At 41.4% G+C, this 144,179-nt stretch overlaps 1 long non-coding RNA gene across 5 annotated transcripts; it reads left to right on the top strand.

Annotated features, from left to right (window-relative positions):
- Positions 1-23,901: 23,901 nt before the first annotated feature.
- Positions 23,902-92,795, top strand: LOC124078507 (uncharacterized). 5 transcript variants are annotated; one of them, XR_009224790.1, is made up of 6 exons: positions 23,902-24,766; positions 25,514-25,588; positions 81,332-81,406; positions 82,748-83,103; positions 90,514-90,632; positions 91,074-92,795. It is a non-coding gene; the product is annotated as an uncharacterized LOC124078507 (long non-coding RNA). The 5 variants fall into 5 exon arrangements; XR_009224789.1 differs by having other exon boundaries at positions 23,902-24,782; XR_006846935.2 differs by lacking the exon at positions 81,332-81,406.
- The last annotated feature ends 51,384 nt before the right edge of the window (positions 92,796-144,179 follow it).

Below are 144,179 nucleotides of genomic sequence, written 5' to 3'. Positions count from 1 at the left end.
ATTAAGTCCTCGGGGTAGGGGCAGGGGCACATGTCATTCCCAACTGTCCTCTTCTTGAATCATGCCAGAGTAAGCCGGGGATTTTCATTCCTGCATCTCTCCTATGTCTGCTCCTTCCTCCCGCTCAGCCCCGACTCCTAATCTTAGAGAACATGAGTGAAAGAGATTAGAGTCCAGAAGAGGACATGCTCTTTTAGAAATGCTAATATAAGTTGGCAATTTTATAGGAAAATAGTATCGTACTCATTTTTTTTTTTTTTTTTTTGCTTTGCCATAATTAGAATGTTCATGAAGCTGTTTGTGGTCGAGACACTTATATTCGTAGAAAACCATGCAGCCATAATTTGTGGACTCTTGCTCCTATTTTTCAAGGTTTTAATTTATGCTTTCATTAATTTCACATCTACATAAGACTCAGTGACAAAATATTAGTGCTCAGGCAGCCCCACACTATTGTGCTTTGGTGTGTGGGTTTGTGCGACTGTACCTCTTCTTATGTGGAAGTGAGAATACCAACCTCCAGCAACAGCGATAATAATACAATGATAACTTGTATTTGTCCTAGGCATTATTGTTGAAAATAGGACTGGACTGCCTGGTAGAACTTTCTACAATGATGGAAATATGTTCTCTTTCTGTGCAATATGGCAGTGGGGACTTGAAAGTCTGATATCATCCTTCTGTCATTCAAAAGTCAAGAAGTGGGCCTAGGTGGGAATCTAAAAACTGCACTGGGATCCCTAATAATAGTGGAGGGCAGGAGGAATATACAGTCCCTCTCCCCTCTGAGAGGACCCATTCTTCCCTTTGAGGGTGTCCCCCTTTCCCCTTTCCTATCCTCCTAATAAATTCATGCTTGTTACTTCTGAGCAACACGTCTGAACCTGATTGCAAGAATCAGGGTTTGAAGGGGGATATGCAGCCACTAGGCCCATGTGGTGGTGAACACTTGCAAAGAGGTTAAGGTGAGTTTTTTTTGGCAGGGGGGGAACAACAGCCAGCATCTCAATAAGAGGTCCTTCTTTCTGCCCAGGAATCCAAGCCACCTTAAAATTTACAATCTCAGATAATTGGTAAGTAAGAAAACACATTAGTCAGAAATACATTTACAGAATGTGAAGCCCCTGAGAGATCTAGTCACATGGGTTCCAGAGGAACTAGATCAAAGGGAAATGGCTCTGGTGGTTTGTTTAAGGAGGTACATCAAAGGCAGAGATAAGGTTTCAAGAGTGGAGTCTTATTTCCAGATGTCTTGCAGTCAGCATGTTGATTGACATCTTGGCAGGACACACCCATCTCAGGTGCTGTGTGGGCCACGGCAGAGCAGGAAAGAGATTCACATTGTCCTTGGGCAATTGACCAGAGGAAATGTCCACCAGCCATTCCCAGACACCAGATATCTCTATCCATGCGGCTTCCATGCATGGTGACCCATTTGTGACCCACGGATGGCTCCTGACAGTGAATCAAGAATTGCAATTTTAATTTTGTTTACTTTTAATTAATTTAATTTTGTTTTCTGTACTGGGGATGGAACCTAGGGTCTCATAGATGCTAGACAAGTGCTTACAACTAAGCCACATCCCAAGATCTTTTTATTTTATTTTGATACGGCCAGCCTCAGGCTAGCCTTGAGCTTGTGATCCTCCTGCCTCAACCTCTTCAGTAGCTGGAATTACAGACCTGCACCACTAGTCCTGGCTTAATTTAAATTTGAATAGCCAATTAATGTTATTGGCTGCTATATTGGACAGTGCAGGCTAAGAAGGTACTTGCTTATTTGATCTTGGCTAGCCATCTGAGATGAAGGGAGAAATGTGGCATTTTATTGACAATGCGACTTCATTAAGGAGAGGTAGCAAGATCACAGGGCAGTAGTGATTCTGTGTAAAGGCACACCTGGGTGTGAGGCAGGTGTTCACCCACATCATGTGCTAATATATACATTGCAGAGGGCTCTCTTCATATTTCTTCAAAATAATTCTGCCATGGACCACCACAGACATTGAAATTTTCCATAATTTGAATAGATAATGGTTAGATTTTTTTTCCCTATTAGAGGGTACTGTTTCTATGTTACATTCCCAAATAGCCTGTAGTTCTATAGCACAAAGTCTAAATGTGTAAATTAACATTTTTTTTTTTTTTTAGAAAAAACTTGCATTCTTTCTTTTGGAAGGAAAAGCAAACTTTTGACTAACGCAAAATTTAAATAGAAGGTAGAAACTTTGACATGTGGATGCTAACACACAACATGGGGGAGAGGGGGAAGAATAGATATTCACTGGCTTAGACAGAGAGGAATGAAGGGAAGGGGGCAGGATAGGAAAAGGAAAGACAGTGGAATACATTTCCTATGTTCATATATGAATGCCCCACCAGTGAAACTCCACATCATGTACAACCCAAAGAATGGGATCCTAATTAGAATAAGTTATACTTCATGTATGTATAATATGTCCAAATATAATCTAGAGGCATGTATATCTAAAAAGAACAAATAAAAAATTTAAAAAAAATAAAAATAAAATCAGGGATTCAGAAGTAATAACTGAAACAATATAGGATTGATGTATGAGTAACTGGAAGGGCAAATGGAACAGAAGAGAGAGTCTGGGACAACCTAGGCATGTATGGGAAGTAGTCTGTGACAGCAATAGCATGTCAGGCCCATGGGGAAAGTATGATACACATGTGCTGAATACACATATGTGCATGTTTACATATGCTATGGACATAAATGGACATGTCTGTCCTGACCCAATTTGTTTCAAAAGCAGCCTTAACTCAGGTACTGGGCATGCAGTCAGCAGCTTTGGCCTCTCCTGGGTGGGGCTGCTGGGAAGCCACACCTCCCCATCTGGACTACAGTGGTCCAGCCTCCATGGCTGGGCTCCCACGGGGCTCCCCAGTCACCTTCCAGTTGGACCACATTCCTATCAATGTGGCTTCCCAGAGAGGCCCAGAAAGTCCATTTTCTCTGGGTCACAACTCTTCCTCACGACCAACCTCTTTCTTTTCTTGTCCACAATGCCAGGTCCTTCTCCCTTTAAGTCCAACCCTCATGGGTCAGACGTATCACATCAGATAGGTTTTCCAATCACTCTAGGGAAAATGGCATGACTCTTTCTAGAAAGCAACATTTTGCAAAAAAAAAAAAAAAAAAAAAACTCTAGAAAGGCATCTAAGGGAAGAAATGTTTCTTCTAGAAGCATCAAGTCCAAATCCTTGACTCAAGTGTGTGTGTGTGTGGGGGGGTGTCCAGAAAATCCACCCAATCCAAGAAAATTATTCACCTTTTAATAAAAATTCTCCCCAAGAATTTCTGAACTTGAGAATGAGGAATGTAGCATTTTTAACACTGTTCTGGGGACACCCAGGCTTACACTCAGAGCCAGGCCCTATTCTGGGTGATTCCTCCCTCACTGCCTTATTCTAGTGTATCCAGGTCATCACAATGTCCTGGGGTACATTACTACTTCTCCTGCACACCCTGAAGCCCTTTCTCAGAGTTTCAGAAAGACAAGCTATGGAGGAATGAGCCGAGTATATTCTAGAACCAATTCCTTAAATTGCTCCTAAAGCATGTCCCATCCCTTATCCTGATAGCTGAGAGAGTAAGAAGTAAGTGGCAGTCAAGGAGCTAAGTCACCACCTATTGCTTGGTCCATATAATTGGGTTAATAATTAAAGCATAACTAACGAGGACCTCGCCCACAAGGAGTCATTATGTGTTTCTTTTCTAGACCTTTGTCACAAAATAGGAAAACGGCGTCGTATGATGTGTTTGTTCTCAGAACTGCTTGGCAACCTCGGCTTTAATGGCCACCCAGTTTAGCCGAACACACAATTAATTATGATGTCTCATACCTAGAATATTAGGTATGCAAAAAAGTCACGGAGATGGTTCCTCCCTGTTGTGAAAGTGAGTCAGTTGGATCTTCCACTGTGGAGTTCACCCCAGGAGAGTATTTCACAATTTTTTCCTCTCCTTCCTTGAACCAGGTTTGTTACGATGCATATAATTCTGTAGTAAAAAATATATATATATGAATTTTCCACAGAGGAAAATACCTCTCCCTAACCATATGGCCATTGTATAATGGTGTAATTACTGAACAAGCCCAGGTTTAGCATGCTCATTAGTGACAGGTATTTGGCGTCTCTTAACAGTGTGGAAAATTTATGGGTGACGAACGTAGAATCCAACATTGGGTTTGGGAATAAAGAAACTTGAATTCTACTGTCAATTGGTTATGGGCCTTTTTTAACATGCTATCTCATTCAACCTCAGATTCTTCATCTGTTAAGTAGGTAGGACTGTGATAATTTGAGGTGGTATGCCTTGGGCTGCTCTCCAGACCTACAAACCATCCAGGACAAAGAGGCACAGCCATCACAGATAGGAGGACATAGAAATACAGTCAGTCTTCTGACCGCTGCTCTGCGTTCATGAATTCAAACAACCATGAGTCAAAGCTATTTAGAAAAAAAATTGCAACTACACCAAACATATCACAGATTTATGTTTTTCTTGCCAGTATTCCCTAAACAATATAACAACTATTTTTGTAGCATTTACACTGTATGAGGCATTATATGTCATCTGGAGATGATTTACAGTGTATGAGAGGATGGACGTAAGTCATATGCAAATACTACACCATTTTATAGAAGGGATCTGAACACCTATGTGTTTGGGCATCCACGGAGAGTCCTGGAACCACGAGTTGATTGCTGGGAAGAAAGGCATGAAAATAGTAATGGAGCCTTTAGGCTGGTAAATAAATAGACATGCTAACCCAACATGTGGATACCAAGAGATAATGCACTTCTTTATTGATAGGCAAATGCCCCCAGTTTAAAAGCCCCTATGCCCCTTATCCCTTTCCTAAGCCGGTGGCCAGCTCTGGCAGCCGATTCCCTCCCCCAGGATCCTTCTCCTCAGTATCAGATGAAGTTCAACATCTGGTCCAGCAGGGGGCCTCCTGACACAACATCCTAGGTCCTTGTGTCAGGGTCCTTTTGGAGTCATCAGGACCTTGACCTTGCCCAGGGCTAAATGTTTATCCTTGATTAATGCTACATACTCCACAAAGAGCATTGTGACATTATGAATTCACAGTTGTTTACACTTAAAGCAAACAAAAGGAAGGTAATTTAAAAAAAATGTTTCCCATTTCAGATTTCTAGCTGGGAGTATTCATGGATACATGCCATTGTCCTTGTACTTCACCAACAGAGGATCCCAGTACCCCCCCCCCCCCCCCCCCCAGTGATCTTGGATCACTCAGGCAAGAATTATACTGAAGATAAATGTGGTGGCTTTGGAGATAATGAGATTTGATTATGCAAATATGATTAGAGTCCAAAAAGCACATAAATGTAAATAAAATTGGTCTCCAGTACCCAAGTCACTCTCTAGGCGGTGGCCACTGAAGCCGTTGTGATTATAGTGGGTTGGTCTGTGGGAACTGTCCCTGGGTTATTCACATAAAGGACGGAAGTGACTCTGCATCTCTCTTCAAGGATGCCATCAAATTCCCTGCTCGTTCACTGCAAATTACGGAAGGCTAGCTGTATGTTTTTGTATCTCTTCCAGAAGCAATTTTTAATATCTTTGAATGCCTATGGCTTATTTATTCATTCATCCAACTAACAGCTATTGAAACTGTACCCTGTGCCAGGCATCTGGGTTAATTGCTGGGAAGAAAGGCATGAAAACATCTTCACTAAGGAGCCTCCAGGGTGGTGGAGACATAGACGTGCACACACAAAATGTAATACTATAAAGGAGTTGTTTTAATGGACACTTCCCCGCCATCTCCCCTGGCCTCTAGATAGCGTTCGTCAAACACAACATTTCCATTCTGTCTGAGACATCCACTTAGCATAACTCTTTCTTCTGGTTTTCCTCCCATTTCTCCTGCTATTCCTCTCTGCCTACATAGTGAGCTTCTTTTTCTTTACTGAAACAATTCGAAGTTGGAATTCCACAGGACCTAGCCTAAGCCCCTTCCTCTTCTCCCATTCCAAACCCTTCCTAAGCTGCTCTTCTCATTACTGTTGTTTTAGTCACCACCTCTGTGCCAGTCTCTTGAGAGGAACCCTCTTATTTATTCAACTCTCTGTTGATGTCTCCGTATAACTCATAACCTGCTTCAAACTCAACATGTCCAAAATACAATTCCCAGTCTCAAAACTTTGCCCATCCTAACCTGTTTCTCTTCCCATGTTTAATCCAGGATGTTTTTGCCAACCCGGTAGGTCAAGCCAGAAACCTATCAATCACGTGGCGTTCCTCTCTCTTGGATCTCCTGTCTGACACCATCGTCAAGTTACATTAGTTCTGTCTTCTCAGGATCTCTGGAGTGTTTCCCCATCCCCAGAGCACCACCCCATCCATCCCAGTCCTCATCTTCTCTTACCTGGATGAGGTAACATTTTGGTCTCTCTAGCTCCATTAGAAGGTCTTCCTCCATATAGTTAGATGAGAGGATGTTTGAATTGTGTAGATGAAGGTCCATAGTGGATGCCATTGAAGTCTGCTGAGCCTCTGAGCTAACATTCTTCCTCTAGACCTGCAGTGTCTCCTGGAAGCCTTGTTTGTGTCATGAGATAAGATCTCCAGCTTCCTGTGCCTTGCTTATTGCTCATTCAAATATAGAGAAGTCCCCTGATTCAACCTGGCTCCATTGAACTCCTTCTCCTTGAAGTTTGAATTGGTGCTAATAGACACTGTTGTGGCTCTCTGCATTGCTAGAACTTTTAAATCTAATGAACAGATCCATCACCTCTCGTGCTTACTATTATGTGAGTGTGTGGTAAGAACATATAAGATCTACTCTCTAGTATATTTCAAGTATACAATATAACATTATTAACTATCGTCACCATGCTGTACATTAGATCCCCAGAATTTATTCATTCTGCACAACAGAGCATTCGAACCCTCACCCCCCTTTTTTTTGTACCAGGGATTGAACTCAGGGGCACTCGACCACTGAGCCACATCCCCAGCCCTATTTTATATTTTTTTTAGAGGCAGGGTCTCACTGAGTTGCTTAGCTCCTCACTGTTGCTGAGTCTGGTTTTGAACTTGCAATCTCCTGTCTCAGCCTCCAGAGCCGCTGGGATTATAGGTGTGCACCACCACACCCACCATTTGTACCTTTTGACTATCATCTCCCCATTCTCCATTCCCCAACTCCCCAGCTCCTGGCAGCCACCATTCTATTTCTAATTTATATTGTTTTATATTCTATATGTGAGTGAAATCGTGCAGCACGTGTCTTTCGGTGCCTGACTTACTTCACCTAGTATGAGGTCCTCCAGGTAGAACCATAATCTACAACCTGAGGGCTGCAGAGCGTTTATTGTCCACCCTGTTTTTCGAGAAGCAGATAAAATAATAAAGTTGACTCACAGAGCAGTATAAGCCACAGGTGACTGGAGAATAACTCCTGGCTTTCCAAAGTGTTTCTAGATCCTGACTCCAGCCTCTTCCTGGGAACCCTGAAGATTCATCAGATTTCTGTGAATCCTTATTACAAATACCCCCATTTCTCTTAAGCCACCTTGAGCCAATTTTCTTTTCCTTGCAACTTCATCATTTTAATCCACACCCTGACATCATCATGTTTAAAAACAAAACAAAAACAAATCCTGAGTCTCTCTTGGCGTTAAGACATAGCCCCCAGCTCCCCAGCCTGACCTGATCAACTTCCTGGGCATCCTTTGGCTTCTCACCATTTTGCTGTCTGAATTCTAGTCATTCTGATAAACTTCCCTTTTCTGAACCTGCTCTCCTGTCTTCTTCCTTGTCCCTGACATTCTGCTGCCTAGACTGCTTTTTTTTTTTTTTAATTTCCTGTTCTGCCTACTTGCCCTGTGCCAGTTCTTGGGGAAGCCCCTGCTTTGGTCTTCCAGGTCTCTGCACTCCACATCTCTTCCCTTCACTCACCTTCCTACCACACCTCAGTTGCCTGGGCTTGGAGCTGGGCTGGTTCACTCCCAGATGTACACTCAGCCCATATTTGTTGTGTCTGGCATGCAGTCTGCCCTCCGTAATGTCTGAGGATGAACGGATGTCTGGGGGAGCCCCAGAGAAGGAACAATTAAGTCTGCAAAGAGAATGTTTTCATCTCTTTTTCTTGCTGTGAGCAGAATACACAACCAGAACAGTTAGAGGAGGAAAAGTTTAATTAGATTCACAGTATCAGAGGTCTAGTCCATGGTGGGCTGATTCCATTGCTCTAGACCCAAGGTAAGGTGGAATGTCAGGGGGAAGGGTGTGGCAAAGGAAGGTGCTTGCCTCCTGACAGCCAGGAAGCAGAGAGGGGAGTGGAAAGAGGCTGCAGGAAAGATGCACCCTTCCAGGGCATAATCACAGTGGCCCATCTCCTCCAGCCATGGCCTACCTGCCTATAGTTACCACCCAGTCAGTCCATTCACATTAGGATGGACTGATTAGGTTCCTGCTCTCATGATCTAATTATTTCACCTCTGAACTTTTTTTTTTTTGCAAGAATGTAGGAGTTTTGGAGGACATCGCATATCCAAAGTGTAACTGGGGAAGGTTTCACAGAGGGCATGGTGTCTGAGATGATCATTGAAGAAGGGACAGGGAGAGCCACCTCACACACTTCCAAGAATCCAAAGACATGGACAAAGCACCTAGACTTCCGAGTCAGATGTTCCTGTGAACAGTGGGACTTGGGTAAGGTTTTTACCCAGAAGGGCTAGTGTGAGGATCAGAACCAGCAAGTGCAAAGTTCGTGATTGGGTGCCATATATGAGATTCGGATCATACTGTATCCGCCAAGTTTCAGCAGAATGGGCCGCTGGGACCATGAATCTGGCAATAGGGGCTTCTATATGGGCTTTAGGGAGTCAGAGATGGAGCCCATGTGGTGGTATTATTTTATTTTATTTTTTTTGGTGTGGTGATATTTTTACTATAAAGACTATAACGCATGCTAGTCATAAAATGTTATTGGGTAAGTACCTGTCATGAAATGAAAACAATTATTATTTTCTTTAGATCCAAGCATCCCACAATGTCATGGGACTTTGCATGTATCATTTCAACTCTGAGCCTCTTTGCCATGATCTATGCCTTTATTTACCCTCTCTACCCCATTAAATTGTTCTAAGAATTGCATTTTCCCATCTGTTACGAAAACCCTAATGTGGCCATGAATAATGTTCATGTTAATTATTATGATCACCATCACTCGGGGCCCACAGTGAAGTGCTCTTTCCTTCAAGAACTGGGTAATCATTCTTTCCCTTAGTGAGTTAAACAGTGAAATATGCCCAGTCACCAGCAATATACAGAATGGTTCTCAGGCCAGCATCATTTGAATGTAACTTGGTGGATTATATTAACATATTTAGAGAAAACAATGTCAATCATATGATGGAAGGACAGAAAAAGTATCCAGAAAAGCAAATGGGCTCATCTTGGCCTGTGCAGGGAGGTGTGGGGAGGGTAGCTGAGCCAACGGAAGTATTGCATTTCTATTTTCAAAGATAAGGCTGCTCCTAGGGTGCAGTGACGTGCTGAAGATGCCAATCATTTTCTCCCTGCTCCCTTGGGTCTTCTTAAAGGCCTTTCCCAATCCACAGTCACAGATGAGGTAGGTCTTTTGTAGCCTCTGGATGTGATCTTGACTGGTGGAATTAGGAGCAAACATCCAACAGGATATGGTCTTCTTAGTTTCCCTGAGTATTTGGATCAGGGATGGGAAGGCTGAGTCAATTGGTGGTGGTGGTGGTGGGGATCCAGGCTGGAAGGTTGCAACATTGCTGGGGCAGAAGCCGCCATCTTGGGGTAGCCATGATGAAACCTTGTACAAATAAGCAAAGAAATGTCTGCAAGAAGGGAGGAATAAATAGAAAATTCATGGAAAGGCAGAGGAGAAAGGGAGAGGAGGAAGAAAAGAGAAAGAGGAAGGAGGGAGAGGAAAGAGAAGGGGGAGAGAGAGAAAGAAAGAAAGAGGCACAGAGATCATCGACTAAACCATTGGTTCTGTCTTGGTCTGCTTCTAAATAGCCTTCCTTTTCCACTTGAACTTCAGTGAGTAAGGGTGTATCACACATAACCAAACCATCCCTAACTAAGATGGTGCTTTATCTGACAGACTTGACCATTTCAATTTGTCATGCAGGGTTGTCCTACTGTGCGTGAGGTGGACGGATCAGGCTGTTCCAACCTGGCATTGCTGGACCAGTTGGGATTTGAGCTCAGGTCTGCATCTAAGATTCATGGCCTACCAGCATGACAGTGAAGGCTGATGCCTTATTGTGTAATGATTTGGTTTCCCATTTGACATAGTAGCTGGCCATTGCTATGGTAACAAATGACCATCCGTTTAATGGCATAAGACAATGGAGATTTCTTATCTTGTAATTGGGTGCATTGGAAGTTCGGCATTTGATCTCACTAGGATAAAATCAAGGTGGCAGCGGATCAGATTCCTTCTGGTGGCTCTAGAGAAGAATCCATTTCCTCGTCCTCTGCCAGGTTCTGAAGGCTTTCCTACTTTCCTTGTCTGGTGGCCCTTTCCTTCATCTTCAAAGTGACCCTGCTTCCTTCGCCACATCTCTTTCTTGGACTCTTCTGATTCCCTCTGTATTTTTTAAGGCCCTATGTGATTCCATCGGGCCCATTTGGATAAACCAAGACAATTTCCTTCTCTCAAGAGCTGCTGGTGAGCAACCTTAATTCCACCTGCATCCTGGATTTCTCTTTTCTGTAAAATGTGACAATTCATAGATCCCAATTATCAGGGTACAGGCATCTTTGGGGAGACATTATTCGATCTACCACATGTGATTTGACAAAGGAGGAAAGAACAAAATAGTGACACAGCATTCTTTAAAACCACTCTTCTCTTTTAGTAAACTTTGGTGCTTGGTTTAAACTTGTGAATTTTTCTTCTCTGACTGGTATGTGGAAATCTGCTGAATCCCATTGTAGTGAAAGGGGTATGGATTTTCCTCCCTGCAGGCCTGGATTTGATCCTACCAGGTCTATGACTTGAGATGCATATTTCGTTCCTTTGTATTTCAGTTTCCTTCCCTATAAAATGCAGATAATAACAGCATTATTTGGATGATTAAATGAAAGCAAATATGCTTTTAGAAAAACTAGACAAATGCCTGTTTTCTTCCCCTCCTCTGCCTTTCTTTCCTGATCCTGAGAGCTTCTCAGTGAGGGAGGACTCAGTATGTTTTGACTGCAGAAATGACTTGGTGCCAGGAATCTGAAACTAGCATTATTCCCTGTTGACAAGCCCCAATCTTATGCTTCTTCTGCCCCAGATTTTTGGGTTCTTTTTATCTCTGGGGGTAGGAAAACCCTAGGGCTTCTTTTTGTCTTTCTTTGCTTGCAGCATATAATGATGAGGATCAAGAAGCCAAGAACACATTGCTTTGGGGGCTGCTTCGCAGGGGTTGCCAGAGCAGTGTTTGGGGGGGCTCTTTTTTGAGTGATGGGAGGAATCAGAGAAATCTCAATGGATTCTGGGCTGGCCACGACCTAGGGAAAACTTTGACCCTGCCCTTTTGAGCAACTTATTATTTCTTTAAAGGATTCATTGCCTACAAATGTGGGTGAGTTCTCTGCATGGTTATAACCCAAGTCACGAGTTTCTGAGAAAAACTTTATTTTTTCTTTTATGTTTGAAGGCTCGAGTCAGCCTTTGCCTTCATCATACTAGTGATCCAGGAGGGAATTAAATGAAGGAGTTGCTATGCTGGTTTGTAACAGGAAAACTTGGTCTGGCTGGATTTAGGGGATGATAATGTAGAAAAGCAACTCCTTTGGATATCAAAGTCTCTTTGCAGAACATTCTAGAAGGTTATTCCTGTTTCAGCTGAAAAAGCAGTCGGCTAATTGGAGAGCGTGACTCCCCAACTTTCCTTTAAATTTTAGACAGAGGAGTTCATGCCTGTTGGCAGCTTCATACATTAGCACTTTGTTTTGACTCTTAGGTCCCAGAGGTCTCCGAGTCAGACAGACCAGCATAGAGATCTCAGCTCCCTAAATGGACAAGTGATGATTCAACCTTTCTGAGTTCAGTTCTCTCAACTGCAGAGGGGCAGCATTAACTATTTTATAGAATTGTTGTACTGATTACAAGCCCCTAGCCTAGCACGAGGCTCTTTTTAAGCACTTGGGAGCTAATCTCCATCCCTTCCTCCTGGGATTCTCTGCATACAAGGGTTATCTTTATTAAAATTATTCCCCCTTTAAAAAAGTCTAGTATTCCGGTATAGAAGGGTCTTTCACAAAGAATGAATCTGCCTTGACCTCAATCATCTTTGCCTGGGTGCAGAACTCATTTGCTTTTAGAGATTCAGAAATGGAGGAAGTGAGAGGGCCCACCCGGAGTTAAGTTGTAGGATAACACAGTGGATCACGTAGAGATTTGTGCAAAGTTACCTGAAGGGGAAGGCACCTTTCCCAGGTGGGCGGGCCTCTACCACCACTGCATTAAATACCTCACTGGCATGAAAGAAAGTGCCCATCAAAGGCAGGACTGGTCATTACTACTCTGAATGCAAAAAGAAATGGGAGTATCAAATGCAAACATTAACAGGGCCCACCCTAGAACATTCTAGGAAAGAAAGAGCCTTAACCAACGACCAGAAGGGTTCTGGTCTTCAGGGGGCATAAAGTGAGCTTATATATTTCACATGTCTCTAGGCTCCTTGGCAAGACCATCCTCCTTCTAGAATGGAGGCCTCACGCTATCTGTTGGATGCCTTTCACAGGGGATGGTGAAATTCCCCTCAATCTCCTCCCAGACTCATGATAAACTTTCAGGTTGTGATTTGGCTCCTGATAGGGTCTGTCCACAGGGAGATAACTAGCTAATCTTCTGGAATTTGGATTTCTAGGTCTCAATCTGAGTCATTTCTCACTGTGAATAAAGGTCTGGACTTTCTGGCTATATGCACCAGCATTCCATGTTTGGTTCAAGTGTCTTTCCTGTGAGATGGACCCTCTTCAGATTTTGTAATGTCCAAGCATCAGACCTAAAATCTTTCCTAGGATGAAAACTTCCCCAAAGGAAGAAATACCAGCTTGGGAGACACTCTTGGAAGACAGTCAGCTGGCGTTTCCTCTTGCTGATGATCACCCGCCATTTGAGAAGAACAGTATTTCAAGTTTTGACCCTAACCATACACGCCCCCTTTCACCGACCTCTGAACAGCCCATAGCAGCAGAGCTACTTGGTGAAAAGATCCTGGGTTTTAAAACCAGATGGACCTGGGCTTGTTTTTTTTCTCTGCTGCTTTCTATCTCTGTTATATTGAGCCTGTGACCTGGGATTTCTAACCACTGCTTTGTTCCTCTGTAAAGTGGGGCACTTCAAGGGCTGTCCCAAGGATGGATGTGATGCAGATCCACAAATGTGGCCCCGATTACCACAGGCATGGAGGGCATGCACCAGTGCAGAAGGGTGATCAAGTCAGGGCCTTTCTATCTACTGCATATGGCAAGTCTTGTGTTATGTAGGATGCTCGCTTAGTGAGTTCTCAAAGATGGCAGTATCTTGGTCTTTTCCAGGGAGGGCTTGTCCGTATGGAGTGTTTAGAGTGTTTATGGACTTTTGCATCTGAGACTTCAGGGACCTGGATGAATCTTCATTTCCTCACTAATTAATACCTTGGTCTAGTCTGACTGTTCTAGGGATTATTGAAGTTGAGTGTGTGTGGGGGTCTCCCTTCTCCAGGCAAGACTGTGCTTTGCATCATAATACAAAAATGTTTTAGCAGATCAGAGGATGGAAGCCATCCGCGTCTTTCTCTCTGGTTAAATTCTGGCTGCATAACCAGATGGCTTGAATTGCTTTCCCTCTTCTGTCCATCCCCTTCCCATGGTCTGAGAAGTCTTGAGCTCCCATGGTGGGAACTTGGTGGTGGGAGCAGATGCAGAGCCTTTGAAAGTCTAAAGAGGTGACTTTGTGCAAGGCAAATTAGTTTATTTAATTGGTGCATTATAATTATCCATAAGAGTGGGATTCATTATGCCATATTCTACATGCACATAACATAATTCAAATTTATTTTTAAAGGTACAAACATGCCTTTAAAGTTATGCTGACTTTTTCATCTCGGAGCAAGAAATTGTGGCTTCATGGTGCCATTCAATCAGAATAGGCAACCAGCTTGTTGAATAAGCTAGATTGAGGCAGAAAACAGTTTCATTCTGTCTCACATATGCTAATTTTACCTGCTCACTGTCCCTGAAAAACATTTTGGGTCAAAACAATAAAGTTGTTTGGATGCTTCCAGGTCATAGAAAATCTAATCCCATCTAATATTTAACCCTGGAATCTCCTTCTATTACCTTGGCATATTTCAGGTTTGAAAGTCAGTAGTGGGGGAAGAGATTGTGATTGCTTCTTCTCTCATTCCCACCTCACATCTCTTGACTTTCTGGCAGGCATCTGAGGACCCTCCTGTGTTGTGGCTATAGTAAAGCAGGACAGAAGAGGTATCCTATATCCAGTTGAAACCTGAATTTGTGGTGGGCCTATTAGTTTTTTTCCATGGCTATAACGAATACCTTGAAGCTGGGAACTTTATAAAGAAAAGAGGTTTATTGAGCTCATAGTTTGGTTCTAGAAGTTCAAAGGCATGGCACTGGCATCAGCTCTGTTCTGGTGAGGACCTCATGATGGATGGCAACACAGCTACAGGGGCATGTGCAAAAGGGAAGTCACAGGGCAAGACAGGAAGCTAGGGCAAGGGGAGTGGCCGGTCTTGCCTGTTTATAACACCCTCTTGTCAGAACTAACCCAGGGTCCCATGAGAGCTACCTTAATCTTTTCCAAGGGTAGTGACCCCTGTGTCTTCAGGGCCCACCTCTTGAAGATTCCACAGCCTGTCATCATTGCAAACTGAGGACCAAGCTCTGAACACATGAACTCTTGGGGGATACACTACACCCACATCCAAGCCATAGCAGCATGTGCTCACAAGTGTAATTTTCTCCATGTGGTACTTTTGTGAATTCCCCAGGGAGTCCTTGGACTGCAGCTCCCTAGGGCCAATGCAGCCACTGCAGTCTTGACTCCTTTCTCTGGACACTCCTGTCCCCAGGTGTAAATCCTTCAACCCCTGCTGAGGACACTCCAGCTCTGGCAGGAAGCACTCATAAACAGGCTGCTTTCCTTCCTCTGCCTCTTTAAAAAAAATTAACTTGTATAAAACCAACACACATGACATCAGACTACTTCTAAAAGAAATGAAGCAGAATGATCACCAGTCAAATTCCTGCCACCGACAACTCCGATGCACAGATGCCCATCGACAGATAAACGAAGAAACAAACGGTGGTTCTGTCACCCAATAGAGTCACTCAGCAATGAAAAAGGAGCGAACCATCAGCACGCCCGACACCACGGAATGCATCTAAAAATAATTACGCTGAGTGAAAGATGGCAGAAAAAAATAATTGCACGCTGTATGATTCCACCCATCTAAAATACACAAAATTAAAAACAAGTTTATAGTGAAAGAAAGATGATCAGCGATTGCCTTTTAATAGGGAGAAAAGAGGGGTGGTAGGGATGGGTTCTCAAGGAGCAGGAGGAAATGGGGGTGTTAGAGTCTGTAAACAAGTCAAAATAACACCTGGCATTTTGCCAGGGGAATGTTAGAATTTGTAAACAAGTCTGGATGGTGCCTGGCAAAATGCCAGAGGAAGTGGTTTGAGAAGTAACAAAAGCGAGCCATTAAGTGTGGAGATTCCTGATTGGTTGACTGCTGTATCTAGTTTATGCTAATTAGATAAGCTGTGTGGAATGTATAAATACTGCTCCTGTCCTGCAATAAACGGCTCCTACTCCTGCTGTATCAATCTACACAAATTGTTCGTCACCCCCCGGTTATTTTGCTGCAGCCAGCCGTACTCCGGCAGATGGTGGCCCGTTACGGGGAGCCCCGGGACACTTGGGGGTAAGTGATGAAAAAAGCTGCCCGTCCATAGATAGGACGGGAGCAATCTGCTCGTCCCTAGGCAGATAGGGCGAGAGGAAAAATGGCCATTTCGAGAAAATGGAAAAGATTGATACAGTATGTTTGTGTCTTGTTTTGTCTCAGTGTATTGTATTGTCTTTGTGACGAAAATATGGAAGGGGTGAGAAGTAAATTACTAAGGGAAGAAGGCACCCCAGTGGAACCAAGAATAGTTAGGGCATGTGTTGATAAAAGCCCAGGAACTCTAGTCAGAAAGAAAAAGAAAGTTCAAAAGAAGAAGGATTATCAGAAAAAAAGTTGCAGCAAAAGGCTATTACTGAATACTTTTCGTTACCGGAGGGTGCGTGAAGCGGAGAGGCGGCTGCTGAGTGTGCAAGCCAGTCACAGCGCAGCAAGGATTTTCCAAGAGGCGGCAGTGACTGGCCCTTCCCCACCTCCTGGCCGGGGAGCTGGCTCTTCCACTGCCACGAGCCCAAATCTAGACCTGACCTGGAGGCACAGTCTCGCAGGCTCTTGCTCCCTGTGCCCAGTAGCAGTTTAAGTCCGGGACACTCCCCAGGGCCATCTGGGGCTGTCCAGGCACTACAGCCAGCAGAAGACGCTACTGGTGTCCCTGATGTTTGGTCATTTTCAATGCCAATAACTAAACTACAATGGTTCTCCCACACCTGGAAGCTAATGAGTAATGAGCACTATTAAGGCCTATTTCAAATGTAAAAAAACCTTGAGATAATGTACTAAATTGTTCAGAAGGCTGTTTTCTTAGTTGAATGCTACAGGATTTTCTTTAGCCATCCGGAGTTCCTGCCTTCGTCCCAGTGCCGGTAAAGACCAAGGTGGAAGAATTCCCAGTGTTGCTGAGAACCGGACTGAGATTTCAGCTGAGAACCGGACGAGACTTCGGATCAAGCTAGCTGCCTGCAGAACTTACCTGGACTGTGATTTAAGCTAGCTGCCTGCAGAACTTACCTGGACTGTGATTTAAGCTAGCTGCCTGCAGAACTTACCTGGACTGTGAGTTAATCTATTGAGACATTGCTTTACCTGGACTGAGACAACAAACTGTAATGTACAACAAATTGTTACTCGGTATCTTTGCTAACAGTGTCATTGCTGGTATAATTTTTCCAAGGGCTTCTTGCATGGAGCCATCAAGTGGCTTGGTATTGTGGCATTTTGTATCCTCCCTTTCTGCTTGTATCAGGTTATTTATGGTGTTTCTATAAAAACCACTATGGTTGTTATTTAAATTAAACAAAAGGGGGAAATGTTAGAGTCTGTAAACAAGTCAAAATAACACCTGGCATTTTGCCAGGGGAATGTTAGAATTCGTAAACAAGTCTGGATGGTGCCTGGCAAAATGCCAGAGGGAGTGGTTTGAGAAGTAACAAAAGCGAGCCATTAAGTGTGGAGATTCCTGATTGGTTGACTGCTGTATCTAGTTTATGCTAATTAGATAAGCTGTGTGGAATGTATAAATACTGCTCCTGTCCTGCAATAAACGGCTCCTACTCCTGCTGTATCAAGTACACAAGTTATTCGTCACCCCCCCGGCTAGTTTGCTGCAGCCAGACAGACTGCGGCATGGGGGGATGATGGATATGTACACTATTTTGATTGTTGGAGGTGGTTGGATTGCTATCAAATTGTACCTTTCAATAGGTGCCACTTACTGTATGTTAGTGGCACCTCACTAAGCCTGTTTGAAATTCCTACCATAGACATATTCAGACAGGATCTTTCACTAGAAGGTTTGTGGCTGGGCTCTTCCTCAGGCTTCCATCTGGATCACTGTTCTTGGGCTCCTTGCTTTGGAAGTGTCATTTGCTCCCAAGGCAGGCTCAGCCTCAGTCTCTAGCCTGCAGATTCTTTAACTATGAGCCAGACTCCTGGGCAGCCTTCAGGGAGCCCACCCCCTCCACCTCCTATAATCCTCAGAAGCCCTCATCTTTGGTCTGCATTAAGGTGACAGCTACAAGGCACCTTTCCACCCTTGTCACCCATGTGCAGAGTGCACCCCACACAGACTTGCCACCACCTCATCCCTTCTTGTGTCTTGCCCCCCCCCCCCCACCCTGTGAGTCTTGGCTTTTTCCTGCATAGCCTGGAGGTAAGTAGTGGTCTGATGAAAGCAGAGGTAGCTTTTGGCCATGCCCTTGGCCAACCCAGGGCTTCGGGTTCAGCACCTCGTGGGGGGCTAGGGGGCATCCATTGTTCTCTGTGTTGCAGCCTCCACTGAAACTCTGAAATGGGAAAAGTCTAATTTGAATAATCTGTTCCACTTCCTTTCACCTCATTGAGATACAAAGAGACGAATTTCTCCCCAATCTATTTTTGGAGGCATATTTGTCAAAAGAATAGTCAAGCAGCCTCTCGGAGCGTTGTGGGCTCTAAGCAGCGACTTGCAGGTAGCATGCTTGCGTGTGTCCCTCTCCCTGGAAGATAGACAGTGCATTTTTTTTTTTGGCCCTTTTCCTTGTCTATGAACATCAGGCAGTGATCACCAATGAGAAACCTACCTCTTTCCTGTTCCTGGGAATGGAGAAATGCTACAAGTACTTTGAGTTTTTGCTGAAGGCCCACAAACACCAGGTTCGATACCTAAAAGTGAATGCTACAGGGTGACCATGATACTTCCTGCCCTCTCCGATGCCACAGTCTAAAGGACCAGATGGGACTTGAAGAGTGGGCAAAGGGACACACAGTCTGCCTTCAGAGACATCTTTTAAGAAGGAGTTGGGGGTGGGTGGTGTGAGGCTGAACAGCATCCACAGAAGTCAAATTCCCCACCCCTGTTTGCATTCTCTCCCCAGAGATGCCATCAACACGAGAATGACTCAGACATAGTTTCTTTTTGTTCATCCAAACGTGCTCAGGGTCCGATGTGATCCATGTGCGTGGAATCTTCCCCCTGTCTTTGGAGGGTGTCCTCCTTCCATACCCCAGTTCTAAGTGCTCTAAATGGGTCAATGGGGAAGCTGAATTATATGTTTAGATGTGGACCAAGCTTTAATAATCATGAAAAATGTGTAAAAGTCTACAAAATTGGACCCAGGTCTAGTGAAGAGTCCAGGGAGTTTCTGCAGAGCCCCAGTAGGTAATAACTATACGGAAGGTGAACACAGGACAGAAACTAAGTCTGTGTATTCTATGAACTCATTCAGTCCTCACCACCACCCCATGATGATGTAGACACTACTACTGGCATCCTCCTCTGTCATGGATGAGACTAATAAAGCAGGTTATGCAACTCACCCAAGGTCATCCTGCTTGAACTTTTGATTCCATTAACTCCAGTAACCTCATGGAGTTTCCTGTTCATCCATTCAAGACCAGGAGCTTCCCAAAGAGACACCTCCTTGCTGCTGAGAGGCCCAGAAGCCCTTTAGAGGGGTAGCTGTCTCTGCCACGTAGGATCAAGGTAAGGATCTCGATTGCATTCTGAGTTAAGGGAAACCGCAGGTGTCTCCGTGAATTGGTGTCACTTCTGCACTGTCCTAGCCAGCATGCCGGCTCTGTCTGAATTTAGCACTCCAGGGAGCTGGCTGTTCACATGTCTTCCTCTCCTTTAGGACTGGAGAAGTCTTACAGCAGAGCCCGCATCTGAGCCATTTTTATATCTTCTTCACCCTGTCCCAGTTACCTGGCACAGAGCCGGCCTGCATTAAACATTTAGTACCTGTTTATTGGATGAAATTAAAGGGGGAAATGGATTCTTAATTATCTTCAAAAATCTCATTTTCCCACATCCCAATTAATTTCAAACAGACTCGGCTATTTCTACAGTAGCATGGTGGTAATGATTATTAATAATTACAGTTACTGTGCACTGAGGATGTCATGCCAGGGTCTAGGAGAAGACAAATAGATAGAGACAGACACAGGGACTGTCTGTCACCAGCAGCCCATTGTCAGGGAGAAGAACCATCCCCTGGCCAAGGTGGGGTGGGGATGGGGGGGCTCATAAATCCCAGAGGTGAAGGAGAATATAGTTTCTCAGAAGTGGCCACTAGGTGGCGATGCGACACCACATCACCTCTGGTACCTGGCTGTGAGATGGTGAGCATCTTGGTGGATTCTAAAAGGCTGGTTGGGTGGGTGGGGACCTCTTGGTGGGTGACCAAGGGAGCCAAGATGGGGGCCCATGCACCAAGCCTTGTAGCTGTGCCTGAGGACTTTTCAGTGTATGCCTGTGAGGTGTCCCATCAAGAGGACCCTCACTAAGTGAGGTTGCATTGTTTTCCTCTTCAACATCTGAAAACCACTCTATTTTAATTTAGTACCACAAGGCATTATTAAGTCTCAACTCTCACCAACACCTCCTCTGTCTTTACACCTTCTATTTTAGGCTAGCTTGGGGTGGAGGGGAGACACAAAGGCCTTAAGTCCCAGTTCTCACATTTCTAAAGGATATGCTTAGGCATTTAATGTTGCATTCAAATGAAGCTGCACATAGGACTATTCTAATTCTCCCCATGGTAAAAAGTTTGTTCATTCTTTGAAAAATCTTTAAATTATACCACTATTTTTGTGCTGCCTCTTACCAGTCTTCATTTTTTTTTATTATATCAGTATCTTTGTAAATTGGAAATATCCAGGACTTCTCTCTCAAGTTTCTAAAAAAAAAAAGGAAAAAACACTACCTGGTACTGGTTAACTGAAAGGTTTGCAGTCTCACCGAAGCAATAATTAGCCAAACTGTCTTCATGTGATGGCTTTGGTACTTGTTAATATCCACTTTTGGAACTGTTTCCTCTTAGGTTGATGGATATCTCCCTGTTCCTCATATCTCAGATATCAGCTCCTCTGCAAAGCAAGACCTTGTTGTTGCTCCAAAACACCTAGATCTGTTCCATTGCAGTGCTTAATATACGATGCTGTCATTTCTGTTTCCTTCTCAGCATACTCGGGAAGACCAAGCGTTCTTACGATGGTACATATAGAACTTCAGATTATCCATCATGCCCTTAAAATTGTGTACTATTTATCTACTGCCATAATGTATTGGATAACAACAACCACAAAACCTCAGTAGCCCTTCATTATGAGGGAATATTATTTATGGGTCTGGAGTCAGCTGGGGCTTAGCCAGGGGTTCTGCTAAACTTGAATGGGAGTGGTTACCTCTCTTGGGTTGGCTGGCTGATGGCTGATGTAGAGTAGTCTATGCTGAAACAACTAAGCTTTGTTCCTCGTGGTTCTCATCTTCCTTCTGAGAGAGAGGACTAAGTTGGTCTTCCTCATGGTGGTGGAAGAAGTGCAAATTCTCGAGCCCCAACATGCAAGTCCATCTCACAAGGTTCTGCTTGAGCCATTCTTATTATTATCCTATTGACCAAAGCAAGTTGCACAGATGAGTTCAAAGTCAGGTGGTGGGGCAGGTCACCCCACTCACAGGGGGAAGTTCTGGCCAAAGTCCAGATACCAAAAAAAAAAAAAAAAAACAAAAAACTAGAGGGCCATTGTTTGCCTTGTATTTTGTACTAAAATACTGTGCATTTTCTGAAAAGATGATCTAAAGTTTTTGTCAGTTTCTCACTGGGGAAATTTTTGTGCCATATCCACAAAAGTTTGAGAACTTTCAATATAGACTTATCCTTGAGTCCAGGGACTCTATCTCTAGTTGTGCATCTTCACAAACTAGAAAACAGTTCTTTGAACATAGCAGATGCTTGATAAATGTGTATGAATGAATGAATGAATGAATGCCTTCTGCATGCAGGCCCTGTAATAGACTCAGAGGATGGATATAATTCAGCCAAATGAGGCCTTTACTCTCAAGGAATTTTTACTGTAGGAGCTTTCTGAGAGTTGATGCTCAGGGGTTGGAGACAGGAAGAAACTGGACATCCTGCCATCTCAGGCAGAATAAAGTTTGCATCATTAAAAAATCTGAAAGGTGAAAGTCAAGAAAGGACAAGCTTTAGAGGAGACACAATAAAAATCTCAACTTCAGTGATTGCCAGCGTGGGTTATCCTGTAGAGACCAGACGCTGCACAAACAAACAGATAGTCTGGCTTAAAAAAAATGCAAGTGGAGACCCCGTAGTTATTGGTGTCACAAAGTGAATAATGAATTTTCTTAGCAGCTAGTTTCAGAATCCGTCTCTGAAAAGGAAATTGCCTCTGTCCAGGAAAATATCTTGATAAGATGTTCAGGGCAGAAGGTGAGACCCTGAAGGCATGGGTGTCCAAGGAGGTGAGCTGTTTTCTCCTCACAAGGAAGGAACGAGAGAAAGGAGTCAGAAGAGGTTGGAAGGAAGGAGGACATGAGACCTGGGGTGTTAACCCACCTGAGATCCATATTGGAGAAAGAAAGCAAGACACTCCTATGAGAAAACCAGTCAGAAACCTCCCAACCTTGGAAGAAGCTAATAGGTGATTTTCAGTGGATGGCTGGGAGGCATTCTGTGGGACCCTGCCTTGTGACCCCAGAGTTTACCAAGGAGTAGATGCAGCTGCATTCTGCTTTATCACTTGTTTTTTAAATGCCTTTATGAAAAATGAGAGAAACACCGAGCTACTCACGAAGATCAATGTGGTCTAAACAGATGCAGCAGATTTAGTAGCAAGAGGCTGAGGGCAAAGATTTCCAGGCTGAAGCACCCCAGATTTCAGGAAACCAATGAAGGCTTTGAATGCTCAGGGTTGTGGAACTTGGGGACATCAGGGGGTCCCACCTGATACCTGCTTGGTGACATTCTCGACTTGGGGAGCTGTTTGGCTGGTTTCTTACATTCTGTCTGTCTCTGTTTTCTTACCTTTAAGCCAAGGATAACAGCAGGATTGCCTTCATGGGATCCTTGGGAGAGTATCCTATGAATTAATCAAGCACAAAACATGGCACCTCGCGTTTTTACTCATGATGGTCAGTTCTCCTCATTTTAGTTGTCATTGTGATTGTTTGTGTTACCATGCATAGCTAACATCTGGGGAGCATTGACCAAGTAGATCTTAGATCTCCCTCTGAGCTGCCCCATGACCTTGAGAAAAGTCACTTTGCCCTTCAAGGCCATAGGCTTTCCCTCCCTCTACGAATGGAAGGAAATTTGGCAAAGCTTTCTCCAACGGTTGCTTTGTAGATGACACAGCGGCCCCACAGTTCTTGGCTCCGTATGTAGCCTGGCTTGACGTTGGAGGAAGCCACCCTGGGTTGCAGGCCACAGTCCACTCAGAAATCCATTTTCTTCACTCAGCATAACACTGAGGTGAGATTGACTTGGTGTGTTTGTTTACACCCCTTGGGAAGTTATCTCCCTTTTCACTTAATTATCTGATACTCAGACATTGCTGTGCAAAATTCACCTCAAATACATTCTGTAAAGTCATCTAGACTCGCTCATTTGGTGCTTTGATTAAAATGTGCAATCTTCCCCAGGCTTCAGCACCTCGTTAAATAATTGCACCTCCAGTGAGAAAGTAAACAGCACATGCTGGGGCACAGAGCACATGATAAATGTGGTGTACTTCCAGCAGGTATTTTACTCCAGCCTCCAGGGAAACATGCAACCTCTCGGTTAAGCGCTGAACGGCCACTGGCTTTAGGCTGCTTCCTTTTGACAATCTTGTTCAGGAGGAGGGTGACCCAGAAACAGAGCAGAATCCCCTGTCCACCCTTGCATGGCTTCATTTCTGCTTAACTTGGTCTGAGTCCTGGGGAAACACAGGCCAAGGGTTGGTTGCTCACCAAGAACTTGGCCCATCCCCTAACAGTATCAAAAAAGGAAGTCCGTCGGTTAATTGCTTTCCACTCAATGTGGAAAGGCGGGGGCTAGCCACAGTGCACACTTCTTAAATAATGGGGGCAGTGCTGTTGAGAGGTTGGCAACTTTGATTCAAGTCCCACTTTTCTCACTGGTAAGTAACGTTGACCTTGAACTTTTCACTTTATCTTTTTTGACCTCTATTTGTTCCCCAGGTTCTTCTATAAAACGAATAAGTTTGACATTGCAGGCAGCCCTGGATTAAGTGTACCCGTGCCATTTGCTTGCATGTGACTTTGAGTAGGTAACTTAACCTCTCAGAGACTAGGGGTTTTCTCATCTGGGAAAATGGCTAAGAGCTGATAGGAAAATTAAATCACTGAGATAATACATCTGATACATCAGACACAGCACTGAGCATAGAGATGGAAATTATTGGGCAAATAATGTGGTGGTCTGGAATGAGCAAGGGTTGGTCAGCTTTGGGTGTGAATCTTGCTTCTACCAATTTTTAGCTGCGACCTTAGGTAAGTTACTTGTCTTTTGTGAGTGCTAATTTGTAAAGAGAGATAATACATTCCTGTTTTAGGAGATGTGAAGAGGCAGGATTAAATGAGAGGATCTAACAGGCATACCAACCTCTCTAGCAGAGAAAGAGCCCCCTGAACACTTATTCATCAAGGCAGGGATAATGATTTATGGCATAATGAGCTACTTTTTAAAATGAGTCCATAATGGGAAACTCAAAGTAAAACACATGGTTCAAGAAAAGCCTGCATGATGCTGGTTGGCAAGGGTGTTTGTGGAAATTTCTTTTTCCTAGTATTCACTCACTCCAAGGTCTTAGAACAGGGAATTTGATCATCAGGCTGAAATAGATCCTTCCTGAGTTTTTCTTCTGGTTCCATAGGGCATGGAAAGGAATCCAGGGAACCAGCTGATCTTCTGACGTATTCCTGGTTGGCCATCGATCCATTCCACCATCCATCCTTGCATCTCTCCATCCATCTTGTCATCCATCTTCCATCCAACAAGATGAAACTCCATGTGTTGGGTCTCATAAAGTGTGTCCTATATAAGGTGCCATTTATGAGATATTTTAGTGAGGTAGTGGGTGACATAGGATGGAAGGACTGGGTAAAACAGAAGAAGGGAGACAAGAAAATGGAGATCATTCCACTTTTGAGATAATTCTACTTTTGCAAGGATTAAAGCAGAGAAATGGAGTGGGGCTGGGGTTGAAATAGACTGGGACTCTGTATTTGACGGGAAAGGTGGATAAGAGAGGGAAACTTTGATGATGCAGGAATGGGAGAGACTGATTGGTCAATGACCTTGGTATTGAAAAAATGAATGTGAACCCAGAGTTCAAGAAGATGACCGGCTGAAGAGAGGAGACTTTCAGTTCATCTGTGGATTGGGTGAGAAGGAAGAGTATAGGGAACACATGCTCTGAGGTTGGTAGATGGGTTGGTGAGACACTGTGGAATTTTCTTCTGGGGGTTTCTATTTTCTTAGCTGAGAGCAAAGAGAGGGAAAGACAAGAAGTTATACAATGATAATTTAGTCCTTTGATTGGACCCCCCTGCCCTTTTGAATTAGACCATAAAATTGGAAGAATGCAGGATTTGGAAAATGTAATAGAATTGGCAGATAGTATCTGGGCCCACTTGTGGTAGGTCATAATGCATTTGAAGAAAAGCCAGTGAATATTCTTGTGTGTTTTCTTTTTTCTCCTACCAAATTCAGTTGTTTGGATGAACATTTGGAATGGCAAGATTTAATAAGGGTTTTTCTTTTTCCCCCTCCAGATGAATCTTGGGAAGAGACGAGGAAAGGAATTGGAGTATATGATGGGGAGTGGTGATGATAATCCACACCTGAAGGTAAACACGAAAGAAAAAGAACGAGGCTAGGCAGAGTTGAGGGTCTGATAAAAGGTGGTGCAATCATGGAATTAGCTTATGGAGGTGTCAATGGTTTTTAGAATTGGAAAACTGAAGATGAGGTCGTTTGAAAATAGAACGCTTAGAATTGAGATAATGGAGGGGGTGTAATTACTTGCATAAAAAGGTCTAGGATATGGCTTTGGGGTAGAGTGGCTGAGTTAGGGTAGAGGAAGAAACATCACGGAAGAGAAGAGATCATGGAATTGAGATGCTGGGCTTAGCAGGGATTTCTCTAGGAAAGCAGAAGTACTGTGAGTTGTAACAGAGGCAGTAACTGGAGAGGGTGGCAATGATTCATTCAGGTGCTAGAATTCTGTAGTGATGAGGGGATAATCTTGGAGGGGGCTCTGTGGATGACTATAACAAGAGAGATGGTAGGTTGTTGGGTCAGGCAGCATGATGGTGGAAGCCCAAAGTGTTGGGAGCCAGTGGTGAGAAAGACTCAGAATGGGCAAGCAGGAGCCATCCCTCATCTGAAGGGCGGTGAATGAGGGGTATGGGAATGAAGAGAAGAGCTACCTCTTGAAACGATGGTAGGGGAAGCTATGTCTTTAGGGGAGTTTGGGGATTTTCTTAGGGACTGGTCCTAGGAACACATGGACCCCTCTAAGACTTCCTCCCTGTTGCTGTGATGTTTCTACTTCTTCAAGTGGTCTCCTCAGTCACCATGGATTCTTCTGCACCACAATCTATCACAGTGGCTACACACATAGGATTTGGAGTCCAACCTGGATTCAAGTCCTGTGTTCCTGATCCACTACTTTTTAACTCTGTAACTTTGGGCTCATTAATCAACTTTTCTATATTTCATTTTCTTTAATCAGAAAAATGGGAAGGTAAGGGCCAGGGGGGTACCTCAGTAGTAGAGTGTGCCCAAGGTCCTGGGTTTAATCCTTAGCACCCAAAGAAAATAAGGAAATGATATGGTAATGTGCTCAATTAAGCAATTTTTAATGAAGATTAAGGAAATTCATACAGGTGTTGTGGTGTTTGGAACAGGCCTAGCATATTAGTGGGCTTAGAAGTATTTGCTATTTATTTTATGTTATATTTTGCTATTATTTTTAAATTAAGATTTTGTTCTCAATGGGCTTCTTACTGTGTTAGGACAGAAAGGGAAAGGAAATATTTCATAATGCAATTGACGATACGGGAGTCTTATAGGTAGTGGACCACAAATTATAGAGGACTCAATGGGGGTACTTGGGGAGTTGCGAGTAGGGAATGTTCAGAGGTGTAAGGCATGAGAAGCAGGTAATGAAGGAGTTTAGGGATTCCTGCTCCCAGAAAGACAATTCTGGGTGAAGGGTGATCTTCCCAGGACAATGTAGATCTCAGGGGCTGCCTCTTCCTTTCTGTTGAAGGACATAATTCGTGTGGTTCACTGGTATACCTCCAACTTGACACAGGAACGTCCCTACTGTATTCTCACCAAATAACCAAAAGATGACTTGGGAGATGAGTTTTTCTGTTGACCTGGCCTCTTCTAACACCACACTCCTTTTGGAAATGTAGTTAATCTCTTGGTCAGATTCCCTCTGAATTGTATCAAGCATCTAGGTGTACCTCTGTACCTGCGATTGTAAATAGTTGTGTTTGCAGCTCACCTTACCCATAGCTGAGATAAAAGGTGTTATAACATGTTCTCAAAAGCTGTGTTTGCTTGAGTCTGAGAAGATGCTCTGTCTACAGCAACTACCAAAAATGTTAAAATTGAGACCATACAGACTTAGGAGTCTTGTTGTTTTCTTACAGGGAGGATAGTTCTTTACTTCTTTGGCTGGATGTTCAAGACTTCAACAGTTGTGGGGTCCCTGTGGCTGCCCGTCATTGCCTGCTCAGGGCTCTTGGCTCTTAGGTCATGGACTAATGGGCTATACTGTTCAGCTGCCTGATGATCTCACTGAAGACCTGGGTCCTAAAATCTGTTGCAGACAGTGATATGACAATCAGACTGGATAGAAAATTACCCACAGGTATAGGCTGTTTAACTCACACAGTTTTTTCCAAATTGGGAAATTTAATGCAAATTCCCAGTTTTAGTTGATTTTTTTTTAACACAGAAGATTCAGCCACATAGACTCTGAGATGTTGCATGGCTGCCATTGACTAGAATTCAATAATGGCACCAGTTCTAAACAGGGTGCATGCTCTGAGACACTACAGACATTGAGTCCACTCATTGGGACCCTATCTTTTATGATGGATCTGCTACTTATGGGCATTGAAATTTGTAAGTTGACCCATCTAATTGAGATAGAGGAAGATTTGAGGGTGTGTGCAGAATATAATGTGAACAATTAATCACTACATGGCATATTGATATGCAGGTCACTGAATAGCACCCAAGCTCTTTCTGGTTATTTGTGAGAGTAAACAACTTACATAATCTCTGGGAGGGGAAAAAAAAGGAAGGACCTAACTGATACATTCTGCTCTTCTTGGAAATTTTAAACTTAAATCGGAAGCATGGAAAACAATTGCTTAAATCCTTATCTTCTGCTTGAGAATACCATGATTATCAAAGTAGAAAATGCCTGATTCTTTCCCAGGAGAGTGGAGAATTTTACAGTTCCCTTTCTTTTTTTTTTCTTTTGTTCTGTAGCAACACCAATTATCACCTGATGGACTCTGTGTGTGTGTGTGTGTGTGTGTGTGTGTGTGTGTGTGAGAGAGAGAGAGAGAGAGAGAGAGAGAGAGAGAGAGAGAGAGAGAGAGAGATATCACCCAGAGCTTTTGGAAACAGGTAGTGAAATATTACATTATTTTTGCCATAGCAATTGTAAAAAACTGAACAGTTACATGACAGAAGATATTTTTTCTCGAGAACAACTCAGCTTCTGACTAGCTGTGACCACCAACGAGTTATTTAACCTCTCTGAGCCTTGGTGTTCACCTCTATAAATCTGAGGAGTAATGTTTTATCTCTCAATTTTTTTTTTTTTTGTTCTGAAGATTCAATCAGATCCTTATGTGGAAATGCCTGGCACAAACCCTCCCTTTGAGAAGGTACCCAGTGAATCTTTCTATTCAGGGAATTCTCAAGATAAGAACCCCTGAACACCCAGGGAATTCTCAGAGGTGGTCCACACAGTCAATCTCCAGAGCCCAGACTCTGATAATAGTCTTGAGCATGGGGAACTGAGGTTCTGCCCTCTGGAATTGGTACCACCAGACCCTCAAGAGAGAGTGGTCTGCTCATTTGTTGATTTGAGAGCTCGAGGGGATTTCTCTCTCTCTCTCTCTCTCCAAGTGTCAGGCTATAACATTGCTGCTCAAAGCAGTAATTTCCCCTGGGGAACAAGGGAAGAAAAATTCTTTGGCTACAATTCTCTGACTGATGTCTATTTGCTTGGGGACACTTCCCTTAGGGAGGTGAGTTGAACAGCACTGATTTTTCTAAAATAGTCCACATCAAAGTTTCTCCTTCCCCATGAGTCATTAAACCTATTGAGGTGACAGGCATTTATGGAGCACCTTCTGCTTACTAGGCACTGCAGTAGGCTCTGGGGTTACAACAATGGTCAAGACGATGTGCCTGTGGTCTTCATGTAGCTGCTGGTCCAGGGGAGGAGATGTGAAAGTAATCAGACAATTGAACACAGTGTGGTAAGTGCTGCTAAAACCAGTGAGGACTTCAGATGCCATGGGAGTTCATGGAAAGGGCAATGAAACTATCTGGGGGAAATTGGGGACTCTTTTCTGGAAGAGTGCTATGGTCTGTAGGTTTGTGCTCTCCTCCAATCCATATGTTGAAGTCTTAATCCTCAATGCCTTAAGAGGTGGGGCCTTTAGAAGAGGATTAGGTTGTAAGGGTGGAGTCCTCATGAACAGGATCAGTGCCCTTACGAAAGAGACCATGTAGTAGGAGTAAAGGTGACCCTTATCCCTACTATGTGAGGAAAGAAACAGATGGCATGTCCATGAGCCAGAAAAGGGGCTCTTGCAGACATTGAATCCATGGATGCCTTGACATCAGATTTCTCTGTCTCCAAAACTTTGAGAAATAAGTGTCTATTGTTCATAAGCTACCCAGTGTCTGCCATTTTGGTAAAACAGCCCAAACTGAATAAGACAAGATGGTTAAGTTCCCATTGAAAGATTAAAAGAAGAGTAGCAAGGTTGACAAGGATGGGGACAGGCAGGATTACCTTCCATAATTTGGCCAGAGGTAATAATCTGTGAAAGACCGGGTGCATAGCTCTGTGGTCCAGTGCTTGTCTAGCATGCAGGAGGCCCTGGGTTGGAGCCCCAGCATGAAATCAAAACCAAAACAGGCAAACAGACAAAAACCAAAAAAAAAAAAAAAAAAACCCCAAACCAAAAAAAACTTGTGCAAAGGCTCAGGGCAAGAGAACAGGGCATGCATGGTGAGAGGCTTGCCAAAGCTCATCAGGACTTGAGTGCTGTTAAGAAGGAAATCTCTAGGGGCTGGTCACTCATATCAAGGAATCTGGATTTCATCCATGAATTTTCCCAGACATCCCAACATTTTGAGGTCTAGTCTATGTCTCCAAGACAACTTCTTCCATCTCGAAGCTGTTCATTCATCCTCCCTTTTGAAATGTATGGTCATCATACTTGTTGCCTGTGGATATGGAAAGAAGATGTCCTAGCCGGGCACACATTATTGGGGTAGTGCCTCTTGCATCTCTGTTCCAGAGTCAAAATGATGTCTCTCAAGTTTCGATTCGGAAAAAATACTGCTCATATTTATATGAGCAGTATGACATAATTCTCCTGCTTCTGCGGCTACCACAGATCCCCAAACTTTCAGGAATTTAAAATATGGCAAGTTTTGCCCAATTCGCAGACCTCAGACTCAAGTTTGCAAAATAAAGGACAATTCTATAATATTTCCACCATAGAATTTGTTTTCTCTCTTCAGCACGATGCCACTGAACAGATAGTATCATTTCAGGGCAAATACAACCAAGTCAGTGTCTCCCTTTTCTTTTTATTTTATGATTGCCCCCAATTTCCAGGCGACTTGGGCACTGACAAGCCATCGGGAGTGGCAGCTGGTTCTTGGCCATCATGTCCTCTCTTCTGTATCTACCACTGGGGGCCTTACTGCCATTGGTTCCATCGGTCACTGCCCATTCTTCCTGCTCTCCTTGGGGATGTCTAAGGCTTCATCTTTTTCCTAGTGGTTGTGATAAAAGTTACTCTGAACCTCCACGAGGTGACCAGGGGATATCAAGCCTCATCAGTCCTGAAGATTAAATGGGAAACATTTGGCTCCTTACCTTGCCCATAGGGAATGAGAGGCCAGGCCCATTTATCTGGACCCTTGAAGCCAATTTCTCTATTTTTGTGGCTCCAGATGGGGTGGAGGTGGAGAACTCCAAGACCTTGTTCACTTTCCTAAACCCTGCTCAGCTGGCAAGCTCTGGTTCCTTCTACTTTTGGATTTATGCTCTCTTATCCCTCTGGGCCCAAACCTCAGAGGATCAGAACACAGAGGACCCTCTCAGGACTGCTCATAGTTTCCCCTTTCATCTCCCCTTTTAGGGATTTTAATCTAATATGAGTAGTAGTGAAAACTGGCTCCAACAGATCATGGAATTCTTTTTGCCCACTTTTTTGAAATAAACTCTACTTGGGGTCTCTCTGGGTTCTGCTTTGGAACTACAGTCTCCCAAAATTTTGCCTCTGTTATGGGCTCCAATGTTGATTTTGAAACCGGAAAGCTGAGCATGGATTTCTCTCTCTTTTACATATGTCACAACCTTCCCCAAGGAGCATTGGAATAGAATGACCTCACCATTGATCCATGGGAAGGAGGAGTAAAGGAATAATTGGGCAAAACTCTCCTGGTTTAGCTCTGTGATCGAGTATACCTTCACAAGAGAGTTTACCCGTTGTGGATCATAAAACAGGAAGCACTGACAAATCTTAGAGTGGGCTGTAGCTTGGAGAGGACAAATTGAGTGTTGTCTGTGGTCTAAAATACTAGGTAAAAAGAACCATTTACTTTCTTCCCTACTCAAAAGGCATATCAGTGACAAAATACAAGTGACAGAAATGTTCCCTTGAAAAAATATATACCCTCCATCATCTCGCTCTCTGTCTTCGTCTCTCCATCTTTAGTTCAAGTCTAATTAAGCCTGTGTGCCTAGGAGAATGCGATCACTCTTGCTTACTATCCCCTCCTAGTACAAAAGGATGGAGATGTCAGTTCTGTCCAGAAAACTCACTACAAACAGACCAAAGCTTACCAGCAGCTTCCTGATGGCTCTCTCATCAGCCTGCTGTTTGGAACTGGGAAGTTCTGAACTCTAGACCAAAAGACGATCTCAGTGCTCAGACCCTGAAAATCGCAAAGAAATGACTTACTCTTTGTTATAGGGAGCCGCTTCAGAAAACACTCTAAGTCCAAATTCAAATCAAAGAGAGTTTTATTTATTTTATGGCCAAGGACGGTCACCCATCCATAGAGGCTGAAGCTCTTGAGAACAGCAACTTCCTGGTCTGTGTCTTGGAATTTAAGGACAAAAACCACAGATCAGGGACTTTCCTTAGCACATGCAAGCAAGCCAATCACAGAAGCTAAGACAGCAATTAGCACAGCAACTTAAGACAATCGCATCTTGGGTTTGAGCAGGTGTTAGACAACCATATCCTGAGTTTGAGTAGGTGGTTGGTGGGGGCGAGAATCTACTTCAAACTCTTGGGTCACCAAGACCACCATATCACGAATTGAGTACATTTTGTGGGGTACAAAGTACAGAAAGCAATATATTATAAGAAAACAGCTTTCATTTCAGTTTCTCAGAGACAGTTATTATAACAGTTTTTTTTTTTTAATAGAAGGTAGCAAAATACAGTCTTAGGCCTGTTTATGACAGTTCTTGCTTTATAATTGTCTTATCTCACTTATCAAAATCTTATATATATATATATATATATATATATATATATATATATATATATATATATATATATATTAACTAATCTATAACCTATAACTTACACTCTTATTGATTATATTTAGCAATTCACATCACAACAATCTTGATGGGGGGAAACTTCGAAATATCTGGGACTTTAGACCATGCCAGATAATTTATGCTAATAATGTGATTTATGGTGAATGCCATAAATCAGTGTTGGGGACCCCGACACATCTGCTTTTGTTTTCCTGGGATCCTTGAGGACGCTGGATCAGCTTGACTTCTGGAGGGACTGGAGGCTGAGGATATAAGGTCTGTCACGTGGGAGCTCTCTGCAGACATGACTCAGCTCTAGTAGTGCTGTGGTTTAGATATGAGGTGTCCCTCGAAAGTTCATGTGTGAGACAATGAAAGAGTGGTCAGAGGTGAAACGATTAGGTTATGAGATGCCACCTCTTGCCTAGTTTCAGAGTCTCCACGGCCGTTAAACATTTCTTTTCCAGTTGACCCCCGGCTGGTTCTTCTTCATGTGATCCCTTCAAGGAAGTCAAATTTCCTTTGTGAGGAGGTCCCCTGCCTACTGGCTCTATAGCCTAATTCAGCATCTTTGTTGAGGAACCATCCCCTTGACCAGCAAGATTGCTCGGATTTCCTTGGTTTCAATGACTCAATTTTCATTCACTTTACTGGTCCACTCCCTCTGCCGCCTCTTCTACCTTAGTCATCATTTGGGATAACTCAACCTACAAAACCATATACTTAGAAATGTGGCTCTGCAACCCTGTGCAACTAGACATTCCTGGATCTTCATGGAGTCAGAGATGTCCATCGTTATTTCACTTCTCCAAACCATACTTACTCCTCTGTAAAGTGAGGGAGGATTACATGAGATCAGACCCAGAAGAGTTTTGGCGTAATGCTTGGTACCCACACACCAAAGCACAGTAAGACCTTGATGGTGGACCGTGGTGGTTAATTTTATGTGTCAACTTGACAGGACCCAGGGATGCCCAAAATATCGATTTAAACACGATTTCTGGGTGTGTCTGTGAGGATGTTTCTGCAAAAGATTGACATTTGAATTGAACTGAGTTAAGCAAATTGCCCTTTGCAATGTGATTAGGCAGCATCCAATCTGGGGTGGGCCCAAGAGGAACAGAAAGTAGGAGGTTGAATTCTCTGGCTTGCTTTCTGTCTGACTCCTTGAGCCGGAACATCCATCTTCGACTGCTCTTGAACTAGGACTCATGCCACCAGCACTCCTGGCACTTGAACTGGATTGTATACCAGTGGTTTTCCTCTGTCCTTAGCTTAAAGACAGCATCTTGTGGGATTTCTCACCCTCCTTAACTGTGAGAGCTAATTTTTTTTTTTAAATAAATCATGCCTCAGTATGCCCTATGGATTCTGTTCCACTGGAGAACCCAGCTTAATCCAAAGGTTATACTTGAATGTGTTCTGTAATGTAATTGGCATCTGATTTTGGCCTTGCCCTTCCTCTTTCTTAGGCTAGATTTAATCACCTATCCCTCCAAGGGCTTCTCATGCCTGCCCTTATCCTTCTCATCTCCCTGTCTCCCTTCCATCTCAATGCTGTGTCAGTCCCGGGTGCTTGTCTTCACCACCCTCTGCCCTGAAGCTGCTGGACCATGCTGGAGAAAAATCGCATAACCACGCTGAATTGGTTCCATTAGCAATTTATAAGCTTCCCAGCCTCAGCTGGACCAACAGTGCCACTCAGTCATCTTTTAATTATCTCTGGTTGCCTTTCACTCTCTCTCGGCCTGACCTACACTTGCCCCACTCAACCCTCTTCATTCCCAGCTCATGCCCAGCTCAGGAGAAAAGAGAGACCGTCAGATGTAATTTTTTTTTCCAACTGTGCCTCTTCTAATTACTTCTAAATCTGTCTACATTTTTACCTGTCTGTACTTCCTTCATGATTCTATCTGGAGAGCTTATTACTCATCACCAGAGTTAGCCTCTCTTGATGCCTGAGATCTACTGACTCTCTTTCCTGTTTTCTTCTCCAGGAAAAATTCAGTTGATTCTCTTGCATCTCTACCGTCTTCCCCTTTCTCCAGATATTTCTCATATGTACAATTATGCTCTCATTTCTTTTAGGCACACCTTGTTACATATATTGTGCTTTTCTTTATGGCACTCCACATAGTTATGCCATATACAAATCGAAAGTCTGTGGTCACCCCTCATGGGACAATTTTTTCCACCAGCTAAGAAAATTATTAACATTTTTTAGCAATAATGCATTTGTAATCAAGGTATGCACGTTGCTTTTGAAGATATAACACTATTTTTCACAAACTAGACTGTGGCATATTATGAACATAGCTACTGGGAAACCAATGTCATGTGACTGGTTTTGTTGTCAGACTACTACCGTGATCTAGAAGCAAATTGGTAATATCTCTAAGATAAGGATTTACTATTTCTTTCTACTTTGCTCCCCTTTCAAGATCTTCCCTGTATGTCCTTCTGTTTATCATTGCCCATGTAGTTGGTATCTGTTCTTGCCTAGTGGTCCTTGACCTTTGCTATCTGGATTTGGTGGATTCATATGATGGAGCTTTAAAAAATTCCCAGGATTGGGCTGGGGATGTGGCTCAAGCGGTAGCACGCTCGCCTGGCATGCCTGAGGCCCGGGTTCCATCCTCAGCACCACATACAAACAAAGATGTTGTGTCCGCCGAAAACTAAAAAATAAATATTAAAATTCTCTCTCTCTCTCTCTCTCTCTCTCTCTCTCTCTCTCTCTCTCTCTCTCAAAAAAATTCCCAGTATTATTCCTTGTTCCAGGACAATTAAGCCAGAGTCTGTGAGTTTGGGACCTAAGTATTGGCATCTTCGAAAGTTTCCCAAGAGATTCTAGGAAGCAGTCATGGCTGAGAACCACTGTTCTATGTCCTCACCTCCACTTGGAATCTCTGTACAACCATCCAACTTTCTCTTTCTACCTCTCTTCTGAAACTGAACTTCCTATGGTTGCCAAAGGCTTCTATGGTCCTCCATCTTCAAGCCTCTACCTATTCAACATTTATGGACCATGTGACTATTAATGCACATTTTCTTGAGCTTCCATGGATGGCCCTGATCTCTCCTACTCTTCTCCCAGTTAGATTTCGATTCTGTGGCCCTTCTTTGGGTTCTTTTCATCTCTTGGTGTTCCCATATCTTTGCTCTTACTGATTTATGCATTCGTCAGCAGAAATACCCATTCCATCTCTTCTCTTGCTTTTCTATCGATATGCTCCACACTAAATTGTGCAAGCTACAATTTGGAGGCATTATTGGCATAGCTCCCTCTCTCACACATTCATCTAATTGGGCCCATAATGCCGTCAATCCATCTTACTCCTGCTCGAAAAACCTCTTCTAAGTCTCATTTGCAATAAAATAAATCCAGACCCCTCAACCTGCACAAGAAGAGCCTTCACAACCACATTTGGCCTTCTGCTCCTGTTTTTAGCCATTACTTGCCCTCCGTTCCTTTACACCGAGGCATGCCGTTCATTCATGGAGTGAATCTATATCCATCCATGCTTCCACAGATATTCTTTCTTGGACTCCCTTCTGCCTTTCTCTCTACATAGTGACCTACCACTGATGTTTAAGGTCCAGAGAAAATGTCAGGTCTTCCTGATGCTCATTATTCATTTGTATTCATGTAGAACTTAATAGCTAACTTTAATTAAGCACTTACCAAAGTGTTGAATGCTCACTGATTTATTTTCTGTCTCTCCTGCTTCATGATGAATTCCTTGAGGGCAGAGTCCATGAATCAGCTATCAATTTCTCTGTGGTTTCCAGCACCAGTTCTGGAACAATGGAGACCAGTAGGTGGAACAGCCAATAAAGATGATGTGGACGTGGTCCAGACAGAAAGGGAGAGCAGGACACAGACTCGCCATGAAACTTTGTGTGGGGAGAGTAATGTGGCATCCCTGTCACATGGAACAAGTACTAGAGTTGCTCCCCAAATATCCCTTGTTCCTGGTTTCAGGAACAGAATGCTGGGCTGGAGAGCCGCACTTGACATAATATGTTATATATATAAGGGTTTTATGCCTGAATGATGCGAAGGAGCAGAATTGGATTATTTCCCTGCCCTAGGAAATAGCCATTTAGTAAGCAGTAATGGGATCAACATGTACTGACAGAAATTTTCTACAATCCCCCAGGGTAGAGATCAATGGGGAGAACTCTCTTAGAGAGATGCATGGGTCTCATCCTTGGAGATAAAGAGAGACTTGTTAAATCAGGTGAGTACATGGGGAGCTCTCAAGGCAGAAGGCAGTACAGAGGGCTCTGGTTGGACCACTCCTCCACATGTCCTTCTGAGACAATTATCCTAACTGAGATTCTCTCCTTGTACAAGGACATTAGCAGTCTTTCCTGGAGGGCATAGATCTTTGCAAAGCTTCTTTCCTTTATCCTTCTGATTTCTTCAACTCACTGGTATTTCTGGGTCTTGGATCCCTTGCCCACATCACCATTATATCTACTTTCAATCATATAATGTAGGATCCTTAGTATTGGAGACTTAACATTTTGTGAGTCATATTTTTTGCATCACATCCCAATGACCCTTGATATTTAGCAAGTTGTCATGTTGCTGAAGTATAAGGTGAAATGCTTTGTGATAGCAGGGCTGGAGTTAGCAAGTCAGTGAGCCAAAGATCAGATGCCCAGCCTTTGCATTTCATTATGGCTCCTTCTATTCATTTATTCAACAAATACTTTTTGAGTACCTACTATGTACAAACCCTTATTCTAGGTCTCATCTAGAGATGAATAAAAAAAGGTGCTCTGTTTCATGAACTGTCCAGTACTTTTGGGAGGAATTTGAGGAGTGAAGTTAAATAAGCGTAACTGAATTTCATGTGGCAATATTTCCCATGAAGGAAGTGAATCAGAGTGCTGTGATGGCAAGTGGGAGGGAGGTGTCAGTATGAGAAGAGAGAATGGCATCATGGCAGCATTATTCACAATAGCTAAAAGGTGGGAACAATCTAAGTGTCCATCAACAGTTGAGTGACTAAACTCCATGCAGTATGTCCCTACAAATGCATATTATTCAGACATAAAAAGGAATCTTTGACAGGTGATACAACATGGATGAACCTTGAAAACATCATGCTAAGTGAAAGAGTCCACGAATCCAAAGGACAAATACAGTAAGATTCTGTCTATAGGATAAACTATTTAGAATAGGCAATTCATAGAAATAGAAATTAGATTTGAGATTTGATTTTTTGAGAAATTAGATTTGTTGCTTTATGGATATGGAGTTTCTACTGGGGGTGATGAAAAAGTTTTGAAAAGATATGGCGGTGAGGGATGCTCAACGTTGTCAATGTATGGAATGCCACTTAAAAATGAGAAACCTGGCAAATTTTATGTTATGTCTGTTTTACCAAATTAAACCAGATTAAGAGGGAAGACTTGCAATGACAAGAAGGAGTGGCCATAGCTGGAGGGAAGGGACATTTCTATTGAAGCAAACAGCTGGTACCCACAGCCTAAGGCATGGTTTTCTGTTGCTCTGTAACTTTCATGAAATGTTAAAAATATGTTTCTTTGTCCAGAAAAAGACTTCAAAATGGAAGTTGACTGTCAGTGTTAGTAGGGGGAGTGCAGGGGTCTGAAAGTGCTGGTGAGTTTAGGGATTTTAGGAGACCTTGGTATGCATCAGGAAGGCTGAGGGTTTTCTGCAGTAGAGGTGGTTTGCATGCCTGGTCTCCCACAGGGAACATCTTGACACCACTGGAGACTGTACTGATTTAGCTCTGGATCTCTAAAACTTTGCCCACTTGGACTAACAACGTTAAACCAGTAGGTGGGGGAAATGGAATCCCACCCTAGATGCACCAATAACTAGTTGTGTGCTTACAGATACAAAGTTCAATCTAACTGGACCTCAATTTCTTGTTTCATAGGATATAGGATTAGGATGAGATTAAGGATGAATAAATATATGGCATTCACATGCTCTCTCAGATGCCTGGCAGCAGGGTCAGATGGTGACCTGTGGGCACCCTCGGCCCCGTTGACTTTCATCCAAACCAATACTCTTTACACAATTGTTCAATATTTATTTGGCTGGAGGGGGAGGGAGAGGTTAAAAGCAAATGATTTTATTTATTAAAAAAACATTACATCTGTTAATTTACTTCACAGGGATAAAGCAGAATGGCAGAAAATTTTTCTAAACGGTTCCCTTCTCAGTGTATTCTTATTTTCTCCTTGTGTTTCCCACACCATCACAAAGGAAACCTAGATATGAGGTATCCCAGGGAAGATGCATTACCAGCAAATAGGCCAGTCCCCTGTATCTGTAGGGATCACGTTCAAGGCTCCCAGTGGATGCCTGAGACTGGGGACAATCCCCAACACTAGAGGAATTGTGTTTTTTTCTTTAACTACATATTTATGAAAGAGTTGATGTATAAATTAGACACAGTAAGAAATTAACAACAACAATAATAAAGTAGCACAGTTTTAACAATATGTTATCATGAAAGTTATATGAATGTGGTTTCTCTCCCTTCTCTCAACTGCCATGAGGAGGTAGTATATAAAAGGCAGAGAAGCTGGAAAAAGGGATGATTCACATCCTGGGTGGGCCAGCATGAGATTTCTTCACATTGCTCAGAACAACCATTGGAACTTGATGAACTGTTTATTTCTGAAATTTCCCATTAATATTTTTGGACTGCAGTTGGCTGGGGACAATTGAAACTACGGAAAGGAAAACCCAAATATAAGGAGCGGGGGGGAATGCTATATATGCTTGCCTAACTACATGGCTATCTAAAAAAGTGTACTTGCCAAGAGTAAAATCACCAAATAAAACATACCTGGGTTATGTTTTGCCTGAGAACTGACACTTTGTGAACCTGGCGGTGTATTCTCATAATTAATGTCATGATAATCTTCTGTGGGTAACCACTGGTGTTTCAAGTAATTTTCTTCTTCTCGCCCAAATTAAGACAAAGTTGGATTGCAAATTTTGGACTGAACTTGAGATCAGGAGATTAAAAGAAAGGAAGATCAAATGTCAGCTGCATTAGCTTCATATTGATTGGAGAAAATGGTGGGATTTGTTGTTACATATTCGTATATGCGCACAGTATAACTAGAATTTATCCAATAAATTCCTCAGTATTTCCCATGTCCCTTCTCTCCTCCCTTCTCCTTGTCCCTTTCCTCTATTGATCGACCTTCAATTTTCATGAGATCCGTGCCTCCCCACCTTTGTTTTCCTTTTTCCTTTGTAGCTTCAACATATGGGAAAAAAAGTATAACCCTTGACCTTCTGAGTTTAGCTTATTTCACTTAACACAATGGTCTCAAGTTCCATCCATTCTCTGCAAACGACATAATTTCATTTTTATTTCTGGCCGAATAAAAGTCCATTGTGTATATATATACCACATTTTCTTTATCCATTCATCCATTGATGAATACCTAGGACTGGTCCCATGGTTCGGCTTTTGTGACCTTTGCATCTAAAAATATGGGTATGCATGTATTCCTACAGTATGATGACTTTAATTCTTTAGGATCAATACAGAGGAGTGGTATTAGCCACATGGTGGTTACAAGCCTAGTCTTTTGAGGAAACTTCGTACTGATTTCCATAGTGGTTGGATTAATCTACAATCCAACCAATAGTGTAAAAACGTTCCTTTTTCTCCACATCCTCTCCAGAATTTATTATTGTCTGTATTCTTGGCAACTGTCATTTTTATTAATGTGAGATGAAATCTCAATGCACTTTTGATTTGCATTTTCCTAATTGCTAATGATGTTGAACATTTTAAAATATATTTGTCAGCCATTTATATTTCTTGAAAGTGGTTTTTAGATCTGTAACCAAAGGGATTTATTAATCTCTACTTCCCATTTGACAAATTCAGGGGCATAATCCACTTTAGAGGCTTCCTTGGGAAGATTAGGTAAGAAGACACAAGTTGATTATTATTTAGAAGTCAAGAAAAATAGCCATATTGTAGTCTAATTAGAGAATTTACTTCTCTGAAGACAAGTACAGCTGTTGTCCTATGACTTCTTCCCTGTCCTATGTTAGATTTGTTTGTTTGTTTGTTTGTTTTGTTTTTTTTTTGGTTTGGTTTGTTCTTGGTAGCTATGAAAGATTGTAAAGCAAGGAAAAGTCTCAATCTTTATATATGTCTTAAAACACCCACACTGTTTCTCGTACTCAATTTATGGTTCAGGGATGTGTAAAATTCCAGGTTGGCAGTAAGTTCTCCCTTTGAATTTTAAAGGCTTTGCTGCGTTATATTCTACTATCTAATGCTGCTTATAAGAGCCCATTGCATTTCTGATTTCTTACCCTCATTATGAGACCAATTAGTTTCTTCCTCTTTGGACACTTTTAGAATCTTTTCTTTATCTTTTGGTTCTGAAGTTTCAAGATGATGTGTCGACTTTTTATTATGCATCCTGCAGAAGATTTTATGAGCTACTTCAGTCTGGACAAATATAGCTTTCAGTTTTGAAGAATGTTTTCCTATTTTACCTTTGATGATTTTTATTTATTTTCTTTCCTGCTTGGAAATCCAATTCTTCAGCTAGCATGATTTCTGGAAAAAAATATTCCTTTCTTTTCGCCACTATTTTCTACTTCTTGATGTTTTGGCCCATTTCCAATATATTTCCTCAGCCTGATATTCTATTATTGAATTTTTGTTTTTCAAATGTTTCAATTTCTAAAAATTCTTGCCCTTCAAAAGGTTCTTTTGTGAGTGTGCTGTGATGTTTATGATAGGTGTCCATAGGGACAAGAGGTATTTTTACTTCACTAAAGATACAGATAAAAACATGGAGATTCTTGCTGTTACTTCTTGAGTCATCTCTGTATCCTCTGGTTTCCTTATTTATGTTTGTGGTTTTTCCACTCTGTTTTTCTGCTAGAGGTTCTTTTTAAGTATTTCATAAGCCTTCCCTGGCTATTTCTTTTTTTGTGTGTGGTTAAAATATACATAATACAAAATTTTCTATTTTAACTATTTCTGAGTATACACTCTGGTGGTGTCAAGTACATTCACACTATCAGTCAACCATTATACCATCCATTTCCAGAACTTGGTGGGTCATCATTCTGAGTTTAAACTCCCCTCCTTAAATACTAACTTTCCATTTACCTTCCACTCAGTGTCTGATAACCCCTAGTCTACTTTCTCTATCAACTTGACCATTCCAAGTACCTTCTATAAGTGATATTGTATGATGTTTAACCTTTTGTTCATGGCTTGGTTCATTTAATATAATGTTTTCAAGGCTGATCCATGCTGTGTAGCACATATCAGAATTTCATTCTTTTTTTTTTAAGTCCGAATAATATTCCTCTGCCTGTCTGTACCACATTTTGTTTACCCATTCCCTTTTCAATGGATATTTGGGTTGCTTTCATCTTTTGGCAATCATGAGTAGCATAGCTGCGAACATGAGTGTACAAATATCAGTTCAGATCCTTGTTTTCAATTTTTTAAAGGTATTTTTTTAAAGTAAGAAATTATATGTGTGTTATGTGTGACACTTGTCAGGGGACACCGTGGGTGAATGGGTTTCAGGCAAGCTGTTTGTTAGAGGATTCCAAGAATCATCCATTTCAGAGTCATATTCCTCAGGCTCATGCTTTCTTCTCTATATTTAGCAGAGATAGCAAAACATTTATGATATACAATATGCCCAGCACCTAGGACAGAGCCAGGAATTTGTTGAATGAGTGGCCTATGGGTGACATTCTTTCTCAGAAATAATTTTCCATATATTCTGTTATTGGTAATTTTAGTGGTCATTTTGGAGTTCAGAAATGGGATGAGGGCAGCAATCAAAGTGTATGTTAGTGCTCAACATATCTTAAAATTTGGAAAATCCTCTGATATGTCTCCTCTGATTGGTCCTCTGAGCAGACACCCTATTGTATATGCACCAACTTTGTATATGACTGTAGGTGTATCAGGAACAACCAAATGATGGCTTCATCTCAGGATGCCATGGGATGCCTGTAGGGATTGAGGTGGCCAGGGGAGACTGAGAACTGAAAGAGACTAGGTCTCAGGGAAGCTGGGATTCCTGCTTAGGGCCTTGACTTGAATTCTCAGATGCTCTGCATTACCTTTCCATGAAGCAAGCTACCTAGTTCTGTTGGTTTTACATGAAAATTTCACTTTTGTAACTTTTATTTAAATAGTCTTTTTTTTCTTTTTTTTTTTTTTTTGAAGCAAGGGTAATTTCCATTTGAGCTTTCTCACAGACAGGACTCTGGTATCATTTCAATTCTAGTTTTTGAGCAATGCCGGGGATGAGGACAGAAGAGGAGATCAGAGCCCGAGCAGCTGGTATCTGCTTCAGCCTCTTCCTGAGCCGCCTCAGAGTCAGCAGAGAATAGGAATAAGTCATTGCTATTCCCTGCATGGCCCCAGAGCAAACTTGGGCCCTGATGTGTGGATACAGAGGGGTGTTTGCACTGGCTTCTAACTTATGTTCTTCTTTCTAATCTTCCTTCTCGGCTCCTGGGAAATTTATGTAAAAACCAATGCATGTCTACTTAAGTTCTGCTCCCATTGATGTTATTGGTATTCATTTATTTACTTTACAAGTTCCTAGATGGATTATGTAAGATTTGGCAGTTGCTTTCTTGAAGTCTTGCACTTTTATCAGCAGAACACCATCTGCCATCATCAGAGAGTGGTGGTTGTACATGAGCCTCAGGATTTGGTTGATGTCCTGTGCACTAGACTTGCATAAGTCTCTGCAGCCTCTGCTAATGAGCGTAAGATGGTTACTAGGGTCTGCTATTATATTAGAGTGCTGTTATATTATAATAGGGTGATTATAAATTCTGCAGTTCCACTAGTCTTATGTTACACAGAATTGAAACCAACTCTGCAGACAGGCAGGAAAACTTTTGACTTTGTCTCTGCCTCATTCATACGTTATCACCAACTGGAAATCTAACACTTTTTTAAGGACATTTTTTTCTCTTTCATCATATGATTCTTAGAATTTTTTTTTTTACTAAAATAACGTTTACCAACAATAAATGCTCAGATCTTAACCTTAGACTGAGATGAGTTTTGACAAATGTGTTTATGTATGCAATGAGCCATCCCCCCTCAATATGTAGAACTTTCCTTCACTCCAATATGTTCCTTCGGCCCTATTCTAATCAATCTCCATGGTTTACAAGTAATCAGGCTCTGATTTCGATCTCTCTAAAGATTTATGTCATAGGTTCTAGACCTTCTCATGAGCTCAATTGTCTGTTTTAATCATGCACAGTGCCTACATTTTTGTCTGGCTTCCTTTGCTCATCTGTATAATTGTGTGTATTAGTAATTTGTTTAATTGCTGCAGAACAATAGTGTTTTTTATTCCACATATACATTCACCTATTGTTGGACATTTGTTTCTGGTTTGGGGTTCTCATGAATGAAGCTGCTATAAACTTTTATACAAGTCTTTTTGTGGGTATCTTTTCACTTCTCTTGGGTAAACACTTGGAGTTAAATAGCTGTATCGGGGGTAGGTGCACATTCAAAGTTCCTGTTGCCTTTACTTCTAGTTGTTTTAACATCATTACCATCATAAACAGAATTCCCCCTTTCAATTTTCTAAATGTTGTGAAGAAGGAGAGTCATTTAAAAATTTATTGGTTAATTAGAGTCTTTGTTATTCACTTTTGTTGGTTCTTTTTAATTTTCTTTTATTTTGCCCAATTAATACATGAATAGTCTCATCATAAAGAATTCAAAAATTAAAAAGATAAAAGAAAATAATAAGTAAATGCCATCCCTTGCCTTCCCTCCACCTCCCACTTTCTCCCCCAGAGATTAGTGAATGCTAGAAATCAAGTGAACTGTTTTCAGATCTCTTTCTAAGTATTTAAATAATGTGTGTTTTGGCAGGATGCTGCCTCTAGATATTGTAGGTTCATGTAGTTATCATGACAGGTTTTTAGCAGAAGGCAGTAAAATATCTTGTTCTTCCAAAATCAGAATATCATTATAATCTATGACAGCTAGAAGTCAACTATCTTGAAAAAGGGGCATCTTTTTGTGATTTGCACACAGGTCTCATGTGAGCCTTACATTTAATATTTACTATATATATATATATATATATACATATATATATATATATATATATACATACATACATACATACATATATCTTTTTTTTGAGAGAGAGACAGAGAGAGAGAATTTTTTAATATTTATTTTTTAGTTTTTTGGTGGATACAACATCTTTATTTTACTTTTCATGTGGTGCTGAGGATTGAACCCAGCACCCTGCACCCCGCACATGTCAGGTGAGCGCGCTACCGCTTGAGCCACATCCCCCCACATATATCTTTAACAAATATACACATAGGTCTTTTAACTGCATTGTAAGGGGACTTACCCTATGGCTTTTTTTTCCGTTATCAATAGACCTTAACTATCATTATATGCTCATGAAGTCAGGTTTAGCTAATTTTTCTTAATTGTTGAACATGTTTCATAATATCCATGCAGTAAAATTTATTTCAACTATTTTCAAGTGTTCACTATTTAAAGGATTTTTTAATATATATTTGTACGTGTATGCTTTTGCTTAGTAAGAATTCCTTGAACAATTTCTGAATTTAAATATATGCACATTTAAGATTGTTTAGATATCAGCACTTATATCTCCATGAGATTTACAAAAGTGCATTTCCATCAGCAATATAGGAATGTGTCCATTCCCAGCCATTTTTAAGAAACAGAATATTGCTGATCATCTTTTATTTTTGTAGGATATTAGCTTTTTAACTTTTGATCAATTACATTGCAATATTGCTCCAGTTTACATTTTACTAATAAATATTGAAAATGAACATCATATGTTTATTGGCCAATATTTATGTTTTTCTTGATGATGGTCTGTTTCTTATTTTCTACTTTTTTTTGGGTGGGGTAGTGGGCAGAAGTGGGGATTGAACTCAGGGGCACTCAACCACTGAGTCACATCCCCAGCCTTATTTTACATTTTATTTAGAGACAGGGTATCACTGAGTTGCTTAGGGCCTCACTAAGTTGCTGAGGCTGGCTTTGAACTCAATGATCCTCCTGCTTCAGCTGCCCAAGCTGCTGGGATTACAGGAATGCAACACCACACCTGGCTTATTTTCGACTTTTTTTTTTTTGGTTTCATGGTTTTTACTTTGTTTTAGTCTCTTCTCTTTTTTTCTCCCCACCCCCACTTCCCTTCCATCTCCCCCTCCCCCCCCTCCTCCTCCTCCTCTTCCTTTTCTTCCTCATCCTTCCCCTTCTCTTTTTGTAGTGCTGTGGATGGAACCCAGGGCCTCACACACTCCAGACAAGTGCTGAAATGCATCTCCAGCCCTTATCTTTTTTTTAAATTTGTTTATTGAAACTTTTATGTGTTGTGGATATTAATGTTAAATATGCTGGATTGTGAATATTTTTCTGTGTGCTGCTTGGTACTTTTCTGTGTGGAGGATTTATTTAAATTTACTTTGCAGTTCAATGGAAATATTTTGTCATGCTCAAGACTTATTTTTTGTTCTTCTTTGAGGAGGAAGGTCTTTCTAATTCACAGGTGCTGACATCTGTGCTCTAGATGGTTAAGAAGTTAACATCTCCCAGCCAAGTGCTCACCAACCCCTACTCCCTCATTCCCAGCCTCTGGAGACACTGTGCTATTCTCTGCATCTATGAAGTTGACTTTTTTTTTTTTTTTTGTCTTCCACCTCTGAGTGAGAACATGTGGTATTTGTGGAGTGACAATCTTGAAGAGGTTGCACTGGGGGCCAGCTATCTTCTTGCTAATTGTTGAGTGACAATACCTCTCACAGCACACTCCCTGGCAAAGACTCATTGTGCAATTATCCTGTTTTGCTAATTAAGGACAGAACAAATGGGAATGATTAAATTATTTCATAGAAACAGAGCAGGTGAAGACTAAATACACCTGCACATAAAGCCCCTCTCTCCTCCATGTAGCACCCCCTACCATTGTTTAGAATGACTTTAACTTCTCTCTTCCTTTTTCTCATGGTCAATGTATCCAACTAAAAAGTAAATTTGGGCTGCTTTCAATACATGAATGAATAATGGAGGCTCTAAGTTTCTAAGCCATGGAGCATGTAAAATGTTTTCCTCTGAAGGCTCTTAAAAGCACATACTATCTAATATCTGCATGGGTTATAAAAAGTTAGAGCGAAGCATTCCTAAAATGTCCAAATTCTGAGCAACATAAATTCTGTTGTCCTTTCTAAAATAAACCATTTTCACAATGCAATTGTCAAAGGGATGCTGCATCGTTTTTCGAAAAACTTAGCAACTTATCAAAATACATCAAAAGGCAACCTTCCCCCATCCCTTCAAAGGCCTGGCAGGAGCTAACCAGGTAGGGAAGTGTTATGGTTAGATTTTGAATGTTCCCAAAGGTCATGTGCTACAGGTGTGGCTACCAGCCTGTGGTACTATTGGGAGGTAGTGGAAATGCTAGGAGACGGTGCCTAGGGGAAGGATGGGAGATCACTGGGGATGTGCCCTTGAAGGAGATATTGGGACCTACCCCAGTTCCTAGTTTTTTTTAATCTAATAAAGAAAAATTTTCTTTATCTAATTTGAGAGGTTATCAAAATATGGCCTAGGGGCCAAATATCTTTATAAATAAAGTTTTGTTGGTACATGGACACATCCATTTGATTATATATTTTCTCTGCTTCTGCAGCATGCAGTGTTTGCTTCAGAACCTATATATCCAGCATAGCCCAAAATATTTAGTATCCTGCCCGTTCCAAAAGAAGTTGCCTGACTCCTGATGTAATTTCTTGCCATGTTCATCAATATGGACACATAGTAGGGATTCAACACATGGTGATTTACACTGAACTGAAGCATACACTTGTTTTCAGATAGTGAAGGTCCATCTTTGGTCCTCCTTGCTGGGAGATAAGGTATTGCCTTAAAGGTCAAAGACACTTGAGCCATTCATTTATTTATTCATCCATCCTCATTCTTTGAGACTGACCTTAAAACCGAATTGATCTCTTCCTCTTGTGATTTTATAGCTAACTAGGCAAAACATTCATCAGTCTGTTTTCCAAATTTCTGGTTTTCTTTACCAGACCCTTGAAGGGAGGGGTATTTCCTTTGCAGTTCCATACACATGGCACAGTGCCTAGAATATTGGTAGCCCTTGGTAAACATTTTTGGGATGAATTAGGCATTTACCAAGCACTATTTCAAAAGAGTCACGAAATCCGGAAATAATGCTGATTTGCGGATATACTTGCATTCATAAAGATTATGTGGAAGTGCTTTGTAATCTAAAAAGAACTATCCAAATGGAAAATTCTTTTATTGTTTAAAACTTCTCTCCAGGACTAGGGATGTAGTTCAATGGCAGAGCACTGTGGTAGTGTATGAAGATCCTATATTAGTTCCCTAGCATTGCAAAAATAAAACAATAACTCCCCCCCAAAAAAAGCACAAAAAACCCCAAAACCCAAACCCTTTCTACTTGTATACATATAGTGTGTATAAGTGTTACTAGTCAGAGGCCTGTCAGGGGTGAGAATATCCCAACAAATAGGATCAGTTGCCCCAGGCACCAAACAGACAAGGTCATGGTAAAAAGCAGGAAAGAAAACTTCAAGGAAACCTGAATCTATATGGTCATATTGGGAAGGCAAAGTGAGATCCAGCATCTAAGCCCTGTGTTGACAGAGCTTTAGATTTAAATAGAGGAGGAATTGGGGCAGTGGGGAGAGATATGCATAATTAAGTAGTCTTAATTGAACTGTGGCGGGTTCCTGCGGTCAATTATGGTCCAGAGAAGTCTTTACCACTTAAGGGGGCTTCACCGGATGCAGGATGGTTGTCTATGAGATCTCAATCCTGGAAATGGGCAGCTCAGTTTCCATGAGATGATTGCTCTCTGCTCAGGAGGGAAGTTCTTGGAAAGACTGGAGACTTCTAGGTGCCACTCCTTGGGTCTGAAATAGGGTGCTGCAAGTCTCCTTGCAAATCTGGCCTCAGTCTTGAAGGGGGACAAGACAGGTAAATTTAGGACTAATAAATCTTGTACTACTAATTTTTAATGATTAACATTAAAATCATTAAAAATTAACATGAAAAAAACTAGCTTTTTAAGTGATTAACATGCTGATGTGCAGAGCTCATCAGGGACCTGAAGACAAATACAGAATGAAGCCTTCTTCCAAGCTTTAACCTGCCTTTAGTTACCTGGAGTCCTAAGAGTCGCTGATTTTAGCAAAGACAGCCTCTCTAAGTTATGTGAGCTCCTTTAGGGACTAATAATAAGAAAAGGGTGGAGTGTGGACCAGGTAGACCTGAGTTCAAATTCTAACCTTTCTTCATCAGTTTCTAAGGATGAGCTACTTGTTCATACAGACTTACACCAAGAAGGACCTCTTTTTTTTTTTTTGGTACCAGGGATTGAACTGAGGTGCTTAACCACTGAGCTACATCCCCAGCACATGTCCCCACACCCCATCCCCCTTCCACCCACCTGTTTCTTGAGACAGGGTCTCATTAAGATGCTTAGGTCCTCACTAAGTTGCTGAGATTGGCTTTGAAATTGTGATCCTCCTGCCTCGGCTTCCCTAGCTGCTGGAAATATAGGTGTGTGCTACCATGCCTGTCACCAGGGACCACATTTTTAATAAAGCAATTGAAAAAGAAAATTTATTTTGTGTCCCATGAAAAAAAAAGTCTATACTTATAAATAATCTATATTTTTTCAAAAAAAAATCCTGAGAAAAAAGGCATTGCTATTAGCCACTAGAGTGCTAATATCTGAGCATCTTTGAATTTTAACAATGCAGACATTTTAAGGAGTAGTTTGTCTCATAGTTTGTCTTCACTGTATGGTGATACAGTGAAGTTATGTGCATTATTTCATTTGGTCACCAAAATATGGAGTAAGGTATTATTAAACAGGTCACTCCAGTTAGCAAAACCCCATTTATAGAGTAGCAGAGTTATTTAGCAGTCCCAATCCTTGGTATATATACCTCAAAGAACTAAAAACAGATATTTAAACAATTATGTTTATAAGAACACTATTTATGATAGCCAAAAGGTAGAAAGTCAAATGTCTATGAACTAATGAATGGGAAAGCAAAATGTGATATTCACACAGTGGAATATTTGGCCATAAAAGGAATGAAGAGTTGATATATTCTATAGTCTGGGTGGATTTTGAAAATGGGGTGTTAATGTAAATGAAGTCAGATAAAAATATGGCATAATTACATCCATATGAAAGATCCAAAATGGGCAAATCCATTGGGGTAGAAAGCAGATTAATGACTGCAGGAACTGGGGGAGAGGAGAGTGAGGAGACTGTTTAATGGGTACAGGGTTTCCATGAAGTGTTCTGGAGACAGTGTTGGCTATTATACAGTCATGAATGTGCCAATTTCATTGAATTGTACATGTTTAGATGGTTCAAATGATGAATTTCATATTATGGGTATTTTACCACATGAAAATACAGCAGTTCCACTTTATAGATGAGAAAACCAAGTCTCAGATATGTAAAGACCTTCCCAAGGTCACACAGAGAAACAAGAGTCCGAACTGGGGATGAATCAGATCCATTGCATGTAGCACCGATTAAGCCAATTGGGTGCTAAATGTTGAAGACATAGAAGCAAAGGACTCAGTCCTCTCCCTTTTCTCTTCCCCACTAATCCTCCTTTCCTGTGCTGTACTGGTTTCCTTTTCAGTTTGGAATAGACCAGCAGGTTTCTGGGGAGGTCTGCCACTCCAAGCCACACCCTTGTCTCCAGTTTTCTGGATGACAAAGTACTGGGGCTGGTCAACTTCATCTTCTAGTGGCTCAGTGAGCACTTGGTACACAGAGACTCACATTCTTCAGGACTTTGGCCCCAGTTTTCCTGCTAGGATCCATCTCTGCCATGCTCTCCATGACAGCATCTCATCTCAGGTGGCTGAAGTAGTCTTCTCCTTATTCTCTTGCCAGAACTGAGAAGCTACCTTTGAAATTAGACCATCTGCCATGAAAGAAATCTGAATGGGCATTCACTCAAGGATGAGGTCTATTGCTCAATGCTGTCTGTCCTAATTCCTTTTGTGGTTCACTCTCCCTTCCTCAAATCTTTTGGTAACTGTTTCTTAATCCTCCTGGATGTCCCCCCTAGCAAACTTAACTCCTGAAGCCTTATGAGGTGCTAAATGACTGGAGATCTTTCTTTGGAGACAGACAAAAAGGTCGATTGCTCAGTTGAAATACCCAAGGCTTTATCCTCAGATCTCACCTTCCATTCTATCTCAATGCATGTCTCTCTGGTTGAGTCTATGGATTTTCCAGGGCAGGTAGCACCTCCCTCGCACCTGAGCCTCTGGGGCTGTGAAGGAGTCCCCAAGGGAATGAGTAGGGGTGGGGTTGAATGGACTGACAGGCAACCATTCTTCATTTGAAGGTCAAGGAGTCTTTCAATATGTTTGAAAAGCAGGGTCTAGGAGAAGTGTCTTCTTTGTGCTGTGTTCTTTGCTCCCTCTCCCAGACAGAACAGGCACCCCTACCAACTGTATTTACACTACTTTCATCATTTACCCACATACTTCTATTCCTGTAGCCTAGTTTTTAACTTTCTAAGAGAAGATGCCGAAGGAAGATGCATTTATAATTCTAGTAATCTAAGTAGTGGACCCACAGTAATTATGGGAGAGAATCTAGATACATCTTCACTCAACGATATAAACCAAAATGATCTGATCTGCAAGATAATGAGCTTACTAATACAGAGACCAAACCTGAGGGGCTTTACGAAAAACTGTCCAAGTAAGTCCTAGCCTTTAATTCATGCTAAAAAGAAGTTTGCCCCTGCATTTATTTATTTCTCAATAGATGTATTGATTTTACCAGTGCTAGGCAGACAGAAACTAAATCTGCTCAGGAGAAAAATACATAAATTAATTTATTTCCTTCTGACCCAGGAAGAGGTCATTTCTGGAGTTGGGAGAGGGATTCTGCACATCCTCGTTTTCTCCATTCTAGAAGGCCAAAGATCAACCAAGTCCTTTCTCAAGGTGACTCCTTTGCTCTTTCTCAAAATGCCCAAGCCACAAGGGCTCCTATAAACCTCTCTGGTTTCTAAGTGCGGGTTGAGCTGCCCTGAGTACTGCTTAGGCACCTCACACAGCGCATGAAAATTTGATGTGTGCAATAAAGCCTGTCTTGCTTAATGCATTCAGCCTTTTGTCCACAGGAGCTAATATCCTTTTGGGAAATGCTGTGATTTAAGCTGAAATGTCGGAGAAGGGGAGGGCGGAGAGGGAATGTGGGACTCTTGCCATATAACCCCCTATCTCCAACCACTTAATAACTTGGCAAAAAGCCACAATCGATACCGAGCCATCAGCCGGGCTCCAGCCCCTCGCTGCCTTCCCAATCAATCAACAAGATTTAGTAAGCCACCGGATGGAATCTATGTCACTTAAAAGTGTAGATTCCTAGACCAGTCCAACAGAGACTGATTAATTCCTCCTGGGCACTTTGATTAGCTTCCATTTGGAGAAGAGTAGCCTATTGATAGAGGCCCAGCTGTTAGACCTTCCAAATGTATACCTAGGACAAGCATGCAGTTAGCACATGAGCCACTCATCTCTAAATTTTTTTTTCACCCCAACATAACTCTTCTGTCAATTAATAGCACATTTATTTTTATGGAGTTGTGGTTGAGAGTGAAGAGAGCCATTGGAATTTCTTCATGATGTGCCAAGGTTTTTATATCCATTCTTTTGGCATTTAATCTTATATGAGATATATTATCATTTTTTTTTTACTTATTGTGTATCTACAATTGTGTTTCACTTTTTGTATTAAGAAACTGAGGCAAAACTGCCTTTTCCCTCAGTTGAAATCAAGAGTGAGCTCTGTGCAATGAGTCTATGACCTACTGAGAATCAGGAAGGAGCTTATGTACTCTAGAATAACTAACTTCTGCAAACCTCCTCACCTCTGCAGTGTCTGAATCCAGAATGTGTCTCAGCCACTTCTGGAATTCCTGTTCCATAATTAGCAAAATCTTCTCTAGCCTTCCCCTCTGCTCTGGGTGTCCTCCTTTTCTTCTTGCTCAAATGAGAAAAGTTGGCTGAGCACAGTTTTCCCTACAACTCCAAGTATGGCTGTCCTCTCCATCATACTCTCCCTCACACCCTTGAGTCTCCTGGTTCCTCATTTCTGCCTCCAGGCCTGTCTTCCTTCATTAAAATGCCCATTTTCCTTTTGAATTCCTTGAGCAACCCCTGAGTTCTTTCCTTTTATTTATTGACATTTTTTGTATCCTGAAAGACTATCGCACTCTTTCCAACACCATTCCTGTTTTAATCTTGGTTATTTCAAAATACCCTTGGATCAATTTCTCAGTTCTTGAATTCCTCTATTCTTTAGAGCTTGACCACGCTCATGACCTTAACCTAGATCTCATCACCACCAATCATTGCATCTCTATAATCTCTATCTTATGCAACTCTTTCTGACTCCCATCTCCTGATCTCCAATTCCTTACACCTAACATCCAACTCTAGTAATCCTTCAAGATTGAGGGTCTTTCAATCCACAACTCATACCATCTTCATGTGGTTGCTTCCCTTCTTACCTAGTTAATATTCCACAAGTGAACATTGGTTTTACTTCTGTGTATAGACCACCGATTCCCTTTTGCAGCCCTCAGTGTTTTATCCTCCATGTCTACACTCATGCAGCTGAAGACGGCTGGAGAAAAAAGTGAGTCCATAAAGTTAAGCTGTTCTCTTTTGATTCATGACCACAAACTTAATGCCATATTAATATTATATTTCCCTAGTTCATTTACTTTCCTGTCCCAGATGACTATTTTACTTTTTTCTCTCACCAAAAAGATCTGCCAAATGTTCTCAACCATCCATACTCAGATGACCTTGCTTCTTACATCACTGCAAAAAAGGGAAGCAATTCAAAGAGGGTTTCCTCAAGCTCCCACCACCAAATCTATAAACTTACCAGTATATGCACTGCATGCACTGCCCCCTGGTCTGTTTTTCTGGATGAACTGTCTGTGCTCCAATAAACAAGCCAATCCAGCCCTTGGCCATTCATCCTATGCCTTCTTCTCTTCTCTATGACACCACACCTGCCATTCTCCTGTCTTTTACAGCATCAATTCCTGCTTCTCTAGTAATGTGCTGTTACTTAACTTATTCCACTTTAAAAAAGCAAAACCTTCTGTTGGCCCCATTTTTCCATCAGCTACTGTCAACTTTCTCTGCTCTATTCTTTTGGATCTTTTGGATCACCTCAACAAGATCATTTCCAACAGAATGATTGGGCCAAAGTCTCAATGGAGCTGGTTTAGGAGAGGAAAAAGAGATGAAAAACTGGTGGCAGTGAGTTGAGATTACTCTTTCGATGAGTTTGCTATAAAATTTTAGTGAGTTAAAGTCACAGGACAAGAGCCTGGGAAAAGCAGGTTTCCGTTTATTTGATTCTCACTAGAAGCTCGGAGTGTTCACAGGCCAGGGAGGCAGATGAATATAGAGAGTTACAGAAGTACATCCCTTCTCTTAAAGAGTTCTGGCCAAGTGAGAGAAACAGAGGTGAACAGAGTGGGTTGATTAAGATGGAGACTTGGTTCCTTGCTAACCATCAGACAGGGATTTTGCCTTACACTTATCTAACATAGGTCATCAACGTGCAGGAACCCACAACTGTACTTTCTCACATCCCCACACTGCTCCCTTTTAAACCTGAATGCCATCTTCTCAGGTAGAGGGACAGACTGGGCCCTGTGTTGAGACAGAGCAACTTCCTACGTCTGGCTCTCAGGACTCCAACCTTGAATTCATATGGCAGGATTGGCTGTGTTTCTTTCCTGGTGCTGTCTCATGGAAGACCGACCGACCAACCAACCAACCAACTCTGCCACAACTTTCATTTCTTGGATTCATGGAATATTTTCCCTCTAAAGAATGAGACCAGCTGTCTACGACATGGGTTTCAATCCTGTTCCTAGCAAAACACAGGGTTATAAGGCCACAACAAAGTGCATCTGGCTTTCTCTCTCTCTCTCTCTCTCTCTCTCTATCTATCTCTATCTCTATCTCTTTCTCTCCAGAAAATATATTATAATGCAAGAGTGGAGCAATTTCAAGGCTAACTTTGGTTCTTTGATTTAGTTTTAAAAGTAAGTTATTTGCAAATATTGATATTTTAACCACAAATAGTAACTTATTGCTAGTATTTTGCTCCACAAGGAATCAGGCTCCTCCATGAAGTTGAAACTACAGTTAATACAGGCAAATTGAAGAAATCCAACAATTAACTCAAATGGCCAAAAAGGGCTGGGTTGGAACTATGGCAAATTTGATAACATGTATCTGCCTGCAGGGGACAAAAGACCACTTTCCTCCAATTCATTGTAATCACTGACTGCTCATTTGTGACCTACTTTGAGCTTTCAAGAGAGCTGGAAATTTAGATTTTAAGGGAAACTTTTTGTTCTTTAAATATTAACAACTAGTTAAAAGTCCTAAAAACTGCTGTGCATGACAACATATAGCTATAAGCTGAGTTTGACCCCTGCACAGATATCCTGCCAACTCTAGTCTACATCCTCAGGATGCCTCCTTCCGGTCTTCCCACTGTCTGTGTCTACCTGGGATCTCACCCACAGCTTCCCAGGTCAGTATTTCAACATCATGTTCTCACACCAAATTTCCCCTTTGCTCTCTGGGGTACCTCTGATAACAGGGATTCTATGTTGCCAAGAGGTAGAGACATAATAAGAGAATAAAGTTGGTGCCTTTCACAATTTATACTCTAAGGGCTCCCATGCCTAACATGAAGAACATGGCAGAAGAGTCACAGTGACATTTTGAGAGTACTGAGAAACAAACTCTCAAGAAACTTGTTCAGTTAATATTGTGAGCTTTGGGGTTTCTTGCGATGGGGGTACAGGCTGCATGGTGTTGATGGGTGTGTTGAGACGCTAAAATCTCTGGGCTCTAAACCAAACCTCCATCTGGTCGGAGAATATTCTTTGTGAAATCACTGTTCAGTGATGGGTGCAGAGTAAGGATTCAAAAAAATATTGAGTGAACACAAGGAAGGAAGGTGGAAATGCAAGAGATAGGAAAGGGGTTCAGAGGACACGCAGTGTTAATGAAAGGTCACCCTGAATGGGAAGCCTTGTGGGTTGGGTGGAGAAGTCTATTTCATTTCGGTGAGTAGTGGGGATTCTGAATAGGAGGTTGAGCTTTCTTCCACACAGAGAAAGGAAGCCAGGATGGAGTTATTGTTATTTTTAAACTGCTGGACTACTGGGCAGGTTCCTAATTTTGTTGCAACTAAAGTTTTCCCTCCCATCTGGAGAGAAAAAGTTTTAGTGGCAGTTTTGACTTTTTGAGTCAGAAAAGTAATTTATGAGAAACACGAAACATTTCTTTAAGAATGACCATATAATTTAAAGCCCCAAATGACTATATTAGGGGTTTAGTTAATATTATGCCTGCTTTGAAACAGGGAAAAAGAGGCAGAATCGCTGACGTGCCGTCATGCTGAATAGCCAACCAGTGGGTGCTTCTCTTTATCACGGTAGACTTTGGTTCTGAGAGTTGCCACAGCTCTCCCAAGTGGATGGGGCTGGGGCCAAATGAATAGAGGGTGTGTATTTCCCCTGCTACTAAACTCAAAGTACAATGCACAGTGGGTCCTTCCTCTTCCACTTACTGGTAGGTACATCTGCAAAAGCCCTAACTGCATACATGCTCGGGCCAAGACTATGGCCTCCTCACCATCTAGAGAAGAGACTGCAATGTTCCAGGAAGGCTGGTATTAAAGTTTTTCCTTCTTGAGCAAACCCCTTAGCAATTTGCTGCTTCTGTGAATCCAGTCAACCTTTGCGGGGGGGGGGGGCGTCTTCCGGTCTTCCCCCTAAAATGGTCCTCTAGGTATACCACAGTGAACACAGTGCTGCTATAGAAGGGAATGGATTTCTTCTCATGAAATGAAAGTGTGCACCCTTCTTTCCAACGCCATTGCTGTTTCTTCTCCCAAGAACGGGGGTCGGGGGAGGGTTGACTCCATTAACTGCTAAAACTAGAGAAAGAAGCATTGCCCGGGTAGCTCAGCCTGCTTCTGGCTCCCCTTTTGGATACTGGCTCTGTGAGTCTTCCTTCTCTGCCTTCCTTCCTCCCTAGTGGGTGGGAAGGCGAATTGGGGTGGGGACCTACAGTAGACATGGGAGGTAATTTCCATTGTCTGTATGGAGGTAATTATGATGGAGAAAGAGCTAAGTTTCTTTCTCTTCTCGGACTTTCCACTGATGATGTTGTTGTTCCCATTCAATTTTTGTCTCAGTTGATTTCAATATTGAAAGAGAGAGGGGTGTGATCACTGGTGCCCTTAAATTCTAGCTTCTGTGTACAAGGAGCTCACCGTCTATTGGGGAAGACAAAACAAGTGAACTGGTAAGGATCTGGTGAGAAGGGTGATAAGTGTAAAATGCTATGGCAGCCCGTACAAGCACCTTGAATCAGAGTAGGTATGGACTAATAGGAATTAACCAGGAAGTCAGTACGGTTAGGATGTATGGTGGGAGCAGACAGCAAGAGGAGATGCTGCTGCAAACATAAGCATGAAGACCAGCTAATGAAGACCTCTGTGGAAGAGTTTGCATTTTAAATCTTGAGAATCCTGGGATCCACCTCCTGGCTTTCAGGAAGGGAGTTAAAGAGAGTGAATTAATCAGTTTTAGAAAGATTGCTCTGATTCTTGATATGGGGAAGAGGTTGGAGGGAGGCAGGTTTGGAAAGAGATTGTTTGAGGATAGTATTGAAATTACTCCACTCGGCACGTTAGTCTCCAGATCCATCCATTTGCTGGTAAATGTCATAAAGTCATTCTTCAAAGGTCAAATGTTCTCTCTAAGACACAACAAAGTGGTGGGGAACAGAATTTCAATAAATTAGACAAAAAAAGGAAGAAAGGCAAGGGAGAGAGAGCACAGGAATATGAAAGACAGTGGAATGAACTGGACACAACTTTCCTATGTTCATATATGAAAATACCACAGGGAATCTCATGGTCACATACCCCAAGACTGAGATCCTAATTAGAATAAGATATATTCTGTATTTGTGTAAATATGTCAAAATAGACTCTTCTGTCACATATAACTAAAAAGAGCAAATAAAAAAAAAAAGAAAGAAAGAATTCCAGATGAGATCATGGTAGTCTGAACTAGGATGCTGGCCTTGTTTAAAAGAAGTTGGGTTGGAGATATTTAGTAGGTAGAGTTAAGAGGTCTTGGTGGGTTTTAACTAGGTAATTAATTAAGGGTAATCAGAGACATGTGTCCTTGATGACTCCCAGGTTTCTGGCTTGGATGTTGGTTAGATGATGCACCTGTCATGAAAGAAGAGAGTTTTGGAGGGAAGAATGCAATGGGTTGTGAGTAGAAGATGGTGAGTCCCGCTTTGCACTACTGAACGTAGATGTCGGTGGGTCATTCAAGTGAGGAAGCTTGCTTCATAGGGTCTGCATCTTAGGGAGAGTTCTGGTTTGGAGGAAATGGGTCTGGGAGGTGTCAGCTTCCTGGAACAGGTGAGAGCTCTCAAATGGAAAACTGAGAAGGGGAAGAGAAGAGAGTGAAAGACAGAGCTTCCAGGAACATGAGAAAAACACAATATTTAAGTTTCAGGCAGAGAAAAAGAAAGCATCAGAGTCAGAGAAAATGTGGTTGGGGAAATAAAAGGAAAACCAGAAAAGAATGTTCAATTCTGTCTCCAAGGATAATTGGGGGTGCACCGAGGGGTTCTTGGTAAGTACTGAGGGACTGCTTGCATTTTAACGTAGCTGGGGGATGGGGGTTGTGCATGGGTCTCCTTCACCTCAATTGGAAGTCTTAGCATTCTTTTCTGACATTCCTTCATTAATGCTCAACCTTTAGGTCACCCCCTTAAAGTAACTCTATTTGGTTCTGGGTAGATGGAGACCTTCAGGAAAGATCTTTTTTTAGCTGCAAAATCATCCAATTTGCATAATCCTGCAGTTCGGGGACTAAAAGGGCTAGTGTTTATGCATGTGCCAAGCCTCCTCTGAAGGCACTTTATCTCCCTTTGCACTTTCTCTGGACAATCACTGCACATCAGGAACACCTCGAGAGTTTTAAAACACTGCTGATGCTCTGGGTACCACTCTAGTCTGTATTGGAATTCCCAGTGGGTGAAGCACAGGCATTGGCATTCTTAAAACGCTCCCCAGGAGTTTCTAATGGGTGGTCAGATCTCTGAGCTACTGATCCAGGCAGACACAAACCCCATGAGTCATTAACCTTCACCAAGTCAAATAACCAATCTTCTGCAAAGGGAAAAATCTTGCTAATTTGGAGCAGTTGTCAATAGTGTTACAGAAAGTGATGTTTTTCACCCTGGAGTCTTCCAATTGTCGAATAAACTGAAGCATTCTTTATGGGGATGGACAAACTCAGGCAGGACCAGGACAGTAATGGGTGGACTTGTCTGCTGGGCTCCCTTCAGCCTTTGGCTACATGGGCAGTGTGTCTGCCCTGAAGAGAGTAGCAATGCTACCTAAAGAACCCGGGTGGGGCTGGGTATGGTGGTCCTCTCCTGTAATCCCAGAGACAAGGGAGGCTAAGGCAGGAGGATTGTAAGTTCAAGGCCTGCTTCTGCAATTTAGCAAGACCCTGTCTGAAAATAAACGGGCTGGAGATGTGGTCAATGATAGAATACCCCTGGATTCAGCCACTGGTATTGTAAAAAAGGTAGAGATTTTAACACATGCCTGGTAGTTAAGTCTCAGCAGATCAGATTCTGCCATGGACCCATGAAAATTCTGCTGGGCCACTATTCCAGGGCTACTTGTGTTCTGGTCCCCATGTTCTTCATCTGGTCAGGGGTTAAGCTGATGTGCTGGGAGTCGGAATCTGCTCCAATAATGGTGAGTTATGTCATAATGGGAGAGGATTTAAGGGCCCACACTAGCCTGTGCAACCTAACCAATTCTAAACCCCTGTGAATCAAAGAGTTATTATGCTCCACTAATGGTCTTGCACCCCCACCTGTGCCCTGCAGTCACTCAAACTTGAGAATCAGACATTCACCTTTCTTTCTTTCTTCTGTTGGCACAGGACATTTTTCACTCTCTGTCCTGTGGGCACTTGTCCAGGTGTGCCCTGGAGTCCACAGGCAGTCTTAATGCTTCACAGGACAAGAGGAAAAGCTCCCATTTCCTAAGCTACGCCAGCTCTTTCACCCACAGTAGTTGCCAATTTTCTGCTTTTGCAACAACCAAATGAGCTTTGCCCTATGCCCAACACAAGTTGTAATTCATCAAATCCACGCATACTCATTTTTTTCCCCCTAGCCTTTTACCCAGACAAAGAATGCAGCAGAGAGGTTATTAAATCCCTTTCTAGGGGTGAAATACAGAGAAAAGCTGTGTGAGTCAGTAATGCACTCCAAGAATTTAAGTAAATTTGCTATGCTTGATCTCACTGTTATGAAGCCAAATTTGCCACTCTTTACAAGATAATACACAAAAAATATATTGAGCACACACAGCCCCTGATATTCCCTCCTGTTCCCAACAATAGGAGCTGAGCTTCCTTGCTTTTAGCTCCTATTTTTCTGAATAAGAGGAAATGTATGAACAATCTTCTGTCCCTTCCTCCCTGTGCCTGGAATTTCAACCAGATCCTCAGAAGATATTTTTCAGTGGTTCTCCTCCATAGTTCAGTGTTTCTACTGGATCATCACATTTATCTGCATTTGATGCTAGAAGAAGTCTCACTTTTAGATACAGTGTATACTTGGACACTGGGTCTGAGAAGTGATTTGCATATAGGGGAAATTAATTGCATGTCTGATAATTTCATCCTTCCTTGTTTGGACATCAAAAAAAAAATCATCATAGTGGCTTTTACTTTTTGAGCATTGTTTAATTTGGCACCTAATGTGTTCCTGGCTCTGCACTGGACACTATCCTACATTCATGTAACTCTCACAATAATCTTGCAAGACCGATATTATCAGAGTTTACAGAAGATAAAACAGGTCCGAGAGAGATTATATTTCCTGCTCAAGCTCAGAGTTAATGGATTCAATCCCCAGCAACACACAAAAGGGTCAGAATTAAAATTCAGTGAATCAGTCAATTTGTTCATTTATTTGAAAAGTTCATGTAGAAAGCTAAACAGATAAGAAGGCCAGGCAAACTCTGAAAAATAAAAAAATATTCGAGGGAAAGGAAAGGATGAGTTGGCAGAGGACAGAGCCCTTTTAGGACAGTGAAAATACTGTGCATAATACTATTATGGTGGATACCATTTCCTCAAACCCACAGGATGTAAAATACCAAGGATGTACTTAATGCAAACTATGGACTTTGTTGGACAATGATGTGTCCGTGTAGGTTCATCAGTTGCAACAAATGTACCATTCTGGTGGAGGATGCTGGTAACTAGGGAGGCTGGCTGTGCATGCTTGGGGACAAGGTATATGTGGGACATCTCTGTACTTTCCTCTCCACTTTTCTGGGAGCCTATAATTGCTATAAAATTCATCTTTAAAAATTAAGGAGAAAAGAAAACATGACCAAGTGTTGAAATATATTGTAAAAACTTAATAATTAAAGCAGCATGGTATTGGCCTTTAATTGATATCAGACCCAAACAATGGAATAGAAGATGGGGTGTGTTGTGGAGGGCACCTTAATAGTTGGTTAGGCCCAACAGATGTCCTTGCGAATTAGTCTCTTTCCCCCCAGAGGTGAGTATCAGTTGTCCTATGGCCAGGCTGGCAGAGGGAGATGAGGAATTGGATGCTCTGAGAAATCTAAAGTCTTGATGTGTTCTAACCCTCTCATTTTAGAGATGAGGAAACTGTGATCCAGAGATGGGAAGGGACTTTCTCCGTTTCTCATTACTAATCTGGTGAGATGGCACTTCAAAGCATAAGTCACTATTCCATTTCTTACATGGCAGGGGATGGCACCTGACCTTCTCCCATTCATAGGAGAATGGAGTCAGCCCACCCTTAAGAGCCAACAGCCATACCGTATTACCAGGCTCCAGAAGATTTGAAAGTAGATGTGTTTTGGTAGGAGCTACTTTTGCACGCTTGTGGTATAGGTTTGTCCCATCCACGACCCAAGTGTTCCAATGTCCACCGCTCTGGCCCCTGCACTGTGTTGTAAATTCAAAGCATAGCCGGCACAGAGGAGTCCTACAAAGGGTAATCAGCACAGGGGAGGTTAGGAGTCCTCTTGGAAGCCATGCCTGTGTCAGGACAGCTAGCAACATCTTTATTATACATGAGTAACTGTGAACAACACAAATATCTCTATTAAACCCCAACTGCAGCTTGCCTTTATCTCAATCCCCAAATGTTCATGACTATCCAGTGCCACCAGTTGTGAGAGGAGGTATAAAGGAGGATAAATCAAAAATGGAAAGAAATAGTGGTCCTAACCAGCTGAGATTAAATTATTCAGCTACCCTGGTTGCTAAAAGACCAAAGAAACTGCCCAGAGACACAGTATGAAACATGATTTAGTGGGGGAAAACTTGCAAGAGATCGGTACTGCTCCAGGAAGAGTTCAGTAGTGACAGACTGACAGATACCACCTCTGTCCATCCATGTGCTTTGCCAAGTGACACCTTCTGTCCCTCACAGCATTTTCTCCAGTGGTGGCCCACAGTTCTCTCAGTTCTGCACCTGTCCCCACTCAGAGAAGAGTTTTATACGTGAAGCTGCAGAAACAGTGACGCCATCAGCATGAGCTTGCTTAGCTTGCTTGTGTGACCAGCATTTCAAAGAGCAACTGTCCCAGTGTAACATGCAAAGAAGTAGCTTTCTACAGAGAACACTAACTCGCCCTAGTTCACAACTAATGTGTATAAGAGAAATCCAGTGTCCCTCAAGACAACATGTGTCTGGATATTCTGACCCAGGCTTGCTCTCACTGTTCAGCTAACTTGGCTAGGTTTTTTGGGAAACAAAAAGGAACATTTATAGAAATGTTGTTTCACTGTCCCCCTTTTCTTGAAGAATGGTACAAGGTCAGAAGTTCTTGTGAAGGGGAAATTTTGTTCCTCGGGGGACATTTGACAATGGCTGGTGATGTTTTGGTTGTGAGAATGAAGTTATGGGGTAATATAGGCATCCTACCAATTGTCCCACAATCCATAGGACAGCCTGTCCCCCACACAATGAAGAATTATCTAGCCAAAAGTTATAATAGTGCCAAGGCTTATAAACTCTGTATATAGAAAAGAGATGAAGGGGGAGAGTAAAAATTTAGTATAAAAGAGATATAGGAAGGGAGCGTAGGAAAAGTCACAGTGGGAAACATGCAGAGAACCAGGGACCTGCATTGTGTAGGGGGGATTTAAGAGAAAGAATACATATTTCTACCAGGAAATGTACATTCCTTTATTCAGATCATATTTTGGATAGAAGGGGATGTTTTGTCTTGCCGAAGCATTGACGAAAAAACAAATTTTCCACTCACAAAGTTGAAGTCTAATGGAATGAAAGACTGTTCTACAGACTGTCTTCTTCCTCTGATCATTTCATGTCTTGCCTTCCTTCCACTGTTAGATTTCTCTGTTTGTTATGGTTGGGATGTTATGTTATGGAGGTCATGTCTCATGAGAGCTTAGGTATTAGACAATGCAGGAATGTTCAGAGGTGAGTTGATTATAATCGAATCATAAGAGTGTGACCTCATCAGTGGATTAATCCATTTGATGAATTAACAATGTGAATGGACTACTGGGTGGTAGGCAGGTGAGGTGTGGCTGGAGGATTAGGTCACAGAGGGTGTAGCCTTGCAGATTACATTTTGTTCCTGGCTGCTTGCTCTTCCTCTCTGCTTCTCAGCTGCCATGGGCTGAGCCACTTTCTTCCACTACTCACTTCCACCATGATCTTCTGCCTCTCCTCAGGCCCAGCAATGGAGTCAACTGATTATGGACCAAACCTCTGAAACCATGAGTCCAAATAAGCTCTTACTCCACTGAGTTGTTCTTGTCAGGTATTTTTGATCACAGTGATGTAAAGCTGACAAACACGGAGTTGTGGGACACATTTCTATCGTGACACAACTCTGGCCCCTGCACTGTGTTGTAAACACAAAGGGTAATCAGTAGAGTGGACATTAGGAGTCCTCTTGGAAGCCATGCCTGTGTCAGGACAGCTAGCAACATCTTTATTATACATGAGTTATTATGAACAACACAAATATCTCCATGAAACCCCAACTGCAGCTTGCCTTTATCACTATCCCCAAATGTTCGTGACTATCCAGTGCCACCAGTTATGAAAGGAGGTATGAAGGAGGAGAAATCAAAAGTGGAAGGAAATAGTGGTCCTAATTAGCTGAGATTGAAATATTTGACTTTTCAAAAATTTATAGTAACAAGTGCTAAAACCCTCCAAGGAGCATGGAGGTGACCTATCTGGGCAAAGATTGTTGAAGTAAAGGAGTATTTGTGAATCTAGGAGGGTGGTAGGTTGGCCTTCAAGCAAGGCAGTATGGAGCACGCGGGCAAAATCTTAAGACCTTGACCCCTTCCTAGGTTTGCACATTTGTCAAAGGTAAAAGAATAAGGTTCCCAGAATTTCTCTTAGCTCTAAGTGGACGGATATGAAGGGTCCATGAGAGTAGAGTTTGTCAAGATTGTCAGAGCCTGGTAGTCTGGTCCCAGAGCCACCAAGGGGAGACATTTAATGTAGATACAGCCAGAATCCAATGGAAAGAATGAGAGAGAGAGAGAGAGAGAGAGAGAGAGAGAGAGGGCCCAAAGTCAAGCTAAAGCAAATAAGCAGTGTGTTTAAGATGCCAGGAATGCTTGAATTTTGGACATTGGATCTGTAAATGCACGGGAAAAAGAAAATACCTCCAGAGATCTCCAAGAACAGCAGAGCTAACGAAAGCTTTAAAAGAAAACAGATTATTATTGCAGCACAACTTTGGAAAACTAATGTAGATAAAAAGACCAAGGGGTGGGGGGAGGAAGATGAGCCACCAGAGAAGAAAAAGAAATTAAGAATGGCCCTGTCCACATCAGACAGGTGGACTGAAACATCCTGTGATTGTCAGAAGGGAATTTAGGCAATGTCAAAGCCAAATAGGTTAACTGGTCAAAATTTCTAGAATTCAGATGTTTCTACGTGTTTTACATTGTAAGAGCATAAAGTTTATCAACACCTATACATATATTAACAGCTATACATGTATTCTAAGGATGATTCTTGTTTCTCTTTTTAAATCTTGAAAATACATTTCTAGAACTTGATCAAAGCTGAGATCTAATAAATATGTTTTTGTGATGAAACTTATTTTTTTCTCCCTATAAAATAAATGTCATCCTTTGTTATGTTAATGACATAGGCCAGACAAATTTCAGGATTATGCTTGGAATATCTGGCAATGGATTTCTACTTCTTTTGACTATGTTATTTATTATGAAAAAATTAATATATTATTACCGGAAGTTTAGGAGTTTTCCTATTGTTGATAATTGTGCTCTATTTTTTTGGTTTATGTTCAGAAAGTTACTTTGACTTTTTGTCCTGAGTAAGTTCAAGGGACCCATGGGGGTGGGGTGTGGGGAGGAAAGAACAGGATGTGCTTCAGAATCGACTGGGGGAGAATCACACAAGGATCTGATCTGATAAGGACCATGGAACTAACTGTCCCCAAGAGAACTTGTTGTCAACCCCTTGGCCACCACTGAGAATATAAAGTAGCAAGCTAGCAACCAGAGATCATGATGGCCTCAATCCCACCAGAGTTGGGCCAATCACAATAATGACCTCTCTCCTGTTGCTCTCAGGTGTGACTAGCATGGCCACTCCGTGCTCTGGAAGTTAGAATTGGTTGGGAAGAACAGAAGGAGCTTACAAAGAGAAATGGTGTTATTGTCATTTTAAAATCAGATTTCATGAGAGTTAATGATCCTGGATTTAATTTTAAAACTCACATATGAAAGTGAAGACTCCAAATGGATTATATGACTTAACCTGCTCTGGGGAAAACTGGGGGGGCTCAGAGCCAGAAATTAAAGTCATCTCCAAGAAATTAAAGAAGCTACATTTTTTATTTATTTACTTTTTTGCCCATCGGACCCTGGGATTCTTGAAATATTGATTATAGCCGTTAAATTAGGATTTGAATTAACCACTGCACTGCAGAAATTTCTTAATTAGTGCCTTCACACTGCTCTCCCTGCCCCTGAGCTGAATTCTTCCTGGGAGCGTAAGAGGGTTGAGAAGCAAGAAGAGTGATGGAACTTTGGGGGTGTTGGCTCCAGGAGACATGGTGACCCCATACCCCTGGGAGTGGGAACTGCTTTCTGGGGATCAAAGTGAAGACCATTTGGGTCAAAGCCATCACTAGGGATTTGCATTTCCCCACTTTTTGTACAGCATAGCATCTTTCACTGGGCTTTCATGGGAGATTTTGCAATTTTTTTTTAATCTGCTTGAGACTCACACAAAATTCAAATGTGTAGCACAAAGAGCCCTCCAATGCAAAAGGGCACCGAGCCTTCAACTCCAGATCTATAGTTTCTCCAGAACTGCTAAGAGGTACCAGTTGCACTGGGCACTGAGGGGAAACAAGGAAGGCTTCTCTCAGGAGACTCCTGAGAGCAGAATGGGAATCTCTCAGTGAATTCTGGTTCTTAAAGGCAGAAGGGATGTGGATTCAGAAACAGGGAGGACAACACTACACACTGGTTTGGGAGTGAGTGTGACTCTTGCCCCAGAGTCAAGAGTCTCTGGTCCACAAACAGAACTTACATTCTGCTCACGCCTAGATATCAGAACCTGAAGGAAGGCTGGAGGGACAGATTTATGAATATGCTTCCTAATTTCCTGTTGCCCTGGGGCTCTTGAGGAACTTTTCAGGCAGCCAGAGAGAGTCATATGGAGTTTGAAAGAATTACAGGTTATGTGGGTACAGTGGAGCAGAGGCAGGCCACCCTTCCCCTCTGCAAAGAGATGGGTGGAGCTGCTGCGGCCCTGGCATTTGGCTACTGAGAGGGGTGGAGAACACTTAGGCTTTATAAATGAATCTTGAGACAGTGGTGTGAGAAAAAAAAATTAAAAATCATGTGGGTGTGATTCATGCCTGCGAAGGATTTGTGTGTAGAAGACAGGCTTCTAAGAAAATGGCAGAGAACATCAGTGCAATGTGCAGGGGAAACTTAGATCAGGGTGGAGACTAAGGGCAAATTCCCAGTTCTGTCCTCTCTTGCTCCGTGAGCAGAGGCCAGTACCTATATGTCTTATGACTCCATTTTCTTATCTGTGTTCAACCTATATTTATTGAGATCTGCTTTGTGCCAAGTCTCTTCACTTCCAGTTATACCCTCTGAGACCTTTGTAGGCAAATGCTGTTTGCTTTGTTCAGAGATTTAACCTGCTCCCCCCTTGACAGTTTCCTGTAGGATCAGTTCTACAAGAATCTTCTCCATCTCTCTAGGTGCTTAGCAAAAGTCGTGTTTAATCCTTTTTCATCCTTCCTTCTTCTGCAGCCCCAGCCCCGATGCATATCAAATTCCCAGGGGCGGCCTCTGTTCCATCTTTCATGTAGTGGCTTCTCTTCATGCCTTTCCTGAGCCTGTAGGGGACAAAGGGGTCAAACTAATGCAAACCAAATTATTTATTATCGATTTGCATGATACAGATTTAATCTGCTACTTCTTTCAGGTAACATTTGCCTATTAACAGCAATTTGCAGCGCATTGATCCAAACATCAATCTCAAGATGGATTTGATAGTGCTTGAAAACTCATTGATTACAGAGAAGGAATAAAGGGAAGGGAAGTATCAGAGACGAATGGATTTGAGTCTGAGTGATTAAAGAAGCATGGCAGTATTAGCAGATATAGGGAATGGAGGAGGAGAACCAAGTCCTTAAAAATTAATTTTTATCACTCCAATAACACATAAATACCGTTCTAAATAAAATATGGAAACGTTGGTCATTCATGATTACTTCCCGCTCAACCCAACTCACTATTTGGACATGCATCTTTGTAGACCTTTCTCTGTACACTGAAGAATTTAGAAGAGTGCCCAACATAGTAAATTGTATATGAGTTAGAAATTATTGTTCTTTTGCATGGCCTCATGAGATTCTACAATAGGGATCGACCAGGGTTTATTATCTATAATAGGGATCTATTATAGTTTAACATTGTCGTATTTATACACAGTTGGGTGGTTTCCCATTTTGCCATATGTATAATAATGCATGAAATTCCTGTGCCTACTTTCTTTATGTGCAAGTATTTCTCCAGGTAGGTAGATGGAACATTTTCGTATTATTGTCACATTGTCATTTACATGTACCCTCTAAAATGGCAGTGGCCGCTGACACAGGAAACCACTGCTTGTGAGCAGAGAATGAATTTGGCTGGGAATATGTTGTTCTGAAGGATCAGCACCTAAAGGACTTGGAGATGTCTGGAGAGAAGGTTTGGGTTTAAGATTGGAGATGTGGAGTTCTATCATATCGTGACTCCATATGCTTTCTGAGTTGTGTGGAGGTAGGGGTAGGGGGAGATAAAAGATTAGAGAAAAAGATTAAATGTTTAGTCAGGGTGGGAAAAACTTTCACTAGTATGCAGAAAGAAATGAGATATAAGTTCTGCGTGAGAGCCAGGTGTGGTGGTGCACACCTGTAATCCCAGCAGCTTGGGAGTCTGAGACAGAAGGAGGGTGAGTTCAAAGTCAGCCTCAGCAACTTAGCGAGGGCCTAAGCAACTCTGTGAGACCCTGTTTCTAAATAAAATACAAAATAGGGCTGGGGATGTGGCTCAGTACTTAGGTGCCCCTGAGTTCAACCCTTGGTACCAAAAAAAAAAAAAAAAAGTTCTGAGTAAGGGCAACCAATTCTATTCATCTGTTTTCCATTGCTATAATAAAGTATAAGAGCCTGGGTACTTTATAAAGAGAAGAGGTTTATTTAGCTCACCATTTTGGAAGCTGAAAGACCAGGATCAGGCAGCCCTATCTACTTGACCTCTGGAAAAGGCCTTATGGCAGATGGTATCAAATTAGTGGGAGCTTGTGCAGAAGAGATCACATGGTCAGATATGGAACCAAAGGAAGATTCAGGGGTCAGGCTGAAATAACGTACTCTTGAGCAAATTAACTCACTCCGAGAGACCAACATTAAAACCTTCTGGGATGATATCCCCAAAGACCTAATCAGCTCACACTAGACCCTACTTTCAAAGGTTCTACCACTGCTTAATATACAGCCACACTAGGGACCAAGCCTGTAGCCCATGAGTCCTGGATGGACAAATTGCATCTAAACCACAGCACTTATGGTCTGTTTCAGTCAGTTTTTTTCATTGCTGTAGCCAAAACACCTGACAAGAACAATTAGGGGGAGCAGAGTTTATTGGGAATTCATGGTTTCAGAAGTTCAGTCCACGGTTGGCCAAGTCCATTGCTCTGGGCCCAGGTAAGGCAGAACAGTGTGGCAAAGTGTATGGTATGGGATACCAGGACAGGACATGGCATTCGGGAAGCAGAGAGAGAGCTCAGCTCACCAGGGACAAAATATCAACCCCAAAGCCATACCTCCAGTGACCTATCACCTCCAGCCACTAAGTTACCACTCAGCTAATCCCTATCCATGATTGATCCACTAACTGGCCAGTGGATTAATCCACTAGTCGTGTCACAACTCTCCTCATCTAATCCTTTTACCTCTGAACCTTCTTGCACTGCCTCACACCTGAGCTCTTGGGGGGACACCTCATATCTAAACCATCACATGGTCTGGGCTTACTGAGACTAAGTAAGTTCCCAGGGTGTGGAATTTTCCATGCTAAAACTGAGGAAGTCCTAGGCCAACTTAAATGAGTTGGTCACTCGACTGGATGGAAGAATCAATTTCAAAGAAGAGGACACTGTTTATTTTAGGATTATCAGAAAAGAGGCCCAAATCAAGCGACTTGTGAACAACTTGTAAATGCAGAGATTGGAGGGAACAAGGCTTAATTTCTTGGCTAGATAAAGTTTTGAAGGCTAGGATAGGGCTCAAGTTTAAGCACTGTGTGCTAATTTGGTTATTAGCAGCAGAAGATGGTTCTGGCTAACTCTAGCAAAAGTGAATGAAAGTATCTTGAGATCATTAAACAATCCCAGAAGGAGGTCAAACTGGAGAGCTGGTTTTACTATACCATCAATTTGGAAGCAGAAGTCCAGTTACCATGACATGGTAAGGACACCCTGGTCAAAACAGTGGTCCAGGGATGCCTTGGGATTGTCAATACTTTGAGTCAGGGAAAGAGCACCCAGCTGGCCTCACCCAATACCTGACCAGGAGAGAGTGGGCATCCTGATTATGGACCCATATCACGAAGCTCAAGGGGACTCTCTGAATGGAAATTGAGGTGTGTGAAGAAGTAGAAATGGATAATAATCGAAGACATCAGCAAATTTCCACCATTAATCTCTAAAGACTGGAATTTCCTTCCTAGATACTCTCTGTGTCTCATGTATGTATTCATGTGTGTGCGAACACACACAGACATATTCGGGACACAGTAGGGGCTCAGTACAATTTTGTTGGTATATAAATGGGTGAATACTCTTACAGAAGCAGATACACTCCAATTAGCAGCCAGCAGGATGAGCTATTATTATTCCCATGCAAACGAGGAGGAAAAACCACAGCCCAAGCAAAGCCATAGTATCTCTGTCTCCACACCAGGCTGGTTCCATCAGAGGGCAAAGAAAATGTCCCAGACTTGCTGACATAAATCTGCCCCATAAATATGGGTCACTTTATATAACTGACATCTTCCTAAGAAGTTGTCCTTAAGCCTGTTTTTGGGAAAGAGTCAAATTTTAGATTCAGTAAGAGAACATACATTTCATAAGAATATTACAGTAATTTTTTAATATTCTATAAGTCATTTAACAAATCTGATTTTTAAAAATAGGTTGGATTTACTTAAAGCAGAATAAACCCCTTTTGGGGGCAGATAGGCTCATTTAAGTTTTTTTTTTTTTTTTTTAAAAAAAGCCCTTTCCATCTTATATGAAATTTCAGATTCACACAACACCACTAATTGCTGACAAAGTGTTCCTGCAGAGAGGCCCTGAAGGACCACTTTGGAAACTCTCTGAAACTGATTGGTAATTGTTGGTATCCATCTTTATTCCAACAGTGAATGTGCTGAAGTCCTTAAAATCAGTTTGTTCCTCTAATTCCCTTAAATAGGATTTATGCAATTTATTGTACTTCACAAATCTTTTTGTGTTAGGCAATGTAAGCACAAACTTTACTCCCAACACAGGGTGCTGATAAATAAAGTGTAGGTATTTTTTCAATTAGTAATCCACGAGAGCTCTTAACTCTGCAGCCATGGGCTAGGGACTCCTCAGGCTGAGCTGGGTTGATCCACTCTGAAACGTTCAGGGTCTGAAGTCCAGCTTCCTTTGGCTAGAGATTCATCTATCTTTTTTCTGTACGTCAGAGTCTGTTTCTGCTAAAGATGAGCTCGCTCTTGCTTCTCTCTCTCTCTCTCTCTCTCTCTCTCTCTCTCTCTCTCTCTCTCTCTCTCTCTCTCTCCCACACACACACACACACACACCTTTTTCTTGTACCAGGGTTTGAACCCAGGAGAACTTAAGCACTGAGCCATATCTCCAGCCCTTTTAAATTTTTTATTTGAGACAGGGTCTGGCTTTGAGTTGCTTAGGGCCTCACTAAGTTGCTGAGACTGGCCTCAAACCTGCAATTCTCTTGCCTCAGCCCCCTAAACTGTTGGGATTTCAGGCATGTGCCACCGCGCCCAGCTCTATCCTGCACTTTGTATGTGCAGATGGGCTTTCTCCTGATTGCAGCCTGCATTTCTTCTGATGTGACAATGCTTAACTTCACAATCCCCCAGTAAGTAGGACTGAAGTCATTTGTCTTATCTTTCATTATTTGTTATTGGGGATCACACTTAGATCCAGGAAATAGTTTAGGCATCAAGAATTAGATATTGCTAGTGCTTACAATTAGATGCTTTAAGATACCTGGAGCTGCTTAAAAGACCCATAATAAGTGAAATTTTCTGGATAGGGTTTTTAAGGTAAATATCTTCAAATTTGGGGTACAGATCCCATATAAACCTTTGTGAAAAATATATTTCTGGTGGTTGGTTTTGATGTGTCCCATTACTTACAATGGCTGGCCAAGGGACCCGCAAAACCTTAATGACTCTCCATTCAACCTGGTTTCTGCTTGTCATTTGTCATCCCAGAGGCCACAGGGGCCAGGCCTATTTAGCAGAAAGAGATCTCATTACCAGCGACACTGCTGAAAGCTGAACTCAGAGCAAATACCTTGCAAAAATGCTACTATTGCTCCCACCAGAGCATTTACCAAGCATCACATGACATTCTTTCTTGATGAACCCACATGTGACCTTGCAAACTCCAGCTACAGTAAGCCCCCACTGATTAAGGAGGGCCCGTGTTTTGAAACCTGATGAAAAAAACCCATGATTTGGATTTTAGGAGCTTAGGAAAAGAATTCCCATATTTGGCAAAAGATAGGTGCTGATGACCTTGGTTATGACTTTGAATTCTAAGCACTGATGATTCTATAGCTGGATGGGGAGCAACATCAGTGTTGGTCTCCATTTATATTAAAATAAAACACAGATTTCTGTACGTAATGCATACCATAATTTGCCTTAACCTGATATTTTTCTCCAGCTTATCTCAGTGGAGCTGTGGAGGGCCCAGGGTGACCTTGCCCAGGTCAGTTTTTTCTGTTAGGTGCTCTGTCTAGAAACCAATCTGCTCCTAACGGCAACTGTCATTCGGACTAGACTCACCAGCTGATCAAAGCTCTCCTCTTTCTGAACATAAAATGAAATCTGAAAAGCAAGGCCATGTTACTGACACCTTTGGGGCAAAGCCTTTTAGGAGGGGGAGATGTCAGCACGGGTGGGTCCCATTTTTTATTTATTTTTTTTTAATTCTGCCTGAGTCTTGGCAGCCCAACTGGCAGCTGGCAGCAGCTGAGAGGCACTAGGAGTGTGGAAAATCAAAGCTTTCTTTTGCCACCAGAGAGTTAAACCCCAAAGGGCCTGTATGGAATGATTACTTGGAATGCTGAAAGGGGCTTTTTATTCTCTTTCAGGTCAGCCTTGCTAATATCCAGGGGCTAAGTATAACCGTAAGCATGTGAATTTCAATAAATATGTTTCCTTCAATTACCCAGCTGGACAGTTTAGTTCACCAGAGCCTGCAATCATACAAAAGCTGCCAGGGAATTGTTGTGATTTAGATAATTTCTAATCTCCTCTCTGCTTAACCTGCAGGGGCCATGGGCAGCTTTGGAGACCAAGGGGTGGAGAGAGGGAGGTGGGAAGAGCCCGTTCTCATCAACCGGAGATGCAGTCCTTGGCTCCGTCTCAGAATGGAGGCTGTGTTCAGACAGAGAGGCTGCAAAGCATTGTGGAAGGCGGTAGTGTGATGGTGGAGGGCTGGGGATCAGCGAGCATAGTGGAGAAGGTGGAGTCACTTCAGGGATGGCAAGGTAGAACTGCTCCCCATCCTTGGTGCCAAGAAGCAGAAGACCCCCCACCGAGTAATCAGATTGTCACCTCTGACTTTATGCTCAGTACCCCTCTGACAGCTCCAGAAGGGCTGTCCCTTGTCAACAGAGACCACTGTTTTAATGTATCATTCACAAATGCAATTTGGTGGAGTACCTCTCACCAAGGTATTACCTGTGTGGTGTGTTTGGTTCAGCTCATTAGATATACAGTAGATTTCCACTTCAATTACTTGGTGGTGGTCACGGTGGTACAGTTAATTACCAGGAGGCCCTTGGTCTTCATGGAAAATTCCAAGGGATGGTGAAGAACCAGCTGGAGTTAGAACTGTTGTCTGAGGGCTGAGCCAATCATGGTGACCTTGGCTTTGTCTATGGACGCTCCTGAGGGCCTGGCCTGCTGGGAGCCTAGGAGGAAGCCATAATGACAGTATTTGTCTTTCCTCTGTCATTGATGCTTTTGGATGTTTGACATTCGTTTCCAACCTAAAGGGTCCTTCAACTTCCTTTGGGGGTATTGTTTCCTCCTTGTTAGGTACAGTCTTCTGGAAGCATCCTTGGGGTCTGGCCAATCCCGTGACCCAATACGAATCAAGAATGTGGGTGCTCCTTGGCAGAGAAACAAGGCTTCCGACATGGCTGGAGTTCCAGTGCACCCCAGCATTGGGGTCCTGGCCAGAGGCTCCCGGCTGTGGGATGGATATGGGACAGATGTGGGACAGATGTCCTGCTTTGTTTTCTGCCATTCCACCAAGCCTTGCTCTCCCAATGCTTCACTTAGTAAGAATTGTATCCTGGGAACTCCAATGCCCAGGAGATCAGGGACTTTTATTTCTTACTGAAATTTTTATTAATTCCAGCAGAGTCTTCAGAGATTACAACATCCTCCTTTGTGTGTGTGTGTGTGTGATGTGTTTTGTTTTTATTTCAATTTTTAATAGATGAGGAAGTTGAAGGGATAAGTGGGTGAATTTGCCCAATTTATGGAGTTCAGGACTTTGCCTGGGCCTGGGGCTCTTCCTGCTACAGCCCCCAGCTTCCTCAGCTTGGACATTGTGGCAACTTTCTGGCCAGGTGGGTCCTTTGGTTTGTTACAGAGGACAGGAAGAGAATCTAGGGGGACAACATGTGTAGAGTCTCTCCTTCTTGCAGGGTGGGCTGGTTGGTGTGTGTGTGTGTGTGTGTGTGTGTGTGTGTGTGTGTGTGTGTAGGAAGGGAGAGAGCTGGTGGGGCTTTGAAGGACAGCAGAGAACTACACTTCAGACAGCACCTTCATTTGCCCTTTGGCTTGGTCAGAGGGTCCCTGTCTGTAATAGTTAGAAGTTCACATAATAAGGGTCCATTAATATAAATGGGAAATAAATAAGCAATAAACCACAACATGCACACTTCAGGATCACCTTGGAAGAAAGTCCTTAGGATCTCCCCGGGGGACTGTGAAGGGGTACAGAGTTGAGCCTGGCCTGGAGATACCCTTCCTCCCTCTGCCTTATTTCTCAGTTCATCACATCTCCTCACGCCAAGGCCTTGCAGCTGTTCTCTCTGACGCTCAGTTCAGGCTCTTGGCAGGAACCTGCCCTCTGACACTCAGGAGGGCCCTGGGTGGGCCCTTCCTCCTGTGAACGGCTGCACTAACGAGGGTGACATTTCTACTTTCCCCTCCTGTTGTCTTTGTCTTCCTGCAACATCCTGGGCCGGGTCTCCTGGGATACCTAGTTAAAAGGATGACAATGCATTTACCATGTTTGGAGCTGAGAATTGTATCTCTATGGAAAAAGAGATTGCTGCTTGGGATCTGTCCCAAAGGTCTACGTTCCATATGGTTCCATAGTCCACATCAGTTAGACGGGAGACATCAGGTGTTAGAGCAGAATATCTTGTTTATGACCGAGAGCATCAGGCATTAGGGTACAAGGTGAAGCAGATGATTTTAATGACAACCTTGACTGCATTAATTTGTTCAACTGATTCATTTATTAAACATGAGCTGCCTTCTGCGGGCTTGGTACTGCAGTCATACACTAGTCAATGACAGACCACGTACACAGTGGTGGGCCCGTACGATTATAATGGAGTTGAAAATTCCTATCACTTAGTGATATCATAGCCATTGTCACGTCATAGTGCAAATACTTGTGTATTTGTGGTGATGCTGGTTGAAACAAATGCACCGCCCTGCCACTCATAGAATCATAATACGTGATAATGATCACCCACAAGTGTTGCTGGTTTGTTTTCACTCTACTATACTTTATCATTATTTTAGAGGGTTCTCTTGTACTTAATTAAACAAAAAAGGCATTGACTGTAAAATAACATGTCAGGTTATGTTGGCAGCAGCCTTCAGATCTCTTGTGGATTGTGTTTCTGAGTTGCATCAAAGGCTCCATTGAGTGATGGAACTATACCATCTAGATTTGTAGAAGCGTGTTGTATGATGTTTACACGATGACAAAATCACCTAGTGATGCATTTCTCAGAACCTATTGTTAAACAATATGTGACTGTGGATTAGAGATGAAGATGCTTGCATATAAAAGAGCTAAGGTTCTTGCTTTCAGAGGGCCCGGATGACACAGCATCTATGTCTCCTTAGCTTGATAATCTTACCTCAATCTCCTCCTATTTTCTATTCATGGGGATCTAGAGGAAGGGACTAATCCCATTCCCAAGGGTAAGGGCTAGGCAAGTGAACAAAACCGGGACAAATCAGAGTGTAATTTTCCTTTTTCCCAGGCACCATGATTAGATCCAGGAGAGGACATGACCCATGTCAATGTCAGAAAGAGTCACCCCCTGGAACTTTTGCCAGAACTTTTGCAAAACCCTTGAGTTTTCCTTGCGCTAATCTTTTGTTGTTGTTTGTGTGTTCTTTTGGTGTTGGAGATTGAACCCAGGGTTGCTTTCTCCTCGAGGTGCATCCCTAGTCTTATTTATTTATTTATTTATTTATTTACTTATTGGGGGTTACTGGGGATTGAACTCAGGGGCACTTGGCCACTGAGCCACATCCCCAGCCCTATTTTGTACTTTGTTTAGAGACAAGGTTTCACTGAGTTGCTTAATGCCTCACTTTTGCTGAGGCTGGCTTTGAACTCATGATCCTCCTCTCTCAGTCTCCCAAGCTGCTGGGATTACAGGTGTGTGCAACCATACCCGGACCCAGGCCTTTTTATTTTGAGAGAAGATCTCACTAAATTGCTCAGGCTGGCCTTGAATTTGTGATCCTCCTGCCTCCGCCTCCCTTGTAGCTGGGATGAAGAGCATGCACCACTGAATCTGGCCTCCTAGTTTTGCTAAGAGATTGGATGCATGCCCATGGATCCTGGAGCCCTCCTTGTTACTCTTTGGGAAGAGGCTGCTAGAGAATGAAGCCAGAACAAAGGTGCAGAGAGCTGAGAGTAGGGTCGTGTCATATTTCTGAATTATCCTTGGAGTACTTAGAGCCAAGAGGGCTAGATCTCCCATGGATTTTTTCAATGACTAATAAATTAGCTCTTTCACCCTTAACCCAAGTAGAAATGGGCTTCTGTCTTTTGAAACAAAAACATCCTTTACTAGTAAGACTAGAGGAATGTAGAGGAGCAATTGTTCACTTATTATAGAACATTTTAATAATATAATTGTGACAACAGACACAGAATTGCCTTAGAATCTAGATGGGAGGACCTCACCCAACATGAGAGATTTGGGAAAAAGATCCAAAGAACAGGAGCCTTAGTCTCAGTCATACAGGAAGATGGGCATTGTTTAGATACATGGACATCTTCTTCCAGGAAAAAAAAAAAAAAACATATAAAAATAAGATGAAATTCGTTAAACATAATATTTTTTATGCAACTTTTATTTTTTTTGCAGGGTTGGGAGTGAAACCTAGCACCTCATACATACTACAGGCAAGAACTCTACCAATGAATCATACCCCTAGACCCCAAATATTTTACTTTTAGTTTTTTGCATTTCTGGGGATCAAGCTCAGGGCCCCCAGCACATTAACATGTGTTAACAAACACTCTACTGCTGACCTCTACCCAGCCCGCCAGAATAATATTTTTTTTAAATGTTAATATTCCATTAAAGAATTATTTGAACCTGAGCTGACTTACTGAAAAACTATTTGGTGCTCAAAAGGGGAAATTTATATTTTATCAGAAATTAATACATGTGGGGCATCTCATCCCTTCATAATGCCATATAATTTCTGCTAGTCCCAGACACACCTTTCTCACTTTTAAAGAATTTCATATAATTAAGTGTACCTTTCCCCCCCACAGCCTCGCCAACACTTGTTTTTGTATTCTTATGACTGCCATTCTGACCGGAGTGAGATGAAATCTTAGAGTAGTTTTATTTTCACTTCTCTAATTGCTAGAGATGATGAATATTTTTTCATATGTTTGTTGATCACTTGCATTTCTTCTTCTGTGAAGTGTCAGTTCAATTCCTTTGCCCATTTATTAATTGGGTTACTTGGGTTTTTTTGATGTTAAGTTTTTTTAGTTCTTTATATATCCTGGAGATGAGTGCTCTAGCTATTCCACTCTTTGGTTTATACCCAAAGGATTTTTAAGATCACCATACTACAGTGACACAGCCACATCAATGTTTATAGCAGCTCAATTCACAATTGCAAAACTATGGAACCAATTAAGATGTCCTTCAACAGATGAATGGATAAAGAAAATGTGGTACATATATACAATGGAATATTACTCCGCCTTAAAGAAGAATGGAATTATGGCATTTGTAGGTAATGGATGGAATTATGGCATTTGTAGGTAATGGATGGAGTACATCATGCTAAGTAAAATATGCCAGTCTCCAAAATCCAAAAGCCAAATGTTTTCTCTGATAAAGGGATGCTGATCCATAGTGGGGCAGGGTGATAGGGTTTGTGTAGAGGGGATTGAGGGGAGGGTTGGGGCTGTGGGGATGGAAAGGATGGTAGAATGAAACAGAAATTATTATTGCACCATGTACAGACAGAAGAATGAGAAGTTGTGCTCCCTTTGTATACAGTATGTATACAAATGTCAAAATGCATTCTACTGTGTAACAAAGAAACAAAGAAAGAAAGACAGAATTCCATATAAAAAACATACATCCATAAGAGGATAGAATCTATAGCAATTGTTCAAAACTTGAGTTTATGAGAATCCCTTAAGAGAGTGAAATTACAGTCACCCTACCTCTGACTGACTCAAACTCAAAAAGAGGTCTGGTGTTTCATTAAGGCTCCTCATGTGACTTCTCTGTGTAGTCAGTTTTGGGGTTCACTGAATCTGAAGAAAGGGAAAAGTATGACAATAGAAAGCACCAATATTTTGAAAATTTTAAGTCTCATAACTGCAGCTTTATAACTTCATTTGCAAAACAGCAATAATTAACGTTCCCTTAGCATTTGTGGTTATTTGTTAGATGTCAAGCCAGATGTTATATCGTGTGCTTGTATTAGGTGCTTTCCCTAGTTCCTAAAGTGAATGTTTAGGTTCTTATTTATATATTATATATATAATATATAAATATTATATATAAATATAATATATAAATATTATATTATATATATATATAACTTTTCAAATATGTGTGTTTAATGCTGTACATTTCTCTTGAAATAATGCTTTCATTTCATCCTAGAAATTTTAATTAGTTGTATTTTCATTTAGTTCAAAATATCTAAAATTTATTTATTTTAAGACTTAGTTTTTGATCCATGAGTCATTGCGAAGTTTGTGTTTAATTTCCAAATATTTGGGAATTTTCCAGTTCTTTGTATTATTGATTGATTAGTTGTTTAACACTCATTAGGTATTTCTGGTTTAATTTCATTGTCAACTGAGGACATATTTTGTATATCTGTTCTTTCAAAATGAGTTGCGTGTTTTATATCTTGAGAAAAGTGTGTATTATTCTGTTGTATGAAATACCCTATAAATATCAGTTAGATCAATTTGATAGCGCTATTCAAGTCATTGTACCCTTACTGATAATCTATCTACTAGAACTCTCATTTATTGCAGAGATATGAAGGATATGAAGATCTCCAGTCATAATTGTGGATTAGTCTCCTTCCTTTTTTAGTTCTACTAGTTTTGCTCTTATATATTTTGGATGCTCTGTTTTTGGGTGCATACACATTTAGGATTATTAAATCTTTACTAAATGCTTCCTGTTTTGGTCTGCTTTTGGGACACTGTGATCAAAAGACAGGAAAAATTAATTTTGGGGCTCACAGTTTCAGAGGTCTTAGTCCATACTTGGCCAACTCGATTGCTCTGAGCTCCAGGTGAGGCAGGACATCGTAGTGGAAGGGTGTGGAGGAAGAAAGCAGCTCAGAACATGGCACCAGGAAGGGGGGGGGAGAGAGAGAGAGAGAGAGAGAGAGAGAGAGAGAGAGAGAGAGAGAGAATATTCTACTCATCCAGAAAAAAATGTATGCCCCAAAGGCATGCCCCCCAATGACCAATCTCTAGCCACACCCTACCTGCCTATGTCCATCACCCAGTTAATCCCTATTAGTGCATTAACACACTAATTCGATGAAGACTCTTATAACCAATCAGTTCACCTCTGAACCCTATTGCATTGACTCACACATGAGCTTTTGGGGGACACCTAGTATCTAAATCATAATACTTCCTTTATCACTATATAATCTCCCTTTATTCCTGATAATCTTCTAAATTCTGAAGTCTTTATCTAAAAGTAGTATGGTTATGCCAGCTTTCTTTTAATTCATGTGGGCTTGTTGCATGTTTTTTCTATCCATTTGCTTGTTAGTCATGCGAGTTTTGTATTTAAAGGGTCGTTTCTTGTGTTTTAGCCACTCTGACAATGCTTGTCTTTTAATGTGTTTAAAGCCTTCACGTTTAACAGATACATGAGGTGGGATGGAAAGGGAGAGAAAAGGGAAATTGCATGGTAATGGAGGGAGACCCTCATTGTTATACAAAATTACATATAAGAGGTTGTGAGGGGAATGGGAAAATAAACAAGGAGAGATATGAATTACAGTGGATGGGGTAGAGAGAGAAGATGGGAGGGGAGGGAGGGGGGATGGTAGAGGATAGGAAAGGTAGCAGAATATAACAGTTACTAATAGGGCATTATGTAAAAATGTGGATGTGTAACCGATGTGATTCTGCAATCTGTATTTGGGGTAAAATTGGGAGTTCATAACCAACTTGAATCTAATGTATGAAATATGATATGTCAAGAGCTTTATAATGTTTTGAACAACCAATAAAAAAAATTTAAAAAAAAAAGAAAAAAAAAAAGAAAGCCTTCACGTTTAAAATGTTTCTTGATACAGCTGAATGGAGACCTACTAATCTACCTCCACCATCAAAATAGCCCTATACCACCTGCCATATTATAACAGTGTTATAATAATAATTTGTGCATCTCATTCTTTATAGTTTAGCTGTTGGTTTACTTTTCCATGGACTATAGTCACCAATACATTTACTATTATTGTTTTTATCAGTTATAGGTTAATAAAGAATTTAAAAAGGGAAACATTTTGTTCTACCTTCTCGGTCCTTTCTCCTGGGCTCTTTCTTTCTTAATGTGGATATGGATGATTTTAATATATTCATTTTGCCTTTGGGTTTCTGAAGTTTCAATATAATATGCCTAAGTGTAGATATTTTAAAAATTTATCCTGGTTGGTCTTCTCTGAGCCTCTTGGATGTGTAGTTCGGTGTGGGTCATTAATTTTTTAAAAAAATCTTTAGCCATTATTACTTCAAATATTTCTTTTGCTCTGTTAATTCTTCCTTTTCCTTCTAATATTCCTATTGCATGCATATTACACCTGTTGAAATCGTCTGAACATTCCATTCTTTTTCTTTTTTTAATTTTTTTTCTGAACATTCCATTCTTTTTCTTTTTTAATTTTTTTTTTTTCATTTTTGTATTTTGGTTTGGTAAATTTCTCTCAACTTATCTTCAGGTTCGTGAATTCCATTTTTATCCATGTTAATAGAAAACAATTACTGAATAGATCATCAAAAATATTCTTCATTTCTGTTATATTGTTCTTGGTTTCTACCATTTACTTTATTTATTTTTTTAAATTATTCTTATTTTTTAGTTGTAGGTGGACACAATACCTTTGTTTATTTTTATGTGGTGCTGAGGATCCAACCCAGGGCCTCACACATGCTAGGTGAGTGCTCTACCACTGAGCCACAACCCCAACCCCTACATTTACTTTTTATTCTTTCTTAGAGTTGTACCCTTCTGCTTATATGACTCATCTGTTCTTTTTTTTTAGATATGCATGACAGTAGGGTATATTTTGAATGGTGCAACCCATTACAATTTTGATCCCATTCTTGTGGTTGAACATGATGTGGAGCTATACTGGTCATGTATTCATATATGAGTATAGGAAAGTTATATATTGAATGCTTTGAATTTTTCCATTAAAAGCCTTAACATATGAATATAAAATAACATATATAAAATATAAAATATTTTATATAACATATAAAATAATTATGAATCATAATTATTTTAAATTTTCTGTGTGTTAATTCTGGGATTTTGTGTTTTAATGATTTCTTCACATCTTCAGAATGTGTTTTTTGTCTTGTTTTAGCAAGCCTCAAAATTTTTCCTTTAGGTGAAAGGCAGAAAATGACATGCTACACTTGTAATTCCAGCGACGGGAGACTGAAGTAGGAGTATTGCAAGTTCGAGGCCAGCCTCAGCAACTCAGTGAAGTTCTAAGCAACTTAGTGCGATCTTGACTCAAAAATAAATAAATAAATAAATAAAATAAAAAGGGACTTGGGATGCAGCTCCATAGTAAAGTGCCCCTGAATTCAATTCCCAGTACCAAAGGAAAAAAAAGAAAGAGAATTACATACTCAGTAATAGGAACTGAGGTAAATAGGCCTTTCATGTGAGAGTTTGTGTTTATCTGGTTCAGAGTCAGCTTGTAGTTATAGACAATAGACTTCAAATTCCTCCATTGCTTCCCCTGTTTTTAGTTACTCTGCTATGTTTGGGTTTCCCTAAGAACTCCTCCTCACATAGCTCTTTCAGCTGTAATATGATGTCATTGACCAGAGTCTTGATGTAGGAGTAAGTCATGGGGGTGTGGAAGTATTCTATAATCCTATGAGTAGATCTCAGTTTTCAATGGGTTTGTGTCCCTGGGCTATGGCTTTTAAAGTTTTGTGAGTTTTTTTCTTTCTTCTTCTTCTTCTTCCTTTTCTTTCTTTTTTTTTTTTTTTGTACTGGGGATTAAACCCAGGGGGGCACTTAACTGCCCACGGAGACACACCCCAGCTCTTTTAATTTTAATTTTTTTATTTAGAGACAGGGTCTCACTGAGTTGCTTAGGGTCTCGCAAAGTTGCTGAGGCTGACTTTGAACTTGCTGTCCTTCTCCCTCAGATTATAGTTGTGTACCACCACACCTGGCGTGTGTGTGTGTGTGTGTTTTGTTGTTGTTGGTTTTTGGTTTTTAGCTTTTTTTCCCTCTCTCTTTTTCCTTTTAGGTGGGAGAAGAAGACTAGAGGATATGCAGCTGGAGAAATACCCCTTTCTCAAGGAGGATAAGGCTCTGGGACAGACTTTCCTCTGGGTGGCTTGTGTTGTAGAGAAGGCTTTTGGTGCATCTCATGCTCATCACACTGCTAGAGCCATAAGAGGATTTTTTTTTTTTTAATCTCTTTGTTGTGAGTACCTGGTAAAATTTCTGGAGATAAAACCAGAAAAATGTGCTCCCCACCCACAGATGACAGCCTCCAGGAATTTCTCACTCTTAAGCCAGTTCCCAACCTTCAGCCATTCATGCAGATGGTCATCCAGTACCTCTACCAGCTCTGTTAGTCTCTGCCAGCTTCTGCTCTGGGTAAGCAGATCCCAGTGACTTCTTTCTTCTGTTTATTCCCATTTGGACAGTTGGCAATCTCCAAGAAGTGCCTTCGAATTCACAATCTATTCGGCGATTTCTTATTGCAAGGATGGGAATGCTGATTTCTAAGTTCTTTACCCTTTGGAGCTGAAACCAAAGCCACCTCATTCATATTTTAAAATATAAATTGATAGACCCAGGAAGTAGCCATTCTGGGTAGACTTAGAAACTGAAGATCAGTGTAGTTAACTGACTTTCCCAAGTTCTGATGGTTAGTAAGCTGGGACCAGGGTACTTCAGCCTCATTCTTCTCCTTCTCTATTCCACGGGTCACATTTCCTCCTGCAAATCTTCACATATAAATGGAAGAAATTATGTCATGTGGTTCAGTTTGCTATCCAGAGCAATCTAGCTACATATAAATTATTTCTGGGTCTGCTTTTAGTAGGTAAAAGATAGATAGTCAGACACAGATGGTGGGGGTGGAGGTAAGATAGAGAGGAGGATGAGGAGGGGTAAAGGAAGAAGAAAACTTTAACCCTTATACATAGACTTTCTAGTCTGTGGGCCTAAGAAAGATTCTATTCTCTATCTTTTCCAATTTACATTAATCTTATGTTTGAGAGAGATTTTTCTGATTACTTTGCTGACACCACATTTTCCCTGGATTCACCGTATTTTCAGGAGCTGGAGGTGGGAGGGGAGAGGAAAGAGAAGGTGATGTCATCTGATTCTTTTCCTCCACTTCTTACTAGCTATGTCTGACCTTGGGCCAGTAGCCAAACTTCTCTGAGATACCTATTCTCCTCAATAAGATAATTCAACTTTCTTTTGTAAGAATCAAGGATTTTAGGTAAATATGTGATACATGTATTAAAACTTATTGTTGTTACTTATTGTTATTAGCTAATATTAACATTCTAGGCCTTACCTTTGTACAGTTTCTGGTGGACACATCTCGGCAAGAATAACCTCCTTCATGCAAATGTGATCCCGAGGACACCTTATTTATCCCCCTCATCTACCAACTCCGACCCTTCCATTTTTAAATCCTCTGGTAAATGAGGACTTTTCAAATTGATTACTGTATGAGCCTGCTAGGGCTGTAATCACAAAATTTGACACCTGGGTAGTTTATACAATAGAAGTTTATTTTCTCACAGTTCTGGAGGTTGGAAATTTGAAATCAAGTTGGAGATCAGCCCTGTTGGCAGTGTGGGTTCTTCCTGAGCATTATGAGGGGAAGATCTGCCCCAGGTCTTTCTCCTGGACTTGTGTGTCCTCACATGGTGTCTTCTCTCTATGCAGATTTTTTTTTTTTTTAAAGAGGCATGGTCTATATTGGGTTAGGGTGAACCTCAATGACCTCCTTTTAACTTTAATACCTTTGGACCTGTCTCCCAATTAGGTCACATTCTAAGATAAGCAGAGTTAGGACTTCAAAAAAAGAATTTTTTGGAGGGGGACACAATTCAACCTCTAACAATGACCTTGCTACTATTTCCTCTGTGCTACGACTGCCCATTTTTCTTTCTGTCAGTGCTTCTTAGTTTGAGAGCTCTCCACATCCCCTGTAAGACTCTCACTTGCTCCACACACCTTTCCCATTTTAGAAGTTTCGTTCCATTTAGTCCCTGCCTTTGGGTTGTCATTCCCTTTCCTACTCTTTCTTGATCCACGGAGGGGAAATTTTGTCACTCGCTGGCTGTTCTTGTGCTCTTGCTGTGTTTGTCTTGGCTTTTGAACAAATTCCAAAAATAATCCTTGCAACCTGTAATTTTTATCTCCACGTTGTCTTTTGTTGTGCTGTGCATTGCTGGAACCGTGACAGAATTCTCAGAGTAATTCCAAATCAGCATATATTCACGACAGCTTCATAAAGCTTATTTTATCCTTAGGTAGATGCATCTGAAACTTTGCCTCTCTCTCAGTTCTCATAGCTTTCAGCTTTAGAGCTAAAGCCACTTTGGGAGATGACATGGAATTCATGGATGAAATTGGCTTTGGGAAGCTTTCTTTTGTATTTGCATTGAATTCATTTCAATCCAGCCAATATGTTTTGAGCACCTTCGATGCTTTAAATCCTGGGCATCAAGTAATTCCAGAAGCTCTTGGTCTAGAAGAGAGACACAAATACTGTGATAAGTGATATTCAAATAGTGGATATAAAATGCTATGGGAGCTCCTGTTGTTAAGTTTTAGATTTTATCTCATTTTGGAGATTACTTTAGTGCTTTTAGATTTTCAAGTTTTATCATGGCTGTTGGCCTATGGTATCAGTGATTTGACTTGACTTCATGGTTTTCTAGTGTTCTTAAGATGTATATAAAAATCCTCCATGTGGACTATAGGGGCTTCTGCAACCTGATCCCTGAGCTTGGGTGATCTTATTCCTAGGATGATGTTTCCCTGCAATACAGATGGTCTTTCCATGAGTCAAGGCTGAATGTGCATTACTCAGTTCAGGACCTAAACACGGGCTGTTTTCCTGAAATTGCTTGTCCACCCCTCTTGGTCAACACCTATGCTTCCTCTGGCCTCAAGAATAAAATCCACTTACTCCAAAGAGACTCTGCTATATTCCTCTCTGCCCACCTCAATTAATTCCTCTGAATTATTTTCTTAGTCACTCTGTACATTTTTTCCACACTACTTTCAATGCTCTGTGTCTAGTTATTTGTGTGACTAGTTCTTTAATGTCTATGACCTTCACTGGATTACAAGATCCCCAGGGCTAGAGAAGTCTCTTTCTTTGGCTCATCCTTCTGTGTCCAGTATGGAGTCCAAGACAAAATGGGATCTGTTGTAATCTCTGCTTTTACTTTATCATGTCCTTCCTCATATTCTCTGCTTACACCCAAATCTCTTGCTTTGTGCCATAGTCACATCCTAAGAGCTCAGTACTCACAGCTTTCCTAAGTTCTCATAGCTTTCACATCCTAAGATCACTTGATCTTCTACTTGTGCGGCTCAAGATGTATTTTCCAAACCCCGTTCACTGGACATAAGTGACGAAATGAGTTCCTGTGCTGATATTTGTATTTTTCCTACTTTTCAGAAATATATACTCTACTGAGATAAACAAGAAAAATCATCTGAAATTAAGTTAACTCTTTGTAGGCATTATGCCTACAATAAGACAATGAGAAAATGATAGTACCTGTTTGGGATGACCTAGATTCCCCTCAGAAAGCAGATTTCATTTCATGCAAATTCTAAAAACTTATTGGTGTCTGTTTAGAGTGTTCTTGTGAAGATTCTGCATGAGATTCTGTCTGCCTCATAGTGGAAAAAAAGTGCCGTGGTTGATTAGCAATATCTATTTTGGATTTAGAGTTAGAGGCAGAACACATACTGCCCTTATCCTTACACGAGGACTAGAAGCTGGGCTAACTTACCAGATTCAGGAAGTGAAAACTATGCTCAGTATTTTCAGCAGATATTGAGTGAAGTGGATCCCTATTCCCATTCTTTTAAATTATGTATAATTTACAAATAGTAAAATCCACACTCTGTAAGTTAGAATTCTGGGAGTTTTCATGAATATATACAGTTTTGTAACCACCACACAATCTAGATATAGGAGAGTTCTTTTGCTCTCCCAATTCTCCCATGCCCTTGTGTACCCATTTTCTTCCCTCAGCCCTTGATAACCACGAATTTGTTTTCTAACCTTATAGTTTGCTTTTGCAAGAATGTCATATAAATGGAATAAAAAACTATGTAGCCTTTTGAGTCTGTCTTCTTTCATTTAACACAGTGAATTTGACAGTCGTCTATATTATTGTGTGTGTATAAGGATAAGGGCTGTATGTGTTCTGCCTCTTGCCTTCATCAAGAAATCAATGAAATAGATTTTTATGTATCTACTTGCTATAATTTATATCTTGAATGCTCCCTAAAGACCCAGGTGTTAAAGGCTTGGTCCTCAGGGTAGTACTACCAGGAGATAGTAGGACCTTTAAGAGGTGGAGCCTAGTAGGAGGTCTTAAAAGGCCTTGCGTTTTCTTCCTTTCTTACCTTTTGCTTCTCAGCTATGAGGTGAGCAGTTTTGTTCTGACATACGCTCCTGCTATCATGCATTCCTCACCACAGACCCCCAAAGGAATAGGGCCAATAGATTATGAACTGGACCTGCAAAATGGTGAGGCTAAACAAACTTTCTCTTTATAGCATTATCTCAGGGATTTTGTTGAAGTAACAGAAAGCTGACTAACATACTACTGGAAATGATTGTTGTATATATTGACATTATAATTGCTAATATGCTTATAAATACAAAGAAATACATGCAAGCCTGGTCTTTTCCCCTTCTGAATGTCTGCCTGTCTATCTACCAATCATCTATCTATCTATCTATCTATATCTCAAATTAAGTTATAAAACAAATTCTAACTAAGTGATGAGACATAGTGCATTCTAAAGGTGTTCAGAGGATGAAGAGGTTTTTGCTCACAGTCAGGGGTTGGTGGCATTTGAGGAAACCTTGAGAAGCAGTTAAGACATCCCTTTAGGAAATGTTGAGCATGCCTTGAAAACTTTCTAAGTGTTCTCTTTTGCTTTTGAGGTGTTCATCAAACCTTTCTCATTTCCAGCCCAACCTTATGCCATGCACAAGTAGGAAATGGAATGGTTGGGGGCAGTGAGGTTTTATATTCTTTTCACTGTAGCAAATGTAGATTAACCATATGCTAGTTGTAAGATTCTATGCAATGTGCTCTGGGGAATACTGAGGTGAAGAAGACATGGTTTTACCACTTTATTACTTACTTGTTTATGTCAGGCTTCCCTTTATTCTATCCTGATGTTTCCCTTTTCTCCTTTCCTATTTTGTTTCATAAAGAATTTGAGTCAGTCTCTAAAACTCCATGGAAAATAAATCATTGGAGCAAAGAGATATTATGGACAGGATACCAATTCAGGAGTAAATTTACCTACCTCTCAGGAATGGGTGCTAAATTATTTAGAGATGGACTACAGATTGGGATGTGCATTTTCAGAAGACGAAAGTAAGTAGGGAAACATAATCAGTTAAAAGATCCATGTTGTCCATAAGATAAAGGCAGCCTACCTGTTTAAGGTTTTCATCTTGCTGAGCTGAGAAAAATTTCTCCCTTGGGTCTTTGTAAAGAAAACACTTTTGATTCAGAGAATAACATCCTGGACTCCATCCCAGCAATAAATTCAAGAGGAAAGTTTGCTGTGTGGCTTCTTGCAGCATCCCTCAATGCAAGCCAATATCGGAACAGCAAAGTTCAATTCTGTCAAGTAAATTTGACAACAATCAGAATGATGCCATCCAGATATGCAGCTCTCTGATGGTATGATTTGATCCAAGGGTAAAATTCATCATTTTTAGAGAACAGATGAATAGCATGTCCTTCAGACAATCCTCCATAAATATCTATTCTCATAAGTGGAGTTTTGATAGGATTTGGACAACAGAGAGTTATCTGACAAGTAACTAGAATACATCTATTCACGGTTTCCACTAGCGGCCGATACACATATTTTGACAATGGATCAGACAGAAGGTAGGATGGGATTGTTTATTAAAAATCACAAAGACTATATAAGATGTGTTTGAACAAATGTTAGTTTTCCTTAGTATCAAGGAAATATGCTAGACCTTTAAACATACTCTGTCATTTCAACCTTCTATACTATCCTTCTATTGTAACTTCTATTTTATTCCCAGTTGACAGAGAAGCAAACTATCATTTAGAGGAGTTTAGTGATTTGCTCAGGTTATAAACTTGTAAGTAATAGAGCCAGGTTTCAAAGACTAGGTATCTTTAGACTCCTAAACTGCAAAAATATTTTACTTTTATTTGTTTGAAATATTTTTAACATAAAAATATAAGGTATAATATATTGAACATTTGTGGTCTCAAACCTAGCTTATGTTATAAACTATTAGGAGTAAAGTTTATACCCAAATACATTCTTCCCTGATCTCATTCTCTTCTTCCAAAGCCCCTGTTCCTGAAATTGTATTCATTCATGTGTTTACTTTCTGTTAATATAAAAAATACCTTTGATAATTAACTTATAAAGAGTAAAGATATACTTTGGTTCATGGTTTGGGAGATTCCAGTACATATTTGGTTCCATGGCTTTGGGCCTGTGGGAAAGACAGTACATCATGGTGGGGACATGTGGCAGGGTCACCTCATTATCCAGGAAGCCAAAGAAAACAAGGAAATTTCCTAAATTTGCTGCAAGGGCATGCTCCCAATGACCTAAGAGCCTTCCATTAGGCCCCGCCTCCTATGAGCACTATCTGGGGACCAGGTCTTTAAGAAGTGGGACCTTTGGGGAGATGTTCAAGTACCAAATCATAGCAATTTTCATGACCATTTTTTATATTTATCTATCTCTATGCCCATATCCTGAGACTATTTGTGAGGTTGAATTTAAAGATGGTAAACTAATTAATCTGGTGGAGGAAATTTCAAGGCAGCTCAGCATTCAGGCAGTGGCATGAATATTGCTGGTGGCTTTTAGCCAAGTTTACTATAAGAGTCAGGAGCACAAAGCTGAGCCAAAAGATTTTTGAAAAATTGCAGTTTGGCCAGAAAAGTGGCAGTGAAACTCAGGCTAAGGAAGTTGTGTTTGTTAAAGAGATGTTATGAACTGAACAAAGAGACAATAGGAAAGATGGCTTGAGGGCATTTTAGGGATTGGCAATATCACACCCATCTCAGGTTCAAGGTTAAAAGTAAAAATTCCTTTGAGTAGAGACCCTGGGGGCACCATGCTTGCACAAGGGTACCTAGGAAGTTTTTTCCCTGTGCTCACCCACCTGGGCACTCAGAGGCTGCTGCAGCTGTGGCCCTAGAAGGCTTGGCTACTGCTCAAGAGGGTGGCAGACCATGGCATCAACCATATGATCCTGGTTCTGCAGGATGGAAGGATGGTGGAGTTAGGGATTCATGGAGACTTCCATCAAGATTTCAAGGGAAGGCCTGGGAAGGCCGGCAAAGTGTTGTAGCATTGGAGTCCCTGTGGGCTGTCCCTGTTGGAGCAATATGTGAAGATGGCGAGAGGGAAGCTGAAGCTTTAGGAGAGACTCCTGAGATTAAGATATATCAGTAATAGGGTGTCTGCTAAGGAAAGCTGCAGGAATTAAAAAGAAACAAGCTAAGAGAGAGGCTGCACGGTCTGCAACCAACATGGCCACAGGGGCAGGGCTACACAAGTCCTTTGGAGAGAACCTCACAATGCCCTGTGCCCCAGATGCTGGATATGGAGCTACAGGAAGGACTTGTTTGCCCAGTTGCATTTCAGTCTTACTCTGGTCCCATTCCTTCTTTCTTTGTTCCTCTTTCTCCCTTTTGGAATGGGAATATTTACTCTGTGCCATTATATGTTGAATATATGCAACTTGCTTTTGTTTTTTTACAGGGGATCACCCTGAGAATTTCCCTTGAATCCCAGGAAAGACTTTGGACTTGGACTTTTGGGTCATGCTAAAACCCAAAACTATGAGTACTCTTGGAAATGGACTAAGTATATTTTGAATTGTAAGATGGACATGAACTTTCAGAGGCTGGGGGCAGAATTTTATAGTTCGGATATGTGGGGTCCTGCAAAATCTCATGTGTGACAATGCAAGGATTTTCAGGGGTGAAATGATTGTGTTACCTAGTTGGTAGATTAGTTCATTAACATAGGTTAATGGGGCAGTAACTGCAGTCAGGTAGAGTGTGGCTGAAGGTGACATGCTTTGGGGGTTTTTTATTTTGTTCCGGGTGAGCAGAACTCTCTCTGTTTCCTGTTTGCCATATCTTGAGCTAGTTTCCTCCTTCACACATTGTCTGTCATGCTGTTCTGCCTCCCATTGGATCCAGAGCAAATAGGGTCAGCTGTTTGTTGACTGAGTTCTCTGAAATTATAAGCCCCCAATAAACTTTTCTTCCCTACAGTTTTTTTTCTTCCTTATCAGTTTTTTTTTTCCTTAGTAGAGACGAAAAAGCTAACTAAAACATGGGATGGAAGAAAAAATTTTCAACTCATATATCTGATGGAGAATTGATACGCAGAATATAAATAGCTCCTATAATTCATTAACAGCAAAAGGAGAAGAAAATCCTTCAAATAATCTTGTCTTCAACAAATGGTGCTGGGAAAACTGGAAATCCATAGGCAGCAAAATGAAAATAAACCCCTAGCTCTCATCATGCACAAAACTCAACTCAAAGTGGATCAAGGACCTAGGAATTAATCCAGAGACTCTGTGCCTAATCGAGGAAAAAGTGGGCTCAAATCTTCATCATGTTGGATTAGGCCCCGACTTCCTTAACAAGACTCCTAAAGTGCAAGAAATAATATCAAGAATTAATAAATGGGTTGGACCCAAACTAAAAAGATTCTTCTCAGCAAAAGAATCAATGAGGTGAAAAGAGAGCCTACATTTTGGGAGCAAATTTTTGCCACATGCACATCAGATAGAGCACTAATCTTCTTCAGGACATATAAAGGATTCCAAAAACTTTACACCAAAATAATAATAATAATAATAACAACAACAACAACATCAACCCAGTCAATAAATGGGCTAAGGAGCTGAACAGATAGTTCTTAGAAGAAAATATAAACTCGATCAACAAATATATGAAGAAATATTTAACATCTCTAGTAATTAGAGAAATGCAAATCAAAACTACTCTAAGATTTCATCTCACTCCAGTCAGAATGGCAGTTATCAAGAATATAAACAACAAAAAATGTTAGTGAGGATGTGGGAGAAAAGGCACACTCATACATTGCTGGTGGGATTGCAAATTGGTGTAACCAATCTGGAAAGTATGGAGATTCCTTAGAAAACTTGGAATGGAACCACCATTTGACCCAGCTATCTCACTCCTCGGTCTATACCCAAAGGACTTAAAATCAGCATACTATACTAATGCAGCCACATCAATGTTCACAATAGCTAAAATGTGAAAGCAACCTAGATGCCCTTCAATAGATGAATGGATAAAGAAACTAGGGTAACTAGGTTATATAAACATAATGGAATATTACTCAGCATTAAAAGAGAATCAAATTATGGTATTTGCAGGTAAATGGATAGAGTTGGAAAATATCATGCTAAGCAAAGTAAACCAATCAAAAAAACAAAAAACAAAACAAAGGATGAATGTTTTCTCTGATAAAATGGCTGCTGATTCATAACAGAGGTGGGGCATGAGAAAAATGAAGGAACTTTGATTGATTCCAAAAGGGAGGCAAGGATGGGGAGGGAATATGGGGCCAGGAAAGATGGTGGAATAAGATGGACATCAATACCCTAGGTACATGTATGACTGCCCATATGGTGTGATGCTATATCATGAACAACAAGAGAAATGAAAAGTTGTGCTGCAATTGTGTACAATGAATCAAAATGCAATCTGCTGTCATATATGCCTAAATACATAAATTAATTTAAAAAAGAAAGAGTTAAAAGACTTGAATACACATTCCTCCATAGAAGATATACAAGTGATCAACAAACACATGAAAGGATGCAGATCACTAATTCTTAGAAAATGCAAATCAGAACTGCAATAAGATACTACTTACATCCCCTAACATAACTGTTATTTTTTTTTAAAGCAGATAATAAGTGTTGGTGAGGATGTGGCAAAATTAGAACCCATGTGCATTTCTTGTGGGCATATAAAATGCTGTAGCATGGAAAATGGTGTGGTGATTTTTCAAATAGTGAAAAAACAATTGCTATGTGATTCAGTGATTTTGCTTCTGAGTATATTGCCCAAAAAACTGAAAGCAGGGACTTGAATAAATACTTATACCTACATACATGTCCATAGCATTATTTATAGTAGCTAAAAGGTAAAAGCAACCCAAATGTCTAGTGTCACATAAATGGATAAACAAAATATAGTGGCTATTATGTACAATTTATGTTATTCAGCATTAAAAAGGAAAGTAATTCTGACATCTTCAACATGAATGAAAATTGAAGACATTATGGTAAGTGAAATATAGGTCTCAAATAGTAGATATAAATTGTATACTATGAGATACTTAGATTAGTCATAGTCATAGGGATAGGAAGTAGGATGTAGGTCACCAGGGGCTGAGGACAGCATGGAAGGTTATTGTTTAAGGAGTGAAGGGGGTCATCTAGGTAAGATTAAAAAGCTCTGGGGATGGATGGTTGCTGGCAGCTGGAAGTACGGGCCACCAAATGCCGTACGGGCCACCAAATGCCGCAGTCTGGCTGGGCACAATCAGGAGCCACTTGTCAAAAGAAACTAACTTTATTTTTAGAACCACACACGACAAACAAAATAGTCTCTCAGGAAAAACCCTCAGAGCCTCAACTGCCACCACCGGCTTTCCCCAAGCCTCTCTCTCCCACACAAGCTTCTCTCCACCTCCCACAATCCTCCTGCTCTTGAGGCCGATTGGCTGGGTCACGTGGGCGGAGCCAAAAACGTCCCCCAATGAGCAGCTCCGTGGTCTGAAAGGGCAGGGAAACAGTCCAATGAGCATCACCGCAGAGGAGCCAATCAGCTAGATGTTGCTGGGGCCGAGGAGCCAATCAGCTAGATGTTGCTGGGGCCGCTGTGAGCCAATCATCAGCCAGCAGCTGGTGGTGATAGTTGCACAACAATGTGAATACACTTAGTGCCACTGAGCTGCACCCTTAATAATGGTGCATCTTATGTATATTTATCAAGATAAAATTATATTTTCTTAAAAAACAAGGACCAAGCCCTTAGATATGAAAATAATATTGTTTTATAATCGATTTCCTTTTAAAAATATAGTTTGCTATCATGTTGACTTTTAAGTAATTCTTATGATCTAGAAATATCCTTAATTTAAAAAAATCAGGTAGTCGTCTAGAATTATGTTTCCTTTTTTATGAATGAAATACTTTCCAAAGAATAACACTTCTATTGCCAATAAAAAGACAAGTTCCTTTCTTATGCTCCACCAGTGGCTCCAAATCGTGTCATAATTTAGTTTGCTTCATAGATGATCCTTGATTCTCTGGTTTGTGTTTTTGAAATTAAGTATGTAGGTTAGTTATAGGATTTTGAATTTCATTAAAGAACAGTAAAGAAGATATTATAAAATATGTGTTAACAAAAAAAGGACAATGGACCTGATAACGTTGTGAACTACTGCTCTAGGGTAGATGGTTGGGAATGGAATTTCTGATTATAGGATATGTACATTTTCAAATTTACTAAAAAGAGCCAAATAATTTTCTGTAGAAATTTTAAAAGTCATGCCATCATCGGCATTTTAGAGATTCTATGTTTTTTCCATTTCATCACCAACACTTGTGATCATCATGCTTTTAAATTTATGCCAACCTAGACATACGATGTAAATTAGGTTCCAATGCTGTTTTTTTTAAAACTATGAATAATTTAGCCCCACTAATTGAATAATTTGCTGTTCATTAATTCACAAGCCCTAACGACTATATATATATCCAAATTTTTTACATGTGTAGATGGTTCTGGGCTTTCTATTTTGATTATTCTATGAAAATATCAATGTCTTAATCACCATAGATTTATAATAAATCTCCATAAAAGTATTCATTTTTCACTATTAATATATACTCCCTCCAAAAGTGGTCTAATATTTAGCAATATAACCTTATGGTAAATCCTTAAGGATAAGTAGTTGTAAATTGTATACACATATTTGAGTTTTAAATGTGAAGGCTGGAGGGAATCCAAATATATGGAAGCAAATCTGCCAAAGCTGATGAAAGCAATGAATATCAGACCTTTATTTTCTTTGTCTGCTGAGACCACCTATAGAAGTTGACATTGTAATAAGATCAACATTTAAAACTCTGAAGTTTATGCTTTGGTTGGTGGGCGGACATGCAGTCAACTTACTTATTCACATACATGAAAATGACAAAGTAAGGCGTGCATATTTATTTTCAGTATTTGAAATTGCTAAGTGATCTTTCCAGAACCCATTCCTCATAATCGTGATGAGTGAGGTCCACTCATGGTGTCTCCTTGATATCACCATTCTAGTACAGGTCACACATGGTCAGCAGTATCAATTGCTCTCTGGAAAGAGAAATTATTATATCCGCTTCTCTCAAGCTGATACATTGCATGGTCCACGGCTTGGTGAACAGGACAGAAAGACCAAATTCATTCATTGTATCAATTGGCTTTGTGCAAGGTGCTACTTGAGAATGAAGGCCAGATCACACATCTGAGAAGATCATGTTCACCGCCATGTCTGGGGTAATGTACATGTGGAGACAAATTTGACCACAAACTACTCAATAAATGAAGGATCAAAAGACTTTTGTTTTACTCTTAGGAACACTTAAAGATGCTTTCCTACCTTCATCCAAAAAAGGTTTAAAATAAACTGTCATATCCCTTCCCCCAAAAAAAGTTGAGAGTGAAAAAAGTTAGGGTAATCCCTGCAACATTAGTGCAAGGATAGAGAAGAAGCCTTAAATGTGCATTAAAGATAGAAATGACCAACATGGAGCTTTTAAAGTGAGTGGCTTTAGACACCCACCCCTCATATTGAACAGGACATAGTCAACACAGTTCTGTGTCTTTATTGATCTCACAAGATACTTGGGCCTGGAAAGAAAGTAGATAACCTTCTTTCTCTGAAGTTGGGTGGAGAATGGAGTTTCTGATTCTTACCATGTATGATTCTTATAGTTGGGGGTAAGGAGAAGTGCTAGTGTTAAGTAATCCATTACCAGTGATTAAATTTGCCACCATTGGTACAATTATTGTAGCTTGTTGATGCCTAACCAGAGAGGTGATCTTGCTTGAAGAGAAAGAGAATGCTCATTTGACCCTTGAAAAACAAATGGATTACTTCTTTAGCAAGTTTTATACACATGGAGACTGTTGCAATCACAATAATGTACAACACCACTTTCCAGGTCTCAATGTGTTCCCTGAAATTCATACATTAAAACCCAGTCCCCAATGTGATGGTATTAGAAGGATTGGTTTTGAAAGGTGATTAGGTCATGAGGACTCCATTCTCATGAACTCAATTTGGCCCTTTATAAAAGAGACCCCTGGAGATGTTAGATAGCCTCTTCCACTGTGTATTGATGTGCTGAGATGTCCTCCCTAAACCAGGAAGCACTCTCTCACCAGATACCAGATCTTCTAACACCCTCACCTTGGACTTTCCAGTCTCCAGAAGACATTTTTGTGAGAAAGACATTTTTGTTATTTATATGCTACCAGTTTATGGTGTTTTTGTTATAATAGCACAATAGGACTAATGTACCCCTAAAATGGAGTACATATCTGGATCTTGGAGTATTTGGAATAAATTATGTTTCATAGTAATATATAAGATGTTTTATAGTAATATAGTAAGATTTCATCTCACTCCCGTCAGAATGGCCATCATCAAGAATACAGGCAACAATAAATGTTGGCGAGGATGTGGGGGAAAAGGTACACTCATACATTACTGGTGGGACTGCAAATTGGTCCAACCACTATGGAAAGTAGTATGGAGATTCCTCAGAAAACTTGGAATGGAACCATCATTTGACCCAGCTATCCCACTCCTCAGTTTTTACCCAAAGGACTTAAAAATCAGCACACTACTGTAATGCAGCCACATCAATGTTTATAGGAGCTCAATTCACAATAGCTAAACTAAGGAACCAACCTAGGTGTCCTTCAATAGATGAATAGATTTTAAAAAATGTATATGTACTCAATGGAATACAACTCAGCTTTAAAGAAGAGAGAAATTATGGCATTTGCCAGTAAATGGATGGAGTTGGAGAATATCATGCTAAGCGAAATAAGCCAATCCCCAAACACCAAAGGCTGAATGTCTTCTCTAATATGAGGATGCTAATTCACAATAAGGCTCTGGGCACTAGAGAAGAACAGCGTTACCTTAGATTAGGTAGAGGGAATTGAAGGGAGGAGAGGGAAGGGAATGTGGGGATAGGAAAGATAGTAGAATGAAACAGATGTTATTACTGTATGTGTGTATATATATATATATATATATATATATATATATATATATATGACTGCATGACCAATATGATTCTATAACATGTACACTCAGAAAAATGAGAAATTATATCCCATCTATGTATGATAGATCAAAGTGCATAAATGCATTCTGTTGTCATGTATAACTAATTAAAACAAATTAAAAAATTAATTAAAAAATATAGTAAATGTATGAACACATAAAAGAATGAAACCTGGTTCTCTATCACCTTGCTTACTTGGATTCGCCCATTATCATTGTCTTTTCTTACAAGATGTTACACTTCAAGTGAAAACTGCAAAACCTATCTAAAGAGAACTCCCCTGCAGTTTAATTTTCAAGATTTTATCAAGTTGTCTGCAGATATTTTGGCAGTTTCACAAGAAAAATTGATAAGAAAGAACTTTTTTATTGTGAGAAACATAAACTTCACAAAAGGGAAATATATGATATGTGTTTTTTTTTTTTTCCTTTAGAACATTCTTACTTTTTAATCATTGCATTTGGAAATCTGCCTAGGCCCCACAGGAGTTTCTTACTGGTTCGTCTTAGCTAAAATACCTTTCATGAAATATAGCTATCTGGCCACTAGTGACTTCATGATATTTGTTGTTACTGATATTCATTACATTTGCCTTTCTGTGGTCATATTATATTACGTTGAATCCCAAATGCACAGAAATGGATTAGTGGTGACACACAGTGATTCACTGAGGTATAAAAACAGCCTAAAGATACTTCAAAAATAAAGAACCTGGAAATTGTCACTGTCATCCTTAAAAATAAGAAAAAGCTGGAAAAATCAACAACTTTTTTTGGATACATCAAAAAGCAGAGATCACAGGGCAAACTACCTAACTTGGGCTACTCTGAAATCTGGACAGTCAGGTACATCCATGGAGACTGAGTAACTGAGATCTGTTTATCTGGAACTGAGGTCACTGGGCCATAAACTGTTGGGAACATGTGTGTGATAACATTTGATAAATCATTGGAGGTTGAATGTGGACTAGTGTTTTAGTCAATTTTTCTGTAGCTGTGACCAAAAGGCCTGATAAGAACAATTTTAGGAGGAAAAGTTGATTTGGGCACTCACAGTTTCAGAGGTCTCAGTCTATAGATGGCTGACTCCACTGGTTGGGGACCAATGAGAGGCAGAATATCTGGCGGAAATGTGTCCCAGAGAAAAATACTGGGACTATGGCACCAGGAAGCAGAGAGAGCATTCTTCTCACCAAGGACAGAATGTAAACCAAAGGACATGCCCCCAGGAACCCACCTCCTCCAGCCACAACCTACCTGCCTACAGTTACCATCCAGTTAATCCCTATCAGCAGATTAATGCACTGATTAGGTTAAACCTCTCATAACCCAAAATTGTTTCACCTCTAAACTTTCTTGCATTGTCTCACACATGAGTTTTTGGGGAACACCTCATCTAAATCCTAACAACTAGGGTGAGAGTGATCAGCTAAGTGTCTCCACTCTTTTATGAAATTTTTCTGGTAGGAACCCTATTTGCTTTCTTATGGGGAAGATCCCACAAAGATCTCTTGTTGACCCTGCCTGTAGGAGGGACAGATCAGTCACTTCAGAACATACATGAAGTACTACTGAGAAACTGATGTGATTACATTTTTGAGAAACCAGCCTCTACCTCAGAGCAAAGCCTGTCCAGAGGAAGGGGGCGTGGCTCTTGTCCTTGGAAAACCCCACAGAGCACTCCTAAACACATATCCACCCCTGCTGAATTGTTTGTCTACAAATAACAGGAGAGATCTGTTGCGCCAGGTGTCCCTGACTCAGTCAGGTTAGGACTCATAGCAACCCCCTAGCAACCACCAATCAGCATGAGACAGGGAAATACCTGGGATGCCAGATGACCCCCCAGTAGTTTATGGTGGTTGATAACATGTTGGGAAACCATGTAGTTTAGCAGTCCACCCCTCATGGATTAAACCAATCAGTTCAAAGGAATCCCCCTCTTGTACTAACCAATCACCCCTCCCAACTTGTTCCTGCCAGTGAATGTGCTAATCAATGTTAAGAATTGTTCTTTGACTTTCCCAAGGTATGGAATGATTTGCTGTGTGATGGTGTGAGCATAGAGTATCCCCCCAAAACCTATAAAATCTCACTGGACAAAGGACCGGGACTCACTCCCTGGGACCACTGCATCGGGAACAGTTGTGAGTCCAGGCTGGAGCTTGCAATAAAGACTCTTGTGTGACTGCATCGGATTCAGCTCCTGGAGGTCTATTGGGGGTCCCATGAATCTGGCATCACACTACCAATGACAAAGGCAGATCTACAGGCAGAAGGGACTTCGCCGGAGCCCAGTTTTGAAAACTTTTTCCAGCTATGATAAACACACACACACACACAAACAAACAAACAAACAAACAAAAACACAACAAAACAAAACCTGCCCATTTTGGTCACCTAAGGGCAAAAATAATCAACACAACAAGGGCTTCAAGAAAATTGATTTAAAATGTGGTCAGGGAAGGGAGTAGAAGTAGGTGGAAGGTGAGAGTGGGTTTGTGGCAGGAGGAAATGATAGACCACTGGAAGAGAAATGGAAATATCTGTGAAGCCATAACTCTTAAGATAGGTCCACTAAGAGGCAGAGGTGTAACTGAAGGTCATAATATGACACTCTGCTGATCCCACACCCTACCACTACACAAATAAGTTTCTGGCATAACAGTGAATTGCGCTTGCAAGATTCAGAGTCTCTATAATGAGCAGTACACAGGAAACCTGAAAGCTAATAGGGAAGACAAAAATAAAGACATCAGAGCAATTTGAAGCCCCTAGCACTTAAAATTATAACAAGACCTAAATATGATCGAACACTGCTAGAGAGGTTAACATAAAAAACAAAACAAACAAACCTCACACGAAAGACTCACTTACCCCAGTTTATACCACCCACTACAACATGCCCAGCTTTCCAAATAGCCAAAGGGCAGTCAGGCGCGGTCGGTCGTATGCACCTGTAATACCAGGCACTTGGCAGGTGGAGCCAGGAGAATTGCTTGAACCCAGGAATTTGAGGCCATCCTGGGAAACATTAGTAAGATTCAGTTCAAAAAGAAAGAAAGAAAGAAAAGTCAAAGAACAAGGAAAAAACAAAAGAACAACAAACAAAAACATTTTAGAGGCGATAATACATATGTATTTCCAATATTATAAATGAACGACAAAAAAGTTATCACTACTGAGTCCCACAGATATTAAGAAAGGCAATAAAGGAATAGTTAAGAACAACTGTATGATCAGAAATTTAATACAAAGTGGAAACATGTCAATTTCTTGGAAGGTAGAAACCACAACATCTCTTTCAAGAAGAAATAATCTGACTACTCCTAGAACTATTAAAGGAATGGAGCCTATAATGAAAACCTTCCCGTAAGAAAAGAACCAGTACTCTACCACACAATCCCAAGTCAATTCTACCATATATGTAAAGAAATAATCCTTATTTTCTACAATATCTTCTGAAAAGTAGAAATAGAGCCCTTCCTGACTCATTCTCTGAGACCAGCATTACACTAATACCAAGAACAAATCATAATTCTCAGATGAATTAACTTTGGCTTTTTTGCCTTAAGTTAGTTTGGAATTTTAAATTCACAAAATAGGTTTACAAACATAGTACAGAGTTTCTGTATACCTTTCTGTATACCCTAAAAGAACAGAGTCACATTAGATTAGGTAGAGGGAAGTGATGAGAGGGGAGGGGAGGGGATGTGGAGATAGGAAAGATAGTAGAATGAAACAGACATTATTACTGTATGTATATATGTGACTGCATGACCAATATGTACACTCAGAAAAATGAGAAATTGTATCCCATCTATGTATGATATATCAAAGTGCATAAATGCATTCTGCTGTCATGTATAACTAAATAAAACAAATTAAAAAATAAAAAGATAAAGTACGTAGTCATATTAAATGCAAATTTAAAAAATTCATTTAGTATTTAGGGAATCCAGGGTAGAAACTGGCTGCATTATGAAAGTATTGAACCTCAATTAAGGGGTGGGAGTTAGTGAAATCTGTAAGTTTAAAGGCTCAAGGAATAATACATAAAGCACTGAACCCTAGTTGGCAAAGTTTTATCATTTAAAAAATTTCCCACTGGGTATAAGTTAACAATTCAAAAATCATGACACATGGATCTCAAGTTGAAAAATTAAGAAATGAATAGTTGATGAGGGCAGACATGGTTTTCACTGTTGGAATGGGAAATTACAGGGCAAGCAAGAAGAAAATGCTAGAATGATTTATGTGGTATTGGAGTTGCAGACTTTTGTAGGAACTCGGTTTCAACTTCATATAATTATAGCTGGATGCATAGAGAAACTGATGTGTGTGCCTATATACAGTTTAGCATAGACACATGTGTTTCCTTCTTCTGTTAGGCCAGAAGATCTAGAAGCAATGACACCCAGCAGCAATTGCACCCAGATCTTGGTTTCTAAAACCTCTCTCCCATAAAAGGAACCATGGCTTTAAAAAAAAAAAAAATGGCCGCTTCTAGACTCAACTGAGAAATATAGAAGACAATCCCAGAGTAGCTCATTGTGCCAAAAAGTAACAAATTGCCCAAAGAAACCTCAAAGGAAGGGATATGCCAAAGAGATACAGAAGTTAACAGAAAGAACTCCCCATGGTTAAAGCTGGAGCAAGTTGAGCAGCAAAATAAGAAAAATAGCTTTGGATTATCATTTGAGGTACGAAATAAATATTCATGAGCCCATCCTGATATAAATAAGTGATTGGAAAAATAAACAAGCAGGGGAGAATTGAAAATATCCTGTACAGCAGAATCAAAAGTAATTTATGTAGATACTCTACCCTTGAGAAGGTGGAGCACAGGTGTCCACATCTGAAGTCTGGGCTATGCATAGTAACTTCCTTCTAAAGGGTATATTAGGAAGAGGAGTGGAAAAGTAGTCACTCCGCAATGGAAAAACCTGGCGATCGCTACCTGAGACAGCTGATCAAGGTTATCATCAACAGTGAAAAGTCATGTCAATAGCTCGTAGTCTTGATATGACGTGATGGGTACCGCACTTCATCTGTGTGGTCTTCCTCCCCAAACCCATAACTCGGGTATCATCTCAGAAACACATCAAAAACCAATCACAGTGGAGAGATGCTTTAGAACATACCATCGGCCCTCCTCGGAATTGTCAAGGTCATCAGAAACAAGCCATGTCTGACCTCTTGTCACACCAGAGGAGCCAAAGGAGACCATGACAACTAAATGTAAAAGGGGATCTTGGAAGAGAAGGACATAAGGTAAAAATCTAAGGAAATCAAGATAAAGTGTGGACTTCAGGTACTAATGATGAATTGATATTGGTTCATTAGTTGTGATCAATGAGTACTTGTGACTATATAGTGGTGATTCGAGTGATTTAAGATGTTAGCTTTAGGGAAAACTTGGTATGGAATATATGGAAGCTCTCTGTACTATCATTGCAATGTTCCCATAATTCTAACACTATTCTTAGGAAAGGTTCCTTGAAAATAGTAAAGAAAATAATAATAGAATCAAGAATCTAAAATTGCCACAAAACTAAACAGTGGACAAAATTCTTTGAATCCAATGATTTTAGACAAGCAACCCCCCCAAAAAAAAAAAAAAACCTCAAGAAAAACTGAAAAGAAATATGGTGGAGACTAGATAAAATATTGCATTTTATTGGACTGGCACTTCTTGGGTTCCAATCCCCTATACCCTGTCGGCAGTCTGTTGCACATGGTGATGTAAAACTAGCAAAGCTTTTGTGTCATTTGTCAAGTCCATGACCTTTCACTAAATTAATTAAATTTTTAAAGAACAAGGACAAATCAATGTTTTCCAGTCTGAGAATGTGTGGAACTTGTTTCTAAAGGCATTTAAAGAAGGGCTAAATTTGTAGAGGCATCATTCAAGTTTGCATCCCTGAGAGCAGAAACAGGTACAAATCACACTATTGCTGAGATGCTTGCAAAATCAGATGCAAAGATAATGACAAATATTATGCTCACAGAGAGAAAGGACAATGAACTAGCAAGAATCCTTCATTAGAAAACGCTCGTGGTTGCTTTGGGTTCTCCATGAATATCACATGGGAGAACTGTTATTATCTCACTTGTAAGTCATCTATATTTACCTTATAGTTGTAAAAAACCATGGCTTGCTGAATTTGAATTAATTTCATACACACATATATGTTATACACACACATGCCTGCATATGAAGGAGACATGTTCAAATCGTTTCCGATTGATCCATACAGGTCATGGGATATCAAGGTTTTAATTTAAGCATTTCCTTGCAATCCCTACTAGAGACTGCGGAGTGTGTTGGAATTAGCATGAAGTGGTGTTGGTGACTGAAGTTAAGTGAGACATTAGTCCTTTACCACCTGGCTGGATACACTGGGATGTCGACGCATTGCTGTAGATATTGATAGCCATCGGTGACCATTAACATTCTATCTAACATCGATCCAAGATCGAAGGACATTTAAACATTTTCTAGAATAAAATGAAATCCTGGAGACAGGGAGTTTATGTATTTGCAGCAAGATGTGAGATGGAATGGATGGTGACAATAACACTCTTCTTTTCCTAATTTATGCTAACCGTAGAATGAAAGATGCCCACAGGAGATTTTTTTTTCATTATATTGATAAATTAGTTTTGAAAAGGTAATCTTTGTGTGTGGTACAGAATATAAGAAGTCCAAAAGGATAAGCAGTAGTCTTGTCTTATCTGAGGGATATTCTTTACAACATGACCAGTAGGTGCCTAAATTGTGAATAGTACTAAATCGTATCTATATGGCGCTTTTTCCCTATATGTGCACACAGAAATAATTTAATGCCCTATGTGTCTTAGCAAAGCACTTATCATACATTATGGCTGTAACTTTTATAGTTTAGGGGCATGACAGCAAAACTAGAATGAATTTCTTTTTCCTTCCCCCCAGTTTCATGGAAGATTTGTTCTTACCATATATCTGAGCAAGGATGACATGACATTTTTCCTTAAGGACTTTGACCTTCTCACTTAAAAGGAGCACTTTATGGCTTCTCTTTGGCATATTTGAATTATCGGCAACGCTATTCTTGCACTTTGGGGCCACTATTAAGTTCCATAAGGGTTACCTGAACACAAGCACTGTGATACCATGGGAGTAAATCCAATAACCAAGATGCCTACTAAGTGACTAATGGGAAGGTGGCATATACAGCATGGATACGCTGGACAAAGGAGTCATGTCCCAGGGAGGATGAAGCAGGATGATGTGAGATTTCATCCAACTACTATAGTGGCACACGATTGAAAACTGATGAATTGTTCATTTCTGGAATTTTATGCTTAATGTGTCTGGAAGGTGGTTGACTGCAGGTTACTGAAACCGTGGAAAGCAAAACCTTGGATAAGGATGGACTACTGTCAATAGGAAAGTATGGACTCTTCTCACTCTCATCTCTCTTCCTCAGAGGCCACCACTGTGGCCAGTTCCTCCCTGTTAGTTGTTGACATGAAGAATGCAATAAAAATCGGACGCTTATGATTTCCTGTTAAATATGTCAAGTGGAAAGCCTGCTTTCATCACAGTTTCCTCCACAAATCTCTGAGATATGAAAATACAGGATTAAAAAGGCCTGGACCCAGAGGACAAAGAGAATGGGAAAGGAGATAGCAATGAAAAATTTGAAATATGGAGAGCAGACAAATGGATGTTAGCAAATTCATCAGAGCAGAGAAATTTAAAACTTCAGCTGATAGTGTGTTAAGCCTAGAAGCAAGATTGTTAGTTATGAAAGGCTTAAGAATCTCAGAAACGGAGGCATCTGAAAGTGGAAATGCAGAGGAAGATGAATATGGCAGGTGTGAGTTTAAAAGTTCTGTATAATATGCAGGTAGATCAGATTCCACCCCTAACCAATTCTCTGCTGCCTGGTGACATGATCCAACATTCTGGAAGAAGACATGGGGTCAACTCTTTGAAAAGTTGAGCCAGAGAGATTCTGGACTTGGGTTTGCAGGCATAGCTCTGGGTAGAGTCCATTATGGAAAATAGAGGAAGAAGTAGAAACATATACACTGGATAAGAAGATTGCTTAGCCTGCTTTCTCTCTTTGGCTTTTGGGAGTCTGTCAATCAGACTATACCTCCAGGAAGGAGATAGAAAGGTCATCTCTCAAGGTATGGATCATACAAGAGAAAAGATAGGCTGAAGTTGGGAATCTCTTAACAAAACAACCTCAGTTCCCAATTGACATACTAATGGTACTTGCAGGTGGACCCTTTAGGAGGTAATTAGGATTAATTGAGGTCTTAAAGGGGGCCTCCATGGTGGCATTAGTGGCTTTAAAGAAGAAGAACAGAGGCCCAAGGTAGCATGCTTGCTCTCTCTCACCATGTGAAGCCCTCCTCCATGTTACCAGGCAGCAAGAAGGACCTTGCCAGATGCTCAGAAGATGCTGGTGCCGTGCTCTTAGACTTCCACTTTCCAGATCATCGAGCAAAGCACTTATATCTTAATAAATTATCCAGTCTCAGGCGTTCTGTTATAGCCACAGAAAATGGAATAAGACAAGTTCCAATGTATCATGAGAAGATGTAAGGCATCTGTAGATAAATTGGTGATGGTTACTTGGAAATAAAGCAAGAAAGAAAAATCAGAGAATAAAATAAAACCATATTCAATAAAAGACGACATGGCTCAGCTATGGGTAACAATCTAGAGTAAAAATAGGCCAGTAATAAATATTCATGTAAACAAAACATGATAAATCCACATTTGGAGGGATGGTGGAGGGGCAGATCTTTGTGGCTGGTAGGTCAGGGAGAGTTAGATTGAGAAGTCTCATCACCCACAGTGGCAATTCAAGAGGCAACATCTAAAAACTGTAAAGCAAAAATTAAAGACTGAACATATTCTTTAGAAAGTTAAAAATAAATGCCAAGAAAAAAAAAATCAGTTTAAGGGATTAAAACTGTTGCCTCCAGGGAATTGCAATTCCTTATTATTTTATTTGGTATTGTTTTAAATCATATAAGACTATTTGACTTTCAAAAAGAAATAAACCAAGAAACAAATAAACAAGATGAGGGAATTCGACCAGTGGGAAAACTGTTGTATTTTGGAAACTTCAAGAAGTTTGCCTGCAGAGGTATCTCTCAATGACTTATTTAAATCTTAGGTAGCTTGAACTATCTCCTCAGGCATAAAATATAATTTTTAAGGTTGAGAAGTCAGATACAAAGATTTTTCAAAAAGACCTAACTTGATACGAAGGGCACACTTTTTGAAAACTGATCTTGTTCTCACAATTATTATCAGGAAAAAACCCAATGCAGCATTATTTAAAATCATACACAAACATAAGCAAATCTGGGGTTTGAAGTCCAGTTGAAGAAGAGATTAGGAACTCACTTGCCAGATTCTTCTCAGCAGAGATAATTAAAGTTTGAACCTGGTTGTCTTGATGTCGAACAGAAAGTGGAAAGTCGTTTTCAATGAGAAATCTCTCAAGTTTTTAGTCCTCTTTTTATCCCCTCTTTTTATCCAAGAAATACTGACTGTCTCAAGAACAGGTGAATAGTTGTCCCTACCAAGCCTGATGGCCCACCATTGGGTACTCGAGCTTTCTGATTTAGGAGAAATCAAGTGCTCAAAAACCGATTAGATGAATGGTACTGCATCGTCATTGAGCTGGGTACCACACAAGACTATAAACAATATCATCTCACACCATGAGATGAGTCATTACTATTGATTTAGTTATGATCCACTTAACATTGGGGATCTGTTCTGAGAAATTCATTGTTAGGTAATTCCATGACTGGGCCAACATCATAGAGTGTACTTACATAAACCTCGGTGGGGTAACTCAATCACTCAATGTGGCTTCTTGATGCAATTAAAAAAAAAAAAAAACGCAATAAACTTGTCATGTCTGAGGCTGCTGTTGGAGTAAAGTGGCATATTGCTTTATACTAAACTGTTTTTCTTTAATTAGAAGGAGTACACTCCTCAATAACCGGAAGTATAATATAGTGAATACAGTCGCCAGTTAGTCTTTTATTGTCACGATTAACTATTACATACTGTACATAATTGTACGTGCTATCCTTTTTATGACTGACTATGCAGTAGGTTTGTTCACACCAGCATCACCACAAACATGAGATACTAATGGTACTTGCAGGTGGGCCCTTTAGGAGGTAATTAGGATTGTGGCTATGACATTTTGATGGCTTTGACAACACGAGGCTTTAGGAGTTTTGCAGCTCCATTTAATGGTTTGGGATCTCCATGGTAAGTGTGAGGCATATCCATCATTGACCAAAAAATCACCATGTAGCATGTGACTGCATGTGGCTCAATGTGGACCACACTCTCCCACCAGTCAGTGACTAATGTATTATCTGCTAGCATCCTTTCTGATGGATCATAAAATATCTCTTCTGATTGGTTGTTGGCTAGTTAGTTATCTTTTGTTTTCTTTCACATTCTCTCTCTTTCCATGGCTGTTAGTTCCAACACAGGGGTTCCCACTAATAGATCAGGGTTTCTTAGCACCATCTGGAAATTTGTGGAGTTGAAACATCCACTTCTCATTTTTTGTCCAGTGCCAGGCTTTTACACTGTTGATGTGGAAAACTGAGGTATAGCTGCAGCTTTTTCCCTGCTTGGAAAATTTACAAATGATTACTCCTTTTTTTTTTTTCCTTTCTTGGTGGTTATATTATGTCTCTGGGGAAATGCAAAGCCAGACTTCTTTGAAAATGAGACTGAAAAAAATTGGATTCTAATGCACCAGTAACTCTTGCTTCCAGTTTTGCAATGATTTCAGGCCTCTGAATCCCCTTATGAGCATTTGAGGCTATGGGGACAAAGCATCATGCACCTGGCTCATCCTCAGGAGACCTGGCCACCAGAGGCACACTGTGAAATAATTTTACGTGTGAAAACCCATAAGGTTTTGCTCCGTCAAGCTCAGCCAGGCTGTGAAGTGGGAAGAGTGAGGATATGCAGGGCTTGCTTAGTGTGCCCGGTGCTTAGTAGCCTATGAAGTGACCAAGGAATCCTGGAAGAAAAAATAGCACAGGGCTGTTTAGAGGAAGGGAGATGTGGTGGAGGAATGGAAGAAGTTGTCAGTGTTTGAATGTTTGAATACTTAGCATGTCGAAGGGGAGTCAAGTCCCCTGGTTCAGGCTGACTCCAGAAGGCAGAGGCAGGTCTTATAGATGGGACACTCAAGCATAAGGTAGCTCAGAGCACACTTTCTGAAGTCCAATGGATTCCCATTGCTGCCGCTTTACAAGGTGTATGACCTTGACCTTGGACGAGTTACTTAATCTGGGTTCCAGGGTCCTCATCGATGTATTAGGGGTAATTTCAGCATCCACCTCACAAAATTATTCTACACATGAAACTATTGTGATATAATATGACCATTTAGACTAGTGCTGGGGATTTAGTAGGCATTCACAGGACATGGGGCTGGCAGCACTCACTACAACATATGGCAGATTGTTCTGGTATTGAACACTGAAAAGCTCATCAATGTTGCAGAGTCAAGAGGAAGCCTGTTGCCAGCCCCACAGGGATGGAAAGATTTATGCAAAATATGATGAGTGGGACGAAAGGACTTAGGGGCTGGAGTAGGAGCCCTGTGGTCTCTGCTGAGTAGCTGGCTTAGAGGGCTGGCTTTCAGTCTGATCTGTCCTCAGGGACACTTCTCTGTGTTACTCAGCCAGCTCTCACAGGCATGATCTTGGTGGGCTTCAGTTCTTGGGTGTTTTACATAATGGGATGTGGTCTATGGAATGGACCACCGTCCTGGTAGCATTTTCCCTTCAGTAGATACTGAGAGCGGAGCTTGCTGGTGTCTTTTAAACAATGAGAGATTTCCACACTGGAAGATGAAATCCATGCTGAGAAAAAAGCAAAAAAAACAACAACAACAACAACAAAAAAAAACTTTGAGTGAATCACACAGGAAGGAACTGTGTGTCTCTTGGTACCAGGAGGCGGGAAAGTGTATTTTGAAACAGTCAACTCACAGGCACAAATCCACACTGTCTGTTGGGTCTCTCAGGCACCCCAGCTGCCAGCAGATGGGAAGATGTTCCTGTGGCAGAGCAGCAGGCCAGCTGCAGGGGCTGAGCTCCTTGGCCGCCAACCCAAAGCCTCTCAGCCATGCAGCACCTGGGTTCAAACCCATTTCATTAAACATTCCAGTACATGCAAATTACTATGTTACATTATAACATGAGGGTCCACTGATATTTTTTTAACTGACAAAGCCAAAGTGATTGCATTAGAAAAACTTCTTTTTAAAAAATTTGTTTTAATTGGTTATACATGACAGTAGAACGCACTTACATACTTTGATGTATCATACATAGATGGATTATAATTTCTCATTTTTCTGAATATATATATATATATATATATATATATATTAGAATCACATTGGTCATACAGTCACATGTAATGCATCAGAAAAACTTCTAAAACAGAAGGAGCATCCTGTGAAATATCATCACTTGTACAATTCCTATATTTTGACTCTATTTTTGCTCTTTCCCCCATGCTCGTACTTTTTTTACATAATCATACCTTGTCTCTTAACTAATAAGAATTTTCCCCAAGTTGCAACTTTGTCTAAACTCTTAAAGTTGGAAACAATGTTACCCAATATTATCTTACATGCACTCCCTGTGTTTTAAATGAATAATTACTTACTGTTGGGCATTTAAATTGCTACCAGTTTTGCATGGTGACAATAGTCATAGTTTTTCTTTCCTGTTTTATACTTTTAAATTACTGACATTAAATATAATTACTGGGTTAAGGGATATGAAAATTTTATGACTCAGTTTTTACTTAAAGAGCAACACTTTTATTTATACAAATATAGAAGATCAACCATGTGCATTTATCTCTACTTTCTCCTGAGAGTCCACTAAAGTGGCAGAGGGAGGAAGGCACAGGACATGTCTGGGAGACTCAAGTGGAAGGTGGAACTACATGGGGTAAGCTGCAGCCTGCTGGGCAGACTGTTTGTTGAGCTCCTGAGAGAAGGTGCACAGAGGTGGGACCAGCTGAGCCTGGGATTCAGCCGTCCCCACCTCCAAGCATGTGAAAAAGCCCAAGGGCAGTTGAATTTCACTAAGTATATTGCAGTCAGCATCACCTATAGCAGAATGTCCTCTCCCACAACCCCGAACCCCTGACTTCCTGCTTATGATATATGCAGATGCTCCTCGAGTTATGATGGCGTCCCATCCCAATAAATGCATTGTAAGTTGAAAATGCACTTACTATGTCCCACCTACCAAGTACCCTAACTTAGCAACCCAGGACCCTATGGAGTGTGAATGGTTTCTTCTCACCATCCATAGCTGACTGGGAGCTGTGACTTTCTGCCATGGCCCAGCATCAGGAAAGAGGGTTATATTCCATATTTCCAGCCCAGGATAAGATAAATATTAAAAACAGCTTGAATTCAATCTACTGAATGCATATCCTTTTCACATCAGTGTATAGTCCAACCATCGTAAGTCAGGGACACTGTAAGTCAGATACGTGTTTTTTAAATTGCTTAATTTTGCCATAGAGTCATAGCATTACTAAAATAGAAGAGGAAAATATGAAAATGTGAACAAGAACTGATGATGAATGCTGGGGAAAATAGAATGTTTAACAATAAAAATAAAAATAATCATACTTGGCTGCTTCTGAAAGTCCCCCAGTCTGCCCAACCTCTCTCCAACACTGAATGCTTACAATTATTATTATTATTATTATTATTATTATTATTATTATTATTATAAACTGTTTTAGTGACTAACTATGTATGTACTGTTGGGATTCAGGATGAGACTCTCAAATATGGACACTTGGCATTTGAGCAAGAGCAGAAGCCAGAAGTCCACTCTCAACTTCCTCTCATCTTCCCTTGAAGAGGCCATAAAACCAACCTGACTTCCTCTAACGTAGATCATGAGACCCTCCCTAACATCCGTATCCTGGAAGCCATGGGGACATAGAGAAGAGTCTGAGGAAGTAGGCCTTGCTAAGTGCCCCCAGTTTATTACCAGTAGATCACTCCTGCTCCGTTCAGCCCCCGTCCTGCCTGATGGTCTGAAAATGCTAAGATTTCCCTGTTTCCTTGAATCCGCATTACTGAAGGCTCCTGTGTCACCATAAAACTTATATTAACTATGTTTTTATGCTTTGCTCTTGCTAATCTGCATTTCGTCGGAGGAGCTTCAGCCGTGTGGACCTCTGCATGGGTGAGCAAAGAGAGGACTTTTTCTCCCTTTTGGTACTAACTTCCTAGGACAGATTACTGTTGGTGGACATCATGAGTCAGGCTGTTTGAGGGGATTTTAAAGGTTCCTGTTACACGATCAGGTGGCGTATCTGAGAGCCACCCTGACTCTCACTTCCGCATGCCAGAAGACTAATAGCAGTTCCTCCACAGGCAGTTTTCACAAGAACATCATTAAAGCCCTATCATCCATGTCCTCTCCACCTTGGATTTCCCAGTTCCTCTTGCCCTACATGTTTTTTTCAATAGCTTTTCATTTTAACCCACTTTCAGATAACCCACCTCTCTTTCTCCTTCCTTAAATGTGTTTTCCCAGGTGTTCAAACCTGGTCCTCAAATAACGTGACTGCCTTGCTTTTGGGAAAATGACTTCAACTCCCCAGAACCTTGTTCCCTCCTTTGTGAAGGGAGAGGATTTACCACATACAAACCCTCCCTGTCCCCGGTTTCCACATCCATGTAGTTAATCAACTGTGCATCAAAAATATTTTAAAAAATTTCATCTGTACTGAACATGTAGACTATTTTCTTTTCATCATTCCCTAAACAGTAGAGTATAACAGCTATTTACATAGCATTTAGGCTTTATTAATTATTATAAGTAAGCTAGAAATGATTTAAAGCATGTGGTAGGATGTTCGAAGGTTATATGCAAATATTGCAAAGTTTTATATAAGAGATTTGAGCATCTGCAGAGTTCGGTATCTGCAGAGAATCCTGGAACCAATCCCCTGAGGATACCAAGGCATGACGGTTATTTCTAAAGTTCTTTCAGTTCCAGTTTTATTTATACCATCGAATAACTGGAATGACACAAATGCTCTACAATAGGATTTTGGTTAAATAAATTATGATATATCCGGATGACAGAATACCCAACAGTAATTTAAAGATTTTTGTTTCGATTACTTTGCATAGGAATGAACTCATGATATGATGACATTGCACAGTTCCCAATTAATGTCTTCCCACATAAATCTTTTTGCATAAAAGTAAAAGGAACTATACCACAAGGCCAGCATTGGTTCCCTATATACTTGTGATACGGGCAGTATACAGTTAGAAAAATACATTTTCTGTACTTGTGAAATCAAGCAGTGAAGTTGGATCTGTGAAAGGTTCTTGGCCTCGGTGGGGCCTCCACTGAGCTGAGAGTAGGTGGGTCCTCCATCCTAGCCACCCCCCTACCCCTACACCAAAACTTCATTACAGCAAACCCTATTGTTGTGGATGCTGGTCAACACATCTGCACTGCACTGAGCTCTGAGCCTACCCATAATGGAGTCCTTGTTTGGTTGATGCTTAGAACAAGCCAGACATATGTTGCCTGAATGATGAATAAACCAGTTGGTGAAACAATTTCTGTTGGAACTATAATTCTGAAGCTTGATATTGCCTGCTACTTTTCCGTTTCTAAAGTAAATAATGTGAGTACCTCAGATCATATTTCCTCCTAAATGCTTTGTCTACCACTGGAGTAAATTGCCACCAGGTGCTCCCTGGGAGTTTGGATTGGAAAATTCTTTGTGGGGAGGTGAAGGCACCGGGCAACCATACCCAGTGGCATCAATTATGTGTGCATACATCTATATTCTGTTGCTGGGATCCCCTTGCTCACCGTGCAACTTTGGAGTTGCAATTTGGCTTCTTGTAGAAATATCAAAACGGAGTAAATGTGCTAGCTGGGGGGCTAGAGGACATGGGAGTGACAGATGCCGCTAGCAGTTGTGTTTCTCATGTCAAATGAATGAATTGGCAAAATTGTTTTAGCTCAGCCTTTCTGAACGCAAGAAACTTTGGAACACCGAGGAAATTGGATTTGGGTATCTGTGAAGCTGAGGATGAGATTTGGGACTTTGTTGTCCTAGATAGTGAACTGCTACCATTTGAGGCCCCTTGGCATGCTTTATTCTTGTGATGTGGTCTATTCCCTTCCAACAGCAATGGGGAATCAGAGGACTTCTTATCAGGATTGCAGTAGGAGAAATGTCCAAGATGAAAGAGAAGGTCCTATAGGATTTGGTTTACAATACATAAGCTTCAGAAAAACTTTCAGGTTTTGGTGCAACAAAGTTTTGACATAACCAGGTTAAATTGTGGAAATTGGTCAGGGTTTCCCAAGGATCAGCTGGACTGGCCAGTCCTCAAAATTCATTATGGTTACACTTCAGAGCAAAAGTAGCTTAGTTGTTTATTTATTTCTTATATTTCTACTCTATAAATTGTATTTTGTTTGTACGTGTACCAACCTAATTATTATTTATATTTAGCTGTTTTAAATACATCTTACTGTTTGTAGAAAGGATCCTGGTAGTCATTTAAAGCATACCACTCTCTCTGTGAATAGTTTACCCTTTCTTTCATCTCTCCTCTCATAGTTGAAGGGCTCTCCCTAATGCCAGTGTAATCCTGGCTGGTGTTATTCTATCTGCTTTTAAAATTAGTCTCTGTCATCAACTGATTTTGCATACACTCGATCCTTGAATCTCTCTTGGTCTCTATGTAGCCTTCCCTGACATCCCAGGCAGAATTAGATCAAGGAATATCCACAAATAGGATTACAGTACTCCCATGCACCCCAAATCTCCATTGGTTCTCTCTGAGAATTAGATCAACTCTATAAATTCCTGAACTGGTCTAATAAGCCTTCATCACTAGATACCATTCCTCACTATATAGCTCAGGTCCCAGCCACCGCAAGATGCTCACGTCCCTCGACTATGTCTTCCTTCTCTGTCACACTTCTGACTTGCAACCCCTCTTATTTGTGCCGACAATATTTTCTTTACTATTTGGAAAAATTCTGTTTGCATCCTTCAAAAACAAGATGATCCATCATGTCAGCAAGCACAGTTTCTCGCTCTTTCCTTTGGGTTTTTCACAGTCCTTTAAACAAACCTATTCTCTTGCAATTACCCCCCAAGTATTATAAATGTGTTTGCATTTGTTTGTCTCTTACTAGACTATGAACTTCTTGAGAGCAGAGAGCTGCCATTCATCTCTGGAGAGCCAGTGCTTAACATGGTATCTGCCTCATCATAGATCCGTAATTCATGTTTATTGAATTTATTAATTAAGCCATAACCAAGGCATCACCATCCATTTAATTGCAAATGAAATCCCCCAGATGAAATTAACAGCCTCATTTTCTATCAGCCTTGCTGATAAAGTGATGACAAACACTGAATGTTTCACACAACAGCCAGCCAATGTAGAGCAAAGAAAAGCATCCAAGGTTACTGGCCCTGCCCTTGAGGAGCTTACAAGAGAGTTGGAGAGAGAAGGTTTTCATTCACAAAACAAGCTGAGGACAAAATTAAGACTGTTTGAAAGCCATGTTCGTTTTAGACTTGAACTGAAGGTTTGAGGCCAGAATAAATGAGAGCAGCACGTGAAACAAAATAGGAGCTCAGGAATGTTTTCTCCATGAGTGATTAAATGCACGGATGCAGGACCATGCATGATAATATAGCTAGCCCTTCATGTTGTCACTACCAAATGTCCCCTTCTCCACCTGGGTTGACAAGCAACTTAGCCAATCCCTAGCTGTGCATCCTAACTTTCTAACCCAACTCAGAATCCCCAGTGGGCCAAACATCAAAGGGTCAGGGTTTCCCACTGGTCAGCTGGGCTGGCCTTTCCTCAAGGCTTGTTGTTACTAAAGGCTGAGTAATAAAGATAACAAAACTTTGAGCCTGGCTTGGTGTGCCTGCCGGAGCATGGAAACAAACATGACCCAGGAGCTCCAGGCTCTGCTGATAACAAAGGCTTTCTGAGCAATGGCCCTTCAGAGCAACAAATCAAGACAGACAGCCTGCCAAAAACATGCCGACCCAGCAGACTCAGAATCCCTTACCCGCCGAGAAACAGCCCTCCCAGCCCATCCATCACTTAGACAACTCAAATTAGATGGTGAGAACATCAAGGAAGCCGAATCTGCCTGTTGGGGATATGAGAAAGCTTCCTGATTTCTTGGGCAACCTCGCCCCGAGTAAATCCCCCTTCCCCACATCTCAGTGAACCTGAAGAATAAATACCTCTGTCCGTCAGATTTCTATTCATCCTTCCAGGCTCAGCTCAGATGCCACCACCTTCATTCATCTTCAAAGAACATGCTGCTGGGTCAAGAGTAGGTTTTGATGTTGTTCTTGGAAAAAAGTCTCAGCATTGTCCAAATTGATTTTCTAATCAATTGCCTCTTTCCTCAAAGTGATACACACAAGGAAAAGTTATGTAGGGAACCAAGAACTAACTCCCTTTCACCCACCACAGAATTGAATTACAAAACATAGATTGAAACCCAAGAGGAGCTACTATCTCCTAAAACCAGAATTCAAGTTTGGGGTCTCAGTCCCTTGTACCATGGCAATGACAAAGCCATTCAGACAGATGGATGGGAGGAAAGAGAAACCATCATGTTTGGCTGAAGGTCTAGGCTTTGAGTTCATTTATTAATCCTACCACAGGACAGAGGTGTTGTCTTTGTCTGGTTTTGCTGCTACAACAAAACATCCCAGACTGGGTAGTTCATAAACCATAGAAATTTGTTTCTCATAGTTCTGGTGGACCGGAAGTCCAAGATCAAGATATAATTGGTTTCTGGTGAGTGCTATTCTCTGCTACCAAGATGACAATTTACTGAGATATCTTCCATTGAGTGTGTGTATGTGGGGGTGGGGGTGGGGGATGTTTTTTATGGCAGAAGCAGAAAAGCAAGATAGAGTAAGAGGAGTCCAAACTTGCCCTTATCTAATGACACCAGTCTCACTTCTAAGGGTGGAGCCCTTGCAGCTTAATCACTTCTGGAAGCTCCCACTTCTTACTATTGTTACAATGGTAATTAAATTTCAACATGAGTGTTGGAAGGACATTTAATCCATCAAACGTGGGTAGGAAAGGGAGGAGACGGATGGATTTAGTCCTGCCTATCCTTTTGTAATTGAGTGATCTCACTCATGCATAAATATGGCTCAGTTAAGGACTTGGATTCTGACCAATCATATTAGCAAAGAGTAGAGGAGCCCTCTTCCTTTCAGATGTGACTTTAGCCACTTTTACCACTGACCACACATTCATAGAACTGGATGTGATGCTTCCAGTCTCTGGAAAGTGATGCTTCCAGTCTCTGGATCTATGTTCTGATTCAGAGCCCAGGAGATGGTTCCATTATCAGGCACCACTTCGCAATTCCCTGTGTGCCTCCTTATAGGGGGGTTAATATTAGCAAGAGAAAGGATGTAAGTGCTCCATCTTAAATACTCACAAATGATCTAACTCCTTCTTCTATGGTGGATCACTATGACATATAACCAGTCCCAAGTCCTTACAGGACTGAGTCAGGGGAAATGCTCAGGGTTTGAGAAACCTGTGGAGTGTCACGGGGACAGATCTGGAACATAGAAGAAGGGTAAGACAGTAGTGTAGAAAAAAATAAAAGCATCAGGGAGGGAGGAAAAAAGATGGAACTGGAGATCTTTACAGCCTAAATATTATATACAAAATATATCCTTGGTTTTAGAACAGAATGGAAGAAAAGAGACTTCTTGTGAAGGAGGGAAGTGACAAGGACAGATGAGAATAAACTGTACCCAGTGAGTGGATGGAGGAATCCAGGGAGAGGGATTTAAGGATCCATCGGACACTGCTGCCTGACCATCAGCTCCTATTATCTTTCCAGGATTAATTTAGATTTTATTTCTTCCAGAAAGCCTTCCTTGACTCTTCCAGTCCTGGGGAGTGTCACTCTTCTTCCTGGAGCCCACATCTCTTGCCTCAGAAGTTCATCATGAACCATCTCATCTCAGTGGAGAGAAGATATGCAACCTCCCATCCTCAGAACAGCCAAGACAATTGGTCCTATCCCATGTGTTCCATTGTACACAGGACAGGCACTGATGTTATAATGTACATCCCTTTGACAGGCTGTGGTGTGTCCTAAGGTCGTGTCTTGTTGAGTTCCGAAGGACAGGAAGCCAAAGCTTAGTACTGATTGAGAGAGCTGGGTCTTCTGGCATCAGTGAAGGGGAGGTTAATTGTGGCCTGCCAGTCATGAGTTGCCATAGAGACAGGCCTGAGATGATAATATTAGCAACCAGCTCAGGAGACCCTAAAAAGTAGGCATGTTGCTGGAGAAAGTACATTCAATTTTTTTTTCTTTTTTTATTCACAAACTTTAGCAACTGCTGCCTTGAGAGTCCATGTAAAAGAATCTCTAGTACTTTTACATATTTTGTGCTTTTTTCTTTTTTCTGGGAAACAGAACAGAACAAATCTGGACATCTGGATGGAAGTGTAAGTTAGAGGGGACCTGCAGGTGGAGAGCTGCACGGAGAGGCACCTGCTCTGACTTCTGGACCTGCGGTTGGACAGGGCCTGTCTCCATCCTGAGACCTTTCTTTCTCATCAGATGACCAATCACTCAGAGACCCTTCCAGTTTGAGGCTGACCTCTGACATGGAGGCCAGACTGACCATCAGAGCCCTCTATTAAAATGTTCTTTCTAATTCAGGTGGAATTAAAGACAATATAGCATAGGCAAAAATGCTCAACACTGCGTATATTTTATCCTCGTTTCATAGATGAGAAAACGGACATATAAAATGTCTAATTACACTCTAGGTAACTCAGACAGTCGACTCCAAACCCACTGTGCTTGAGCCACTCTGCTATTCTGTCTCTTCTGCTAAGCTGGAACTAACTTTCACTGTATCTGCTCCTCACTGCACCTCATTCCTTCTCTGCAACAATGCAGGATAAACTCCCTTTCATTTCAGCCTTTTACCTTGGAGAGAATGTGCATGATGCCCTTAGTAAACTAGAAGCCCCATGGACATTGTGAGGAGTGATGTTCCACACGTGGCTTTGTGTCTCCCCTTGATCCCTTAAAATATGTAGTGAGAGCCCGGGTCATTATTCCTAGCAAATACATTTATTTCCATTTCTTTTCAGAAAAAAGCACGTGCACGTGCGCGCACACACACACACACACACACAGACACAAAATCCCTTGAATGCTGCATCTATAGAATCAGATAAAATGCTTTCTGCTCTGCTTGGCATCCGCTAATGCATTGCCTGGTGTCCAATGAGTGTGGAACAAACTAAGGTGCTGCACTCAGTCCCTTGGGTCCCAGGACTGATGTCAGAAAATGCAGCAATTACAGGTCATCCGTCTGCAAGTAACTTTGAGAAGACAATTTAGTGACAGACAGGCTATATCTTTGGGTATTACCTGAGTGTCATGTATGAGTTGAAGTCCCCTGATTCTTACCTCTCCTGCTGTACTGTGCTCTTGAAGGTCAAGACCTACAAGCTTAGGATGTGATGTTTAAAGTGATGGAGGTCATCACCTAATCCAATTGGATCATTTTACAGGTAAGAAAACAGATCCAGACAGATGAAACCATGCTGTCATCCAGTAGCAGCAGCACTAGGAATCAAATCTAGGTTTGTACAAGTCCAACCAACATGTCTTAACCAACATGCTAAAATTCATTTGGCCCCAAACATTGACCAGCACTCTGACTTTGGAAAATCTATAAAATGGACATAATGCAAATACTTCATAGAGTTGTCTTGAGTATTAAGTGGGAAATATGTTATGTGTCCAGCACTGAGGCAGGCACAGAGTAAACTCAATCGGAGGCATCCAGGGTCATCAGCAGGAATGAGGACCCCCGATGACTCTCTGGTGATCCTTTGTACCACACCACATCTGTCTCCCTGGTGTTCCTTAACACAACAGGGGTAGGGGGTGCATTATGTTAGGGATAACATGAAGCAACAGCCAAATTGTGGCCCCAGGGAGCTTTAACTCAATGAGAGACACAAAAAGAACACCCATCTTACACATCTCAGCAGAAGCAGACAGAGCAGTTGGATGGCTCCTTTTGAAACTTTTCCCTCTCCTTGTTTCTGAGACAGTAATCTCTCTCCATTTGCTTCCTACACATTCGCAAACCCCTTCACAGTCCTCTTTTCTGGATTGTCATTCTTTTCCAGATCTGTAAATATGGCTGGTTCTTGAAGCTTCTCCACTTATCCCCAAAGGGAACTTTCCTGGGGGATCTAATCAGGTCTCATGATTTTGAGTTCCAACTGGAACACTGATGCCTATGATCTTCTTCATTTCATCTTTGATCTCTGCTCTCAGCTCCAAGATCCAATATCCCACAACCCACATGGCTTCAATGCGAGGTTTCTCAACCGTAACATTTCCTAAGCTGAACTATAATTCTTACATCCCAAACCCATTGCTCTCCCCTGTGATTTTTGCATTTCCCTTTATGTCCCCCAAGTTATTCATTCAATGCCTATTTATTGAGTCACTATCATTATTCCAAGCATTGTTCCAGGCAGGGGAGACCAATACAAAGTGAAAAAAAGATGACATCCCTGTTTTCACAGAGCTCATAAACTTAGTAGAAAATAACAATTAAATGATGAACTTCTGGCCCCTCTTCTTGTTCCTCCTCTCTCTATATCTCAGAAGATGACACCACCATTTGCTAGTTGCCGAAGCCAAAGAACTTGAGGTCATTTTTCACCTCTGTCTCTCTTTAACTTTCACTATGTGATCCTTCCACAAGTTCTGTAAGCTTTCTTTGGAATTGAGTTGTTAGTGTTGGAGGTGTGGAGAATGGATGAGATCATGAGTGATTTTGTAGACACCATATGGTATTGGGGGGGAAAAAAAGGAATACCAATGAAAATATTTTCCTCCATTGTCCAGAGATCTAGGGAGTGGGAAACCATCTTCTGCACTCTTGTTACCAGGACAATTCACAGAATTTCTGTCATTGGTTTTATATTTCTCCGGTACTTCTTTTGGGGTGGGGGGTCCCATTATTCCTTTCCTGGCTACAGTGGGGTGATGGTTCTGGTCCTATGACTGTGTTGGCTCCAAGGCAGATCTGGAGCTGTTCTGGGAAGACTACCTGAGGTGAATGTACAGGGGTGTTCCTTTCCATAACCTACCTACCTCTATATCATGGTCCCTCCTTTCCTCTAAGACTTCAGGGTCTTAGAAATAGCTTGTGATATTCAAAGGAGGACTATTTAAGTAGAGTAAGTTAGATGGTAACGAAAATAGAAAAGTAAAGAAATTAGAGAACAAGCAAATGTCACTTCTGCAGGATGGTCATCAATGGTCCGTCGGACAGCACCAAATGTCCAAATGGGCAGCAGCAGAGCTTTTCCATGATGTTTATGCAAATGGAGGCTAGGTAGATGGCAGGGACTCATCTGGCTTCCGTATTGTTCCCAAGTCTGGACAATATTCAGAGTTTTCTCTCTGACACAAGTGTGAAGGCTTCTGGGCTCCTTAAATTGATTCTGGAACTTCCCGCATGGTTCCTCTAGGTGTTGTCCAGAATCTCCTTCTCTGGTCTGGTGTTGGGGCTGAGGGAGAGAGCCTTGCTTTTATAGTCTGTAAAATCGATTGCTGGAGCCCACATTGCTCCCCTTCCTCCAGAGACCAATCAAAAGCAAAATGACCATTTTGTCAAACTTCTCTTGAGACAACTATATAGAATATCTAGCTGAGTGAATGGTGAAAAAATACACACAAAATAGCATATTTGAATCTTTCTACCATGGTTGCTTTGTCATTGAGGAAGACCCAACATTTTGAGGAATGGAAACACCTAAAAATGACCATTAGAATTTATTAAAAGTTTTCATGAGTATAATTTCATTTAATCTTCACGTTGATGCTGTGAATTATCTGTAGTTTATATATGTATATCATACATATTGGATTTTACATATATATGATAAAATCTGCACAGAGCTAGGACTTTTATTTATTTATTTATTTATTTATTTAGTTGTAGTTGAGCACAATACATTTATTCCAAACATTTAGTTTTATGTGGTGCTGAGGATCGAACCCAGGGCCCTGCGCATGCTAGGCAAGCACTCTACCGCTGAGCCACAACCCCAGCCCCAACAGAGCAAGGACTTAAATGTAGATTTCTTACCTAACTTTACTGTATAAATCAATCCAAGGTGGCAGTCCTGACATCAATGGCTATCAGATCTATATGCTAATCATGGGGCCATGGGTATATTGCGCTTCCCGGTGAGTCTGTGCCTGTTGGTTTCCTTGTCGCCTGGAGATAAAGCTATAATTTAAAGCCCAGATGCAAAGATGGTGCTTTAGAAAGAGGTAGGAAAAGAGCCAACTGACTTAGGTGTCTTTGACTAAGGGTGGGAGCAAGTTCTGTGCTTGAGCTTTAATGAACAGAGAACAAACATGAGGTGTTCACAGCATGAGCAACAAAGAGAGGGAATGTATATCTTTATTATTTACTTTTAATTCAACGTTTTCCAAGGGGATGAAAGGAACCTGTATCTTTTCCAGAAAATTGAATTTTGACCTCATTTTTTGGGAAGTCCTTTAAGGACCTGTAGACTTGTATTTTTGACATGGCTATGAAGTGAATGTACTTTGAAAAAAAAACCTCATTTTTTTAATAAAAGGAATAGAGGGGAAGAAATGATGTCTTGGGACAACTATGTAGAATATCTAGCTGAGTGAATGGTGAAGTTACACATAAGAAAAAATACACATAAACTAGCATACTTGAATCCCTAACTTTCTTAGCTGTCTGTGGAGAGAGAACGTGTTTTGTTTTTCTTGGTTGCAGCAAGGTAGGGTATAGATGCAGGGGTGGGGGTGGAGGTTGACGTTTATAAGATTTGGGGGTGGGCTGGGGATGTGGCTCAAGCGGTAGCACGCTCACTCGCCTGGCACGCATGCAGCCCGGGTTCAATCCTCAGCACCACATACAAACAAAAGATATTGTGTCCACCGAAAACTAAAAAATAAATATTAAAACTTTCTCTCTCTCTCTCTTTCTCTTTAAAAAAAAGATTTGGGGGGCACACTTTAGGAAAAAAAAGAAAAAAATGATTAGAAAAGCAAATATTTCTTTAGCATGAGGAAAAGAATTCCAAAAAATAAAATTACAGGAAACTTGGGGATTCAGTTACCTTCCTTTGAAAATCTCTTCTGACAATTAGCTAGGAAAACAAATCAAAGCAAAACAAAACAAAAACAAAAACAAAAAAAGAAAAGAAAGCTGAATTAGAAACTTTCTGGTTGCATCTTAAAGTCCCCACCCCTCTTAGAATATTCTGCAAGCCCAACCATTTTGTAGGGAGTCTGTGCAACGCAGTGGGGGACTTAAACTTCAGTAGATTCCTGGGGTGGGGGGTGAATGGGAAGTGAAGAGAATCATTAGAGGTGGGGGCACCAATTGGCCACAGAGAAAAGAACCTATGGTGTGGAGGGGCGGTTAACCACCTCTACCTTGGAAGCATCTTTGGACTGTGGAGAAGAAGATGGGGTAGCAGCTGCTGCCCAAAATTAGATCATATATTGAAAGCTGGTCATCTCTGCTCAGACATCTGTGGACCCACCAGCAGCTTGAGCTGGCCAAGGGCACTGTTCAAGCCCCTGGGACCTCTTCATCCCAGGCTTCAAGTGGTAAACAGATGACAGCATGTTAAGCCTTTCTTGTGTATGGCTCCCTTTGAGAATATAGGGAATTTTTCCACAATTGTGCAATGAAAGCTCCTCTCCTACTATTTCTGCTTTAGTTTAGAAGGAATGGGGTCTCCTGCTTCTTCACTCATCTTGGTCAGGTCTAGGTGAGGGGATATTGTCTCTTGGACAACTCCACTTACCTGCTTCCCACAAAGGCAAGAGGACTGGTTGATCTGACTTTTCTATATTCTCTGGGTAAATTCAGCGATTATAATGGCAAGAATCAGAGGTCCTGGTTTACAGCATATTCTCTTTTGCTCTTTCTATTTTTTGCATTGATTTCCTTATCTTTCTTTCCTAGACGATCTCTTTCAGTTGAGAAATGCATGCTAGGATTCAGGTCTGAGACCACCATTTGTATGCTACACACTCATAAGCACACATGCAATTTTAAATACTGTGTCAGGGGGATCACAGATCATTCTAAGAAAACCAAGGAGACTCACTTCTTAAACATCAAGGTGTCTGTAAATCATCCAGAGTTCTCCTTAGAATGTTAAGTCTGATTCAGAAAGTCTGGGGCTGGGCTTGAGATCTGCAGTTCTCATAAGTGCCCAGGTGATGCCAATGTATCCTTGGATCCTTGCTACTTAAATGTGGTCTAGGGACCAGCTGTGCTAGCCCTGCCTGGGCTCTTGTTAGAAATGCAGAGATTCTCAGGGTCCCATCTCAGACCCATGGAAACAGAAACCTAGCCACTCCTAGGTAACTGTTGCCTTCACATTTCTTCGCTCCCTCCCCCCCATCTCTCCAGGGTTACATTATATAAATGTTAAACAACTGCTCTGGGCAGGAGTTGGTTAAATTAGGAGCTGGTCAAGTAGGAAAATAGCTAATTTCCCCAAGGAGTCTCAGAGACGCTGCTTGGCAGCTGGTCCTCCTCTGTGAGTCGTTGGAGTTTGCAGCCGGGACCTTGTGCAATGTTTGTGGAAGGTAATGTGGCTGAATTAATGATGATGCAGGAGCCTTCGCAGAGGTGATTCTTGACTTTTTTAATTGCACCATTTCTCAACCCTAATGCTGCCTCGCTGCCTTTTCTGCAGTATATACCCCCCACACATACAGAGACACCCATATTGTAGATTAATTCTCCTGCTCAAACTGATAAACTACCTGACACATAATTTATACTCATTTATCTTTGCCTCAATCTAGCCAAACTCTTTTTTCTTCTACTCTGTCAACCAGCGTGCTTTGAGAAAATTAGTCTTTAGGCTGCATCCCTCTATGGTGCTCTTCACAGAAGTCCATTCAAAAGCTTCAGGAGGAGTCAGATCTCATAAAGTTATGGGGTCTTTTCTATATTTCTGACTTTATCCTGATGGAGAGTCTTTAGCCCTCAGGATGCCTGAGGACTTTACATCTGAAAATTGTAATTTGTTCCATCACAAACAAAAGTTTCCCTCAATCTGTCCTCTTTCCCAGTCCCTATGGGACACATTCTTCCCCAGCTAATGCCTGTGATCCTGTCTGCCTCTAGACCTGGAGCCTCCAGGCTGGAAACTCACCCCTTTGACATCTGCCTCCATATTGGTTAGCATCCTCCTGCCTGGCTGCACTGGGAGTCTTTGTGTTGTCTCTCTCAGAACATCCCTTTCCACCCTGGTTCAGGGCCTGGAAGGACCCAATGTCTCATCAGAATCCAGATGTAAGGTTGAGCCTCCTCAAGGAACTTATGTCCCTCTTCAAGTGGCACCAAATGGAGTCAAGGGACATGGGGAATGTGAGGAGCTCTGTTCGTAACAATCCAGTGAGGACCTGAGGGACCTTTTATGATGAACCATCAAACTGTCCTAGCTTGAAATTGAGGGTTTGGATGTGGGGAGAAGTGAGGGACAACCTGGCTTCTTTAAACAGCTCAACTGAACACAGGGATCTGCACCTGGTTCCATGTTAAAAGAAGGTTAAGAACTGGCTCCAGCAGAGGGCCAAGGAGGTGTGAACATGGATATCAGTCCCCATTCTTTTCTATTGGACAAACCAAACACGATAACTCCCAGATTCCTTAGTAACCTCCCCAACTGTGGCAAATCATGGGAGAGAATCAATTATCATCTTGGGACTAGATGGGAGTCCATAGGTGGGTTCGTATGATTGGGGAATGGTGGAGATTCCAGAAAGAGTTGGTGGTGGCCAATTTGTTCTCTTATGGAGTCTAATGTCATGGCCAGTCAATTCAAACTGCTTGCAAAACTTACACCAAGTTCTTCCATCTCCTTCACCATTTGCTCTGCTGAGCTTCTGCTTAATTAATTAATTGCACTGTCATTTTTTCTTCCTTCCTTGGCTGCAGGAACTTTATAGAGACAGTGCTGAAACAATCCTAGTAGACCGTCCACAGATCTTTCCTACTGGATCTCAAGAGGGTCTTCATTGACCCTCATTAAGCCTCCTTCACCACTTGGTAAGGGTCCACTCCCTTGCCCTCTCAAAGCCCCTGGTTTCATTCCCACCTGTACCTTCTCAACTCATGTCCTCACCTTCTGCTTTATAATAATGAAGTTCTCCTGAGTAGGGCAGAGGGAAAAGGAGAAGAAATGCAAGTGGAAAGGAGTCAAGAAAGAACCTAGGGAGGAAAACAGAACAGGCTTAGGTGGGGAAGTGTATGCAGTGTGGAGTTCAAGAAGGATCTCCCTGATTTCGGGGCATGGGAGGAGAACACAATGCTAAGTGCTCACCGAGGCTCAGCAGCTGTCTGACCCAGCCTTGCGAAGCTTCTGTCAGCTTCACCCCCTCCCATGAATTCATGCCATCTCTGATTTAGTGAAAAATAAAGACGATATCTGTGGCAGAAGCTGGAATTTGCACATTCAAGCAACCGTTTATTCATCAGTTTTTTATTCCAGGAAGAGCCCACGATTTCAACAATAGCAAGGCCAGGGAAGACTCTGACACCTCTCACAACACAGTCAAGAATTCAAGATCTAATTTTAGAGTTGAGGAAGCACAAGGTGAAGTCCAATCTCACCCTTGGAACAGGGGAGACAGGTGTGAGAGTTTGTGGTGGCACCAGAGAGAATTGTGCTGACTGTGCATGAGATTGTAGGATTACAGAGAAAAGCTGGGTGATGGAAAGTCCAAACCCCAAGGGGTCATTCAAGGAAGTTTTCTTTCTGAGCAGCAGCCCTCCAGGGAGTCCTGAATTCATTTGCACTTGCAATCAGAACCAACCTTTGCTTCTGGTTGCACCAGATGTCTCTTCCTTTTGGTATCTTTCTCCTCCTTTTTGCTCTCTTTTTCTGGCTCTTTTTTACCAAAGTCTAGGCAGAAAAACAGGAAACATGCTAAATATTCCAAACATAGGGAAAACACTCGGTGGAACATTGTGCAAAAGCCTTGGTAGGGCCAGGAAAGCTGCAGAGAGGAAAATGAGCTACACCAGAGATTGGAGAGGCAGGAAGCTGCGGCTGCCTCTAGGGGAGAAGGAGCCCAAGCAGGAGGTTCCGGAGCCCAGCAGCACCATGATGGCTGGCCCCGCTGGAGGGGGCAGCTGCTATTCAAAGAAATCACTGATGTGTTGTAGAAAGCAGCGCAAGAACACTGGAGGCTACAGCTACCTGCTGATGCTGCCACTGCTGGATTTGGGGCCATTATTGGATCCTGCAGGTGATGTCCCCTGCTGTGCATTGCCCAGTTCAACCACTGCTGGGGCAGAGCAGAGCTTGAGAGCGCAGGAACGGTGCAGAGGCCCTGGGCAGTACTAGCACATTCCTTTACTGATCCATCTCTCAGTCTTACCTTCTCTTAATAATTAGTTCTTTTTTCTTTTTTCTTTTTTTTCCTCTCCTGTTGGATTCCATTGGATATCCTTCATTGAGCACCCTGTGACAGGCATCAGGCTAGAATTGGGGGATAGGGCTGGTGGGTTCAGAAATACAACACCCACAACTGGTCCTCAGGGTACTTATAGATTAGAAATAGCTCTCTGAAGACCAGTAGAGCAGAGGAAGAATCCCAAGAGGAGCCAAGAGAGGAGAGAAAGGGGAGGTAGCGGGAATTCAGTCGATCAAATTCATTATGTACATGTACAAAAATATGTCATAATAAATCCCACTATTATGTATAATTATAATGCACCAATTTAAAAAAATTAATATCCCTCTTATCTTTTTGAGGGAGAATTGCTTCTGGAAACAGGTCCTGTCAAGTTGCTGCTATCTTTCCCTTCTGCTTAAAAACCTTAGGACAACATCTGACTGATTTGCTCAATCAGTAGACATGTACTGAGAATCTGTAACATACATTAGACTTTACTAGGGGCAGCGAGACTTTACCTTTGAGAATCTTCAATCCAATGAAGAGATACTTGCAGGACATGGCATAGTGCGCAGAATCGTATTGCAACAAGCTCAGGGGTTGACTTCTCAAAGGTTGCTTGTAGGACACACAGGATGCAATGGGGCTGGGCAGGGTCAGGACAGGAAAGAGGCTTATCCTGGATGCACAGAGTGAGAATGCATCTCAGAGAGGAATATGCAGCAAACTTAGGTGTGTACACAACTCGTCTTCTTGCCTCCTGTATGGCCGCCACCCTCATCAGCCTCTGAAATATGGAAACATCCAACATGAGGAGGCAGAAATGCTCACAGAGTTCTAATTCTCTCCTCCCATAGAATCTTGGTCCAATGACTTTGGAGCTTCAGTTTGTGACCTTGGGATATTGACTCCAGATCCTCATCATAGGGATCTGGAACATATAAATTCTTGTGGTTCCATTCTGCTCTCTGATCCAGGATCCCATAACTTACCTGAGACCTAGGGGGACACAAAGTTCTGGGGAGGAAAGTGGAATTCTTTCAAGGACCAGTGATACTTGGTCCTTTCTCCTTAGCTCACACGCCTATTCTATTTTCTTCTCTTTGCAGCAGCTCCTGTCTTGGAGATGTTGAGGCACTTGGAAAGACCTCCCCAGGTTTATTTTCCTGTTGAGGTAATTTGCAGGCTCCTAGGATACCAGCCAATAGTGTGCAGGAAGAAGTCCTTCCATATCTGTGTGAGGAAAAGCTGCCCAGCTGATGCACAGACCAGAGGCTGGACTGGGGATGGGCTGATCTTTGTGTAGTCAAGTTGGAGGGGATCATAGAAGGTCAGGACATCCTGCACTGACATGATCTACCCACCCCCACTCCCCAAGTCCATGGTACAGATCAGAAGACCAAGACCCAGAGAAGTGACAAGATTGATGATGTTAGTCGAACAGGACTCTGGGACAGAAAGACGCTGATGTCCCTGGTGGGTCCTCTTTCCAAACCCTGGTCTCCTTCACACTTCTAAATCCCTTCTCCACACTTCAGTTGAGGGGACCTAAGTTAATTTCAAGGGCTTTCAATGACCATTTGCAATTAACTGTATGGGAAATATCTCCAGCCAGTTAGTGTTGGCACATTTCCAGGGCTGTCACCAACCTGCTCTGGAGCAATCAGACTTAATTATCTTGTTGTCTTTCTTTTTTTTTTTTATGTTAATCTCATTTGTGTGGATTTCTGTAAACAATTAGGTAAGCAAAGACTTAATTCGAATGAAGCAATGCATTTTACCAACAACTCAAAATCTTTAAAAAACCTCGATTGAGTCCATCCCATAGTTGTTATAGGGCCTAAATCTCCTCCAAACCACTGGAATTATGCTTCTTGGGCAACCCTGAACCTCACTTTCCAATTTGTTTTCTTAACCAGCATGGGGCATACAGAAGAACTCTAGAAGGGACAGCCTGTGTTTTGTTTGAGTTTGACCTCTTCAGACCCAAGAATGAACTCACCAAATTAAACGAAACAACCATTTAATAGCAGGAATTGATGTCTGCTTAGGGAGACAGCAAGATGCAGCACAGCATTTCCAAAACGAGTTCTGTGGAGGATTAGCAGGTGTTTGGAGTGAGTGATGGTCATTTCTGCCTGCTTGACCATTCATTCTCCCACGAACAATAGCTTCCTGTTTTCTTTAGGGATAATTCCCTGGCGTTCTTAATCCTTGCTATTCCAGGGAGGATGAGCTGTCACCACCCAGCTCTGGGGTATGGGGAGCTGCTCAACTGCATTGTCTGAGGGTAGTTGTTGGCTTGAGATAAGAAAATGATCTGGGCTGGGCCAAGGAGAAGCAACGGTGGGTGACATTTTCTGAATAGCTGTCTTTCTGCTGGTGGTACTAGGATGTAAAATGAGTTCTGGTCCCTGTCAGCAGCTTCATGAGAAGATTCAGCTCCATGCCAGTGAAGGAAAACAGGAGAATGAGAGGGAAAGAGCAAGAGAGATGTGATGTCAGTAGTGGAGTTGATGCCTGGATTCTGCTTTACCCTCTGACTTTTCAGTGATTTGGCCAATGCTATAGTTTGGATTTGGTTTGAGTATGTTTCCTATGGCTTCCCAATTGGTAGTGATGGAAAGTGGTGGAATCTATAAGAGGTGGGACCTAGTGGAAGGTGATTAGGTCATTGGATCACTGCTCTTGGAACCATTAATGTTCTGTGGAATTCCAGTTAGGTTTTGAAACAAGGTTGTTATAAAGGAAAATATGACTCACTCCTCCCTGTTCTCTGGCTTTACGTCTCACCATGAAATCTCTCCCTCTCCCATATGCTCCTCCCATCATGCCATCCATCCTAGTGTGACACAACCAGGGTTAGGGGCCCTCACCAGACCTGGCACCATGCTTATTTGGATTTTCAGCCTCCAAACTCTAATCTAAATAAGCCTCTTTTCTTTATAAATTACTCAGCCTCCGGTATTTTGTAGAGCGATGCAAAATGGAATAATACAGCCAATGATTGGTGTATTTTCCCCTCCTTAATCCAATTTGACTTTCCTGTGTCACTTGCAACTCAAAGAGTTTTTACAGAGTACAGAGACAGGAAAGTTTTCAAGGTCGAAAAATTATGATTGAACTAACTTGAATTTCAACTGAAGCTCTCTAAAGGACTGAATGATAAAATCAAGGTAGAATTAATTGTACGAAAGAAATAATGATCATTTTACCTTTGTTCCTCCGTGGAAGCTCCGGGGCAGCCATAGTCTTTTTCTTTAGAATCCTTGAGAATTGGAGCAATGATCTCTCAACTGCTTTTCTCTTGATCCAGGGATAGCTTAGCTGTGCCCTGGTTACCTGGAATTTGCAGCCATGTGGCATGCAGAGCAAAGGGCATTGGGCCAGGATTCCTGAGGCTTTGACTGTTTTCCCAACAACTGGCTGAGTGGTTTTGGGCTAGGCAAGGTGGCTAGGCTAATTTTGGCATGGTTCTCAGGGGTCCATTCAGTGATGCCAGTTTCTTCTTATGTGAGCCCCTTTTTAGGCCACTTTTAAGTCCTTGTGCTGCTTTTGGCCCATGCCAGCCTGTCCTTCAAGAGGTCTTTCACCCTTGACTCAAGTGAGATCCTAAAAACCCTTCCTGCAGCATCCTGTGTTCTCCAGAGCTCCTGGTTTTCCCCTTCAAAACCAGCCTGGCTTCAGAACATGAGACCACTCTATGTCATTGCTACATTTAGACTTTTATTTCCCTTGGTATTTGGCACAGGCTCAAAAAAAAAAAAAAAGAGATAATCACGGAGCTTTTGCTAGGATTAGGATCTGGTCTCTGGGAGGTTCTGTGGAGGATTTCAGAAAGTGGGTGCATGGAGGCAGATTGGAGTTATCAAGTGTACACTGGCTCTGGAAATGTGTGTGCTGGGGAGGGACTAGATAGCAGGCTTTGTACCCGTTACCAGACATTCATCACACAACTGAAAAGTGAGCAAGTAAAGAAACACTTGATGTGAATTTGAAGAAAAAACAAGAGGAGAGCTCATCTCGGGGCTCTTCCTCCTGGATCAATGCAGCCTGCAGCCTGGCTTTTCCTGGGGGAAGGGATGAACTTTTAGTCTTCACGTGTGTCCTATAGGGATGAGAGTGTTTTGCCCTTGCCTTTGGTAGTCTGGGTTCTGGGGCATCTGTCAGCCCCACTTTAAGTAGCACAGCTGGCCACCCTGGCTCTGCTCCTGGCTCTGAACATCTCTTGGGTCCGGTCCAACACATTACAGAATCAATAAATATTTGAATGTCATGCTTCCAGAAGCCACCGTCATGGTAAATGTTGTTGCTCAAAAAATATCACGAGAGGATAACAAAATCTTTCCTCCTCAGGACCCTTTAGTTACTGCATTATCTTTGGCCCTCCCATTGAATCATCAAAGTGTCTCTCCTGGCTTCAGCTTTATAAAAAAGGAGGAAGAACTGCTTTGGAGATTCTAGCCAAGAGTGTTGTATGTCTTTCCTGGAAAACTGGGCCCTCGGTAGCTGGTTTTCTAATCCAGATACTTGAAGGTTGGTATTCGTGCTATTTGCAAAATAGTGCTTTTTTTTTTTTTTAAAGCACTAGTGCTATTTGCAAAAACAGCATATGCTTTTTTTCACTTCTAGAGCAGAGTAGAATTTTGCTTCCTGCCTGGCCCATTTGTGATTCATACATTCAAATGACTAGTTCTGATAAGAGGGCTAAGAACACAAGTGACATGTGTCAATTTTAGACTGGAGTATTTAATTGCTGATTTAATACCCTCTAGATACATTTTCCCTTCTGATATGGTGGTCCACAATGCTCAATCTGGTGGCTCCTCCATCAGCCTGAGTGCCTGAGTGACTTTAATAAACTGAGCCCTCTGCCATCCTTAGTGGAAAGACTGCATGGATAAAGGAGTACACTTTAATGGTTTGAACCCATTAAAATATTAGGGTTCAGTTGTTATTGCAGCATAAATCTAACCTTTTCTGACTGATACAAGCTCCAAAGCACTGAGACTTGTGAAAGGGACAGATTCCCACATGCTTCTTCCTTTCATCTACCTTAACCATCAATATAGCAATATAAGCAAGATATTGAAGTAGCAATATAATCTTCCCTTTGGGCTAAGAGTAGCTATTTTTGCACCATTGGGGAAATTTCTGATTATGTCTCCAGGAGAATCCTAGCATACAGACAAAGGGGCATCTTCCTATGGTCCATTGATGTTTTCTCCCCAGTTACTCAGGGAATCTTGCATTTCTTGAGATGGAAAGCACAGAAGTTGTCAATATCTCAGAACCAAGTGGAATTTCATTTACTCATTCTGGAAATGGGTCTGAAATAGGCTTGGGAAAAAGGCGTATGATGGGATGTGCCTGTAACATTCATCTAGAGTTTGTATGAGGACAAAAGTTCACCTCATGCTTCTCTAAGGAGGTTCAGCCTCTGAGTTCTAGCCTCTTCTGGCAGGTGGGAGGTTGAGGCTGCAGAACTACAGGAAGTAGGTGTGTGTGTGTCTGGGGATTTGGAAGGCCATGATTCCATGTCTGGGTGAGACAGGCTTCCCAGAGCATGGCTTCCAAGATTCAGGGGTAAGAAAGGTACTAACACATGGCAGAGGCTGGACTTTCTTTGGTTGTCCCAACATTAATCCCAGGCAGAGAGCAGTATCTAACCCTTTAACCTCACTGGTGGAGAGAAAAGCGTGGATCCCTCCATCCAGCATGGGAGCATCAGCAATCTGGCCCAGATCTCTGTGCAGATCTCTGTGTGTCTGTACTATAAAGACACACAGGATGGACAAGGGCAATGGACCATGGATTTTTGCATTGCAGGAACTCATACCTTCAAAGCGACTTGACCACTGCTATTGCACTCTCAGGCTATCAGCAGGGCTGCAGGATCTGACTTTCAGAATCCAGTGCCAAAACTTGAAGGAGAAATTGGAAAGTATGCTTTTTCCTGTGGTCGACAAGGAGGGTGCACAGGTCAAGGGCAGTTGTCTTTTTTTTTTTTTCCTGGTGGAAGTTGTCATTATCTTTAATTGGGGGAAGAATCATATTATCAACTGCTGGTTGATGAGGAACAGGAATCAGTATCCCTGTTCAGGGACATTCTAAGTCACATCCCTGCAATGACCTTTGCATCTGCTCCTCTGCCTGGCTCACAATCAATATTGCGAAAGAGGAAGCTTCTGGATAGGTAAGACGGTCTGAAGAAATATTCCTATTAAAGCTATATTAGCTTTGTGCATCCTGAAGGGCTCTTCATTCTCCAAGGGTTATATCTCTCTCTCTCTCTCTCTTCCTTGTCATGCCTGCCACTAGTATTGAGTACATTGGCAAGTCATCACGGGCTGCCTCAATTTTGTGACAACCAGAGTTCAGGGTTTGCTCTCAGTCCTGGATTTGAGGCCACTTAGAATTCTGAGCAGGCTCCCCAAAGTTAACTCTCACATCCTCTGTATTCTTCTCCTGACAATACCCCCCCCCTTTTTTTTTTCATTTGCAGAACTCTTTATACTTCCACATCCATTATTGCATTCGCTTCTCGTGGGCTTTTCAAGAATTGCAAAATAGATTTCCATAGTGTACATAGGCTATTTGCAGTTCCTTTCCCACCACCAGGATAAACCAAAACCATTTACACAAACATTCAGTTAAGGACACCGTAGCTTTTTGTAAACACAATAGAGTCACATTTTTATTTATTTTTTTCCCCATCTCTGCTTCTCATAATGTGTTTTACTCTTTTAGAACCTCTTTCTCCTGATTACATTATATGCATTCACACTTCAGGATTTGTGTGGTCTCAGGAAGTATTTAAGCACAATATCCTTATTCTTTATTCTTGCTTCACCCTCTTTTTTTTTTCAACAAGGCACTTGAAGTCCTTTTTGTCTTTTTAATTACCACTTGCTTTTTTCTTCACCGTCTTCCCTTTCTGTCCATGCCAATCTCTCTCAACTTGCTCCCAAACTGAGGCAGAGAACTCTCTTTGGTCCCACAGGTATTTCCTTCCTTTGTGTCTTTAAAAGAGAAATAGGCATCCATTCACTCACTCACTCACTCTCCTGTGTAGCCATTAGACAAATGTTTGCTGAGCACCTATGACAAGCTGGAAAAATAGCAGTGGATGAGATGGGCACAGTCCCTGCCCTCATTACCTAATATTTCTATAGGGAGACTAACCCAAATCCAAAGGATTAAGAATAATCATTTCAGATAGTGATGTGTGCACCAAAGAAAAACAAAGCAGAGTAGGGCAGAAAAGAGGGAGAGAACTGGAAGTGATAGAGGAGGACTCTTGGAGAAAGTAATGCCAAAGTAGAAATCACCATGAAGCGGAGAGGCAGCTGTGCCCACTGGGGCATCTTCATGCACCTTGTGGGGAGCCCAGGCACAGGGTGCTACACCTTCAAGAGACATCAAGGAGACCAGTGCAGCTGAGCTGGATGAGTGAGGGAAGGAGAATAGGTGGTGGGACTGGAGGGGTGGGCTGAGGGCCTCCAAGGCCATAGGCGACCGAGTTGATTTGATAGGATGAGATGGCTTGCAGGGTGAAGGGCAGACAGTGACATAATCTGGTTAATGTTGTAGGATGAAAGCTCTGACTTCTGGATGAGGATTGACAGCATGCAGGGGTGGATAGAGAGATCATTTAGGAGGCCATTGCAGAGACCCAACAAAGACAATTCTGGTCCATGGGACAGACCTCCACTGGTGGAGGTCAGAAGGACAGACTGGGTTTCGGATGTGCCTTGAGGGTAGACTTTCTAGTGACTGTTCGTGGTCTGCTCATGGGTGATGAAGGAAAGAGAGGAGCATGGACCACCCCTAGGTGTTGGGTCTCAGTAAAACTAAGCAAGTGGTGTTCTGAACAAAGTGAGAAACCAGAGGCAAGACGGATGGCAGGAAATTAAGGGCTCACTCAGACTTAGATATATTTAGTTTAATATGTAAATGGAGATGAAGGAGGAAAGGAACTGAGCAATTAGTGGAGGTAGCAAGACCACACAGATATGGACCATGAAATAAAAAATGTTTAAAGCTGTAGGCCTTGACCGAATCAGTCAGGGAGTAGGCGAGGAGAGAGAAGAACAGCAACTCAAGGACTTGGCCTGAGGGAAAGTCCAATTTTAAAGGTTAAGAAGGAAAGTAGGAGTCAGCAGAGAAGATTTAGAAGTAGTGGCCAGTGATCAAGGAGGAATATCAGCAGGGTAATGGCTCCTGGAAGTCAAGTCAGGAAAATATTTCAGGAAGAAGGGTACGATAAATGAGGCCAACTCTATTGTACCTTAGAGCAATGCTGTCAGGCACAGAGGATGGTCTCCATTTTGCAGACAGGGACACTGACAGGGCATGGAAGTGGTTTTCTAAAACGGATGCAAACTGTTGGTAACTTAGTACCACATTCACTTTCCCTTAACTCACACATCTCTGTCTGTGTCCCCTGAAGAGAATATCCTGAGAGGGTCTGCAGCAGAAGCATTAGGGATCAGAGCCAGCTTTTCTCTTGTGGACTGGGAGAAGATTTTAATATCAAGAAAGAGAGAGAGAAAGAGAGAGAGAGAGGGAGAGAGAATGCAAACTGGGTGCCAACTTCCCTTTCTCCGCTAGAGCATCTTTCAGAAGACAGAGAATAACACCATTAAAAGGTCACGTGCTGTGGTCTGAATAGGGTTATAGTCTCTGAAGCTCATGTTGAAATTTGATTGCCTTTGTAGTGATTTAGGAGGTAGGATCTTTAAGAGGTGATCAGGTCATTCAGAAGTGTTGATACCGCTCTCCAGCTACTGGGTTAATTCTTGTGGAAGTGAATTCAGATGCCAGGACTATGCTTTTGGACTTCATAACTTCCAAAATTATGAGCCAATATAAACCTGTACTGTCTATAAATCATATAGTTTCAGGTGTTCTCTTACAGCAACAGAAAACCAACTAAGACCCCATGTAAACAAATATTAGTACCTTCCTGGATGGTATGGGGCTGGACTTCAAAGCCATCACAGCCTGGAACTAGGTTGTGGCCAAGCAGAATGAAGGTCTCTCTTTGGTTAGCTAGAAATTCTGAGGCTCTGAGGAAATACCTCTGAAGCACATTATCATTACCTTATCTTGACTTTAATGGCAGGTGTTGGGATAGGAAGTTCAGTGGCTGTTAGCTAGCATGCATAAAGGGCTCAAATGTGCCTGGTAAAGGTTCCCTCTTTCTTTCTAACTATAGCTGGCTTGCCTATTTTGAACCTCTAACTGTAGGCAGTGTAACAGGAGAGGTGAACCATCAGGTCTTAGGTTCATACCTGCTTTGCAACTGAATTGGAGAATGATGCTAGCCAGAAACCTGGGAAAATCATCTTCACCCCCGATCCCCGCCTTCACCACTGGACCTAGCACCAGGTTTGTCCAGTTTTACCTCCCAAATATCCCTCAAACTTAATTATGTTCCCCTCTGCTGCTACAGCTGGGATCCAGACCATTAGCAGCCTTCTGTGGACTTAAGAAGGGACTCCTAATTAGTCTCCCCACATCTACTCTGAGCCCTGTAACTGCTCTCTCTGCTGCAGAATTATCTTCTCAGCCTCTGTCTAGAAACTTTCAATAATTTCCCAGTGACCTTGAAATGAAGTCCAAGTTCCACATCATGACACCCACCCCCACCTTCCTCTTGATCCCAACCAAAGCATCATTGTTTCATGAAGAAATACTCTGATCACTTTGCCCACCATGAATTCTTTTGACATCTGCTCTCATCGAACCACACCCCTTCCTTTCATGGTACTTGCCTTGGTTTGGTAAATATAAACGTGACACTGTGATGATTTGTTTGATATCTACACTGCAGGTCATTAATCCTCTGTTCTGTCTGGTTCCACATTCTAACCATATCACCAACCCTTCTCAGACGCCGCTCAGGAAGAACAAATGGCAGTGTGAAGGCTGCTGTGGACAGCCAAGAGGAGGTGTAAGTAGTTGTCACCTGGAATCCCATTGCCCTTGGAGATCTGGGGGCAATTGTCATGAACACATGGGTGTCTTCCCTTCTCCCACAGTGCTTCTGCAGGTCCTGGTCTAGGCTCCTCTCAGAGTCCAAAAACCTCATCTGCAGGTGCTGTCTTTATTTTCTCCACCCCTTTCCATCATCATGATTAGGCCTTCATAAGAAATGGACTCCCACCAGCCACATTGCATTTTTCAACAAAATGTGGGACTCATATGGTCACCTCACAAATAGCCTTACCATCTTTCCATTTTTCCATTTCTCCTCTCTCCCTGTCCCTTCCCGGATTGCTTCTTTGATCTTCTCCACTTTGAAGAACTCCAGATTCTTTTTCATTTATGCAGAACGTCTTCCCTGTACCTTTGCAGACTTGATGCCATCTGATAGTCAGACTAGAAGATGTTCTGGGCATCCATATCCAAACTTGCACATAGGAACCTATGGAGAACCTGAGAAAGAAGCTCTTATGAGAATTATTCCTGAAAGAACATTCAGAATTGCATAGGGGGAAAAAATCCCATCCACTACCCTCCCCAACTCAATCATGAAGACAGACTACCATGTTCGCTTAGTAGGATCTAGGATGCTTTAATAAGCTCTAGGCAATAGCTAGTTGGCCTGTCTTCTCTGAGACATCACTCTGGTGGTGAGTTTAATGAAAACATGAATCTTTATGAGAACCACCTGGTTTTTAAAGGCCACATCCTCTCTTCATCCCTGGAAATTCTGGTTCAATTAGTTTGCATGGTGCCGAGCAGTGATATCTGTCAGTGTATTCGTGCACATCCAGGGCTGAGGATCTCTCATGGATCATCTCCTTCTTTTTAGAGATAAGGAATTGGAGGCCTGGAGAGCAAAATCTGCAACTTGACAAGCATCCTGTTAACACAGAATTCTATTTTTAAATGGTTTGAAAGCTCAGAGTTTGTCCTTTCAAAGCTCAGCACCCCCATTCTTGGATTCTTTAATCTCCTAAATGTCCGAACATCTTTGAATTTCTTCTTTCAGGGATGATAGGTGGTATTATACTTTCTACATTCTGGCATATGAATGATTTTGCATTGCAATCCCACTCGGGTGGCTGCTTGGGTGGTATTAATGCTGTACTTCTGGGGTGGTGTGCCCGTGAGTCTCCTGGGGCACTTGTTAAATGCAGACTGACTTGAGAAGTTCTGGGTGGAGGCTTTGATGCTTCATTGTCATTTCTAGCAGGGTCTCGGGGGATACTGATGTGCTGGTCCGTGGACCACAATTTGAGTAGCAAGAGCAAAATGAAGTGTTATAGGGTCTGTTTTTTCCCAACAGAGTTTTCACTTCATTTTGTCAGATGCCTTTAGGGAAATTTAACTTGTTATCCTTTTATGAGAACCCCCTCCCTACCCACAAAGATTGCTATGATATTACGGAAGAAGTTCTCTTTTCCCCAAGGTTGTTATATTGAGAAGCGAGCTAGTCAGATCACCCAGAAGGTATCGTGGCTGCTAGATGGTGAGATTCTGTCTGCTAAAGCCAGGAAGAGTCAAGGTAAGATGAATAGAAGACTCAAGTGAAGCTGGTGTGGTGGCGCACACCTGTGATCCCAGTGGCTCGAGAGGCTGAGGCAGAGGATCATGAGTTCAAAGCCAGCCTCAGCCAAGAGCAAGGCACTAAGCAACTCAGTGAGACCCTATCTCTAAATAAAATACAAAATGGGGTGGGAATGTGGCTCAGTGGCCGAGTGCCCCTGAGTTCAATCTCCAGTTACCCCCTAAAAAAACAAACAAAAAAAATAGAATCAACGTGAGTTAATCTGTATCTAAAGATCTATCACGAAATGTATTTCTCACTTATCTTGGTTAATAAATTCCTTTTCCCTCCTTAGACTGGTCTAAATGTTACAAAATCCTGGGGAACAGGGTAATTTGAGGTCATTTCCACAATGGTGAGGTTCACCCTGGTCTTAACTGGGAATTTGGTAATATTTATCATATCATAGTAAAGAAACAGGTTGAGCTGCTACTCATTGAGCTGGAACTCTTTTTGAACTTTTTTTTCCTTTTAATGAACATGTCATACCTTTGTGTGATACCCTGTAGTGCGTATGTGTGATAGTTCAATGCACATATGCAATGTGTGGTGATTAAACAGATAATTAGCATTTCCATCTCCTTATCATTTCTTTATTTTGATACATTTGAGTTCTTTTAGTTCTTCATAAAACATATATTAATACACACACATTATGAGTTATAGTTAACCCACTGTGCTTTGGAACACTAGAACCAATTCCTTCTATCTGTTGTTTGGTTCCAATGATCTCACCTCCCTCCCCTCTCCCCCCTTACTCTAGTAATCTATTCTAACTCCTTTTTAGGCTGAGATCATCATTTTGTAACTTCCACATATGAGAAAGAACACATGGTATTTGGTTTTCTGTCCCTGGCTTATTTCACTAAACACACTGTCCTCCAGCTCTATCCATTTTTTTATACTTTTTATGGTTAAATAATATTCCTCTAGAGACAAATATCACATCTTCTTCATCCATCCATTGGTGGGTGGTACCTTGGTTGATTCCATACTTTGCCTATTGTAAATAGTGCTGAAATAAAACATGGAAAGCTGGTGTTCTTTGATATGCTTATTTCATTTTCTTTAGATACACACCCAGAATTGGGATAGCTGGATCACATGGTACATTTGTTTTTAGTTATTTAAGAAACCTTCATCTTGTTAGAGCTGGAATTCCTTCCAACTTAGGACTCAATTTAAGTGCCTATTGAACTTGAGAAATTGCAACTTTGGAATGTTAAAGTAGACTGACTTTTTCTTTTTCCTTTTTTCTTTTGTTGATGGGAGACAAACAAATATAAATAAAGGATCAAGTGCTATAGTCCCAGCTACCTGTCTGGAAGCAGGAAAGGAATACCATGTAACTGTGGTCTGTTGTACAACCTATCTAAGGTAGTAGCCAGTCAAATCATCATATGTCCTGATATATATATTTTTAATCTCAAACTTAAGTTAATGCAAAGCAGGACAGGAGATTGAGAAATTGTACTAATTATCTAGTATTGCACAAAAATTACTCTACAACTTACCTGCTTAAAACAGTAAACACTATTACCTCCAAGTGTCTGTGGGGTAGGAATTCCAGCACAACTCTGATGAACACCTATGCACTATGACTTAGTGTCTCAAAAGATCGTAGTCAAGGTGTGGGCTGGTATTGTGGGCTCACCTGAAGACGGAGCTTGGGTAGAGGGATGCTTATTTCCAAGCACTGCCATGGCATTGGAGGACTGGATCTCTTCCCACACGGGCTTCTATTATGGTCTGGATCTGGAATGTCTCCCAAAGGCTCATGTGTTGAAAGCTTTGTCTTCATTGCAGAAGTGAGGCTTTTGAGAAGTAGTTGGATCATGAGAGCTCTAACCTTATGAGTGGATTAGTCCATTGATGGATTCATAATCTAAATGGATTATTGGGAGGTAGTAGCATCTGTGTAAGAGGTGGGACCTAGTTAAAGGAAATGGGTCCTTGGAGGCATGCCCGTAGATACTATATCTTGTCCCAAGCCCCTTCCTGTCTCTCTTTGTTTCCTAGCTGCTATGAGGTGATTGGCTTGCTCTGCCATGCCTTCTGCCATGAGGTGCAACAGAGGCTCAAATATAATGGCCAGCTGACAATGGACGAAACCTCTGAAACCATGAGCCCAGAGTTATCTGGCTGTCTCAAGTTGAGCATCCTTTAAGTTGTTTATATCAGGTATTTGTCATAGCAACAAAAAGCTGACCAACACAGACCCTTCACTGGGTTGCCTTACAACATGGTAGCTGGCTTTCCCCAGGATTAGTGATTGAGGCGAGAGCAAGAGAGGAAGGACCTAAAGTGAAAGCCACAGTCTTTTCATAATGCAAACCCTTAGGACCCAGCCAAGACATCCAACTGAGGCTCAAAGAACCTTTGTTATATCTGTAACAGTCCCAGTGACTTGGGAGGCTGATGCAGGGGGATTGCTAGTTCAAAGTCAGCCTTAGCAATGAGTGCAATGATTCTTAGTCACCATCTTAAAAGCTGCTTACCAAAGAAATTCATTGATAAATAAGATTCCAACTCATGAAGTTACTCTGAGTTCCTTCCAAGGGCCTTCTGCTACATATTCTCAATCACAGTTAACCTATTCCACGAACAGCTAAGACCAACACTATTTAAATTCTTCCTCAGCAATTGTCAATGGTTAGAGGCAGCAGCCAACAACGATGCTGTAAGTTTTGGTTCCTGGATGAGGAAGAATATGGCCAATTGGTAAAAGCCAGGAACAGTATGGGTGGGGCCTAGGCACAGAGACCATGGTGTTCATTAAGATGAGTGCTGAGCTGGGTATGGTGGTGGCACATACCTGTAACAGTCCCAGTGACTTGGGAGGCTGATGCAGGGGGATTGCTAGTTCAAAGCCAGCCTTAGCAACTTAGTGAGGCTGCAACAACTTAGTTATCTAAGTTATCATTTTTATTTTATTATCTCAAAATAAAAAATGGAAAGGATTGGGGATATAGGCCAGTGTTAAGGTGCCCCTGGGTTAAATCCCCAGTACCACCATGCCCCCCCAAAAGTGCTGGCTGTCTAGGTTTCAGAAATCACATTGATCCACGGTAACTAAGTCTTCAGGAAACTGTACCAAGAGAGAACCCCATGCCTGCTAACGGGGGTTCATGTTTGTTTACTCCCCCTAAAATCCCTAGGCTTGTGTGCCACCTGGCTATAAGGGATGATCTATCTATCTATCTATCTATCTATCTATATCTATATATAAAAGCAAGTGTTGTTACTAAATCTCTTTTTGTACTCCTCTCAGGTATGGAAGATAATGACTAAGAGAGCAGAAAGCAGGAACCCTGACTGATGGAAGACTCATTCCACCATTAGGCAGGAAACCTTAGTTTCTCTCCAGCAGAGTTGTGAGAACCCTGAGACCACCGGAGTCAATCTCCTCCCTCCCTTTTCTAACTCAGAGTTGGTGTTGTGTCAGTTCTATTTTCTGCCTATCCCTTCAACACTAGACTTGTCAGAAGTGGGCAAGTCTATTGTTTAGCCTCGGGTTGCACAAGTTTGGGGGAACTCATGGGTGAGCACATGTTCCAGACAATGGATTTGTAGGTGGATGCAGTAACCAGATAAGCTGATGAGTTGTCTTCCTTTGGAGGACAAGGTATGTGGGTGTTGTTATTATATTGCAGATGGTAGCTTCACATTGAGAACATTTTGTAGACACGAATATCAAGGAAATCAAGCAACTTGAGCATGAGATCCTAGGACAGAATAGAGTGGAATATGGCAGCTGTGGGCTTGATTTCCCATCTCTTGTTCTCCTGTTCCTTTGATGAAGCTTCTCTTCTGTTCTATGGGAAGGCTGTGGGATGGTTGAGACTGCCAATCAGAATATTTTGCTTTTCCTTCTCAGGGATTCTCTCTCTTGCAATGGAGAAGTCTTTCAACTAAAAAATGAGTATGTACAGAATATCTTGGTCTTACCTTTTTTCTTCCATAAATATTATCAATTACCTTTGCCATTTAATGTTACAGAGAATAATTTTAAAGTTAATCTATTTTTATAAAAATAGGAAGGGAGGCAAATTGTTAAATCTATCTTATCTTACCCTGGAGTTCAAGATATATCTCTATCCAGGGGGAACTCTCTTTAATATTCACTGAAGCCTTTTGAACTGAAGGTTCAAGGTCTTCAGTTTAAGGATATTTTTCTTTTATTAAATCATTGATATTTGCTTCTGCTAAAATTTTCTTATTCTTTGCCATCAGATACACCATGAATATGTAATTTGGGACTGTCTCTTTTGTCATCTATTTGTAGCATCACCTCATTCAAGAAATTATTTTTCCTTTTACTCTTGATTGTGGGTGAGTTCCTCAAAACTGTCCTTTATATTGTTGATGTCCTCTGTATTCCTATATTCCTCTATACACTGTTGATTTTTTTTCTTTGCATTTTTATGCATTTGAATCATCTCTTTTCACATGCTTAATAGTAACATTCTTTGCTTATCTCATCTAGTTCCTTTTTAAACTCCCTCTTAGCAGCTGCCTTTTGATCTCACTGTGTTTGTCTTTTGTTTTAATATTGTTGACAATACAAGACGAATGTAGGAAATTTATGTCTGTTTCCTGAAGCAAACCTTTATAGAAAGATTGCTCGTCTATTGTTATGTATTATATTCTCCCATCTGTGTTTAGAAACTCTTCACAGGTTCCATATTATTTTGCTTCCTTTTTTTTTTTCATTGTTTGAACAATAAAAGTTCTTTCTGTGTCTAGTATTTGTTCCCCAAACTGGATGAGTAAATTCTTCTGACATCATCTCACTGAGGTCTTAAGCTTGAGGGTAGTCCGAGGACAGGAGAGAGAGCTACAGTATGGAACACAAAGGACATTTCAGGAAGAGTTAACTTTTTAATGTGACAAAGTCACTGAACTGGACACCCATCGTCATAGTCCAACATTCCCATCCCTGGTCCACCATGTCTGGATGAGCCAAGTTTCTCTGTGTGATGGCAGTGATGGATGGTGGGGTTGCTATGGTCCCAGCTCATTGTATGGTGCAGTTGACCATCCCCTGGTCTGTCAGTATAGTTGCTCTTAAAATTTCCCTTGTTCTTTCTGGAATTACTGCCTTTTCATTAAAAAGAAACTTCCCCTACGCCATAACCTCCAACCACAACCTCCAACCACAAATGGTCATTCTTGATGCACAGAACTTCCTACTTTTCATCAAATTTTCATTAGCTATATGTTAACCCATATATAATGCACAACTTACACACATCACCCTACATGTGTTAATTAGTGCCATTTCCTATGCCTGGAATGTATCAGCATGTATTATCTACCCTTACAGGAGGGTAACCGTCCAATTTCTCCTCCTCCTTGAACATCTAGCACCATTGCCCTCTTCCACGCCAGGAACTTCTGAGCTTCTCCAACTGGAGTTCTTTCTCCTGTTGTACCTGATATCCATCTCTATTTCAGCATGTGGTAAGTCACATTTTAATTGCTTAGTCTTTTGTCTCCCTAGTTAGCATCCAAGTTCCAACTTGTCAAGGATGGGTTTTAATCATCTCTATTTTCCCTTCTTTGTTCTTGACATCTAACAGATAGCTCAGTAAATGTTTACAAAGGTATTAATTGAGTGAGGAAGCATGAACACCAGAAAACAACTTCTTCGACCTTAAGGTACTTCCTTTACATTTGGTTGAGAACCTGGTGGTGGGTGCTGAAGCTCAGTTTTGACTGAGTGTTAGAGTTGCAGACTTCTGTGTCCTGTATCATTTCTGTGCAATTCTCCTCGCTTGCAAAATCATGCAACAGACCACAATTCCCAACACATTGTCTTCTGCCC

Source organism: Marmota monax, unplaced genomic scaffold (genome assembly GCF_021218885.2).
Source record: "Marmota monax isolate L192 unplaced genomic scaffold, Marmota_monax_Labrador192_F-V1.1 WCK01_AAM20220418_F8-fsc00706, whole genome shotgun sequence".
Lineage (NCBI taxonomy): Eukaryota > Metazoa > Chordata > Mammalia > Rodentia > Sciuridae > Marmota > Marmota monax.
This window is presented reverse-complemented; position numbering and strand designations above follow the sequence as displayed.